Source organism: Chroicocephalus ridibundus, chromosome 3 (assembly GCF_963924245.1).
Source record: "Chroicocephalus ridibundus chromosome 3, bChrRid1.1, whole genome shotgun sequence".
Lineage (NCBI taxonomy): Eukaryota > Metazoa > Chordata > Aves > Charadriiformes > Laridae > Chroicocephalus > Chroicocephalus ridibundus.
Genome location: NC_086286.1, coordinates 9,737,732 through 9,870,240, shown reverse-complemented (window position 1 = coordinate 9,870,240; position 132,509 = coordinate 9,737,732). Strand labels below are relative to the sequence as shown.

General features: G+C 41.3%; 2 protein-coding genes across 2 annotated transcripts; both read left to right on the top strand.

Moving 5' to 3' along the window:
* The first annotated feature begins 15,442 nt into the window (after positions 1-15,442).
* Positions 15,443-71,191, top strand: ACYP2 (acylphosphatase 2). The gene is made up of 4 exons (XM_063327900.1): positions 15,443-15,850; positions 16,460-16,476; positions 18,602-18,711; positions 70,389-71,191. Exons 1-4 carry the CDS (start codon positions 15,781-15,783, stop codon positions 70,501-70,503), a joined length of 312 nt encoding a protein of 103 aa, XP_063183970.1. The 5' UTR covers positions 15,443-15,780; the 3' UTR covers positions 70,504-71,191.
* Positions 71,192-88,524: 17,333 nt separating this feature from the next.
* Positions 88,525-105,196, top strand: C3H2orf73 (chromosome 3 C2orf73 homolog). Its single transcript, XM_063328396.1, is given in 5 exon segments — positions 88,525-88,586; positions 93,905-94,083; positions 103,850-103,965; positions 105,018-105,057; positions 105,060-105,196. Coding segments are annotated over 5 exon segments (534 nt in total).
* Positions 105,197-132,509: the final 27,313 nt, after the last annotated feature.

Sequence of the window (132,509 nt, the reverse complement as noted above, 5' to 3'; positions counted from 1 at the left end):
GCACGACCCTTTTGTTTAGTGTTCAATACTTTTGAAATACCCTTCCGTTCCTAGATTTTGTATCACATAATCCTGTAGATTATGTATATCAACTTCTACATTATTATAAAATGGTTGGATGTGACTATAATTTTTACTGTGATTCGGAGGGTATTTGTTGACATCTTTCACAGTTGCCTTACAATTACTTTCTGTTGCCTCATATCTACATTGTGCAAAACAATCTACACATGAATTTCTGTCCTTTCTCTCCTGAATTAAAAATGAAACTTGACTATGCTCAAATTTCTATGGGAAAAAAGTACATCTTGTTTTAGTGTTTTCTTGGTGAAAACAGGAATATGCAAAAGGTGTTGCTAAACACTATGAAATGAATAGTTTTATCATAAACTCAGAGAAGGATAAATTGGATAACTGGCCCATAAGATGTAATAAAAAAATATTAATGATTAAGGAAGAGTGAAAATATACGTGCCTTGAAATTGAAAAGTCTAAAATTACTTGTTTTCTGCCATTTACAGGCAATTCTTCTTTCCTACTTAATTGCAACGGTTGTTTGTCCAAACAGCCATTTCCAATGTGGGAAAGTGTTTATTGAATTTGAAGCACGCAAAGTTTGTTTGGATTTGGAGGAAAAAAAAAAAAAATCAAAATTATAGTCCAGTTTTCTGAAATTGAAGTTGGCAGATACATGAGGAATTTCAAAGCTGCATTCTGTTGCTTCATAGCTACATTATCACGAAAAAATACTCCTGCAGTTTCTGCCCTTTCTAACCCAAGTTAAAACTGAAGCTTGATTTTTCGCACATTTCTAAGTGTTTCGCAATGTGAATAAACACCTCTGACCTCAGGGAGCCTATTTTATCTGAACCAGCAAGCCTCCTCATCTGTGATCCTTGTACCTCAGACACACAAGTGCCTTCTGCCAGAATGAAACACTTACCTTTCGGGGAAAAATGTGCAAAGTATGCCATCAGCACCTCACATAGTCATCATACTAATTTGACTTCCTTGTTCTCAGAAATGTGATTCCTGCTTTCAGAATCTGAAACAAGGAAAAAGGAGATTCTGAGTCCATTCAGAATTACAATCGTAAGCATACATACAATATTTGCATTTTCAAAGTATTTTCTGCATATCAATTAATTTACTAATTACATTTATTAATTATTAAAAAACCATCCCTTTCCCCCCAGTATGCTGGCATTCTGCTGTTTAAAAGGAAAAAAAAAAATGATACATTTTGCCAAGTGAGTCAAAAATAAATTTGTTCTTCACATTTGCAATATGTTTTGGCTGCAGCAGTGTCTAAAAGCACATTTGGTTCCCCAGTCATATGATGAAGGACTAGCTTTCATAACAAGGAACCCGCCTGTGCTACTTGCATCAACAGCTTTTTCCTCTCTTATTAAGTAGGAGGAATATGAATTGAGAGCAACCCAAATATGGTTGCCACCTGTTGTTTTTGGCATTAAATCTTGAGAATTGATGAATCTATACGTTGTAGTTGTGAAAAAAATACAATCCTGCCATTCATGAGAAATTTCGACTGTTAACAGTGGCTTAAGTCACGTTGCACATCGTTCACACATTCCCTTGTTGGATGGCTTGCTGCCTTAGGTCAACTAACACCAGCACTGTCATCAGTATTTAGGAAACTTGTCACTCAACCTTAACCGTGGTTTCTACTGTCTCAGCTCTCAGGCAACTACTTTTCCTACATAGACATTTTGCTCAGTGACCCATCTGTCCTTTCCAACCTACGTTAAAAGTTGAATATTTTTTTGAGTGACAGGCTTCTATACGTTTTACAATTTGGAAAAAAACCCACCCAATCCAACAGGAGCTTCATATTACCTGTATCATACCTGTCCTGATCTGTGAACCCCCCTATACCTCAAAAAGCCACACTACAAAAATAAAGAGGAATAGGTTGCTTTTTGATGTTGTCAGTGATGAGGATCCTCAGACTTTTTCTCATTGCTGTGTTTCTAAATTGGTCAGTCATCCAAAGCAGGCACTGAAAGATGCCAAAGACAGTCAAGAAGCTGCTGCCATCCTGCTCACCAACTTTCAGACAAGATGGCAGTAACTTACTTTCTCCAAGAAGCAGCATCTTTATCTGTGACTACTAGCTGCAAGTCTTTAGACTAACAAGGGCATTTTCATTGCAAGGAGCTGCTCCATCCCTTCATGAGCCTGTAATTACAGCCTGCTGTGAAAGTGTTTACTCCCCTGCCCCTGGGAAAATGAGTTGCTCTAAAGATTTTGGGCAATAGCAGTTCCTTGTCTGGTATAAACAGTGAAGAGCAGTACTTATAGCTGCTCATCTACACTCCTGCCCCTAGGAACTGCACTGCAGTTATTACTTTCTTGAGAAACAATTAGCAAGATGGCAGTAGGATTAGTCAGTCTAACCAATCTTCCTGAAGTGTGTGAATGAGATTTAAAGCACTAGTTTTAAGACAAAGAAACAGAAACACAGATTTTGAAAACAACATACGTATGCTGGTTTGTAGCTAGAAAATCTCATCTGGAGATGTCACCTCCTTTGCATTATTAAAAAAACCCAACAAACACTGATCTACCTAAACATAGAGAAAATTTTAATGAGCCAAAAGACTACAACTTAGAAACATACCTATTGCATAAACTTCTGTTTTAGAGAGAATTTATCTATTTGGAGGATGGGGGCAAGAGTGATTACAGCTTCTGAATAAGGTGCCAAGGAACTTAAGCTTCCTGTATAGTGTGTGACAAAAATAGGTTCTTCTAAAGTGTGACTCAGAGTAACTAATTTTAGGTCCCTAAAGTAAGGCTGTCTAAATACTCTATTACATGTTTCTAGTTGTATAGGGAGGCAGGTTCATTATCACCTAAAGTACACACTGAACACTGATATTGTTCTGTTGCTAAAATGCCTGTTTAGATACACGTTTTGGTATAAGTGGAACGTTTCTCAGTTCAGCCTATATTGAACAGAAATAAAAGGCACTTGTGAAGGGCTTGAAGTCTTAATATGGGCACCTGTGTAATTTGTACAACTTTACTACTTAGACAAGGCTGGCCAAATACGTGCAGCATTGCTATCCTTCACTCTACATTCCTGGTGGTGCTGTTTATGAAAGTTCAGGCAATTAAATCCATCCTCTCTTATATCAGTTCACAAGATATTATTTGGCTTCCTCTCTTTCCCAGCTAAAATTAGTGGGCTACTGTTATTACAAGGATGGACAGTCACTGTTTGTACAAAAACAGGACCAAAATCCTCCTTGGTGAAATAAATTAATTTATAGCAAAATTGGTTTTCCCTCTCCACTCCCTGGATTTGTTCTCTTTAGGTGTCTTATTGCCTGAGATTTGGAAAGCAAAATTGTCCCAAATCTACAAAAGAGAAACTGGCTTTGACAGTGTTTCCTCTACATGTCTGAAAATCCTGAAGATATCCCTGGAAACCATTGTGCCTGCAGGCAGAAAAAGTAATAGATGTGAGTCTCATTATAGGAGATTACTGCTGATTTCTTTCCAAATTACGCATAGCTGTTTGAAATAAATAATAATTCCTTGGATAGGAAATAAATGCAGCCAACTTCAGAGAAAGAGACATTACTACTTTTTTTTTTCCCCTTTTTGAGGCAGAGATGGATTTTTCTGTCTCTCTGTCTTACCAAACAGAAACCAGCTGCAGAGGAGCACGTGATGACAGTGAACTCGCAAAGGTCAGTCCTGGGGATTCTGCTGTTCTAGGAAATCAAGGAAACACAGTCCCTTGGCAGCCTGCAGTCACTTGCATAGAAACTGCTCGTTATGGACTCTGCAGTTTCATACGGCTACTCTGCCTTTGTCAAAGCAGAACTGTGGCAGACCTTATCCCAAGTGCTTGAGTACCTGATGGTATTTTTTTTCAGTGGTAAATGCATCTGTTGCATCTTCATCTGCAGTTCTCAGTTCTCTGGTTTGTCTATTCGTTTCTTTCATTTCAGTCTCCCTCCAATTCTTAGATTAGCAAAATGGAAACTATATAGAACTTTCCTGGGCAGGATTTGTCTTTCGAAATAGGAACAAATTGTGAAATACCAACTTGTTTGATAGTATCCTACTTCACAAATAGTCCCATTGACTTCACACACAGCAGTGTGCTTCTTCACATTAGAAGACTATAAATATTTTCCTTTATGAAAGCCTTCAAAGCCCATTTGGATGTCACTGATGGTTGGAACCTGTGAATGGGTACTCTTCATCCTAAAATATCTGCAGTCTCCTCTCTTGAATTAGGCATTAGCTGAAAATGTAAGGTCTTCCATGCTGTTCCAGTTAGAAGAAATTGGCAATGTCTATTTAAAAAAAAGAAAAAAGTATAAGGTCTGTTTTCCCAACCAAGGATAAATCAAACAGCAGCCCAAAATCTTTGTTCAGGTTTTAAACCTTGTTTCAAGCAGCATTCAACACAAATACTTGTGTTTATCACTGCCATAGCTGAAGTGGTTGTTCAGGCTTTAACTCTTCGGGTGGATGGTGTGTTCACTATTTTGACGTGTGGATCAGAAATATTTAAATATTTATGAATTCTGGAAGGGAGGCAAGCTCACTTAAATATTCCCTTAAGCAACCAATCCTTTTCTGCTAAAGAATTATTTATACTTTGCTTCTGGCTGCATTGTTTTATGCACTGAATCTGCATGGTAGACTTTTTGGCACATTCCTAAAGCAGCAGCTTCTCTCATGGGGTATTATGGGGACATCCAGCAGATTAACAAACCTTTGCGAGGATCATGTGAAACAAGCTCAGAACTAGCATTCATTTGGCCTAATGTGGAGAGTTGTTTGTACTTATATCCTAGTAACATGGGAATAATAATTGTGCCAGGGGCATGATTATGGCAATGCAGGTCCCACTGACTAAAACTGGGATTCAGGGAACTGTAAATTGGTGGGTTTTATTATTGTGTCAGGTGTCCTGTTAAGAAGAATTCAAGGTGAAACAATGACTGTAAATTAACACTTCTTAACAACCTTGGAAATGTAACTGTCAAAAAAGCCATTTAGGATAGAAGGAATGTTCTAATTAAGGAAAACAATAGGACTGTAAATTCAGAGAAACCCCAGGGAGAGGGAAAGGTCACTTTTGCCACATTTGTGTATTGTAACTTAAAGGCTAAGCCCAGTGGAAAACTGAGCCATATTTGGTATAAAGCCAGAAGCTACTCTCCTGCTGGGCAAAGTACCAAAAACTGGGTGAAAGAAGCTTAAAAAGTAAGGAAGCTTAAAAAACTCGAGAGAGAGAATCTGTCTTGAACAAAAAGAGCAGAAAAGATAGCTTGTAATCTCAAAAGAGAGCTCTGCAGGACAATGCAGTAGGCGTTAACTGTTATTTCCTCAAACAGATAGTGATAGCAGTATCTACAACCCCCATGTGTTTTCTTTTTCAGTAACATTGCAATGGATGAATACAGAATCTGATTCATGCTTTCTTGGCTTTGCCAAATGCATGCTCAAATCCTATAACCATGCTATGAATTAATCTTTCTGATGAGATATGGTTGGAATAATGCTTGTTCTTGGAGATTCCAGCCCTCTTTGCCTAGGAAAGATAGAGTAAGGGATTGGTCATCAGTATCTAGAATGGCATCAGGAGGAGATGTGACAAGCTCTGAAATTAGATCAAGCTAGGTCTGAATCACTCTGGTTATCCCCAGCAAATTAATACCTCTGAAAAGCAGGGCATTTTGAAATGGAAAGTTGGGAGGAAAGGGAATTTGGGGTGGTGTCAAGGGTACCAGAGATGTTGACAAGTAAGGATCACTGTCAGATCCCAACACAGTGTACAATGGCTTGATGTGCTTTAGCTGCGAGCACACCACCTCTGTATCACATCAGCTACAAGAATGGCCATACCAGCCAAGACCCTGTGTACCTAATCCTATCATAACTCCGCTCAAAACACGGGAGAGCACCCCCCAGCTCTCCAGGGGCTTTTCAGGGAGTGGTCGATGCCGTCAGGATTGCTTTGTTCAGTATCTCCTTCTGGTTCCCTCATTTTGATTTTTTTTTTTTTTAAACTTAAATATTCTCTTTTCTCATTAGATTCCCGGGCTCTGTGCCTTTTTTTCTCCAGCCCACACAAACACTTTTTTCCAGGAAAGCTTTCATTTTCTTTAAAACTGACCTCAGTCTTTGCTGCGGAAATGGGCAAGAACAATTTCCTGTGACAAGACTAAAACTGAGAACTAAAGACTAAGAACTGAGTGTGTGTACAATTTTACTTCCCTTCTGTATACTCTCCACTTTCTTCAGTTCACAGACAGACATCCTGAGTCACAGGCTATTTCACTGTGTTTAATAGTGCTAAATTGGTTTTTCATCCCCTCATTCATCTGCTTTTTAAGCTCATTATGTTTTGGCATTGATGTTCTGCAGCCACAATTTCTGATTCATGCACAGTGTGAAAAGTTGTTCCCTTTTGTTTGTCATAAACTTGATACCTGGTAATTTAGATTGGTGCCCACAAGTTCTTATATGTGAGAAATAATGAGGCCTATTCACCATTTATGATTATACAGACCTACGTGGTATTCTCTGCACAGGCTAATATTTGTCTGTCTTAAGAAAACACAGGAAAATATTAGTCTATTTAGACTTTTTCATATGAAGCTGTTCCAGACTTCAGATCATCTTTACTGATTTTGTCTGTTGCCTTTTCTGTTGTTTTTGAGGTGAGGAATGACTGTAACAGGATATTTGGTACAGACAGGGTTTGCACAGAGACCTGAGGGTATTTTCTGTTTTGCCCTGTTAACATTCTTCTCCTAAGGGCTTTTCTTGACAGCCAGTGAGCATTACACTGATCTTCTCATAAAACTGGCCACAGTAACTCCAGAATCTCTTTCTTGAATAATAAATAGCTCACCCAGAAACCACTCGTGTGTTTGCATAGTTTGGTGTGCTTTTGCTCTGCACATTACTTTGTTTAATAACATTAAATTTAGTCTGACTCTTTAATGCCCAGTCATTTGTGTAATGAGATACTTCTGTAGTTCTTCACAGCGGCATTTGCTTTTACTGCTCAGAGTAATCTAATACAGGATTTTGTCAAAAACTTTTTAAAAATCCAGAAACACACTATCAACCAAATTACCCTTCTCCATATAATCACTGATTTCTCAAAAGCATTCAAGTTGGTTCAAAACATGAATTCTTGCTACAAAAATCATGCTGATTCCTCCCATTTTATCAGAACTACTAATGTTTTTACTAGGTTGGATGGGGAAGCTGGCATCAAGGTAGCGTAAGAATGAATGGAATCTTGTGTCCGACAGCAGCAACCTTTTTATCTAAGCATAAACCCTGCCTAATCAGGACAAAAGAAAGGGCACACAAGACCGCCCTATAGGTGGGTCTTTGGCATGCACTAGGTCTTGCCTGCTGCATCTAGATAACGTGGTATGTGTTTCTAGAGCTTCATCCCACCTTTCAGAGGCAAGAGAGCATCTTCCTTCATCCAGATCCTGATTTTCACCAAATTTGTCACAAGTTAATGTCCTTGAAACATAGTCCCCTCGTTTGATTGGAGCTGGCCATCAGATTCAACTTGGAGAAATATATGGGAGGTTGTCAGACAGATGGACACAGTGAGTACATAAACATTGCTTCTCCAGGAAAGAATTGTTTACTCTTACCAGTACAAGGTCCTGTACCAGGGAACTATGAACAGGGAATAGAAGGACCATCTGAAACCATTTGAGAGTTTTCACATGTCACAATATAGACAGTATCTATGGACTTACTGTCTTTCATGCTTTCTCTCTTTTTAATCTTAGAAAGATGAGCCTATCAACGTGTTTTCATTGTTATTACTAATTTACCATTTATTTTTCTAGCAAAAATACTAACTCAGTGTACCAATTTAAGGAGGCAATATTATGGGAACGTAAAGTGAATTTTTGGAACAGAGTATTCACTTTGCCAGAGAATGTCTGTATTAAAACAACAATATGACAATATTTATTGCTAAATCTAAGAAGCTATTCTGACCCTCCACCAGTTACTTGGCCATCACTGGTTCTCAGATATCCCTGTAATAATAGCAGATAGATAGCTCATTTTATCTAATTCAACAGAAATTGCAATTTAAACTTTTGAAGTTATCCAGTTCCAAGAACCGAAGCAGTAATCAATTCATCGGGACTTGACTGAAATACCTGATGACACAGGCTGCAGTAATACATCTCAAGATTTCGAAATACTAATTAGGGTTTCTCTTTGCTGCTTTTAAGACTAAATAGTGGGCTAATGCAGTTAATAAGAATGAATGAAATAGTTTCACAGAAATGGAAAATATAATAGCTGTCAACCCACCTCCATTATAACCATTCCTTTCCCAACCCACACTCTTTTGTGCTTTCTTAGATCTTTTAGAGAGTCCTAAATCCTCCACAAAATCTGACATCATTGTTCTAGTGGCTGTGGGAAGGGTGATGTTTAAATTTCCCATATTTCAATGGGAATAAAGAACTAACTGCCTTAAATGAACACATCTCTTGCTCCTCATTGTGTTGCATAAGAGAAAATATAACCATGAGGAACATGTCAGTCAATGTTTCCCCCTAATTTTAATGTGTTTCCTGTGAATAGATATTTCATAAAGGAAACGTCAGATAAATCTTCTGCTTTCCTATCAAACCGTGTGACTAAGACTTCTAATGCTCTCCTTCTAAATGTAAGAGGATGGTCTGGACTGCCCTCTTTACCAAGCCCCAGTCCTTTCGCAATTTTTCTCTTTCTCTTTGGAGCTCACTGATGTCTCCAGTAAAACCTCTGGAAGCGTGGCATTTGAAATTGTTAAATAATAATCCAGGTAAAACAGAGATCACAAACACAACACCAAAAGAGCAGCTTGCCAAGTTGAAGAATTTTAACATTCTCTTTGCAAGCAGAATAAACTTTTTCCTGAATAACATTGCTTTTATATGTTTGTTAGTTTAGGATCTAATCTAATTTGCATAACTCCTTGGTCTTGGATTCACAAAACTAAAACATTATTACAGTTAAACTGTCCCTTTGTTCACAAACTGCTTATAAAGTCAAACTATACTTATCTTCTGTAATGAAGTTATACCCAGCAAATTTAAATCCTTGCAGGCATCATAGTAGGTGGGTTTGTGTTTGGATTTAATCATCAAGACAAGACTTACTTGACCCATCATGCCAGCACAGGACTGACAGAACCCAAACTGCACCCTCTGATTCTTATGCTTTAGAATTCAACAGAATAACTTTATCAGTCACATTTTTGTTTGAGATGGATTTTTTTTTGCTATGGGAAACATCAGCTTATATTCTCATGTTCTATTTACCAACACTTTATGATTTAAGAGAACTTTGCAATGATGATGCAAGTCTTCAGGGCTGATTTCTTCATATGAAGCATTTATTTTTATCTGGTGGTTTAGTTCCTTATTATGTTTTCAGATTAAAATTTTTACTACTACTAACTAGAACTGACTTACCTGAAGATTCTTTCTTTCTATATATCAGTGGAAATACTTTTTAAAGTTTAATATAGACTGAAAAATCTGAACTGTGGCTTTGTTGGTGGAGGCTTACTGGTTTATTAAGTAAACTAAGGACTTTGACATGGCAACAATAAAAAACCATTGAAAAGTGGACAGAAGTTTAGTTTCATCAAATATTCTTATCTATATATGACATCAAACAAAATTATCAAGCTGTGAATAGGATCACAAACAAAAGAACGGGGGATTACTGCTCTAACTTAAAAAATAAAAGCTCATTACAGGGAAAAATACAGTTGATAGGTCTCAATACTCTAGACAGAATCAGGATAGTGAATTAGGGCTTTAATAAAACAAGAAGTCTTCCATGCAATTTGCTGTACAAGAACATGGTTATTCTACATGTAGGCTCTCAGAATAACTGTTTGAAAAAGCACAAAGTAACCCAGAATCTACACAATATAGTCTAGCCACAGTAAAATAATGGCTTCACAATTTTGTATCTGCCACCATTTAACTTGTGTTACTTTATGTAAGCAGTCCATGATTTTAGAGCACAACAGGGACAAATTTAGGTCCCATCCACACAAACTTTGACTGCAGTCCTGTAAGCTGATCTGTGTAGGCATGACACTCCATTGGCTTAAGTGGGCCTCTGCACAGGTGTGTGGGTCCCCCCCCAGATCGGACTGCTGCATTTGGATCTCGCATTATAAATGGATCAGGAAACAAGCGTTGTAACCAGGTCACCTGCATGTGGTATGGGTATACTGTAGATTCATCTATAATATATTTAATCACTCAACCACCAAGCAAATATTTTAGCATTTGTTACATTTGTCCATGCATTATTACTTCAACAATCTTTCATTTTTATTTTTCCAGAAGGGTAATCATATCCTCTTTCAAAAGTGAATGCGCTACTACTTTCAACATTCTGTTAAAGTTTTCCTCTAGGCTACACAGCAATAATTACAATGTAAGTATCCAGGTAGATCATCCTCAAAGATTTTATAAAATTTATATGCTTGAATTTCAAGTTTTGCAGTTCTACAGTACAAAGTAATTTTTTGTTTATGATGCAGCTAAAGAAAACAGTTTCCTCCTATGTTGTTTTATTTCAAGGTGAGGCTTAATCTTTGCCAAACACTACTTTGTTTTTTGGCTTGTTAACCTATAACCAGATGCTCTCTTTTAACAGATACCCTTTTTCTACACTTCTCTATAGAGTGCTTAGACTCTCTGTGGTACATGAAGCCTAAATGTTTACTTCAGTTGACACTTTTACAACCATTCCTTTTGATTTTTAATTTTCTCTAAATAAGGTGACTTATGGCTACTGATAACAGTATTAGCAAAACCCTTACAGGCTAGGAACACTTCATTGTCTTATGCTAAAGTATATGGAATAAATGTTGTTTTGTGTTTATTTCTGCCTGATAATAACATTTCAATTCAGTAGTTCTGCAACAAGCTATTGTTTTATATCTCATACAGAAGAATGCAGACTAAGGCTTTTCAAGAATCCTACTGTGAGCCTGTCCTGTGCTTCGGGCTTCTAAATCTGATCTTAAGAGGACAGCTACTGATAGCCAGTGATCCACAGAAAAAGGAAAAAGTGGGATGAAATGAGGCCATCTCTTATTTCACAGCTGGTCAAAATTAAGCCTTCAAAAAGCTTATGGTATATTTAGATGTGATATAAGCAAGGACTGCAAAATAAAAACCCTGAAGAACCTTGGGCAACTTGAAATAAAACCTGTAAAGCTGAAATCCTATTAGTTTTTATTAAAAAAATGATATAATGAGAGTGAATGCAATTTAGGAGAAGAAAGCATGATACATGAAGAAGGAAAAGAGGAAGTTTATCATTTTGTTTGAAAAAGTAAGCACAAAGGAAGAGTAGGGCATTATTTTAAAGGATAGAAGAGACTGACATACATCACATTTAACAGAAACCAAGAAAAAAAAAAAAGACAACAGAAAGGACAAACTAAACCTCTGTAGTGTCTAACCTCCTTCCTAAGCGTTCAGTGCTCCTTAAGTAACAGCAATAACCAGGTAAGAGAAGCAGTAGCTTCTTTTATCTAGAGGCTTTGGTATCCTTTGGGAAGCTACTCATCAAAATCAGCTGGGGACCATTTGCAAGGGAGTCAAGTTTAGAGTTTGGTTCGATAAAGAGTGATGAAGTGGAGTTGCACAAATATTAAAAATTCTAAAGAAAATGTACAGCTAAAGATATCAGCTAGCAAGTTGATGGCTGAGAGAGAGGGGTGAACTCCAAAGAAAAGTCAGGAATGTTAATAGTTTGTAGATTGTGCAAGAAACTCTACAAAAAGGTAGCAGGAGAGCAGAATTGCAATCATGGACGCATCTGAGGATGAGCCATGTTACATTAAAATGGTGCAGAAAAATAGCAGCATAGTTACAAGTTGAAGGATGTATTAAGACAGCAAGGTGGGAAGTAATGTGCCTGATGGGACATTTGCGTGAACGCCAAGGACAGTAATTTTAGGAGCTGCAAACGTCAAGTAGATACGGTGGTGTGATGTGCCAGCCACATAGAGAGAAAGCAGGAGTAGTGGGTATTGAAAGAAATCGCTGTGCCAGAGATGAACAAACAGCATAAATGAAGCCTACAACTTTCAAAATAACTTTAACAACAACAAAAAAGCTTAATAAATAAGAAATTCTTTTATCAAAGACTTTTAATTGATAGTGGTCAGTGTCAAGGGCACCAATAGGTTTAATTGTCCTGACCAGCCTCACCTGGGACCCAGTCACAACCCCTTTGCTTCTTGGTCCATGAGCTCCATTTAAGTTCAGGGCTGAGCATGCTCCTTTCCCTCAAGTCATAAGCAGACTGGTCTCCAGTCCTTCTGGATGCACCTTACCTCTGTGCTATAGCTACGTGTCTAGTCTAGTCTTCTCTGCTCCTGGGTGGACCTTGCTGCTCCCCCTGGCTCTGCCTGCCTTGCTCAGATACTGTGGGACTGTCACTTTACGTGCTGGGATGCCCCTCAGCTCCTTGCATAGCCACACTTATGCTGTTCTCTGATGTTTGGCTGCAATGGCACAGTTACAGGTTTTTGTTGTTTTCTAATAATGATATTCTTTGATATATTCTTTCTTTATGCTATCATTAAAGGCAGGATAGTGGGAAAATTTTACTGCACTTAAAAGTACTAGGAGGAATTTTTAAAGGCTTAATGCTCAGAGCAGAGGCAAGAGACCTAGTGGAAAATCTAGACTTATCTACAATGGAGTTTTCCCCAATTGTGAAAAGCTTCCTAAGTGAAGCACCTTGCAGAATAAAGAAGTCCTTCTGTACAAGCTTAAGTTGCAATAATAGTTGTTCCTATATGATGCTGTGCTGGGAGTGAAAGTCAATCTGTATAGCAGAAGCGAGAACACAAAACAATGTCTTCTGAAAGAGACAGAAGAATAAAAGCTGGCTAGCATATATTTAAATTATCAAGTATCTGTAGTGAACAGAAAAGTGAAATTAATATGGTGAAACAGGAGATGAATCTTAAAAAAGCAAGTGTTGTGAGCACAGCAAAGGCTGGAGCAAACTAGCATTGTAATGGTCATCACTGGAATTTACTGCAGCCCCTGGAATTTCTCACTAAGATATTAATTATTATTGTTGCTGCTTTGTTTTAGTAATAAAAAGGTCACCCTTATTTACTGAGTAGCAAAGTGAATCCAACACGTGGTAACAGCTAAGCTGGCAGCAGTATGAAAGACTCTGTATTTTATCTTCAGATGAGCTACAGATGTTATGGCATTACACTTTCTGTTCATCCTCAAGCTCATCCTAAAGGTACAACAGTTTGTTCATTGCAGGAAATGCTCATAATCATTGGCATTCCTCTTCAGTATAACCAAGGAATATCTTTTATGCCTTAATAGATGTTTAGCATTTTTTACAATTGGCTGTAGCTTTAGGAAGTGCAACCAGCTGATTCTTCTCAGTCTAACATCACCACCCTACAGGAAACAGCTGAAAGAGGGGGGAGAAAATTTCAGAATTTTATGGACTTCATACAGACTGTCTACATTTCTTGATAGTATATGCTAAAGCTCACTTGCTAATTAGAGTATTTAAATACTGTTTGTTAACTCATATTGATTATTTGTACCACAGAATGTTAGGTGTTTCATGGTATCATCTTCTGGAGTTCTTCAGACTCTGCATGGTATCTCTGCTACTTGTCATGAAATAATGAGAAACCCAGACTCATCTAGGGAAAGAATGGCAAGATATTCTTATGCCAAATAAAAAAAAATAATCTTAAACTGACTTTTCTGAAAAAAGACAATAGCAGTAGGAAGACAGGAAATGAGTATCTCTGAGCCAGGAAGCTCTCAAGGACAGTGACAGGAACGGATTCCCATCCTGAGATCAAGCAGTGCAGATATGAGGAGATGTAACTGAGTGACATAAAGAAAACTCAGCTGAAAAGTCAAAGATTCTATTGATAAAACAAAGGTTGCTATTATCAGTACTGGAATGTGCAGGCAGCAAAGTGTAATCAGTACCAGGTTTCAAGGTTTGTATTACAATGCTTTCTACTGTAAATAGGCTGCTACTGTAAATTTATTTTTCACTTGTCTTGCTCTTCACTACTGATAGATGTCAGCAAATGACAAAAGATTTTCAGTCTATAGTGCGTTCTGTTCCTTTCTGTAGAATCCTCCTTTTTAAAAACAAAATGGTGCTGATTACATACCAGCAAAATGTATGACCCCTGTAAAAGGCAAGAGTTTGATTTAATGCTATATAGTTAAAGCAAATTATGAAACTTTTTCCATTGTGCTCCTATTCCCTGTGATACTGGAAGTTTTCTGAATTGATATGAATGTTTTTGTTCTGCACCGAATGGAATGGTTGTTTCTCTAGTTACTTGATGTGTCTTGGAAAAGCAATTTTATTTTTTTCTATGTCTTGATCTAATTTTAACTTCCCTCTAGTCTTGAGATCCAAACATGTAAACAACTCAGGTTATGCTGCATTACTGCTATGACATGAAGTGGTGTGAGGGAGGGAATTGCCTAATGGAGAAAGTAAATAAAGTTATTATGATTTTTATTGTGAAGTCACAGTTAACCTGCCTTTATTTCTTGGTGACTAAGAGGAGGTTGAGCTCATCTTCTGAGGTTGGTTAAATGCTGTCTCTAGTGTACAATTCTGCCTGAAGACACTTATATTTTTTCAGAAAAAAACAAATATGGGGTAGGAAATAAGTTAAACTGCAAGCAGACATAGAACACCCCAAAGAAAAATCTTTGTGGTGTTCGGTTGGAAGCTTGGCCTACTGAACAACCAGTTTCTGGCCTGTATTTTTGCATGTTAACATCTACATAAAAGAAATTACATGCAAACACTTCTGGAAATGTTTGCTAATGAAAACATGAGCACTAATAGTTATCACTGCTGGTCTGGCAAATAGTTTGCATGAGGTGAGCTTCCTAACTCTGAGGCCTGCTGCTCCAGGTGAGGAGCCCAGCCCTTTGCTAGCTTTGCTATTTGCCTCAGGCTGGTGGTTGAACAGGGAAGAGAAATGAGCTTTTGAAACTTTGTGTGAAAGCTTAAGTAATGTGGAGATGTGAGAAAAATCAGTCGTGCACCCTTGCCCAGGAAGGGATGCCCAAGATAAATTTGGTGGTTTTTTTGTATGTTTTAGCTCTCAACTACTTTCTACCTTGTCAGTCAAAATTACCTCAGTTCAGCCACGTATGGCAAATACTTTTTTGTTTCAGTGATTCGGGCAAAGCCTTGGAAAAGGCCAACGCTGGTTACCTGGGCTGCTCGAGGTGGGAAATCCAGCTGGGTGTATTGCACCTACTGCACCACCCCTGAAACAGGAAGCAGTTTCGTTCACATCTTTGTCCTCTAAACGTATTTCTGCCCTCCAACATACGAGGGAATAACGCCTTTCTGAGGGCACAGTAAGTACCTCACAAGGCGCCGTTGGCTGCAGCTGGTGCTCCGGCTGAGCTCCCCTCAGAGCTGCGGGGCCGCGTCTCTCACGGCGGGGAGCGGTGCTCCCGGGTGGCGGTTTCGACCCCTGACTGAGGGGGGCAGGTTCCAGGCGTCCTGGGAACTTTGCCCCTTCCCGCCATCCCTGGAGGGCCGCGGTGTGAGGCGGCCGCTTGGGCGGGAAGCTTGAGCCTCGCGCGCTGCCGTCCGGGGGAGCGCGGCGGCCGCGCTTGGCCGCGGCCCGGCGAACAGCGACAGCGGCTCTTCGCCGGCGCAGCCGCCATGTCTGCCCTGGCGAAGGCCTCCGGCGCCCTCAAGTCGGTGGATTACGAAGTGTTCGGGCGAGTGCAAGGTGAAAACGGGCTCCGGGGTGCGGAGGGGGTGAGGTGGTTGTGGCGGATGGCGCATGCGCGCGCGGGGCCGAGTGAGGCGGGCGGGGGTTGAGGCGAAAGGCGTCGTGTGGGGGAGCGGCCGCGGCGCCTCGTCCCCAGCGGGAACGGGGGTAAAAAGGTTATAAATACGCCCCCGCTGAAGGGCTCGCCTGGTTCCCTGGGGAGCGCAGGCTGGTCTGTCAAAAGCATTTTGCGTTACCCGCGTTTATGGTCTCGTCTTCTGTCAGGGAGGTTATGGGGGAACATCCGTCTGTCCCGTCCTGCGTTGGCAGCAAAACTTTAAAGTGAAAGTTAATTCAAGGGCAATTCCCGTGCTGCAGCGTCTTCGTTAAAGAAAGCTGCCTGCGCTGTGTTGATGAAAGTAACCGTTTGCCAAAGGGAAGGCTCAAGGCTTGTACCCAAACTCTGTATAGAGTTTGCCCAATGTTAAAATTCGTGACTGCTCTCTGAAATACCTGTTAAAAAAAGACTACACATGACTTGTATGCAGTTTACTGTAACTTTATAAAGTGAAATTCCTAGAAGTGGTATTTCAAATGATTTTAATGTCTTTTTCTTTCTTTTTCTAGGTGTTTGTTTCAGGATGGTAAGGCAATGTCCGATTTACCGGTTCTGCTTTACAGTGTAGTATTTCCAGTGCTAAAAATATGGCAGCAGGTTTGTAGAGTATAAATGTAACCAGTCTGTACTTGGAGTTCTAGGTTAAATGGTTAGTATTGCAAGTGGATTTAAAAAGAAAAAAAAAAGTTTTCTATTACTGGTATATTAAAATGGATTTTTAAAAGCTTACTAATGTGTTGCTTGTTTGCATAGTATTTAAAGGTGTTTGGATTACTTGTGATAAAACAACCACAAGAGCATTATAACATGTTGATCTTTAGAATGGTTAACTCTGAAGATCTTGACATTAGCTGCTGAACAATGTGTTCCAGTTTAATTTTTTAATGCAATTATAGTACCTGTATTCAAGGAAGCTTATTGTGTTTCCTTATAACAATGTGCTACAAACATGCAGTCTATGGCTCATATCCCAGCCAGACATCTCCACCAGCTCTGAAAGTGCAGCAGGTAGTTTTGCATTTCACAGAAACCCAAGAAACAAGAGGGCATGTTTCAGATAAGAGATTTTTGTCTGAAAATAGTTGGACCATCCTTAATATTAGACCTAAAAGTTTTTATATGTTTTTTCTATATGTATTGTGAAATAGTGCAAAATTGAAGTGGATAGAGGATTACAATATAGTATGTCTTGAATTTAGTTATTCTACCAAGTGTAAAGTGTATGTCCACGTATTATGTGGTGGGCGCAGGTACAAGCTTGCTCTGCCTTGTTTTGAACTGACCTGGAGCCATGTGAACACACACCACAGTGCCAGTCCTGAGCTAATAAGCAGCATTGAGAAACAGGTTGTCAGCTGTATTCTCATGATTTTGGACAAGTTAGTATGGAGAAGTTGCTTATAATCAACTTGGAAAATATTCTTCCTAGGTAGCAACACTTTTTCATTGTCTAGTTTACCCCAAAATTTGTTTAATCTTCAGGGATGTAATCATATTGGTCTAAAGTTTGGCTCTTGGCATTATAAGTGCCTAAAGAGGCTGATAATGCAGTGTGCACATTGAGTATCTGTGTACTGTTTTGGGCATTACTGCACATACTCTGAAATGTTTGGTGGTTATTTCCCATCAAAATGTATTGAAGACTCTCAGATCTTATTGTTAGAGCCATCAGCCTGTTGATGTTCTGCAATACAAGATAAAAACATGGGCCGTGTACTCTTACACCTCTTTACTAAATATGCAAGAAGTAAAAGGAGGTACCTTTAATATAAAGAAATATGCGGTATATGTACCTGAAAGACAGAAAATGAAAGTTTAAAAAAAACAACAGAAGCGATGACCTCAAAACACAGGGTACTTAGAAGTTCCTGATTTCATCACAAGAAGTGAATAACTGTGAAACCATAATTTGGTGTGGTATTGCAAAAATATTAGAAAGCCAGTATGACCTTTGCTGCTATTTGTTAGTTGTAATGCAGCAGCTGGGGGTAGAGTTTGAGGTGAAAGTCAGGTGGAAAGGATTTAAAATGAAAATGAAAAGGAACTCAGAAGCTGGTACATATAGCAAATTTAATGAGTTTAGACACTGTGATTGTTGAAGAGGCAAATGAGCAGTGATAGGAGCTATAGAAAGCAGTAGAGCTAGGTACAAGGGAGTGCTGTGGGATTAGTAGAGTCCTTTGTGATCAAAACTGTGTTAAGAGTTCCTGAAATAAGGGGAGCAAGTCTTTGGCCTCCCTGTGAATGAGGCGGAAAAAAAAAAAAGCCAGAAGGTTTCTCTGCATGTACATATGATAAAGCAAAGAGGAAGATTACTTTTATTATGAGCAGTGTAATAGCTCGGTGGGAGCCATCATATGTATAGTTTTTTTGAAGAAAAGTATTAAAAGCTGTGAAAATGAAAGTGCGAATTAACTCATGCATTTATTACGTATATGTAAAATCTCATTCTTCAAAAGTTGGCTGCTTCTGCTGCAACTTCAGAGCTGACAGGAATATCTTAATGGCTGAGTATGAGCATTATCTATGGAGTATTTTTTTTCTTAAGTGTAGATCTTTTAGCTATGAAAATGAAAGTGGGGTTTTAAGTGGTATAGGTGTGGTGTATGTGCTGACACTGATTGTCCTCTTTTCATTATTTTTCAAATCAGTACACAGAAGAGGAAGCTAGGAAATTAGGAGTGGTTGGCTGGGTTAAAAATACCAGTCAAGGAACTGTAACAGGCCAAGTTCAGGGCCCAGAAGATAAAGTAAATGCGATGTAAGTACTTTTGTGGTTTTTTTCTTCGTCTTACTAAAGTAATTTACAGAAGCTTTTTTTGATCCAAAGTGACAAACAGATTCATACGTCAGCAAGGTAACAGTACTTTCAATAATCAGTTTTAGTTTTGAGGAGTTGAGAAGATGCTTTTTTTAAGCTGTAAAAAAAAAAAAAGTGTTAAAGCATTAAAAATATTGTGTAGCATCAGGGTTAATTTCTAGTGTCACATAGTTTGCCAGTGTATTTTCTGAACTGACTGTTTTCTTGTGAGAAGAAGAAAAAGCCTTTATTCGTATATTTGAGCAAAGATCTGGTTTTCAATTCTTCAAAACTTGTCTGTTAAGAAACAGAGTGAAGAACTTGAAATGCTTGCTTAGCCTGTACTTGTATTTAAACCATTTCCTTTAAATTGATTTTCCTTTCCTTTAAATTTATTTTCCTACAAATTTCCTCTCCTTTAAGTTGATTTTAAATTTGATTTCCTGATTTGAAAAAATTAATACATAAATAACACATTTCATCACAGGCCTGGAGTTTCTACCTTCTGGAAATAAATTTTGAAATATTTTGGTGCCTTTAGAAGAATGGCTATGATTTTCTTTATGAAGTTGCCAATTTTCAAAAGCTTAAAGCTATCACTCTGAGGAAGTGATGCCTGGAAAAACACAAAGCCCACTTCGGTTGCTTCCCACTATAATTTTGTTGGGAGTTTTTAAAAATACCTCAACAAAGAATGAGCACTGTTAAAACTTTCCTTTGTAGGCTTTATTATGGATGGATAATTATTAGTGCAAATTCTGCCAGTGCTTCTGACACAGGACTTGCTTCAAAACTGAACTTGGATAAAGTGAAGTTGTGTTTTTGTAGAGAAAATAGTGTTATGCTTTCTGGTGAAAATATTTATATATGATTATCTAATGTGAGAGAAGTATTTGTAGCAATTACTTTCTTTGGTCTTGAGCTTAACATTAGGTTGCATATATTGATCTGCAAAACATTTACAAAGCCAGGGGAACATCAGTTCTTTGCTTCCTATGTCAAGTTAATACTTATTTTCTGGAAGACCTTTAATAGCCTGATGTAAATATTTTGCAGATTTAGTATCTTGGTGCCATCTTTCTACTTAATTTAGAACACCAAAAATGAACATGTGAGGAATCAGGGTTTGGTTTCTGTTTGTTGGAGTACTTTTTCATTTAAAAATTTCTAGTCAGCTGATTTAATTGAGCAGATTTAAGTGAAAGCACAGCTGAGTTCCTTATATTTCTTGTATTTGTGTGAATTAGAACAGAATGGTGTTTTCTTCCATACTTTTCCCTTCCCTGTTATCTATGTTGATGGCATTTAAAGGAAACCGTGCTTACCCCAACACCAGAAAGTTTGTGTGTAATATGGGATCTTGCAGTAAAGCTGCAAAATTAGATTAGTAAGACTAGGCTTGTTCTCAAAGATGTGTTGGCATACAAACTATTCCAAAAGGAAATAGAAGATTGTTATGCAATTTTAAGTAGGGTCAGCAAGCAGGATTATGACCAAAACCACCCCCACTTGTTGAAGCTTCTGATGTATGTTATGTTTGATATTCAGAGCAAATAAAGTTGTTTTCAAATGTCGCTGCTTCGTTTCATGCTAGAAATCAATGTTTTCCTCTGATGTGTGAATAATGTTGCAATGCTGAAGTTAAAGTATGATTTTTTTGAAGTATGCATTGAGATACAAATAACTAAATTGGAGATCCTGCAGTAGAATGCTGAAGGAGAAACATTTCACTTTTCCTCGCTCCCTGTGTGGGATCTGATAGATTGAAAAAGTAGTGAGTTTGTTTCGCATTAAGTTGGTGAACTTGAGCGTGAAAAGGGAGCTATTGTATACGAACAGCTACTTTCAAAGGCCCTTATTTCTCTTTGCTAGTACATGTTAATAGAAGGTTAAAATAGGTTTGAGGTTTTGAAGTTTTTTCTAGAGCCTATAGCATTTTTTTTGTAATGCTCAGTCATGCTTCCTAAGAAATCGTCTGTGTTCTAGATTCAAGGGCTATTTAAAACGTTATATTAAATAAAACCAAAATGAGGCTTACTTCTGCCATGGCAAATTATTATAAACCAGTAATCCTAAACATATATTTGTATTCAAACTGTGATAAACAATCAGCAGGAAATTCTGGCACTGGAATCCTATGCAAGCTGTGGTTTGTATTTGCTAAATATTCAGAACTTAAGAGGTTCTATGTGTATGACTTCTTAAAAGTTTGGAGATCTCTATGTTCAAAGAAATTGAATACTTTTCAGAGGAATACAGTACATGAATTGATATTGAAAGATATCTCAAGAAAGGTTCCTGGTAAGCGCTATTTGAAATATGGGAATAATGTGTTGCCTTGTAGAAGTTTTTCAGGAATAGTTTGTGCAGTGTCTTTTGGCACAAAATAGCCTGATTTTCAGAGGTGCAGTGCTTGGACTTCTAAAAATCACGTATTAATGGTAATAAAATGATTTTTCAGTTGTTTTACTGGTTCTGGCTTGTTAGTATTTTTTAGGGGAGCTGGAAGGGATGTTTTGGTCTATCATAAACAATGTTTATCTTTTCATGAGGCTAAATTGTCAAGAACATAGAGTAAAAAGAGTAGGGATACTGTAAGAAAGTACAATTCTAGAACAGGTAAATAGAAAAAGCAAGATGGGAGCAGAGAAAAGAGGCATAAGTATTTGAGACGAGGATAAAGATAGGGAAAGTGTAAAAAATGAAGGAAAAAATGCCATGAGACAATTCAACACTATCAGAAGCATGGAGTGAATAACAAAGCATGCCTTTGTTCTGGAGCAGTAATGCGGCAGACCTCTAAGCCAACGGTTTTCTAGCAGCAGTCTTCTGCTCCTGATTTTCTGACCTTTTAATTCTGTTTTGTATCACTACTTGCATTGTGAGGCATAGCTAGGAAGCATCTGGTATGGGGTCAAGAAACAATGCCTTTATGTGATTATTTTTTTAATGCAGGCTGCAAGGTAAAATATAATCTGGGAGGAATCATGAGGACAGTCCTGGTGATGTATTTTAAGCATTACTGTAACGCATGTGTAGAGTTTAGATGGAGAGTGATCAGAACCAGTATAAAGTGGAGAAAATAAGATGTAAAGCAGGAGAGTGGGAGGTAGGACTATCCACCCATACTTAAAGCTTTCTAGTGAAGTGAGAGCATGTTAGAGAAGATCTATTTTGAAAATCAGCTGTCCAGATAACTGATGGTCTTTGTAGAGTCTTGGGTAATCAAATACAACTTTATTGTGTTAGAACTGGGGGATTAGGTGCAGAAAGGGAGCCAGAGGCTGCTTACCTAGTGCTGCAGATGCAGCACAGGAGTGTTTGCTGATGCAGGCAGTGGGCTGCAGGTTTGGTTTCTTCCCATCTTGCCAAGGGAAATAACTGGCCTCTTTTACCTGAGCCTGATGTAGTTTCTTAAGCATGTGCTGAAGCCTGGATTTTGTCCTAAAATGTGGAAGTAATTGTTTCCTTGCAGGCATAACATATGATTATGATGAATTTGATAGATGACATGCAAAGTAGAGTTTGCTCTGGAGCATATAAGAGCTTAGCAGGGGTATTCTGACTGTTGCAGAAATAAGTGGAAAATGATAGGTAAGTATGAAGGATTGGGGCCTGAAAAGTGTTGCACATGCAAGAGGTTTCATTCCTTATTGGACCATTCACTTAGTGTTCAACATCAAATATAAATTTTTGTTGAAGTGGTGCTGGAAGGCTGACTTCGTTGATTTACATTCTGTGGTGGTGAAATCTTGATCACACTGAAAACTGGCAAAATTTACCAACTTCCTTGAGGCTAGTATTTCAGTGTGAATTTCGCTGAAATGCAAGAAGCTTAAGGTATGAACGATCAGGTTTTGATTTTAGATATTTTCATTGCAAGATTTGTCTTCAGTTTGTTTTTAATTAAAAACTTAGATTCTCAAAGATCAGGTGACGTTTACATAGTGTATTTTGAAGCTAATTTTTTATTTTAATTAGGAGATCCTGCAGATCATTTTGGAGGGTATTTTTAATAAGTCTTGAGAACATTTTACGTGTAAGCTTGCTTTAATATCCCTTGCTTTATAACCTCTAGATGGAGCTGTTTGTTCTGCAGATGCTTTCAACTAGACACGTTTCATTTGAAGTGAATCTATTTTTAGACTGTTATGGTAGAATCCATCTTCACTACCTTTTTCCCTACTGTATTTTATAGTCTTGTTCTGTTTGCTGCTATTGCTTCATGCAGATAACACCCATTGTCCTTAGACACTAAAATCTCATTTTCAGTCTTACATTTCTGTAAACCAAAGAACACTAAAGTCACAAGAGAGGCAGAGTTGTGGCATTTCTAAAACATAATGACATATAGTTTCATAGTAAAATGAAGGCTTTTTTGACGGTGCAGATATTGTTAAATGGGGTAGAGGAGGTAGTCCTTTGGTTTCTTTTTTCAGTGAGACTTATAGTACAGGGGTTTTCATTATAGTATCTTGTGATATTCTTTCCCATTTTATTCATCAGAATAAGGTTAGAGCCTTCATAGCCTTTGTGGTGGTTGCCATAGCAACTTGCAATGACAGGCTAGAAATCGCTTTCCTATGAGCATTTTGTGAACTTTGAATGATGACATATTACTTAGTTATCCATTAAAAAGGGAAGATAAGACTCTTGTAATGTAGATTGCCAAGTTCAGAATTTATTACAAAAATCAAAGGTTTTAAATCAGGCTGACACTTTAAAATGTAAAATTTTAGGACATTTTTTAGGCACAAGTAGTGTATAACAGCATTGGAAGTACTCTTCCTGTCTTTGTAGAAAGACACGATATTAAATATAGATTGCTTGTCTTGGAAATTGTTTTTAATTAGTAAATTAATGCTAATTTAATTTGAACAGTTTAATTTTTAATATCAAGGCCCGTTAAGAAGAATTAATATTAAATATATAAATGACACAAGACTTGAAAATTACTTCAGTGTGTATCTGCATGGAAAAATCTAGATTTTTACCACATAAAAGGGGAGAAGGGGACTCTGTATTAGTTAATATTGCAACTGTCATTCTTTCTCTGTTTCATTAGTCAGGTGTATCCAAGCTTCCATTCTACCAACTGGCATTGAATAAATGTTTTTTCTTCTTTAATGTAATTTTTAAATTGTTTGCAGAGAATAGCCCTGATGACATGAAGTGGAACTAAATGCTAGTAAAAAAAACCTGCTCCGTATTTAGACTATGACTGGGTTCCTTGAGCAAGATTCTAGATCTTAATGCACAATTTATGTTGCGATATAAAATGAACAGATTTTATTCTGTATTTTGAGGTTTTTTCTCCATTTAAAAAAAGATTTATTTTAAAATTTTCAGCTTAAATGTTGTTTAAGAGGAGAAAGCGCAACACTTCTTTGCATGTAATCCTAGGCATAATGGTAAAAATGAATCTGCAGAGGACATTTGGACAGACAAGGAAGTGGTTTAAGTTTTTAGATACATTTGAGACATCTGGGATGTACCCAGAAGCCTGCTATTGAAAAGAAGACAAAGGCAGTTGAGTGAAAAGTTCAGAGAGGTTGGAAATACTGCTGGATTAGGGAGAGAATATGGAAGTCAATTTGGGTTTGGCAGCATCTGATCTGTAAAATGTGATTGCAGACTGGGAATCGGTAGATTCAAGAAGTGGTAACACCAGACTAGCAGAAAAGGTGCAAAACTTAACAGAGATACTTTTTAAGTCTAGGGGCAGAGAGGCAGCATGATACAGTAACCAAAGATGTGCTGTAATAGGAAAAAAATGATTATGGGAAGTTGGTTCTAGAGATAGAAGGAAAACTCTGAAATCTTTTAATATGGGAGGAGGAGAATGTCGAAGGAATGAGCTAGTTGCAGTGGAAGTGAAATACCAAGGAGGGGTTGAAGCCAAGTGTATGGTCAAATAGGGTAGAGAGGATTTAGGAAGAAAGAACTCATTAGACCATCTTAATACAAGTACTTCTAAAACAAATTAAGTAGGTTGAGAAACTCTTACTGTTCTTCAAAGACAAATGCAGTTGTTCTTAAAATAGGCTCCAAATTCATAGAGCACTTATTGTTTACCTTGTGTCTTGTCAGTGAGGCAGCTGTGCACCATGATGGTATGGCTGAAATCTTCCCTGGATGTGCTGTTCTTGGGAAGCTGACAGTGATGTATTCTGAAGGAAAGGGGAGAGAGAAATTAAAACCACATTCTTTAAGCTTTCTTTCTTACTTTGCTAAAATGTGAAATAGTGAAAAATGGTTAGGATGTGTTCTCATTTATGGTTGTAATGAAGTACAGTTTTTACATTAATCACTGCTGAAGGTGATTTACAGTATTTCAGTGACTCAGTAGCAGTCAGATGACAAGAAATATGACAGATTTTTATAGTTCAGTGTGGATCCAAGTATAACAAGCTCAATTTTTTCGTTTGGGTTTATTTTTATTTGTTTAAAGGTGCAGGTAACCTGTACTAGAAAATTAATTATGTTAAACTATAATCTTTGTGGCTAGTATAATGGTAAATGTGACTATCTCTTCATACCAAATGTTTGAGGTATTCATTTCTTATCTCTGATTACTTGTTTATTGTTTAAAATTGACAGGCTAAATTGTGAACTATTTAAGTTATGCAAGCTCAGGTTGGTCCTGCAAATTAAATTTACTAAATGTTACTGATGATGACCTGTGAAAGAATGGTGTTAAACCTTGTTATTTGGAGTTTTAGCGGTTCAAAACTAGATAAATAAAGAACTAATTACAGTTTATTGTAGCAACTCTACTCTGCTTGCAAAGACAAGGAATGGGTCAGGTAAGTCAAAAGATGTAGTTTTTTTGTTACCAGTTACTGAGAATAAAACCAATAAGATATTAATGATATTTAGCTGAAGGGGAGAGCTGCATGTTTCCAATACAAAACTGGAGGCCTAGTGGCTTACCCTTGTTCTGCCCTTGCCATTTTGTATTCTACAGCAGTGCCATCTGCCATCATCACTGTAGTCACTTTTTAGTCACTTAGGGACATAGCAAAAGGCGGTTCTCTCCCTGTGCACCAGGAGTGGTTGAAGGAAGAGAGGTGTAGCTCTCCACTGAAGGTCACACAGCCCACCAGTGACAGAGCCAGAAATAGAAGTGGACTCCTGCCACAGGTCCTGTTTTATAGACTATGCTGAATTGTCACTGTTCTTTACTTTGAAATGTCATAAACCACTAAAGCTTTTAATGATGGTTATGACTTTCTGGATATGGAATAGTTCACCCACACACCTCCATTTCTTCTGCTGGGGTATAAAGATAGCTATATGGTATGAGCATGTAGATTTTTTTTAAAAATCTAGTAATTTTTACAGTTGCTGGGAATTTGCAGTAGGTCAGTGGAACTGACATTCCTTATAAAGTATCTGATCCCATTTCTGATCACTGAAGTGTTCATAGTAATATATGTTGATAAACATATATTTTAACAAATTTTACTAAATGCAGGATTGTAATGTAAATGTCAAATGGTTAAAAATAGATCTTTGGCAACAAATCGGTAATTATCAATAAAAGCAGGTACTTGAAAAGTGTAAGTTTCTTTGAAACCTATTATAGATGCTATATTTGACAAAGCTGCCTGGGTTTTTGCAGTATGAAATAAAACTAGTACTTGAGTGATGGAAGGTTCTAAATGTTGGTCCTACTGAACATGGCTTACTCTGTCAAGATTGCTGAGACAATGTCTGTGTTGCATTCTGAGGCACAGTCTTCCTTTGCCCCTGTTGAAACAGCCAAAAGCTGTGGGACTCTGTTTTCACAGCAGTGACGCTCAGATGCTATACTTCGCTTCTCAGCAGGGTTTTCTAGCTTGAAGTATCAAGCTAGATGCTTCATCAATGATACTCTCTAGCTTCCAGTCATCTTGGCACATAGCAGAGCTTCCTTGTGTTTGCCAATATCAAATTGCATAAATTTGAAGGGAGGAAATTGAGAAACTTGATATAATTTCCTATGTAGTAAAGGTTCAGATGCTGGTGAGACTGAATTTATTCATGTGCATGAATTACACACATGCGATTGTATATGAACTCTGGTGAATTTATATACAGGCATCTTGGCCACAGCTTGCGTGTGGTGTTTCAGACAAGTTCTGAAAAAACAACTAATGTGGTTCTTAAAGAACAACTTTAGAAATATAATTCTTTGTTTTGCATTTCTTATTCAAACGCATTTTCTTTGACCTCAAATTCTGAAGTGTGTTTTCTACTGAAATAAATAGGGGCATTTTAAAATGTTTTTTGAACTGCATTGCTTAAGGCTAATATGTGTCAGCAGATTAGACACAAAGATTGTGTAGGATGGTTTTGAATTTTTTCAGTGTTGTCCAGAAAGCCATGCCAAAAGTGATATAAATTCTGGTATGAAACTTTCTGGTTTGGTTTCATGTACATTCTGATGTTTCTCCTTAGGTAGATATTAATTGTCATCTGCATGAACTAAAAAATAGCCAGGGATACCTGTGTTGTAGCTGGATATCGTAGTAGATCTTTGCCTTCTGAAAAGTGCAAGGTGTAAGAATTAATAAATCTTCTGTATGCTGAAAGGGTAACTAACACTTATAATTTGATAAGGGTGTCCACTTGATGTTCTAACCTACAGAAGCTTACTGAGAAGGAGGAAAATTCAACCAGCTGGTCTAAAAATGGAGATTAAATGGCAGAGCAATGTTAAAAGATCATTACTGAATTTGTAAAGCCAAGCATTCAAAACTCTGGATGGATTAGAAATGAGTTGTACTACAGTACAGACATTATAATGTCTGTTTCATTCTCTGATCTTCCCACTTGATGACTGAAGGGGTTTGTTTTTCTTTTTGTGCTGTTTATGTTTGAAGGTTAATAGTCCAGTAAGTGGGGAACAAGCCTGTTATGACCACTTTTCTATCTTAAGAGGGATGAAGGGTGTTATTCTGGGTCCAGAGATTTGTGTTTGTAATCCACAGGAGAAAGCAACATTAAACTAATATTAAGGTTGCATAACGTAAGGATGAAAAGACCTCTCCAAGAATGCTGCTGCTGTCCCCAGAGCAAGCGTTACAAACTAGGCAAAAAAGAGTCAGGATTAAGCTAGTAGTAGCCCTTGCTTCTGGTGAGAAATCATGTGGGAATATTTTTCAGATGTATGTATTTCATCCTGTGTATAATACCAGACGCAAGAGCTCTTCCATAAGAATGCAAAAATTTTCTAGTCCAAATGGACAGCATACAAAGGAGAGGGTAGATAATTAACCATGTATCCTGTGTTGAGCGGGTGGATTTGATTTAGTTCTGAATTCAGGAGTTGAATTATGCATATATCCTGTGAATCTTGCTAGCAGGGATCTTACCAACATTCTGGTGGTAAAAATGCTGACTTGGAAAAAGCATCATCTTTCTAGGATTTAAGCACTTCAGTAGCTAGATGAATCTGGGACATTAAGTGGAATCTTTATTACTTATGCCATGCTGCACAGATAGCCAGAAAGGAAGAGGTGGCTGGTTAGAGCTTGTTGTAGCGGGAAAGACTCTGAAGCCTTTTTATGTTGCTGAGAAATACCTGTTTGTTTTATTCCACAAATTACTATAGTACTGATTTGATTCAGGAGCAAGCTGTGTTCAGTTTATTTACCATATTTTTATTGAAGATGAGTATGCTTCACACCTATGTACTTAAGATATGCCCTTTGTGAACAGGAGGGAAAAAAAATAATTGTTTCTGATGCTGCTCTTCTCTCTGCCCCTACTTAGTGCATTGCAGCAGTAGGAAAAAAATGTATTGCTGGGTAACTTCATTATATGGTATATAACTCAGTGTTGTCTTGTTCTTTTCTCCCAACTCTTCCCTCCACTCCCTTAGAATCATAGGGTTGGAAGGGACCTCTTTCAGCTGAGCTGGTCTCCAGCAGGTCAGCCCCCAATTTGTACTGGTGCATGGGGTTATTCCTCCCCAGGTGTAGCACCCTGCACTTGCCCTTGTTGAATTTCATAATGTTCCTCTTTGCCCAGATCTCCAGCCTGTCTAGGTCTCTCTGTATGGCGGCACAGCCTTCCAGTGTGTCAGCCACCTCCCCCCCAGCTTTGTGTCATCAGCAAACTTGCTGAGGGTGCACTCTATCCCCTCATCCAGGTCATTGATGAATATATTGAAGAGGACTGGACCCAGTACTGACCCCTGGGGAACACCACTTGTCACTGACCTCCAACTAGACTCTGTGCCCCTAATCACGACCCTCTGAGCTCTGTCTTTCAACAGGTAATCTATCCACCTTACTATCCATTCATCAAGCCCACTCTTCCTGAACTTCCCTATGAGGATGCTGTGGGAGACCATGTCGAATGCCTTGCTTAAGTCAAGGTAGACCACATCTACTGCTCTCCCCTCATCTGTCCATCCAGTCATGCCATCATAGAAGGCTATCAGATTAGTCAGGCATGATTTCCCCTGGGTGAATCCATGTTGAGTACTTCCGATAGCTTTCTTTTCCTCCACATGCCTTGAGATGACGCCCAGAATGAGCTGTTCCATCATCTTTCCAGGGATGGAGGTGAGGCTGACCGGCCTGTAGTTCCCCGACTCCTCCTTCTTGCCCTTTTTGAAGACTGGAGTGACATTGGCTTTCCTCCAGTCCTCAGGCACCTCGCCTGTTCTCCAGGACCTTTCAAAGATGATGGAGAGAGGCCCAGCAATGACTTCTGCCAGCTCCCTCAGCACTCTCGGTTGCATCCCATCAGGCCTCATGCGCTTGTGAATAGCTAATGAATCTAATTGATCCCTCACTCAATCCTCCTCAACCCAGGGGAAGTCTTCTTTCCCTGTTACTTCCCCCAATGCCTGGGACTCCTGAGGGCTGGGCTGAGCAGTAAAGGCCAACGCAAAGAAGGCATTCAGTAACTCCGCCTTCTCCGTATCCTCTGTCACCATGGCTCCTGTTTCATTCAGCAGTGGGCCCACAACTTCTCTGGTCTTCCTTTTGCTTCCAGTATACTTGTAGAAGCCCTTCCTGTTGAGCTTGACATCCCTAGCCAGGTTTAATTCCAAGGTGGCCTTGGCTTTCCTTGTTTCATCCCTGCACTCTCTGGAGGCATCCTTGTAATCCTCCCAAGGGGTCAGTCCCTTCTTCCACTTATTGTAGACTTCCTTCTTCCACTTGAGCTTTTTCAGAAGCTCCCTGCTCAACCATGCTGGTCTCTTGATGAGAGCTGGAGCTCAACTTGGCCCCTAACATAAAGGACAACAAAAAAAAATTTATAAATACATCAACAAAAAGAGAGCCAGGGAGAATCTCCATCCTTCACTGGATACTGGGGGGGAAAGTTGCAACCAATGACAAGGAGAACGCTGAGATACTTAATGCCTACTTTGCATTTGCCTACTTTGGTCTTCAATAGTCAGACCAGCTGTCCCCAGAGTGTTCAGCCTCCTGAGCTGGAAGATAAGGATGGAGAGCAGAACAACCCACCCATAATCCAGGAGGAAGTAGTCAATGATCTGCTTGTGCACCTACAGGCACGTAAGTCTATGGGGCCAGATGGGATTCACCCAAGAGTACTCAGGGAGCTGGTGGGAGAGCTCACCAAGCCTCTCTCCATCATTTATCAACAGTCTTGGTCAACAAGGGATGTACCCGATGACTGGAGGGTGGCTAATGTGTGTGACCCACAAGAAGGGTTGGAAGGAGGATCTGGGGAACTACAGGCCTGTCAGCCTGACCACGGTACCAGGAAAGATCACGGAGAGGATCATCTTGAGTGAGCTCTCACAGCAAGTGCAGGGCAGCCAAGGGATCAGGGCCAGCCAGCACGGGTTTAGGAAAGGCAGGTCCTGCTTAACCAACCTGATCTCTTTCTATGACCATGTGACGCATCTTCTGGACGCAGGGAAGGCTGTGGACGTTGTCTATCTGGACTTTGGTAAGGCCTTTGGCACCATCCCCCACAGCATTCTCCTGGAGAAGCTGGCGAATCATGGCATAGACAAGTGTACTCTTTGCTGCGTAAAAAAACTGTCTGGATGGCCGTGCCCAGAGAGTTGTGATTAATGGGGTAAAATCCTCTTGGCAGCCGGTCACCAGTGATGTCCCTCAGGGCTCAGTTTTGGGGCCAGTTTTGTTTGATATCTTTATCAGTGATCTGGACGAGGGGATTGAGTGCACCCTCAGTAAGTTTGCAGATGACACCAAACCAGGTGGGAGAGTTGATCTGCTTGAGGGTAGGAAGGCTCTACAGAGGGACCTGGCCAGGCTGGATCCATGGGCCAAGGCCAACTGTATGAGGTTTAATAAGGCCAAGTGCCAGGTCCTGCATTTCAGTCACAACAACCCCAAGCAATGCTGCAGGCTTGGGGAAGAGTGTCTGGAAAGCTGCCCAGCAGAAAAGGACCTGGGGGTGCTGGTGGACGGCCAGCTTAACATGAGCCAGCAGCGTGCCCAGGTGGCCAAGAAGGCCACCAGCATTCTGGCTTGTGTCAGGAATAGCGTGGCCAGCAGGAGCAGGGAAGTGATGGTGCCTCTGTACTCGGCACTGGTGAGGCCTCACCTCGAGTACTGTGTTCAGTTCTGGGCCCCTCTGTACAAGAGGGACATTGAAGTGCTAGAGCGTGTCCAGAGGAGAGCTGCCAGGCTGGTGATGGGTCTGGAGAGCAGGTCATATGAGGAGAGGCTGAGGGAGCTGGGCATGTTTAGCTTGGAGAAGAGGAGGCTGAGGGGAGACCTCATTGCCCTCTACAACTCCCTGAAAGGAGGGTGTAGAGAGGTGGGTGTTGGCCTCTTCTCCCAGGTGAATAATGACAGGACCAGAGGAAATGGTCTGAAGTTGTGGCAGGGGAGGTTTAGATTAGATATTAGGAAGAATTACTTTACTGAAAGAGTGGTCAGGCACTGGAACAGCCTGCCCAGGGAGGTGGTGGAGTCACCATTCCTAGAAGTATTTAAGAAACGTCTAGATGTGGCACTTCAGGGCATGCTCTAGTGACAGAGATTGTAGGTGTTTTCTTTGTGTGTGTATGGTTGGACTCGATGATCTCAAGGGTCCCTTCCAACCATGAAGATTCTATGATTCTATGAACTCCCAATGACCATTCTAATGCGAGAGGGTCCCAGACAAATAGTTCTCCTTCCCTTTTTTTGACACTATAATCCATAGAATTTTAATACATACTAGAAACCAAGCCATTTTGAGGAGCAAACCCAATCTATTCCAGCTTGCAACAATCCCAGCAATCATTTACTGAGATTTCAGTTGTCATATTTTTGGATTTGAACAGGTTTGGTCTACCATGTAGGAACTCACCTGAAATCCTGTTATGTTCTACAAAGGCTAATCCTGACCCTCTGTCCCTGCTCATTGTATAATATAAGCCATTCCTTGAAATCAGATTTCAAGGTCAGTAGTAGGAAACTTTTCAGACAGCACAGCTATACCACACTGTCAGTCTGTAGGCTTAAAATCGTCTTCAAATTTAGGTGGCTTAGTGTTTTGCAGAGGAGGTTTTTAAGAGTTTAGGAAAATTACATGGGTTTGTCTATGTATTCTAGGAGGAGTGGAAAAGAGCAGCTGCTGCCAGTCTGAGATCTCCCCCAACTGTGCTGCTTTTGCAGACTGTGGATCCAGGAGCTGGAGCCTGAAAACTGACATCTTTCTTGTCAGTCAGAGGGCTGTAAGGACTCTGACCCTAAGGGAGCTCTGCAGAGGCTGTTGCAGAGCCAGGAGTGTTGGAAGGATTGGTCTTGAGCAAGTCTGCATAGCACAACTATCTTGAGGCTTTGAACTTTGAAAACTCAGGCTCCCCAGCGGCCTCATAGACAAACTGGCACTGTATTCACGGAATCACGGAATCTTCAGAGTTGGAAGGGACCTCTAGAGATCATCTAGTCCAACTCCCCTGCTAGAGCAGGATTGCCTAAAGCACATCCCTCAGGGCTGCATCCAGGCGGGTCTTGAAAATCTCCAGAGAAGGGGACTCCACAACCTCCCTGGGCAGCCTGTTCCAGTGCTCTGTCACCCTCACTGTAAAGAAGTTTTTCCGTGTATTTGAACGGAACTTCCTATGTTCTAGCTTGTGCCCATTGCCCCTTGTCCTGTCGCTGGGAACCATTGAAAAGAGCCTGGCTCCGTCCTCCTTAAACCCACCTTTTAGATACTTGTAAACATTAATCAGGTCCCCCCTCAACCTTCTCTTCTCCAGGCTAAAGAGTCCCAGCTCTTTCAGCCTTTCCTCATAAGGGAGGTGCTCCAGTCCCATAATCATCTTGGTTGCCCTTCGCTGGACTCGCTCCAGTAGTTCCCTGTCCCTCTTGAACTGGGGAGCCCAAAACTGGACACAGTACTCCAGTTGTGGCCTCACCAGTGCAGAGTAGAGGGGGAGAATGACCTCCCTCGACCTACTGGACACAGTCTTCCCTATGCAGCCCAGGATGCCATTGGCCTTCTTGGCGACAAGGGCACACTGCTGGCTCATGGATAATTTGCTGTCTACCAGGACCCCCAGGTCCTTCTCCTCAGAGCTGCTTCCCAGCATGTCTGCCCCTAACATATACTGGTGTTTGGCATTCTTCCTTCCCAGGTGCAGGACCCTACACTTGCTTTTGTTGAACCTCATTTGGTTCTTCTCTGCCCAGCTCTCCAGCCTGTCCAGGTCATGCTGGATGGCAGCATGGCCCTCTGGAGTGTCGGCCACCCCTCCCAGCTTGGTATCATCAGCAAACTTGCTGAGGATACACTCTGTCCCCTCATCTAGGTCATTAATGAATATATTGAATAAAATTGGTCCAAGTATTGACCCCTGAGGGACACCACTCGTTACAGGCCTCCAACTGGACTCTGTGCCGCTGATCACAACCCTCTGAGTTCTGTCACTCAGCCAGCTCTCGATCCACCTCACTGTCACCTCGTCTAGCCCATACTTCCTCAGCTTCCTAATGAGGATGTTATGGGGGACAGTGTCAAAAGCCTTGCTAAGGTCAAGGTAGATGACATCTACGGCTCTCCCCTCATCCAGCCAACCCGTTATAACGTCATAGAAAGCTATCAGATTGGTCAGGCATGATTTGCCCTTGGTAAATCCATGCTGACCACTTCCAATAACTTCCTGTTCCTCTATGTGTTTGGAGACGACATCCAGAATGAGTCGCTCCATTACCTTCCCAGGGACAGAGGTGAGACTAACCGGCCTGTAGTTCCCTGGGTCCTCCTTCTTGCCTTTTTTGAAGATTGGAGTGATGTCTGCCTTCCTCCAGTCCTCAGGCACCTCTCCTGTTCCCCATGACCTTGCAAAGACAATGAAGAGTGGTCTAGCGATAACATCTGCCAGCTCTCTCAGCACTTGCGGGTGCATCCTGTCAGAGCCGATGGATTTATGAATGTCCAGCTTGGCCAAGTGGTCTCTGACCTGGTCCTCCTCAACTAAGGGAAAATCTTCCTCTCTCCAGACCTTCCCCCTTGCCTCCAGGGTATGGGATGCGTGAGGGACGGCTTTATCAGTGAAGACCGAAGAAAAGAAGGCATTCAGTAACTCTGCCTTCTCTGTGTCTTCCACCACTAGGGCACCCGTCTCATTCATCAGTGGACCTATATTTTCCCTAGTTTTCTCATGAAAACGACTTTGCTGGAGTGCAAATTGAGTTCCTTTTGGAGATGAATCTGTTCAAACTCTTAGGTCAGCCACCTGTTTTGCAGTGAATCACACCTGTAGCGTATCTGTGATTGGGAGTACATACACAGGTAGAATTTTTATTTGTGCTGCTGCATTTTATTGTTGCGTGTGCTGTGCCCTGTTTGGCTGGGTAACTGTGCTTGAGCAGTATTGCTCAGCATCAGTGATAGGAAAACACATTTGCTGTTCCCTCCTGTTCATCACAAATATCACTCGTGTGGTGTCTACTTCCGTTTGAAAAAAGCTAGGATGTGTTCAGCTTTGCAAAAGTTCAGGCAAACAGGGCTCCCGTGATGCCTTGCAAAATGACTGCTGTCCGTTTTGTCTGCTTTTCCAGATCTTGTTAGAGCATGAATTGCTATATCATATTATCCTGCTGCCCTCACAAACTTGGCAGTAATCCCCACAATGTGTTGTGTGAGACCTGCTAGGGAGAGCAAAGCTGATTGGATCCTGGCTGTCCTAGTGATGAACCCTGCTAACGCAGTTGTATTTATTTGTATTTTCAGCTTTCCTCTACCTGCTGTATTCTCTCAGTTAGGGGAAAAAGTGTTGATTATTAGCATGAGTGAAATGAGATGCATCCCTGCTTGGTTTGAAGATTGAAGTGCTTTGTTTTTTTAAGTGTGCCAGGGATGTCAGGATATTGTATTGGGATCCCCTGAAGATCAAGATCTAATGGATTTCCGTATTGTCCAATTCACACAACACATCAACAGTTTTGTATGAAGTTCAGCTGTCAACCGGCATACACCTGGCCTAGGGGGTGTTTGGTGCTATTATTGCAGTTAATTACATCATCATAGTTGCAACAGTAGTGATATAGTATAACTTCAAAAAAAGACAGAGTTTATATTTACCTTACGCTATTGTAATGGTGCTGAAATTGATAGTCATGAAGGTACTATGTATATTTGGAATGAGTGCTGAGGCAAATTTTAGTAATCACTCATGTTTTTAAATTCTTAGCAGAAATGTGAATTAAAATTGAAAACAATTCCGTTGAGTAGCTACATATGGACTATTCCCGTGCTTTACGTAAAGGAAACGGGGCATCAGTTTCTGTCTTGTACAGCAAATCTGTGGTGGAGTTGAGAGGGACACGTGGGACTACCGATATCCAGTCCTGCACTCATCATTATAACAAAGTTGTTGGGCTTCTGTGGGATGGTTAGCTAAAGTCAATAAAGCACTGAAGAATAACACCTTGCTCTAAATTTCAGCAGATAGCATGCTTTTATCTAGTTTCCAGTAACTGCGTTTGGACTGTTTCAGACTATATCGTTGCATAACTTGAGGTGCCAGGGCAGGCTTAGATTGGGTATTAGGAAAAAATCCTTCAACAAAAGGGTTGTCAAGCCTTGGAACAGGCTGCCCGGAGAAGTGGTTGAGTCGCCATCCCTGGAGGTATTTAAAAGACCTGTAGATGCAGTGCCTTGGGATATTGTTTAGTGGTGGACTTGACAGTGCTAGGTTAACAGTTGGACTCAATGATCTTAAAAGTCTTGCCAACCTAAATCATTCTACGATTCTATTAATATATTGGTTGATTTCTCTGTCCACCTGGAGCAGTCAGTTTCTGCTAGGTTCAGAAGAAATCATATATTTCTACTGTCAAAATCTCCCTGATGTTATACAGTATAAAGAAAAAAAAATTATAGGGTGTAGTCAGTGAGGATCCCATTCTGCTTTATTAAGATAAGAGATTCCTACTACCAAAGAACAGGTAGTAAAATTAAGCAATAAAGCCAGAGGATGAGAAAGCATTCATTTACAAATGGAAACCTGTAGCACAGAGATTAACTGGTTGGCTCAATCGCACAGAAGTTTTGCAGACTCTGAATTCAAGTTGATTCCTGACTCCCAGTCCAGTCCTTCACCACTCTGTTCTCTTGGCCCTTCTGATCCTGTAGTTTAAAATGAAACAAAAGTGTTCAACTTTTGTCTGTGTTTTATAGCTATTAGTAAGAAAACAAATGCCTTTTGTAGTTTTTGCACAATAGAAGTGAAGTGGTTGTTATGTATGCCAGCTGGCATTTTTTTGTTAAATGCTAGCATTTATAATAATTGGATAATTACATAGAAATTTTCTTTCTGGCTCATGTCCATATGGATGGTATAGGCAGAAAATTCTGAGCCATGGCAGTGTGGAGTGGAACATATGAGCAGTTAATCATTTCAGTGAGTACTTGTAAACAAGGTCAGCTCAGCAGGCATTCAGGAAATCTCTTATGAAATGTGATGCTGTCTTCATTATCCTTTTAAAGGGTTTTGGTGCAGGACCAGAACAGCAGGCAGGATTTATCTCTGCCATGCTGTTTGAGTACGTACAGCAGAATTCTCAGGACTTGCGGACCCATAGATAAACTTATAAAAAAAACCCAGACCTGTAGTCTTGCATTATTACTGTATGTTATTCCCATCTTCTGAAAGCTGTTCTTTTGCCTGAATTTAGTCACAATGATTCAGTGAATTTAGGCAAACAAAAATCTATTCAACTTAGTCTTTGGTTTACTGTTTTAACTAATATTAAGAGATGTTCCTCTTCCTCCTAAACAGAAACATGTAGAACACTGACATTGAGCCCCACACATTCTGAGAAATGCTAGATCTTTTGCTTGGTTGTGTTTGGAGCCGTCTAATAGACTTAAATCATCTCAGGTTTTCTAGTTGTCAGGCATGTAAGGTATGCCTGCTGGAGACCAATGGAAACTGGAAAGTACAGAGCAAATATGGGCCTGGGTACGAAGCGTGTTGATGGGATAGCTGCCAGTGTTTGCCTTGCCCAATGAGTTAAAATGTCACGTTGCTGTGTGGGATTGATGTGGGAGGGGATGCTGAAGCTTGTGGGACAGCAGTGACCTGTGCAGGGATTGTTGAAGAATCCTTCCCACTAGAGACCTGCCTGATGCCTTTACCCTGACAACAGTGCCCCTAAGGAAGCCACATGGTGCTATTGGCTCTCTTCTTCCTGACTGTGCTTTAACTATCTTCCCAAATGAAGTTAATGGCCTTAGTTGGAATCTTACATGGAAACTTGTCTACTCCCAAGGGGATCATGACACTGGGAACATGACTCCCCATAGAAAGGCATAAAGAAGTCCGTGTTACCAAGTGGTTTGAAAATAGAACCTACTAAAATGCTCTAAATGTTTTTCCAGCTAATGTGCCTATCAGAAGTTATGACATTAATCTTGAAATGGATAGCTTCTGTACAAATGTGGAGCCCAGGTGTTGTTAGTGGGACTCCAATGGTGCAAGGGTCTGTCTGTGCATATCTCCCTGACTGCATCATGGCACTTGTTATGAGAAACATTTGCCTTACTCTGCTTCATTGCCTGTTCAAAATCACAGCATATGCTTTGAGATATGGGGACCTTGACAGAAATAGCATATTTTCTTATTCTTTGCTAGGTGATATATGCTGTCTAAGCCAACCTTTTTTAGTGAAGAAAAGAAACAGAAATGCCAGACCACTGAAGGCAGTAAATATGTAGTCCCTTTGGTTAATGTGAGTCAGTGTTCCAGGGTAGCAAACTGTTTGCAGCGGTTGTTTCCCTGGTAGGCGGTTGTTTATTATTGCTGTTAGAAAAAAAACCCTCAAATGACAAAGTGGGAAAGGACAAGGAATTTATAGTAATTTCAATAATGCATTGATGTCAATAAAGTATATCTGGTATGTAGTGAGTGTTAATTTTAAACAGCCATCTTCAGGTAGAAATAAATTGTCTGATCTACACCTCCTAAAATACAATCCAGAATCGTCATGTTCAACTGGTCACAAGATTAGGCAAATCCACAAATGGAAGTTAGCAGTAGTGAAATGAACGCGAACAGAGGTGACACAGGCTTGCCGGAGGGTGGAACACGCAGTCCATTCCAAGTTAATGTTGATGCCACTTGTTTAGAGCATTGTGGTTGGTAACCTTTTTCTCCTCTCTAACTGCCTCCCTGCTCTTAAAGTGGATCAGCAGTGTAACATGCCAATGGCTTTTGGAATTAATCTCAAGGTCACATCTAAATACAGGAGTACAAAATGGAAGGGGTGTGCTGTAGACAACCATAATGTATATTCTATATCACTGTTATACAGCCATCTTGGTCTTTACAGTGAACTTAGCATTTTTTAAAAGTTGCTGTGTATTTAAAGAAAACAAAATTGTAGTCTTTAGCAATGTAACATAAGCCACTTACCTGTTGTTTAAAACGAGCATTTATGTTTAACTAATTAGTGTATAAGGAAAAACTTACACATTTACATTAACTTGTGTGTTATTACCATTGTAGACAGTATTTCAAACAGGACCTTGTGAGCCTGCTCCCTGCTAAGGGTGCAGGATTGTTGGTGCAGTAAGCAAAAAGATCTTTTTCTTAGCCTTGGGGTTGGTGGAGGCAATGAGGTGAAGTTCACTTAAAAGGAAGGCATATGATGAAGTACTCTAACTGCTGACATAAAAAAAATGTTAGTTCTGGTTCTATAACCAGCTCAAAGAGGAAAGAGTAAGATGGACAGGAGAAACAAGTACTTCTAAATGATTATTGTTTTTCCTTGATTCTGTCACTCTCCAATAGAAAGAAGAGCAGCTGTCTTGAGGCCAGCAGACTTTGAAATTGATAAGCACTTTTGCCCTGCCAGTTGTTCTGGCTCTACTACAGCTTGACAGCAAAGCAAACAAGTTCCTCGTGTGGCAACTTAAGTTGAAGTTTTGGCTATTGTTATACCACTATAGTGGGACAAAGTGACTGGATGACAAAGAAATTTTGCCTTGATGAAATTTAAGCAATCTAGTGATATATTAAAAATAGAGAAAGCCAACTTCATAAAGGGTTTTTTCAAAGCGTATAAGCTTATTTTTTTCAAGAAAGGTGAAAAATTCAATTCCTGTGGGAGAAAGGGCTATTTATAACTTAAGAAATTATGCAAAGAGGACTATTGGTCTAGCAAACAATTTCTGGTGTGTTTTACTTGGTGAATAAGATAAAATGTCTAAAAATGTCTAGAAAGGGAGGTTAATTTTTAGTTAATTAACTCTCTAGAGAACAGCAACAGTTTTGTGAAGTCCCTTTTCAGGCACATGGGTAGTATTTATTAATGACTCAGTGATCACATCTTGATTGACTTGCATTTGTTAACTGAAGATTTTTGTGACAATACTTGACGTTTTTTCTTAAAGCTCCAATGCTTGGTGCAAACCTCTTATGTAGGAATTGAAGTTCTGTTTTAAAGAAAGGTTTTGAGCCTTGTATGTTGCAGAGAAAAAGTTGGTACAGTTACGATAATGCCAAAACCCAAAGGTAAGCAAAACCTCTGAATTTTATTTTAAAGATCTCATAAGATTTCAGCTGGTCTCATGATTTTCTGGCACTTGATTAATAAATCTGAATGTGTGTGATTAGTAATAATCTCTAGTGAAAAGGAGATACTAAGAGTATTACGAATAGTTTCCAGGTATTTCTTGTTGTGTGCCATATCTGTTCAGGTTCATTGCACATTTTGTTCTTCTGATGTCCAGTTCTAATAAAGAAAAAAAGACTGGTAAAAATAAAGAAAATAATTATGTTCAAGTAATGCCAAGACACTTAGTCTTTTATTTTTTTTAATTAGACCCAGTATAATACTAATGACAAATAAAAAAAAAGCAGATCCTGGATCTCTGTTTGATAGTTGGTTTAACCGAATTCTGAATTGTTTTTCTAGGAAATGTTTGGACAGAGCTATATTGGAATCTAGAGAGGAGGCTCTAAATTTCTCAGCCTCACAACAAAGTTAAAGTATAGTGTGGTGTGTGTAGCTCATATATAAAATATGGTATGAAATAGCAACTGCTTCATAATTAGAGATCCTCCACAGCAGGAATCTCGTGTTTTGCTTCTGGATGTGTTCACTTCTTTCATCCATTCAGTATTCCTTTCTTTATCTTCTGCAGTCTTTCTTTGAACTGTGGAGTTTTTGTATCTTGGGATGTCGGGAGGTTTATTTAATTTATGTTGTTTCTCTGCTTCTAGTTGTATACAAAAACTCTCTTGATTTATCACATTTAAATTATGGTCTTCTTTAAACTGCCCATGTCCAGTGAAAACTCTGTACTTCGTATACAGAGTAGGGCTGCTAGAGGAGGACCTTGGGGGCGTTGGTGGACAGCTGGCTGAATATGAGCCAGCAGCGTGCCCAGGTGGCCAAGAAGGCCACCAGCATCCTGGCCCATATCAGGAACAGTGTGGTGAGTAGGACTAGGGAAGTGATCGTCCCACTATACTTGGCACTGGTGAGGCCCCACCTCGAGTACTGTGTCCAGTTTTGGGCCCCTCACCATAAAAAAGACATTGCGGTGCTGGAGCAGGTCCAGAGAAGGGCAATGAAGCTGGTGAGGGGTCTGGAGAACAAGTTTCATGAGGAGCAGTTGAGGGAGCTGGGGTTGTTTAGCCTAGAGAAAAGGCGGCTGAGGGGAGACCTTATCGGTCTCTACAATTACCTGAAAGGAGGTTGGAGAGAGGTGGGGGTCGGTCTCTTCTCCCAAGTGACAGTCAATAGGACCAGAGGAAATGGCCTCAAGTTGCGCCAGGGAAAGTTTAGGTTGGATATTAGGAAAAATTTTTACACTGAAGGGGTTATCGAGCATTGGTACAGGCTGCCCAGGGAAGTGGTTGCGCCACCGTCCCTGGAGGTATTTAAAAGATGGGTAGACGTAGTGCTTAGAGGTATGGTTTAGTGATGGTTTTTGTCAGAGTTGGGTTGATGGTTGGACTCGATGATCTGAAAGGTCCTTTCCAACCTAGGCGATTCTGTGATTCTATGACTTCAAGTGTCAGGATTAGTGTGTGAAGAGAAGATGAGACACAAACTGCTTTTGGTAGGAATAAACTTTAAAAGCAACATGATGAACTATAAATTACATTCCTAATGTGTAAGATATGGTGAATGGAGTGAAGTAAGTATAATGAAACTTACTCCCTAGATCTGTCAGATACTTAAGGAAAACAAAACTTAAGCCACTGTTCCAAAAAAGATGCAATTTTCATTTGTTTTCAGTGTGTTTCCAGAGTAGTTACCTTGGGTGCAGTCATGGATCCTTACTGGGCATTTTTCTAGTTAGTTTCATATTGTTGGGTTGCTAGCACAAAACAAAAATTGACGAGATAAGGATTTTTTTTCCTCAGGGAAACTTGTTTGCAGTTTCTGCAAATCCTTAGCTTGGGGAGCAAAACTCGGTGTATTTGAGATTAGCAAGGTCTTTGGTATTGAGAAAATTCTTTTTAGCTTTCTCTTTAAAACTCTGTAGGGTTTAAATAGTGCCAAGAAACTATTTTCCGGTTGACTTAGTGTGTACAGTATAGTTACTGTCAGGAAAGTTTTACTTCAGTGTGTAGGCTTACAGTTTTCTGCTCTGTGCCCTTGCAAAAATGGGACAGTGAGCTATTTCTTTCATTTTTCCACATGCATTTACCATTTCCAGGGCTTATCCTGAAGTCATCACTTGCTTCTGACTCATTGCACAGAAATTCCCTTGAGTCCTGAGTTTTCATGAGTAAAAACAAGCCTTTGGTTATACCTACCGTTAGAAATTGTCAATTGTTCAATGGTTAATGTATTGAGTTAATGTCAAGCTAAGGAATCATATTTACTTATAAAATAGAATTAACTTTGGCAATTACCAGGGTGATAGGTTATGAGAACACAATGTAATCACCAGGGTTTTTGGATTTGAGACAATCAACAATTGTAAAAAAATTTAAGAGTTGAGGAATAATAGTGGGAAATACAGAAACTAATGAGAGAGAAGAATTATCTTAGATGCCTGTCGATACCATATGTCTGCTGTTGACTGCTGTTTAATATTAGTTTGGTAATATTAGGTGATGCTAAATGCAAAATAATACTGTGTGGCCTGAAGGCTTCCTTGTGTGAATATGGACAATTAATCAAATATGTAAAACAAAATTTCTTATCAGTATCTTTAGGTTGCATTGTCTCTAAGCGTAATTATTTCCATGCTCCTGCTTCCCTCAAGGCCTTTTCAAAGGCTTTTTAATTCCGGAATTCTGTAATTGAGGGAGAAATAAGGTAGCAATGTTTAATCCATCTAATGTATCCATACACTGAGCATAAGGATGGGGGTGGACAGGCTGTGTGTTGTCTCTAAGAATACCTGGAGTGAGAACATATGTGTGGTTGACATCTCAAACAGCTCCAGCTGCTGCCATTTAATTCTGCTCTTATTTGGTAGGAGGCTTGTAAACTGGTTTTGGCTGGAAGTTTGTGTTCTGTTAAGAGCCGTTTTCAACAGTGACACAAAAAGGGGTCTGCACAGACAAGGGCCATCACGCAAATATTATCAATAGGCTGACACTATTATTTTCTGTAAGGCATCTAATATCTAAGTATATGGGTATGAAATGAATAGGCTTGGGGAGATTTTGGCAGAGGCTGGAAGAGACATCCTAATATTGTTATAGTAAATGAATCATAAGTGTGTTGGGAGTTGAAGTGTGAATGCACTTCTGTCAGCTTTTTAAGATACTATTTTTTAGATACTTCTTTTACAAAATTACTACAGACAAGAAGTTGTAAATAGGCCTGAAATGACTGAAGCTGCTATGAAAATGTGTCTATGTCCAAAATCCAATGCTACCATGAACCTAAATGTGATACTGGTAAGAATAAAAAGGTGACCAACACTTTTGAGATTACATTGCAGGAATGAAAGCATCTTTGATTAAAGATATTTAATAAGCTAAATTCTAGGGTAATTATGTTGATACTAGGGTTCAATCTTCAGTGGGATACCTATGAAAAGCCTTTTATTTATCTATTTTATACCATATGCACTTTGTTTTTTTATGGCTATACACATAGTGCTGAAGAACATAGTTGTCTAAGGAGTACTTACACCACTCCTCATCAGTCTTTGGGCTTACATCACAGAAATGAAGATATTCAAGATCTTTTTTAGTCATTAACTCTAAAACAAGTAAAAGTCATTCTGTCTTTGTTTCTAACTTTTCTACTTCACCTTATCCAAGGCTAGAAAAAAACTTCTGCTTGACCAGCTAGCCTGTGCTCCTCTCCTCAGCCTTCCTGTCTGAGTTTCTTTCCCAATTCTGTCATTGGCCTTTAAGATTTACTGCTAACATCTCGGTTCTTTTTTAGAAGCTGCACTTCCTCAGTCACTAGTACGATGTTTTTGGCTCTGTGTAGCTATTTGAAAAAAGACGATTTAATGGTGCTTTATTTGAGGGATTTGGTTCTCTTTCATTTAAACAAATATATATATATATTAGTTATTTTACATTCATCTTTGTTGATATGCGGTATAGGCTTTGTAGTTCAGTGTTTTCACACTAGATGTCAATCTACTTGCGTATGTAGAACTTGCTATCTATTTTTTGCTTTCTAGATACTTCTTTCACCAACTGTACAGGTGGAATCCTGTTTTCCATCTGCTTCGCAGGGGAATTAATGCAATGAGAAAAGGGATGAATTTAAATATAAATTTTCTTTTGGTGGGTAATATTGAAGAACATTCTTCCAATGAGATTGTCAAGCGTGATTAAAATCTTTGATTTCAGTAAAGCTGGTTGGCAGCTTTAATTGAAAATGAAATTTCAACAACATGGAAGCAGAAGTTGGAAAGATTTAGGTAGAAATATTTTTTTCTAATTGCTCAACAGTAATTTAAGATACATATTAATATTTGCTGTTGATAGCTGTTTCTTTCTATTTGAATATTGTGGGTACTGAGCTTAGTAAAATGACTGAATATGTGTGACTAGTCTCTTTTTGGCTGTGTAAAAGTTCTGTTTGCAAGAAGAAATTCCAAGTTCCCGGAAAACGGAGGCAGCAGAGATATGAATGCTAAGCTAGAGGGAATCATAGATGTGCGCTCATGTCACCCCAGCTCTGTTCTGCTTATTCCATTCCTGTAGCGGGCAGTGTGTTGAGGGATATAACATGAGGCAAATTAAACTTAGTAGGAATGCTGCCCTGGTGAGTATGAGAGGGAAACATGAGTATGAAACATTTGGAATTCTGAAAACATTGATTATAAATGTACGCACGATTAATCTAGTCTACTGTTTTGTGTAGAAAAATGTATAATTCATTAAAAAGCAGAGAAACTTCTTTCAGTGCTTATTTCTTAGTTTCTTTTCAAATATCATTCTTACAAGATCATATTGATACGAGAAGATCTTTGAATTAAAGAAAGGAGGAACAGTGTGATATATTGTGGCGTGCTTGCAAAACAAAACATAATACAATTTTAGGCTTACAGCAGCAGACATGACAAGAGGCATTTGAAGTCCATTTAGCATAGTATTCACCTACAAGCTAGGAGATGCAAGTCTTAGCCCACATCTGTACTTACTTAAGGGTGAATGTTCTGGATGGAGGTGGTGTCTGTGGCTGATGGGGGTACTTAACTCCAGCGGAATCCTGAAATTTTTCGGTGATTAAGTACTATTTTTGAAGAGTTAGGAGTATTAGGAAGAACAGAAACACTTCAAAAAAATCAGTTTTAGCAATTTTTCTGATACTATATCCTGCTTCTGCTGTATCTCCTCTTTTTTTCCTGTTGTGGTTCAAGAAATCATGGCGAAAAAACGAGCTGTCTGGAATGTTTAATACTGTGTGGAAGTGAGGTCCTCAGCACCAACCACCATTGTACTCTACAGACCTGCTCTTGCTGGTCTGTGCTGCTGGCTAATGTAGTTGTAACCACACTCTAGTTACCCTGTTTGAGTGCTTAAGTGCCGTTTACAAAAGCATTCCCACCTTGACATTGCAGAGACAAGATGAGGTTTGGAAAGCCTTTGTGACTGGCAGCAGTACGGGTAGAAGCCTCTGCCTTCTGCTGGTTTTTCTACATACCCTAAGTAGTATCTTACTCTGAGTAACTGTTTAGCAGTAAATGGAACTAATTACCGCTATGAATGCGACTGGCAGAATGCAGTGAGTTACATTGAAGTTTCTAGTCACAGAGCAAGTAATAGCAGTTGTAACAATGTAACTCCCACATTGCGTTTAACCTCTTTCATTGTGTTATAGCTCCAGTTTCGTGGCAGACCTTCTCTGCCTCTTCTGAAAAAAGCTTGGTACGTTCTGATACGTATCACTAAAATAACTAATTGGTCTAACCACTTGCGTAATTTTTTTGACAAAGGTAAATGTGATTCAATATGAAATAGTTGATAATATGCTTTGTCATCTCTGCCATCCTGATCCTGGCTGGCTTCCAAAACTAGAGTTACCACTTGTAAATGGCTGTGGAGGTTTTCCATGGGCAGGAGGGACCGTCCGGTGGGATGGAGCACCATCAGGCATCTCTAAGGTATTGCATACAGTAGCCCTCCTCCTGAACTGCCTCTACTGATGGCAGCATGTCCCAGCTTAAACCCCAGAGTTTGAAAGTGTCTTCTTTTTCTAGTGAGGCAGTGTTTTAAACATATTTTAATTAGTGGCTGTGTAGGATGAACTAGTTGGAAATATTCAAACAAACTATGTCCACCATGAAGATGTCTGGCACTAACTCTAATTCTGTCACATTAAGCATTAAAACAACAGTAATATTGTGCAAGAGTCTTGTTTTAATTTGAGTGTATTAGTAGTGGTATACCAATGTAGGCAAAATTCTTCTTAAAGAAACATTATATTGTTTTTTGCATGCCCCTACCTGTTTGGATCTGAGTTAGTATTTTTGTATGTCTGAATAAATAAAAGAAAGTCCACATGCTTTTAAGTTCAACATGTTTTATAATTGCATCTTAAGTAATTGCATTAATACTGAATTCTTCAAAGCTTTCCATGCTTCGTTTGGGGCAAAATAAAATACCCTATGATTTTTTTTTATTATTTTTTGGAGTAAATATCAGTACCTTATCATCAATATAATTATTTTTCAATATTTTCCTGTTTCTTTAAAAATTTGAGGTTAAAAATTCCAAATATCATTGAAGAACTAAGCTGGCCAATGTTCCTTGTGATTTGGAGGTCTGGTAGATGATGTTGTTTAGACATCATTTTAAAAAATGAAATAATACATTCAACATGGCAGTAAAACAGAAAAGCCAAGCAGAGCATCATGGCTAGTTAAACTGGATTTTCATTTAGTTTGCATCATTTCTGGTGTGAGCAACCAAAATGTGTAGTTGCACCTGGCTTTGTGTTTGTACTGGGTTTATTGTTGTAGTGAGCTATGTCTGAGTGATTGCTGCCTCCGTTTGCTGACATGGAGAAGCCTTAGAGGCAGCACTGGAAAAGAATGAGTGTGAAGGCAAGACAGGGCCCACTGCCAAGAGACAGGCCACACTGCTTTGCATACTTCTATAATAAATCTCAATAGCAACTTGTAATGTAATTTCTTCATGTTGCCATTTGCAAATTATTTAAGAATTATAAATATGTAAAGGCTTGAAGGATTTGTAGTTCTTCATAATGAAGTTAATTGGAGATGAAGACTGATGCAGATCTGAATTTCTTAAAGAACTCAATTAACTTTAACTCATTAATGTTTTTTTTCTTACAAGGTCAGAAAATCCTTTTAGCTCACAGTGGAACGAGCTCTAAGGCTAGGGAGTATGTATGACTTTGTGAATAAAAAGATTCATTGAATTTTAGGTTCAGAGTGGAATGTGTTCTGAATTGAGTGGCAGTATCTCTCATTATAATATCTTATAATGAAGAGCAATCAGAATTTCATTAAATACATCATATACCAGAAAGTCAGATTGGATCTGTATTGCAAAGAACGAACTGCATTGTATGACATGAATAGAACGGAGTAAGTGAAAAGATGGGGAAAGAGCGGCATTTGTGTAACCAGAGGTAAGACAGATCCCTGGCTGCATCCTTGAATTTCTTTATATAGTATCTCTGTGAGGTGATTTTTGGTAACCAATAATGCTGTCCAACTGATGCTGCCTTGACTGCTTTAAAATTTAGAATTATAAGGCTGAATGTTTAAAATACTCCTGAGGTGCCAGGCTGACAGTCTTACAGGTGCCCTGAACCAACCTTAGAAGGATATGATTGAAACCAGATGTGAATGTAGGCTAGCTGGGAAGAGAAGCGAGAAATTCATCCTGGCAATTTTAAGCTAAAGAAGGTATTCCTAGCAATACCTGGTGCTTCCAGGTACAACTGAAACTCTGACGGGCCCTATTATGCAGAAATACTTTCTTGAAAATGAAGTATTTTAGGATTTCAGTTCTAAAAAATGAGTCTTTTAGTGCCTAATTTTACTTGGTAGCTCAGACTACTTTTGAACTTCTATAAAATAGAAATTGCTTGGTTTGGGAGTTTTTGGTGTTTTACCTAAGTCTTATTTTTTTGACAAGAGATTTCTGGAAGATGTATGTTAGAATGTGGTCTTCATAGTTGTGCTTCATTTATTTTGTGTTATTTCATAGAGCTTAATATCAGTTGAAGAGACAACTTTACCCACTGAGTCACCATTCCCAGGCAATGAACAGAACAGGGCCCTGTTACTATTACTTTGTAGCTGACTGGTACTAACCCTATTAAAAACTTTGCTAAACCACGGCTGTGTGGAGAGCTCTTTCTAACCTATGGGGTGAGTGTAGGGTCACTTGGACCATATTCCCTGGATACTGCTGACAAAAATAGCCATTGAGTGTATATTATTTTAACATAAATTTGTCTCAAATACCTATTAAAAGTGGTAAATGTACATGAAGTAATAATTAATGAAAAATAATTTGCTTTAAAAAAAATTGTTTTGATCAGCTGGAATGATTTGTATCCTCTAGCCAGCATCTAGCATGCAACAGTTCCATTACCTGAAGGAATTTTGCCACAAGGGAAGTGTTTTGCATTCCTTAGCAAACAGTCTCTTGCAGAATTCACTGAGGTGCCCTGAAGAACAGTAAGTAATAAGTAATTGCTTGGGACTTGGGATTTTTTTCAAAACTGAATTTCCTTTAAAACATATCAGGAAAGAGTGCAATTTGAATGTTACATAGTAACATCATAGAACAGAGATTTAGGTGTTCTTTATCTCATTTACACAAAAATCCCCAGTTTTAAGAGCATGTTACTTTACAGAAATCACTTTGTAGATTGCTCTAGAAGCACACGAGTGATTTTGTATATCTGTGTTTTTGTTTGAAAGTGTACATAGTTCTTTGTTTCTCTTGCTTCCACGTTTGAGTGGATGGACAGCTACAAGTGAAGGCTGGTTCATCTTCACCTGAAGATGTTCTGTCTCGGGTTTTACCTGATGTGAGTCTTCACTGTGCATCCTTTATTCCTGCCATCTGCAAACTACCCAGCAACCAAGTGACTTACGCTCCGTAGACTTTTCTGCCAATGTTCATGCAGATTGTGGTCCTTTTGAGCATAATGATGAAGACCAGAGGATTTGATTATGGATGTGTTGTAGAGTGTTGCTGTAATATGTTCTTCTGTCTTTATTTAGGCGCACGACTACAGTTCATGCTTGCTTGCTCTATCTTTGCCACATCTAATTCTGCTTAAAACAACTTGTTTTTCCTCTGTCCGTTTTGCTGATGCGTAGTTCTGTCTTAAGTACCAAAAGTTCATAAGGAAACATGGTGCTAGCTACATCTTTGCAGTAGCAAGGACCTGCAGGTTTTGGCTGTCAGAACTTGCTTGTGGAGCTAATGGCAAACAACATAAGTTAAAGCTGTGTTCACAGCACTCAAACTGTGCAATGGAGTGTATTATGTGGCCAGGTAGCCTTGATTTGTGAGAGTAACAGTAATAAAGAGATGGAGGAAAAACTGGAGGGACAAAAAGATTTTTTTCCACGTATTCGTGAATTGGAAAGATACCCATTATTCTGAACTAAGTGCTCTTTGCATCCCCCTTAGTGTCTATGTTTGGGTCTGGTGTCCAGCCAGGTTTCTATCAGAATTGTGTGGCTGTTCTATTTAAATGTAGCACCTTTGAAATGTTTATGGTTTATGTTAAAACTACAGCCATATAACCATTTTCTTCCCATGTGCTCATAGTAAATGTAATTGTATTAAAACTATACATAGAGATGAAGGCCTGAATTGTTTATGCATAGTTTTCTGTTCTGGTAATTTGTTCTCCTTAGGGTTCTCCCTGTTATGGTTTGGTTTTTTTTTCCAGTGCATTTTTTCTTAATCTTGTAAGTAAGGGTTATGTACATGTTTAGGTAACAAGAAAAGTTTTTATTATCTTCCACTAAGTGCTCTGTTGCTGCAGGGTTTTGTCTGTTTCCGAGTTCATATTTACTGGTCATCCCAGTGGTGTATCAATTGTATATCTGAGGAGAAATGCATTACTTTTTTTCCTAATAAAAATCAATGTTCTGGATTTCGTGAAAGGTAAGAAACTGTCATGCCTTTATCCAGTTCTTGGATGCCATCCAACCTTTCTGATACATCAGTGCAGTGGGTTTTGGAGAGAATCTGCTCTAGCAATTTGGAGCGATCTTCCTCCGTCTCTGGACACAGTGAAGGAGTAGTAGATAGTCCCAGCACTGTAACTCAGGTTTGGATGTATGGAGAGGAGTCTTGGGTTGGTTTTTTTTTTTCCTCTATGATCAAGTACAATTTGATTAGTTGGGCAGGGGTTTTTGGCTTTCTTTTTATCATTTTGCTGTTGTAAGAGCAAGGCAAAGCAGTAGATATTAATATTTAATGAAATATTGTGACTGTCAGCTGTAATCACAGTGCTTTTTGTCTGGATAAAAAAGGACATTGCCTCTTCAAGTTCATACTGGATTTCTTTGTCTAAGAAGCTAAATCCAGATTTCATAAACTACTGTACTTAATCCTTGAGTTAGTTATATTGACAATATGCTTACCAGTTGTTTGGGTATATTTGTAATGGATCAGGCTTTTGAGTTAAAAATTTTTACAAATTAATATCCTGAATAGAAAACTATTTAAGTGGGTGGTTAGCTTTCATAGACCTTCGCTGAACTGATCCTTAACATACCTTGAAGAAGAAGCACTGTTAACACCTAAAATAAGAAATGGACCATTCCCTATTTTTACGAATTTTACGAATTTTGGGGCTTTGTCTTCAGTTTTAGAAAGTGAAGTCATGAAAAATGTCCAACAATTAAAACAAGAATGGGGCGCAAATAAATTATTTTAAAGCTGAAATGCAGAGTTTTACCTATTTTAGGGAATAAAAAATTAGGAAATATGGTAGTATTTTTCTATGTACTGTATCAGAATATATGGATAAATAAGCAAAATTGCATGGACGAGTAAAGGTTATTTCTATCATTAAAGCAAAGGAGAAAGAAAGAACACAATGATTTATACCACAGTAGTAAAAGATCTGTCAATACTTGAATTATGAACTCTCTTTCCATTGTTTAAGTAAGCCAAAAAATATATATAGGCAAGACTGTAACATCCTGTATTAAGTTTAAAGCCAAAATGGATGTACTGTTTTAGAATCATAGAATGGTTTGGGTTAGAAGGGACCTTAAAGATCATCCAGTTCCAACCTCCCTGCCATGGGCAGGGACACCTCCCGCTAGACCAGGCTGCTCAAAGCCCCATCCAGCCTGGCCGTGAACACTTCCAGGGATGGGGCATCCACAGCTTCTCTGGGCAACCTGTTCCAGTGCCTCACCACCCTCACAGTAGAAAATGTCTTCCTAATATCTAATCTAAATCTCCCCTCTTTCAGTTTAAAACTGTTACCCCTCATCCTATCACTCCACTCCCTGATAAAGAGTCCCTCCCCATTTTTCCTGTAGGCCCCCTTTAGGTACTGGAAGGCTGCTATAAGGTCTCCCTGGAGCCTTCTCTTCTCCAGGCTGAACATCACTCTGTCCTCATAGCAGAGGTGCTCCAGCCCTCTGATCATCTTCGTGGCCCTCTGCTGGACCCGTTCCATCAGGTCCATGTCCTTCTTGTGCTTTACTCCAGGTGGGGTCTCAAGAGAGCCAAGTAGAGGAGCAGAATCACCTCCATGGACCTGCTGGCCATACTTCTTTTGCTGCAGCCCAGGATGCGGTTGGCTTTCTGGGCTGCAAGCGCGCATTGCCAGCTCATGTTGAGCTTCTCATCCACCAGCACTCTTTCTCCTCAGGGCTGCTCTCAAGCTGTTCTCTGCCCAACCTGTATTTGTGCCTGGGATTGCCATGACCCAGGTGCAGGACCTTGCACTTGGCCTAGTTGAACTTCATGAGGTTCACCCGGACCCACCTCTCAAGCCTGTCCAGGTCCCTCTGGATGGCATCCCTTCTCTCCAGCGTGTCGACTGCACCACACAGCTTGGTGTCATCGGCAAACTTGCTGAGGGTGCACTCAATCCCACTGTCCACGTCTCTGACAAAGATGTTAAACAGCACTGGTCCCAGTACTGACCCCTGAGGAATGCCACTTGTCACTGGTCTCCACTTGGACATTGAGCCATTGACCCCAACCCTTTGAGTGCGACTGTCTAGCCAGTTCCTTATCCACCAAGTGGTCCATCCATCAAATCCATGCCTTTCCAATTTAGAGACTGGGGTGTTATGCGGGACAGTGTCTAAATGCTTTGCATGAGTCCAGGTAGATGATGTCGGTTGCTCTCCCCTTATCTACCAGTGCCATGGCAACATCATAGAAGGCCACCAAATTTGTCAAGCATGATTTGCCTTTGGTGAAGCCATGTTGGCTGTCACCAATCACCTCCTTGTTTTCCATGTGCCTTACCAGAGATTCCGGGAGGATTTGCTCCATGATCTTGTTAGGCACAGGGGTGAGACTGACCGGTCTGTAGTTCCCTGGGTCTTCCTTTTTTCCCTTTTTGAAAATGGGGGTTATGTTTCCCCTTTTCCAGTCAGCAGGAACTCCACCAGACTGCCATGACTTTTCAAGTCTAATGGAAAGTGGCTTAGCGACTTCGTCTGCCAGTTCCCTCAGGACCTGTAGATGGATTTCATCAGGTCCCATGGATTTACCTACCTTGAGGTTCCTCAGATGGTCTTGAACCTGATCTTCTCTTACAGCAGGCGTTTCTTCATTCTCATAGCCCCTGCCTTTGCCTTCTGCAACTTGGGTGGTGTGGTTGGAGCCCTTGCTGGTGAAGACCAAGGCAAAAAAGTCATTCAGTACCTCAGCCTTCTCCATATCCTGGGGGACCAGGTTTCCTTCTGGAGAGGCCCACATCTTCCCTAGTCTTGCCTTTATCCCTGACATACTTATAGAAGTTTTTCTTGTTATCCTTGATGTCCTTAGCCAGATTTAATTCTATCTGGGCTTTAGCTTGCCTAATCTGGTTCCTGGCCACTCGGACAGTTTCTCTGTATTCCACCAAGTTTACCCGTCCTTGCTTCCACCATCTGTAGGCCTCCTTTTTCCTTTTGAGCTTGTCCAGGAGCTCCTTGTTAATCCATGCAGCCCTCCTGGCATTTTTGCCTGACTTCTTCTTTCTTGGGATGCATCACTCCTGATCTTGGAGGAGGTGATCCTTGAATACTAACCAGCTTTCTTGGTCCGCTCTTCCCTCCAGTACTTTTTCCCATGTTACCCTGCCAAGCAGGTCCCTGAAGAGGCTGAAGACTGCTCTCCTGAAGTCCAGGGTAGTGAGCTTGCTGCATACCCTCCTCGCTGCCCAAAGGATCTTGAATTTTACTGTTTCATGATCACTGCAGCCAAGGCTACCCTTGAGCTTGGCGTTCCCCACCAGCCCCTCCTTGTTGGTAAGGACAAGGTCCAGCATAGTTCCTCTCCTCATTGGCTCCTCTACCATTTGAAGAAGGAAGTTGTCATCGACACATTCCAAGAACTTCCTGGATTTCTTGTGCCCCGCTGTGTTGTCCGTCCAACAGATGTTGGGGTGGTTGAAGTCCCCTGTGCGGACCAGGGTCTGTGAATGCGATGCTGCTCCTGTCTGTCTGTGGAGGGCCTCATCTGCTCTGTCATCCTGATCAGGTGGCCTGTAGCAGGCTCCTACTGTCATGTCACCTGCCCCTGTGTTCCCTTTAATCTTGACCCATAAGCTCTCCATTGGGTCTTTATCCATCCCCAGGTGGAGCACCATGGACTCCAGCTGTTCATTGACATAGAGGGCAACACGCCCTCCTCGTCTCCCCAGCCTGTCCTTCCTGAAGAGTCTGTATCCCTCCATTCCAACAATCCAATCATAAGAGCCATAAGAGTTTTAATTAAGTAAAAATCTTTTTTGCTGCTTTATAAGAGATGAAGTTGTTCTCAAAGTAGAGATACTTTTTTTTTTTTACTTGCAGGCACATTTATAATAACTTTTCCAGCTCTTATACTTGAAATGCTGTATTTGTGTCTTGTAACAAAGGAATAGGAGAGTGAAGTTAAGCGTAGGAGCTTTTAACTTGCAATACAGTGTTATTGCTTTATTGATGCTACACAGTATATACTGAGAATTTCATAGAAGTGCAGGAGAGTTAGACATATGTTTTACTTTAATCAAAGTTCTCTGGCTAAATTCCCTGCACTGCACTGATGACTGAGTCATCAACTGTGTACTGGATTGTTTGTGGCATTATATATGTTTAATTCTTAGAATCAGAGAGTATTCACTGTCCAATGACTTGCTAGCAGAAGTTCTTGGTGACTAGATTTCGACATCTGTTGACTTCTGAGTACCAGGATCTTCAGTCTCCTGGAGTTGTTTGGTATTCTTAATAATTTAGTGTGTGGTATGTGGCCATCTAGCATTCGGATTTAACATCCAAGAGGAAATGTGCTGTGGTGATTAAGATAACATTGGTATTCAAGAGTTAGAGGTACGTTTTGTCTGACCCTGATCTTTAAAAATGTAGGTCTTCTGAGTTGGAAACCTACATATATTTGAGAATATATTCTATCTAGAAGTGTCACAGTAAAGGTCTTGCCCCTTATATGTTCTTTTCTACACTATGTATAATGCAGGCTCTGCAAGGGACTTGCAAAGGACTTGTAGCTTCTGGTCATACCTTCTGTTTTCACCAGCCTTATCAGTGAATAAGACAGGAAAAAAAGAAGGGTGATCAACTAAGAGCACTAAACACTGCTCTGAAAGGTGGAGGTTTCTCTACTTATGCCATAGGCTTCTACCATGATGCCAGTCAATTAGTTTAGACAAGGTTTGTCATATGTGATCTCTCTTTTTCTCCTACTGGTACCCCATTTGAGACTCTGGAATGTGACTTGCAGAAGTGATGTGCACTGAGCTTGTTCCTGTTCCTGTTCCGTTAGATCTGTTTGGTGGTGACATTTGTCATATAATCATAAGTATTCTTTAAAATCAGGCCTTGCATGTCTCAGAATGGGCATTTGAATTCCTGAAGGCTTTTAATTTCTCTATCTGGAGCCCAATCTGTGGTCAAGCCACCCTTTTCATCTGATGTATACTATATCGTGAATTTCATTGCAGCTGTTGTAATGTAAAGTTCATATTTAACTGATTTGTATGGTATTTGGACTATTTTTTCTGGACAACAAGGAAACTGGAGCATACTCTTGTTTTTATAAAGTGCATGATGACGAGAACTGTTCTGATATTAATTTTGCAAAATTATTATTTTAGAACAGCTCCTCCTAATCATACACTGCTAATGTTTGTAAGCTTGCATAACACTTCCTCCTGAATTATTAGTTTTGTTGTTTTGCTTCTAAGGTGTTGCAAAAAAGGAAAACATCTTTTATTCTCTATGCAATTGTGGCCAAATGGCAAAACAGACCTTCATGAGCAAATTCAAAGAGCATGAATGTTTGCCTTTTGAGAGGTTTTATTCTAGGAAACGTGCCAGTCTTCAATGCCAGCATTTCAACTCTGCCTTTGGAAATCTTTGTCACTGGAAGCACCAAGTAACTCAAAGTTTATTTTGAAATGAGTTCTTTGAAACGAGCATTTTAAATGCTTTAGTTATTTCATCACTTTAAGAAAGTAGTAACTTTGGTCTGGAGTCCTGAATCCCTTCTTAATGTGCACGTTAGCACAGTTGAGCCAGGAATGTTACAGTTAACAAGGAACAGGCCAGAATCTGCACGCAGGTGATCCCCACGCCATGACCTCAGGAAACACTGAGTTAGGAAGGACACAGTGCAGCTGAGCATCTGTGACTATACTAGTGAATTATCCCAATTCTGTGAATTCTGTTGGAAAGCCCTTTCAGTGGGGTGCATGCAAGCTTTGTAACGGAAAACAAAATTTGTTTCAAAGTGACGAGTCATGACCAGCCTGGTAGCATTCATTACTCATCCTATTGTACATTAATGAGGCACTGGCAATTAGCTACAAAGTTTTGTCAAGCATAATATTAATGAAATATTTGTACATAACAAACTTCATTAAAATTAGCTGCTGTTGAAGTTACTGGGTTTCTAGGACTTTTTGTACTTCTCAATTCACATTACAAAACCTACTTGTTCCCTGCAGCAACCTACAGTGTGAAAGTGATCAGAAACTGTTTTGTCTGCTTGAACTGTCCAGGCAGAATAAAATTTCAAAAAAGGGGGAAGGGAAAGAAAGAAAATGGCCTGTATTACAGAAAACAAATGAGATGTTTGGTACTTCTTGAGAGCCCCTGGAGCTTGAGGGAAAGATGAAAAAATGTGAAGATTTAGGAGTTTAGGAACATATTTATTGTACTTTGCCAGTAATTCTCTTCTTACCAAGCATTTCACAAAATATCAAAACCTATTATGTGTTAAGAAATTACAAACTACCTGTGTGAGAGACAGTAGTTAGGTGTGAAGGTGGCATTGACAGAGCAATGCTCTTGAAAATCTAATAGCTGATATGCTTAATTATATACATAAAAATGCAGTATTTTTTATGATTTATTTAACTCACTGCTTATTTTAAAAAAATCTTAGTTTTTCTTTATTAAAGCATACATTCTTAGCTCATTGCTCATAGTCCTTCTGAGAAGGTGTTTTTAAACAATTGTATGGAAACCAAACAAGTTTGGACTAGGAAATATTAGAGAAACTCAGATTTAGCTAGTTGATACTCATGTCAAAAGGAATATGCAGTTATCTTAAAAAAAGGTTCAATATGTTTTCTAAAATGGAAGTTCTTTGCAATGGAGAATATTGCCCAGGTCACTGCAGATTTAATGAGTTGGAGAAGTGTTCCCTAGGTCTGTTAGTGTGTTAACCCAAAACATTTTTTTATTCTAGATTGCTTCCTGATGCTTATTTCTGCTCTGGCAGTTTACATCACATGAAGCATAAGTGACAAAAGTAAAATTTTGTGTAAGACAAGGTGCTCATTAATAGTCATTAACAATACCTATTTAGGAATACTTGAAAATAGTATGGACCATTTGTCTTCCAAAGATGGTTTCCTTGGTTTGGGCTTTTTAGATGTTTATTTCCTGTAAGCAGTCGTGGATTTCTGCTTAAATTTTGTAAAAACAGAGGTCAAGTCTATCTCACTGTCCTCATTAGAAGTTACTGTTGACTTTAGTAGAAATAAGATGCTGTCTTCCGTAGAATTCTACTTTTATTCTAGCTTTTGAAGTTTGAAGCTCTCAATACCAAAAAAAAAAATGTACTGCTAAAGGGCAGATTCTAGTGAGTCAGCAGGAAGATGTCCAAAACGAATGGGAAGTTTAGGAGGCAAGATCAAGCCCATTATCCTCATAATAAATTAAAAAAAAAAATAAATCACTAAATCTGCTGGTTTGCTTTCTGTAGGTGGTAACTTTAAGTAGCATGTACCATAGTTGTCTTGAGAGGCAACCATAGTTGCCTGAGAACATAGGTTAGGGTTTCCTGTCTGGGTTTATTTTGTATGAAAACATTTTTTTTCCTAGGAAAAGAAATCTCTATTTCTGCCTTTATTTTATCACTGCTGCAAACGAACAGGAAAATTTTTTTTAGAGAAAAGGTCTAAATAACAAATATAATAAAAATGCAGCATCGTACAGCACAGGAACCACTAAATAGCAAAGAACACATATCAGATCCTATTTCAATAAATATTAAAAGCCTTGTTTAAAATAACTTTCTTTTTACAGAAAGAAACGTTGAACCAAAATATGTGTTCATGCTCTGATAGCTTCCATAAATAGCTTGTAGCTTTGATGTTAAGTGTGTTTATTTCTACTAAGTGAGTATATTCATAATGGCAGTTTATAGACCACAGGAATGGACTTTGCCATAGGCGTCCTTGCAGCACTGGTGCAGCTCACATGAATAGGTCTCTTTTTTTCTATTGAGTTTTTTTGTAATATTAATAGAAAGTTTAAAGCCTAACAATTAGAGATGTTACAAAGCTGATTTGAATAATGTAGACATGTAGGAAATCAAGTGTATATATATATATAAAGTATATATATATTATTTTATATATATATATCAGCTGATATATCCAAGATTATCTCCTATCAGAGTAGTTTGTGATCATGACTTGAAAGGCTTCTTTAGATGATGTATTTAATACTTACCTGCAAAGATAGCTTGTGTCATCTTACAGACCTCAGACCAAAGTGCCCACAACTGAAATGATAAATTTATGGAACTTACAAAGCCAGTAGAGAAAACCAGTCCATATTAGATCTTTCAAGAATGGTATTTTTAATGTATATGAAGTCATAAGAAAAATATAAAGAAGTAATATGTTAAATAACGAAAATAATTTTCTTACTGTAAATGAAAAGCAACTCTCCAGGATGTGACAGCGTGTAAGATGTAGTCACTTCTGTAAGGTCTGTCTGCCCTTCCATAAGGTACAGCATGCCAGAGGCTTGGCACCTCTCACTTTTGTACCTCTGCCTTAGGCTGTTTGCTGTGTCTGGAGATAGACCTCAAGGCAGATGAGAAAAGCTAGGCTTTGGGAAGTATATGAATCTTATTAAATACAAGATCTTTTTCCTGTTATTTATGGAAACAATAAATAATACATATCAACAACTCCTTGTTCTTGGTAACTAATCAATTGCAATGGGGATTTTATTTCCAAAATATATACATCTTGTATACCATGGGTACAGCGTTACCTTCCTTGTAAACATACCATGCTGGGTTCACCTCAAGAGCATGTTCTGGTGTGCTGGAAACCACAAATAGCTCTTGTCAAATAAAGAATGTAGTAGCTGTTAACATATCCTTATGTTAATCTTTTGCTTCTTCTTTATTGTAGCTGTATTTCATAGAATCATAGAATAGAATCATAGAATTGTTGAGGTTGGAAGGGACCTTTAAGATCATCGAGTCCAACCTTTAGCCTACCCTGACAAGAGCCACTTGAAACCATGTCCCTAAGTGCCCCATCTACCCTTTTTTTAAACACCTCCAGGGATGGTGAATCCACCACCTCCCTGGGCAGCCTATTTCAATGTTTAATAACCCTTTCAGTGAAAAAATGTTTCCTAATATCCAATCTAAACCTCCCCTGACGTAACTTGAACCCGTTTCCCCTCGTCCTATCACTTGTCACCAGGGAGAAGAGGTCAGCCCCCATCTCTCTACAACCTCCTTTCAGGTAGTTGTAGAGGGTGATAAGGTCTCCCCTCAGCCTCCTCTTCTCCAGGCTAAACAACCCCAGCTCCCTCAGTTGTTCTTCATAAGGTTTGTCCTCCAGACCCCTCACCAGCTTTGTAGCCCTTCTCTGGACACGCTCCAACACCTCAATGTCCCTCTTGTAGCGAGGGGCCCAAAACTGAACGCAGTACTCGAGGTGGGGCCTCAGCAGTGCCGAGTACAGGGGGATGATCACTTCCCTGGACCGGCTCACCACACTGTTCCTGATACAGGCTAGGATGCTGTTGGCCTTCTTGGCCACCGGGGCACACTGCTGGCTCATATTCAGCCGGCTGTCAACCAACACTCCCAAGTCCTTTTCTGTCGAGCTGCTTTCAAGCCACTCTGCCCCAATCCTGTAGCGCTGCATGGGGTTGTTGTGTCCCAAGTGCAGGACCCGGCATTTGGCCTTGTTGAACCTCATACCATTGGTCTCAGCCCATCGGTCCAGCCTGTCCAGATCCCTCTGCAGAGCCAACCTACCCTCAAGCAGATCAACACGCCCGCCCAGTTTAGCGTCATCTGCGAACTTACTGAGGGTGCATTCGATCCCTTCATCCAGATCATTGATAAAGATATTAAAGAGAACCGCCCCAGCACCGAACCCTGGGGGACACCACTTGTGACTGGACACCAACTGGATTTAACTCCATTTACCACCACTCTCTGGGCACGGCCATCCAGCCAGTTTTTTACCCAGCGAAGAGTACACCTGTCCAGGCCATGAGCAGCCAGTTTCTCCAGGAGAATGCTGTGGGAAACAGTGTCAAAAGCTTTGCAAAAATCCAAGTAGATAACATCCACAGCTTTTCCCTCATCCACTAAGTGGGTCACCTTATCATAGAAGGATATTAGGTTTGATAGGCATGACCTGCCCTTCACAAACCCATGCTGACTGGGCCTGATCACCCTGTTCTCCTGCATGTGCCGTGTAATGGCACTGAGGAGGATCTGTTCCATGACCTTCCCAGGCACCGAGGTCAGACTGACTGGCCTGTAGTTCCCCGGATCCTCCTTCCGGCCCTTCTTGTGGATGGGTGTCACATTTGCTAACCTCCAGTCAGCTGGGACCTCCCCGGTTGTCCAGGACTGCTCATAAATGATACCAAGTGGCCTGGCGAGCACCTCTGCCAGCTCTTTCAATACCCTTGGGTGGATCTCATCCGGCCCCATAGATTTGTGCACCTCCAGGTGCTGAAGCAGGTCCCTCACCATTTCCCTTTGGATTAGAGGGGCTTCATTCTGCTCCCCATCCCTGTCTTCTAGTTCAGGGGTCTGGGTGCTCAGGGAACAACTGGTCCTACTGCTGAAGACTGAGGCAAAGACTTCATTAAGTACCTCAGCCTTTTCCTCATCCTTGGTCACTATGTTGCCGGCCCCATCTACTAGAGGACAGAGATAATCCTTAGTCCTCTTCCTATTGCTAATATATTTATAGAAGCTTTTTTTGTTGTCCTTGACAACAGAAGCCAGGTTTAGCTCCAGCTGGGCTTTGGCCCTCCTGATTTTTTCCCTACATAGCTTAACTACCTCTTTGTAGTTGTCTTGAGTGGCCTGCCCTTCCTTCCAGAGGCCATAGATCCTCTTTTTTTCCCTAAGTTGCAACACTAGCTCCCTGTTTAGCCAGGCCGGCCTTTTTCCCCGACGGCTTGTCTTCTGGCACATGGGGACAGCCTGCTCCTGCGCCTTTAAGACTTCCTTCTTGAAAATCATCCAGGCTTCCTGGGCTCCTTTGCCCTGGAGGACTGCCTCCCAGGGGACTTTGTCAACCAGGCTCCTGAAAAGCCCAAAGTCCGCCCTCCGGAAGTCCAAGGTAGCAGTTCTGCTGACCCCTCTCCTTGCTTCTCGCAGAATTGAAAACTCTATCATTTCATGGTCACTGTTCCCAAGACAGCCTCCAACCTTCACATCCCCCACAAGACCTTCCCTATTTACAAACAACAGATCCAGCAGGGCACCTTCCCTAGTTGTCTCTCTCACTAGCTGTGTCAGGAAGTTATCCCCAGCACATTCCAGGAACCTTCTAGACTGTTCCCTCCCTGCTGTATTGTATTCCCAGCAGATGTCCGGCAAATTGAAGTCCCCCATGAGGACAAGAGCTCGCGATCTTGAGACTTCTCCCAGCCGTTTATAGAATATTTCATCTGCCTCCTCATCCTGATTGGGCGGTCTATAACAGACTCCTACTACGATATCCGCCTTGTTAGCCCTGCCCCTGATTCTTACCCATAAACACTCAACCCCATTATCACCATCATTAAGTTCAAAGCATTCATAACACTCCCTGACATACAGGGCCACACCCCCGCCTCTCCTTGCTTGCCTATCCTTCCTGAAGAGCCTATAGGCATCCATGGCAGCACTATAGCTATGTGAGTCATCCCACCACGTTTCTGTGATGGCGACTACATCATAATTATCCTGCTGCACAATGGCTTCCAGCTCCTCCTGTTTGTTACCCATGCTACGTGCATTAGTGTATAAGCACTTCAGCTGGGCTACAGGTCCTTTTTCCTTTTTACTGGCGGGAGCCGAAATTCTGCCACCCCCAGACTTATTCCTAAGGAGCCTGGTTATGCCCCCTATCTTTTCCAAGTCTAGTGCCAGCATGCCACCTTCAGGCTTTTTGCTAGCAAGCATGGATCTATCCCCATCCCCCTTCAAATCTAGTTTAAAGCCCTGTCAATGAGCCCCGCTAACTCTTGCCCTAAAACCCTTTTCCCCCTTTGAGACAGGCTTTTGCCGTCTGTTGCCAGCAGGCCTGGCGTCCTGAAAAGCAGCCCATGATCAAAGAACCCCAAGTCCTGCCGATGACACCAGTCTCTGAGCCAGGCATTGAACAGCTGGCATTTCCTATTAATCTTCTCATCTATCCTTGCAACTGTTGGGATAGAAGCAAACACTATTTGTGCTCCTGATCCCCTAACCATCCGTCCCAGGGCCCTGAAGTCTTTCTTCATTGCCCTTAGGCTTCTTCCTGAAATTTCATCATTGCCTAACTGAAAAATCAATAAAGGGTAGTAGTCAGCAGGCTTAACTAGGGTAGGGAGTTTCTTCCGGACATCCTTAACTTTGGCCCCAGGGAGACAGCAGACCTCCCTACAGATTGGGTCTGGTCTACATATGGGACCTTCTACTCCCTTCAGAATTGAGTCCCCTACTACAAGGACCCGTCTTTCTTTCCTAACCGAAGATGTTGTTATACGAGGCTTAATCCGTCTCGGCCTCAGTGACAACTCCAAGTTCAGCAAGCTGTTGTCCTCCTCATCCTCCGGTTCCCTTTGCAGAACATCATATCCGTTCTGCAAGGGCACGGCGGATGGTGTGGGGGTCACCTGGGTGGCACGTCTGCCACGCCGGACAGGGACTTGTTGCCACTGGCCCCTGCCCTCTGAATCTCCACATTCAGCTGTGCTGCTAGAGGGTGGGGAGTGCTCTGTATGTGGAGCTCTGTCTGCCTGAGGTGCTTCTTTCAGGGAAGGCAGGATGCGACTCCAGTTATCTATCTCCTGTTCACAATCCCTTATACTTCTCATTTGTAATGCAAAAAAAATAGACCATTATGACAGTACATCTTAACAAAGCCCAAATTTTCTCATTGTCTAAAATTTAAGCAGACTATTAGCTAGTATAATGTACTTGGTGTTTTTCTGAACAGTTGTGCTAATACAACATTATTTTAAAAAAATTCTGATCTTTTAATTCATATACTAAAATGACTACTGTTTTGTATCACAGTTGCTTTAAAAAGTGCTCCTTGAGATTGCGTGTTAAAAAGATGGGTGTAACTGCTTCCTTTGACAGTGTGCAATTTAAATTACCAGATTAAATCACATAGTGTAAAGTCAGTGGAAAAGATGGCGCTGAGCTAGCTGGATACTTAGTAAGAAATTTCAAAACACTTTCACAAGCTACAGATAAAAAGATGCTTATACAAGGTACTTTATAGAAATGGTCACTCTTGCATGTTTCAAAGTGAGCCTGCCTGAAGTATTTAAACAGTGTTATTCTAGGGAAAGGTGAATTTGTGCACAGTTACTGCAGCTCTGGAAATATTAGTGTCACTCAGACTCGGTCAGTGCTCTATAACATAATGCTTTAAAAGTGGTGATGCTTCCCTTTTAAGATTGTTTTCGTTTTTTTAATTGGAAAGGGACAGTTTGCAACTTCTTGGTGAGTCTTCTCAATTTTCAGTCTTTTAGCTATGCTAAGTACTTGTAAAGTAAGGGAGACTTTTGAGGAAAATAGCAAGAATCCCAGTGGCGTTTGAAGGAATTCACTATGCTTTGGTCTGGCATTATTTTTAGTTCTTGCATAATAAATTAATTTGTATTTTAGTATGTAAATCTGTCTTCTGAGAATTACGTAGGGGATACAGGAAGCATGGTACTGTGGGTATTGGTCCTCATATGACTTTTATGTCTGTCTTCCTTGCTGAACCTCATTACCAGAGAACAGAAGAGTGTTGTCTTTCAAATTCTTTACTGCATTTGTCATCTGCAGTTTTCTATCTTATGCTTTCCTGGACTGTGGATGGGTGTTGGTTTGATAGGAATTCTCCAACTGGATGGCTGTAACTGGGCTCCTTTTACTGTAGAGTCTATTTTGTTTTTACCAGGCTGTATAAAGAAATGGATTTTAAGTAATACTGAATTGGTCAAAGTGTGATGATTCATTATGGTCTTCCAATAGGGTTGCTTTGAAATGGCCAAGGTAAGGGTTTAATTAATATTTTTAGATATAAAATTGATGATCAGAAGCAGCAGTACTCTACTCTTCAACTCTATAATACAACTGTTCAACTCTATAATACAGTCATTTGTTTTAAATACGGTTTATGTGGGTGATGGGTGGTAATGGGTTTCTAAGCATTAGAACTAGCTTTTCTTTTCCAGAAGCCTCAATTGGTACACTAACAGCCACAGTTCCTCCTCATTTAAGCTTCCTGTGGCCTTAGATTTAATAGATGTGGAATGAGAAATAACTTTCAGTCGCATTCTGTGCAATGGAGTGGTGTTGGTCAAAATTCCTAGTCTGCCTTGTGAGGCAAATCATACCCTGTAGAGGCAGACATGTTACAAGGGAAAAATATGACAGGCTTTTTGCTGCTTCTGGCTTTCTGGTATGTTTACTGCTTTGGGAAGGTAGGACACAAGCTTAACAGGAAATTCTCTTTTGTCTTGTACTTTCTGTAAGTCATTGTGGACGTAAAAGCTGTTTTGAGTTACTGAAATGGATGTATTTAGTTTTACTTTTCATTTACTTCTTTATTTTTCTTTGGAATAAATTTCTGCAACATTGCTTAATTTTTTCCAATAAGATCTATGAAAGAAGCCAAATGTCACTTGTTTAACGAGGTTTGAACAAAGAGGTATTCTGGTAACTGTTTAATAAAAATACACTTCTTATGATTCCATGTTTAAGTAAATTATTAAATTCCACTTGAAGTTTACCAAAACTATTAATAGGAAAATCCACAACAGATCTTTGAAAAAACCTCCAGACTTGGTTTCATTCATTCTGTGGTAATTTGTCCTCTATAAATTAAGACGTGAACACATTTAACATAGATAAAATTTGAATAACAAAGTAAATTTGAGGTACGTAGTCAGATTCTGTGCTAATGCAAGCTAGTAATGATCATTTTTATATTTAAAATAATCTTGCCAATAATATACACAATGTGATGAACATTAATATACAAGTCATTTTTCTTAGGTTTATAAATAGAAATTTGACACCAAAATAAGTATTTGAAGCTTATTGTGTCACACAGTATCTTCAATATGTCAGATTCTGCTAACGTGCCCTTGCTGCTGATGTTACTTTCACACAGTACACTGAAGAAAAGCTCATCGTGTGTTCTCTGGAGAAACGCTGTCCTTGAGTGCAGCAGGGTTTGGCAGAAAAGGAAGAAATGCAAACAAATTAACAACATTCATCTGACAGCTGTGTCTAAGAATGCAAAGTCACACACTAGTTTTGATTAAATATTTCTTTCTCCCCTTTCTAAAATAGTTCCAGGACTTCTGCTAAATATCTGACGGGCCAAGAAATTCCTGTTGTTGGCATGCCCAGAGCAGCTGGGGACCAGGCAGCAGCAGTGCAGTCTTCCCCACACCTACAGGCTCCAGCTCTGTTCTGGGGCACCGTGTCTGTGCCTGAGCTGGTTGCTTTCTTTCTAGCCTACTCACTTCTTGGCCTGTATCGTTAGACTACTGCTGACTTTTTTGTTTGTTTGTTTTAATCCCCTGAAGTAACCTGTCACTTGGTTTTGATTTGGTGGACTGTGGTAGGGTCATTCTAATAAATGTGCTAAAATTCTGCTCCCTTGTCCTTTGCCTCATTCTCCTTCTACTGCTTCCCCCTTCCTTTTGCAGGTATGCAAATGGCATGAACATGCAACTAAGTGCAGACATCTAATCCTGGCTTAGTGTGGACTGCTGCCAGCAGTGGTTTTGTTGGTGTATCGGGCAGTAGGCACAACAGTCTAAAAACCATCCGGTACCCTTTGCCTGAGGAGGTGCAGCAGGTTCCATGGCAGCACAGAGGCCCCCTTGAACAGAGATATAGAGGCAGCTGCATTTTGGGTCAGAAGACTTCAGGTTTCTACCCCAAGCTAGAGCCTAGTTTTGAGAGCTAAAAAAATTACTAGGAGCCGAGGATGCAGGCCAGTGGGAGAAATTTGACTGCACATATTGCTTGAGTCCTCTTGACCTTAATCTGCACCAAAATATCAGTAATTCTGCCCAGGATCCCTCATGTAATTTTTTGAGAACCTGTTTTCTTCTTACTGAGGCCTTGATTGCTTTTGCTAAAGTTAAAATGGTTAATGTGGTGGGGGTTTTGGGGCGGCCACACTGATTCAAGTCATGTCAGAATCCAATATTTTCAAACGTACTTTGTTACTAAGGTTTTTATCCTTCCTGCTACTCTTCCCACAACAACACCGAACACCATAAATTTTGTTTCCAGATTCCTATTTTACTGTTAGGCGCTGGCATCAGTAGCAGAGGTGTAGGGGCAATGGAATGGCTTTATAGTAAGCTGTGAGATGCTTTTACTATACAGGCTCCTAGAGGCCTTACCTAGATGTGAACTTCAGGTTTGTAAAAATAAAAGTTTTAAGTAAAATGTTCCTAGCCCTTAGGATTGTAGAGCAAAGCTTGAAAACTGTGGCTGAAGTTCTTCCCAAAAGCTGAGAAGCCAGATGACAATGATGAAGAATTCCACATTTCTTCTGCAAACATTTAAATACCAGGATTTATGAAAACTTGACAGTACTGTTTCAGAATACAACAACATCTTGGAGGTATCTTATAAATATTTGTAATCCTAGTCTATACACTGTCACAGATGTAAATACAATCTTCAAAAAGCAACATTCTCTCCAATATTTTATCCCAAACAAAGGGAAATAGTATAAATAAGCCAGTGCCTTTTATTTTCTCTCCCTCTAAATAAAAGCACACACTTCTCTTGGTCCACTGTTAGTGACACTGTGGTTAAGGTGGAGTGAAACAAATGTATTCCTAAACCGTGCCTACCTCACCAAGTATTAATGCTGTAGGTCGTTTTCAGGTCCATTTCTAGCACTATAGACTGTAAATTGCTCCAGTCTCAGGATAAAATTGTTGTGCTTTTTGCATACAATTAATGAAGTATTGTAGCAGCATCCTACGTATGTATATTGGTGGTTCGATACAGAGTCTAGCACAGGAAAAATGCATTGTTCATTTATGTGCTTGTTTGGCATCCCTGTAAAGGTGCAGAAAGGCCTGTTTCTTCCTGCATCAGGGTTACTTTTTCCTTATTGAAGTAGATTTTAGTCGGAATAGTGCCAAGCAAACCATTTTTTTTTAGATAAATCTGTTTTATAGCATAGATTTCCAGCTGAAAAAAAGAGATCTTCTTTGGGAAATAATAAAGTTACTGTACTGCCTGTAGTATTCAAAGTGTGGTGTATTTTAGGGCTGTGCTAGTACTACCTTGTATTACAGAGGCAAGGCTCCTCAAATAACGCTTCCAGACAACTCTCCATATTTGACATGGATAGGCTTCGTTCTGACAAGTTAACAGGTAGGCACGCATATCTTGGCTTGTAAGAGATGCCTGATTGGAATACTGTACATGGCCAGGCTATTTCTGTGAGGATCTAAATTGGGATGGTGCAAACCCGGCTCTTTAGATATCGTTTTCCAGTAATATGTTGAATGGAAAGAGCCTGGTTGCCTAGGTAACAAGCCAGAGTCACTTAGCAAGGTTCGTTTTAGTTAATGAAATGATAAAAGGAGAAGAATGATGTTTAGGTTTGTTTTGGGGTATTTTTGCAAACAGTGCTGTCTGAATGAACCAACCATTGGGTCTTCTCAACCCTGTGGCAGGAGGGGGTTGCCATGAACACTGCACACCCTGAGGAGAGACTCTAGGGTGCTGGCCTGCCTGGCTTTTCCCCCAAACAGGGAGGTTGTGTAGCTCATAAATCTGTGATTAAAGCATATCTTGAGTTCATCTAGTCCCCACTGCCATTTGGTTTTGAACAGTGGGATTGGAGCATGGCCAAAAGGGGTTGCGTGGACTTGTAATAGTTGCGTAATAAAACATGATGGGAAGTGGCTATTTAGAGATTAGCTCTTGTTCCAGACTCATTGAAGCAGTGTCTCTTCAGAAGTAGGCCCTTTAAAATAGTTATTGAAGAGTAAGCTATATACTGTCCTGTCACATACTAAAGGAATGTCCTCATTTGATTCAGACCTACGCCAAGTGACAAGCGAGGTGGAGACTGTCTGTCTTACTCCTGAAGAGAAGTTGGTAGCAGCAGTGAATTTTAAAATGGATGCTATAAATGGCAAGCTAAAACTCCAACTGCTAGTAATCGTAGCTAATCTGTTGCATGCATTGGGTGATCTGAAATTCATGGCATACGTGAAAGAGAATTAAGAAGGCTGAGGGAAGCAAGAGGATACAAAACCTGTTCCTAACTTGAGTCTATTGATCGGGATACTTGAGCAAAGTGAGGGATTATCGATCCTATTGTAAAGTATTAACATCTTGGTGAGGAACTGAGCCCTTATAGTCAGGCAAATCCCAGGTAGGGAGCAGTTCTGTAACACTTCCTTCCCTCCTTCCTAATAGGGAATGAAACACATGCATCCTATAAAGAGTTTCTATGGAGCTGGATTGTTTTAATTGGATTTTAATAATTTATACTCTATCTTCATTCAGGTGAGAGTATATGGAGCTGACGAAGAATAAAGTTTGCTCTGTGCAAAGTTTGGAGAGTTACTTTCTTCATGCAGTGGAATTTAGTAATTGGAAGCAGCCATGGATGAGTTTTGGTCTTATGTACAGTTGCGAAGGTTGGGCAAGGAATATATTTCTTGTGGTTTTGTCCAGGACAAGCTCATGTCAAAAATTAAAAGAAAAAAAGGAAAAAGTCTGTTCACTTGTGAACATCACATTAGTCTTCTAAAAATAGTGCAGATATTTTTTTTTTAACTAATTCATTATTACAAATACGTGTTCTTTTTTCTCTCAAGGACATCCAACTATACTAGAGACTTTTCTGCTAAATAAACAAGGGGCTTTTCAAATTTGTCATAATGTGGAGTAAAATGGAGTGGTCTGTTACTAAGCTTTTTTTCCTTCTGTTGAAATGCCTGGTCTGCCTTTAGGGCTCCAGTGTAGAGTGGAAGGTTGGGTTCTCCTGTTTGCTCATGCACTCCTATTCCTGTGTTATACTCCTTACTGGAAAGGCTTCGTCTAAAACAGATGAGAAGGGAAGTTTTTCATAACATAAAGCAAAGGTATGAAGATGTGTAAACATCTGACAGAAATACTTATTCATTTTATATGCTGTATACTAAATTAAGGCTTATCACACTTTGAACATAAGTTATCCATATCTTGTTTGTATTTTCTGGGAAGTCTTTCCATATAGAGTGTCTGTCGTAGTGGTCAAATAGGAAGGAGCTCGTGGAGCTCTTTGGCACTGAAAGTCTATAATCCACTGAGCGTGCTCCTAGGATTATATTTCAAAATACATGAGTAGTAGGACATACCTGCGTTCTTAATAAAGTATTAAGTATATATATTTCTTAATGATCAAGAGACTGTCTGCAGAGTTTGAAGAACAAGATTAGTTTTGTAGGTCCTGAATACGGGTTTGGAACGTTCTGTGCTAGTGATGAGACCAATCTTATGAAGGACTATCACAGTTTGGAGAATATGACCTGTCTTTTATAACGAGCTAAGACACTTGAGATGTTTTGTGGTGTTACATTGAGTCAGAAATTGTCTAAAAAATCTTGTCACGTAACAAGATACATTTCTGTTCCTCAGGTGTTTTTTATTTATTGGCTCAAGATGAGCAATGTCTATGCACAATTTTCATTATAAAGACAGAAAAATTAAGTCTCACTGTAAGAACATTGCATTTTATAATGCTTGGTGTGATTTTTGCAAAGGATTAATTAACAACTGTTAATATGACATAACTTTTCTGGTCTTCAAATTGGAATTTAAATGAATAATTATATTTTTTTTAATACTCATCACAGGTACATATCTATACCATTAGAGTTATAAGGAGTACTTTTGTGGAAATATTTCTCCTTAAATATGGTACACTAAAATATTTTTTCTTACGTTAGTATAACAGAAGATACTGAGAGAGTATTTTTTGTAAATAAACCTGTCTGTAAGCACTGTCATCTGCTGCACTTCAACTGTTTGTGCATCTCCTTTTATCACACAACAGTTTATCACTACTGTGAATTAGCAAATTGCTGCAGGATAGGCATATAGTGGGTATGCCTGTAGGAGCACTGTCAGGTTCCAGCCTCGATTACCTTGTGGTAATTTGCGTTCAATACTATTTTCTAGCATGCTGTGGAAGAAGGTAAGCACCAGCATAATTAAAGATTGGATCGTAATGCAAATACATCCAAAATTGCCACTTAACAATGCTTGTATAAAATTCAGTATTTATTACAACTTGGTATTGCTTTGACATAACTTTAATTTTTGTTTGTTTTATGTCTTTTTGCTGGTTTTGAACTTACTCATTTTCATTTCAGTTTCCATTTCTTTTAGTTGTCAGAAAAAGGTAAACTGGCTGTTTAGAATTCTTTTTTCATAATATTTTTCAATTATGAATGGGTTTTAAATCCTTGTTGAAAGTATAGTATTGAATCTGCAAAGGTAATATATATCTATTTTAATAGTATTATAAGCATTTAAAAGCGATCATTACAGTAGATCTCCTTTAGCCTTTTGTGAGATGTATTTTTATGTGATATTGTGTAATATTCTTTGAAATACTGATACCTTTTAAATAGTGGTTTTTTTCCTTTTAAAGCAGAAAGGGAGGGGAAACAGAAAAGAACTAAACATATTTGGGATAGTTTCCTCATTGAAAGGCTTCTTATGGCTCTTATAAAAAAAAAAAAAGGGGGGGGGGAAGGCATGACAGGAGAGTAAACCCCACATGTGCAGTTCTTTATATGCTAACCCTCTCTTACTTTTCTTGCAGGAAATCCTGGCTGAGTAGAGTTGGAAGCCCAAGCTCTCGCATAGATCGAACAAGTTTTTCCAATGAAAAGGAGATTTCCAAGCTTGACTTCTCAGGATTTAGCACTAGATACTAATAGAAGAAAACATCACTAAGCATAAAACTCTCTGCTGCATGATATTTTCTGTGCCTCCGTAAAATGTCATAAAAGCTTTCTATTCTAGAGTTAAATAGAAATGGTCCCTGTTCATGTGAAATAAGAATTCTTAGTTGTCATATTAGACATTTTACACCATTAATGTCAATAGCTAGTATTGAAAATGCCAATATCTAATGTATTGCATTTTGACAGCTAGATAAATGGTTAAAAGTGTCAGTGATTATTTGTGCACAATGAGATTTATTATATATAACCATATGAAACCTAATCTTTACACTGTGATTCTTCATCTATTTAGATGCAAAATAATAAACTTACGTTCTACTGTTTGTATTTTCACCAAAAATACTTAACTGCAGAACTGGAACGCAGAGATCTGTTCTAACAGCTCTGCATTATAAATCATGCTATTTGTGATAATTGGTTAAGATATAGTGGTGGTTTAAAATAAACATATGTTGCCTCAAACTAAAGTTACCTAACCAACTCTGGTTTAAAATTATCTATAAAAATGCAGATAAATCTTGATGATGAAATGTGTGGCGTCTCATCCCTTTTTCCTTGTCTACCTACAGCTTACATCCATACTGACTAAAAGGATGTTTTGATTTTTTTGCTTTTTTGATGTTCCTACTAAAATTTAAGATTTCAGTTGTTTTCCTTATGGATGTGCATTTGCTTCTTAATTGAGAATGTATGTTGGAACCTGAGTCAGCATGATGCACCCACATACGTCACATCAAGTACATGAGAGGTCCTGGGAAACTTGAGTTATGTACTTGCAGTAAATATTGGATAAGTCTTTGCAGTAAATATTGGATAAGTCTTTGCAGTATTGGATCTAATTCTCATAGTGCTCTTTTCACAGGCACCAAGGAGTCTGTCAGGGCTGGAACAGACCTATATCCTCAGTTCTAAAGTACTCCTGTGTCAGGATTAGTACTTACTGGAAGACTTTGGTTAGATCTCTGATATATCCAAGCAGGCATCTGGGTGATCTGGCAGTACTCTCTTACTTAATCAAGATTGTTGCCATCATACTGTGATGGAGGCTCACTTGTGCTGTAAGTCCCCATGAGAAGTGTGTAGTACATAAAGTGCGGTAATACTGCAGTAATGTGGTCACATGGCCTTGGGTTGGCTCCAAGCATGGGATACAGCCTGGCTGTGTCTTCTAAGATACCCTTCATGAGAATACTTAAGCTGGTATTGCCACTGGCTGGTCTGTACCTCATCTGTGGGTAGATAGCATCATCAATTTAGGCAATATCCTCAAATTTGTGGTATTTTGTTGTGTTTTTTTTTTTAATTTTAGGAAAGGATGTTTCATAATTTAAGCATTGTGTTTTTCATCTATGCAGAGCAAGGTGTACGTAGAATGGTATTTCTACTGACTGCTTGATTTATCTTCACTGGGCCTTTCTGTATTAAGCAGTAAAATCTCCTTTCTAGAATTTGCAGGAGTTATTTATAAATTGATGTAGTTCAAACCGCACTCGACTTCTGTGATTATACACAAGCATCCTTTGTTGAAGTCGTCGTCAATAATTCTTGCTCAACTCAAATGGTAAATGGCAAAGTTCAAGTGTAGTGGTAGCTTAATAGCTGTTACATCCTCTCGGAAAATTGTATCCTGCTGAACACAAGTGGTTTACATTGAAGCTACCTGGCAGAAGATACCCCCTTGGTCAAAGGCATATTCATCCAAGTTCCTTTGCTTGTATTTTGAGCAACAATAATAGAGGAAGGCGGAAAACAAATGGAACATGAGACACACAGGAAGATGAGCCAAAGATGAAAATGTTGTTTGGATGTATTGGCATGGGTGGAGTTGGATGCTCACAAGGACTCAGTAATTTTACCCAGACTCCACTAAAACTTAAGGAGGGGAAGCAGTCTGGGCCGCATCAAAAGAAGTATGGCCAGCAGGTCCATGGAGGTGATTCTGCTCCTCTACTTGGCTCTCTTGAGACCCCACCTGGTGTACTGTGTCCACCTTTCGAGTCCCCAACATAAGAAGGATATGGACCTGTTGGAACTGGTCCAGAGGAAGGCCATGAAGATGATCAGAGGGCTGGAGCACCTCTCCTGTGAAGACAGGCTGAGAGAGCTGGGGTTGTTCAGTCTGGAGAAGAGAAGGCTCCAGGGAGACCTTACAGCAGCCTTCCAGTACCTAAAGGGGGCCTACAGGAAAGATGGGGAGGGACTCTTTATCAGGGAGTGGAGTGATAGGATGCGGGGTAACGGTTTTAACGGAAAGAGGGGAGATTTAGATTAGATATTAGGAAGAAACTTTCTGCTGTGAGGGTGGTGAGACACTGGAACAGGTTGCCCAGAGAAGCTGTGGATGCCCCATCCCTGGAAGTGTTCAAGGCCAGGCTGGATGGGGCTTTGAGCAGCCTGGTCTAGTGGGAGGTGTCCCTGCCCATGGCAGGGGGGTTGGAACTGGATGATCTTTAAGGTCCCTTCCAACCCAAACCATTGTATGATTTAAAATGCTCACTTTTTAGGGGAGAAAGTGTGCAGGTAGAGAACTCTGAGAAAGTTGAAAGATGAAGAAATCCATATATAAACTGTTTTTCACATATTGAAAACCAAAAAAAATATTTGAAGTCTTGATATGAGCACTACAGCAAGCATTTTAGAATACTTTACCTAACCAAGCAGTATTTCTGATGTGGTATTAAGCAAATATGTTTCCTATAATCTGTGGCCTGTATGCTGTAGGCTAGATCTCTTGTTGAGTCTGTGTCACAAGGGTTTTTTCTATATCTGTCCGATAACACTCAGCCTTTGCTTTTGTGCTGGTTTTGAACCTATCTGAAAAGCTTGATTCTGGAATACATCTATAACCTTCCTCTTTGTTTAGGAGTCATCAATACTGATGTCTTCTATTTTCAACATCTGCTTCCTTCACATCAGTGATATAACAAGAGGCAAAAAAATACATGCAAGTTGTCTAGTGAGTTTAGTTGTGAGTGTTTTTGACATTCAAAACTGGAATACATATACTTTATGTTGTGCCATAATGTATTTAAGTTTTCTAACAGTGTTAAATAAATTGCATATAGTATGCTTTTCATTCATAGAGAAGTTAAGATTTTGCTGAGCAAGTGAGTGTTACAGGTCTCTTGGTGTTTCCCAGAAACCCTGGGTAGGGTTTTAAGAAGAAAAGGGAATAAATCATAGAATCATAGAATGTGTTGGGTTGGAAGGGACCTTTAAAGGTCATCTAGTCCAACCCCCCTGCAGTGAGCAGGGACATCTTTAACTAAACATCCTATTCCATGCCTTCAAAGTTTTGGGAGGTCTTATAGCCAGTTGTACTTCTGGCGTATACCCATGTAGAGATTTCTGAAGTGAATGGCATTCCAAGAGGCAAAGGAGTCTTTTCCCTTACACTTCCTCATTCTAGCTGAAGGTGGAGGCCCAAGATGGTGAGAAGCGTAATAATATATAACATAGAAAAAAAATGTATGTCGCTGTGAATTTAGGGGTTACTGAGGCCAAAGTCCATCAGGCTGAGAAATTAATGACTTATGGAGTGCTGTTGGCATCCTGATGCATGGCCATGGGGAAATGCCTTTACAGACATTTTAGGCTCTCTTTATGTTGCATTGAAATAAAATTTTAATGCATCATATCTGTTCTTAACTGTTGGTGCATAGTCATGTTTTATTCATGTGAATGCCTGCAGTACAGTTAGGATCCTGTGTTGGTCGAGGCATATAGCTGGTTTGAGAAGTAGCTTGTTTTATGCACAGGGAAATGTTTGATTTGCATGAAGTGGCACCTGCCTTACTTGTGGGTCAATGCAAGCTTGTAGGACTCTTGCCCAGGTGATCATCAGCAAAACGCAAATAATCCTGTGTCGTCTTGGGGATATGCTATACACAAAATGGAGGCTTGTACTGACTGCAAGAAAGAGAATAGACTGAAGTTTGTAAGCAGCTTACGTGAGATGGTGTTGTCAAAAACATGTTGAAATGAAGTAGTCGAGAAGACAGTGTGTCATTGTTCCTCTCCTGAAAAGGCTGTTATAAGTGAACGGATACCAGTTTGTTTTTTATAACTTGTGTGACTTTTTCCAAGACAGCTATTGGAAGACTGTTCAAAGTAACTTCTGTTCTCTGTCTGAAAGATCCTTCAGATAGAGGCAGGATGTAGTCCTGCAGTCCAAGCAGGTCAAGGCTTAATGGTGAGCCTGTGGCATGGCAGGAGGTAGTGGTAACTTCTGTCTGCTAGCTTCCTGGGGAGGCGAGTCAGGCTGGCCTATGTGCTGGTGAGTTCAGGGGTTCTGAAGCTGAATGAAGAGCTTTTCAGAGGGACTGGATTCGTCTGGGCAAGAGACCTTCACGTCTGGGGAGGTTTGAGCCCTGTGTAGAATGTGGTTGCTTGGAAATATTTTTCTATGCTGCAAGTCACATGTTGCTGTGCTGCTGCAACTAATGAAGTATTGTCTTGCACTGCATGCTTTAATCTTCTCATTTTATTTAATCCTCAGATTCTGTTAAAGTATCATGAATCCAAAATCATCCAATTTGTGGAAATACAGTGTGTACAGAACATCAAAGCAGTATCTCTAGGTTTAATGAGAACATCATGGATTTTTGAGGATCCAAAGAATTCTGATGGTAAGATAGAAAAAAAGAGGCAAGAGCAGTTGGCTAAATAGACATCAAAACTAAGTTGACACCTTTTTCCTTTTCTGCTACATACTAATATTACTCAGTTATAACTGTAGATATCCTTTATTTTTATTTTGAAGTATTTTTTTTAAATGCAGTGCAGCAAGAACAAATGATGTGTAGGCCAGCTCCATTCTGGCTATAGGGAGAAACCATTTTCACTTATCTAAAAAGGGTTGAGACTTCTGAAAGTCTGTTCCCACTATTTCCAAGTTATTTGTGAATTCTGGGCACTGCTGAGTTTCTTGAAGGCAAACTTTGTGCCTGACTTGTATTCTACCGTAATTGAAGAAAGTTCACATCATTAAACCTTAAGACCAGACACGTCGGTTAAAATTGGAGCTTAACTCCTAAATGGTCAGGCAATTTGAAAAATATATGGGCTTGTTTATATTTGATTAAAGAATAAAAAAATTAAATCTTCCCTAAACAGCGAACAGAATGAGAGCATTCTGCCTCATTGCCTCATCTAATCTTTTGTTATGCTATTGACTCTCAATACTTACACTGTTGTAATGCAGAATAGGAATGTTCTGCTGTACCTACTCATTCTTGAGCCTTCATACAGAGAAAAGCAGGATGGTATTTCCTGCCGTACTTTCTCTTACGTGACACCAATCTGTCACTTTTTATTTTCTTGATATCCTCTGGAGCTGCCTTTCTTGGCTTGCTTTCTTCTTAGAAAACGGTATGCGTGTTTGCTGCTGGAATCGTCTTACTAGACAGAATGAACTGGATTAGTCAAGAGAGCTTACTGATTAATGCATAGCTGCGTACTACTACCCACTGGAAATACTCTACTTTGAAGGGAACGCTCTAATGAAAGATGAGGGGGAAAATTGGTGTGTGCTTTACTTTTTTTTTATACGATGGCAATACTGTAAATTGGAATTTCTGCAGTATTGTTCATTCTTCAAGGCTCCTCACAGTATCTTGTGTAGTGGGTATTAGTATTAAAGAGTCAGAAGTTATTTCTGCATCAAAACTGAAACACATTGCACGGACGTAAAATAACTATGCTTGCCCCAGTTTATTTGATATTAATACTGACGTAATTGAATAAGAAATACTGAAATGGAAGATCAAAGAAGGAGCAACCTCACTTTTGGTTGAAAGAAACCTCATGTTTGGTTTTGGCTGCAGAAATGGATTGAAAGGTTTTACTAGTCAAAATTCAAGAATGGTATAAGTAATTATGAGGATACCAGTTTTCTTCCACAATTGGGTGATATTACTGTAATAGTTAATATACATAAGTGCAGATATAAATATATAAAAATCTTTCCCAGTGAATCAGTTCTTAACTCAGTTGTGAAATGTAATTGCCTTCATATCAGAAGGTAGCAGCATGAAGAATTACACTCTAAACCGCATTAGTGGAGGAGTATGAGAAGTTTGGCCCAGTATCATCAAGATCTGTTTGAAAAGGCATGTGGGTTCTTTTGTAGCTGTGCAAATGGCGTCTTGGTGTTAACTAAGGCCTGTGAATCCTCTGCTGTAGAAATAGGAAAGTCTTGTAGCACTTCTTCCTGCGTTCGAGTTGTTCCTGAATGTGACTGTGGGACAATACCACACTCTCTGAAGATCTTTTTCACAGTACAAACTTACAGATGTGCACAGCCAGCTAGAGACACAAATTTGTTTGCAATACTAAAGGCTTTAAGACATCTTTCTGATTCACAGACATTTGATCAGTGTCAAGAAGTAAATTTTATCCATCATAACCATGCACTGTTGTCTATTCCAAAAAAAAAATGAGACAGTGCCCTTTAGGCTCTTTGAGACCGGTTCTCTTCGGGACCTGACGTGCATAGTACAGTAAGACCAGGCCGAATTACAGGAATACCCAGAATCCCTAGGTTTCTCCGTTAGCTGAAAGGTAACCTGGCATTCGCTTGCATTTGGCAGGGAGATAACAGAATAAACAATGGAGAGACACAAGTTCTGTCCTCAGAGGCACTAACTTATGTTCCATTGGAATGCTGCCATGGACTTCAGTGAGAACAGTAATTGGTCATGCAACTGGAGGAACACTACCAAGCAAGGAAATGGATTATTAATGGGACAGTGTTTGAGAAGTGGTAGATAAGATAAAGACACTAAGTCACTTTCTTGGTACTGGCTTTGTTTTTTCCTATTTAAAGAAGTATCACTGCGGCTTCAGGAACATTATAAAAGCCTGAACTTTGTTGCATGAAGTTCACCACTTGAAAACACACCAGACGCTGTGCTATCCCAAGCAAACAAGCAACTACTAATTTGTAGTGATGAAGTTGTTCTGCAAAGAGTGGGAGCAGACATAAGTGGATACCTATAACCATGGGAGGCATTAATAGTAATAACAGTACAATTGCAGCTGAGGCATAGGGATGGTAAATAGAGCGGGAAGGGTGCAGAAGCTGGACTTCTAAAACAGCTCCACATGCAGAAGTTTACCTGAGGTTGTTTGGAGCTGCAGCCAGTGGCATCACTGGAAACTGGTTGGTGAGCAGCCTTAGCAGAAAAGAGCTACCTGGGGAAGAAGATCTCAGTAGAAGAGGTCCTTGAAGGAGTTTGTGGTCTTGAGAAGGCATTCAGGAGTAAAACTCGGGAGATGAGTTTGGAGCATGAAAAGAGATCAAAATAATGTATCAACTGTTAAAAGAATCACCTTGTTTAGATGGCAGCATCTTGGTGCTCTGGACAGATCACAGCTGGAGACATTTGAGACTTACTGTGACTCTTGTACAACTGTTGCTGATGTTTTGTATTTTTTCCCTGTTTAAAAACAACTAGCTTCATAAAATTTCTATGACATACAGTACTGAACTGTACAACTAGTGTACTGCTGAGCAGCTTAGTTCAATTAGGGGGAGAAATCTTAGTGCTAGGTAGGAAAATACACATGAATTGTGATGTGTATCTCCCGATGAGGGGCTATAAGAGTAACATCTCTTATCAGAAATGACTGTGTCTGCAGTTAGGAAATAGGCAGACAAAAAATTTGCAGACCAAGTTAGAACTAATTAATGACCCACTATATAACTCAGAGAGAAAAAAAACTGTTCAGTTATCTAAGTTTGCTGACACTTTCAAAACAAAATGATGACTAAATAGTAATTTGTACTCCAAAGAATGAGTGATATACCAAGATGAATAGGATTTAGGCACTATTTATCACAGTTAAGCCATAGCCTGAATACCATAATGCTGATTACTTAAATTCATCATGCAGACGGTATAATCTCGCAGTCAGTAATGTGCCTGTGAGAAGGAAGAAACTATTTCTATCATTTTAAACTGAATTGTAGGCACAGAGTGATTGGCGAGATTGTGCTTTCTCTTAAGATACGATACTAACATTTGTAACAACAATTTTGTCTGAAGCAAATTCATTAAACCCCCTGAATTCTTACATTCTACTGCTTAAAGTAATCAGAAGAACTGAAATTCAGCACTGCTGATGAAGGACCCATTTTCTACCTTCGGTCTTTCAGTAACGTTATGACATTTAACCTAGTCTGAATAGTCTGAAGCTGACATTTCTCAAACTGAAAATGCATTTTTTCATTCCTCTAGACTCTAGCTCTTCAAGTTTGATGGATCCAGATAAGCATGCAGTGTGTTGTGATAATCGCCTTCCCAAAGCTTTCCTGCCTAGAACCACCAGATGAATAAGAATACTTAGTGCCTTTCAACTTCCAGTCACGGAACTACTTTATCAAAGGCACAGAAAGGTTAAAAGTTTTTTTGGTTTAGATAGTCATTTCAGCTGTAGAAAGGGATCTTTACAGCTCTTAAACTTCGGGATTGTGAAGCTCACGCAGCACCAAGGCGCGAGTTAGGAATAGAGCACAGTACCTTCATATGCGGGAACTTGAGCAAACCATTGTATTTTTGTACTTAATGGATATAGAGGTTTGTCACTCTGGACGTATAAGACGTGGGTGATGCTTGCATCATCTCTGTTTAGGAGCTGGCAGCGCATAGGTGCACTTTCAGGTTCTATGTATGTGACCGGTCTTTGTCCTGTGGAATAAATAATAGTTCATTTTTCTGCTAAGATTCTTGTGAGCAAAGTGTTACAGCTCTGCACACAATTACTTGTAGAAATTATCATGTGTGAAATAGCAACTTTGTTCTGACCTAGCCATAAAATTTACTCTTTGGGCAGTATGAAATGTTACACTCCTGAGCTGCCCTTCTCTTCAGTTGGAAGTTCTGTAATATTTTGGGAAGAAAACGAAAAGACAAGAAAAAGAAGGGACAGAAATAGTCACAACTTCTGAAGCTTTTGGCTTAGTCAAGGTAGCTTTAAAATGCACGCATATTCTGAATGAACTGCGACTTAATTGTTCTGAAAATACTGATGTGGTGGTTCTGCTTCTGAGAAACGCTTACAGGTTTTCAGCCAGGTGAGAAGGGCAGATCCTAATGAAAAAGGCCTGCAGTGCTTACTTTGCTTCTTACACTATCTAATACTGAAGTAAATTGGCAAAATGTTTTATGTACACGTGCAGGGTGGGTTGCAGTGACTGCTTTTAACCTTCCGGGCAGTTTGTGATACAGCTAAATGCTCTGAACTATTTTAGTGCCTGATGCAAAGGCTTGTTAATCACTTTAGTGTCGCCTCTTCAAATACAGTGTTGGGTTAAAAAGAACGGGAAGAATTCTGCTGTTGTACACCTGATGAACCTCTCTTATGTCAGCAGTGCAAAAATTCACCTTCTGTTTCTAGGTGATGTACTTTCTCTCCGCCCCCAGCCCCAACGTCACGCACATACCATCCTCTTTACCCTGCTAGCAAGAAATCAGTGAGAATGGGAAAACATAAAGCTCAGTAGCAAATCAGCTTCCTCTCTGGCAGCTCTTCTGGCCGGCAGCTGTTCACCTCTGGGTAGCAATCTTCACTCGCTGGTTGCTTTTTTCACTTTTTAGATCGTGTTCATGAAGCGCAGGGAAAGAAATCACATGGGAAAGCTGACGTATTTTTTTAACATCCTCTTTCCTCTTTTTTTTTTCTAAAAGCCAGGGCTAGGACGTATTTGCATTTTGTAAAATCTGTCAGTGGGGGGAACGGAGACACTAAAAGCTGTCGTGGATATGACATGGCTGTGATAATGAACACAATTTGATGTGCTCAATACAAACTTGCCTTTAAGCAAATCACCATAGAAATCCAACTTGTGTTCAGTCCTAGGGGAAAGGCCCGGATACAGCGTTCTGCTTTGTAGCAAGCCTGTCGTGTAAGGTTTTCAAGCGGTCTAGAGGAGACAGTTTGCAGAATCAGGGCCATTTAGCTAAAAACGCGACAGAATTATCAATTCTGAAGAACCTTAACAATAACGTATTATTTTTTCTGCCGTCACTGCGAAGTGAAAGAGGAAAAAATGGATTTTTCTCTCTGCTGCTTTACCTTCTGGAAACTAGGAGGCAGACTTAACCCTAAATGCTCATATTCACTGAAATAAAAAGATAAGATGTCAGTTGTACATTATTTAGTATCAAAAAATGGATGCACCTAATAAGAGAAGCAATGGAAAATACTCTCTGAATTTTAAAAATATGCTTTAATTCAGACAGTAAACAAAATAACCACAAATCAAAGGTCTGCAGCTATGAGAAGTATACTTGAGAGAATGGCCTATTTAAAAGTAACCTGAAGTAACCACTAAACTAGTGCTATTGAAGCAAGTTTTCAGAAAGAAAGCGAAATCTCCCTGCTAACTATTAGTAAAATAGGTAAAATGATCTTTTAAAGCAATCCTCTTTACTGATGCTGCCACCCCACGTATCAGTGTATCTTTTGTCTTGATGAGTACATGCAACACTTGCTGCTCAATGGTCACGGACTATTTGACTACGCTCTGTATATCACAATTGTTATAGATAATGCTCGTCTCAATGAGAGGAATCTACCAATTCACTGTTTCACGCTTTCCCGCTGATTGATTTTTCCTCAAACATAATTTTTTTTTTTTATGTTTTGAACATCTGAGCTGTGATCCATCTGTCCGTGGCAGAGATGTTTATTTTTAGTCCAAGGTGGAATGTCAGACTTTTTTTCCTTAGTTACCATTTTCCTTCACCCGAGACCTATACATTTGGGTGTATGATATGGACAACCTTAGTTTCAAGTGGAGCAACTTAAAAGACTAGAAGTCCTCTGAAGTACGTTGCTGAACCGCCTCTCGACAGTAGCTGCAGCGTGAAGTGCAAGGATTTTCCACACCGAGCTGCTTCCATTCTTTTCCATCCCTGGTTGCCCCATGTTAGAGTTGTCACATCCTTTGTAGCTATTTCTAAGACACTCCCTTCTTGACAGAATTTTTTTTTTTTTTTTTTTAGTTCCCTCGAGAGTGAGGTCAGCTACAGTTTTTACTCTACTAACTCCCAGAAACCTTTGTAGCTCTCCTCTGTCTCTCTGGGATTTCCATTTTATTTCAGGCTTTCGCCATTGATACAGCTCCCTGTATAATGCTAATCCAGGAACGGCCTTATATTTCCCCCCTCCCCCCGCCCCATTCCTTTCCTCTAGCTGTTCCATTTTAGCTGACAGCGATCGCTAATGGCTTAGGCTCCTGCTTGTGCTGTAGTTACAGCGTCTCTCAGAAGTTCTGCCTCAACAGCCACACTCCGTTGGATACTTGGGGGTGATAGTTCCTGACAGCGTAACAGCACTGGGAATTGCATTACCCAGGCATGCAGAAAAGAGAAAGTGCCTGTCTAGCCTAATAAAATAAACACACAAGTTAAAAAATACAAGCCAGGGGTAGAGCTAGGGCTGCACTTGTCAATCCCAGTATACTCTTCTGCCTCAAAAATTCTTCCCTGCATAGGTATATTTAATATAGTCTCTGTCTTTGCATTATTCTTCTTGAAGAAAGAAAATGCTAGCGTAAAGGAGCTTTGCTTTGATCAGCATATCTGATCCCTCTTATTCAAGGCACAACGTGTGCTGCATTTCTTGCAGGGGAAGGCTTTGGAGAATACACTCCAAAGAGGGGCAAATGGTAATGGCAAATTGCAAATGGTTTAAATATCCAGTTCATAAGGAAAACGCTGACGTGGGTATCACCGTGGCCAAACACATGCCACGACTCTGTGGGAGGGAAAAGGTAGCTCTGGACTGGCCTACTCTTCGAGGAGTGACTTGAATAAGTGTATTTTGCGTTGCTACAAATGAAGAAAGCAGGATCTTCAGCCAGTCAACAGTAGTGAAACTGTCACTTACTGATTAGAACCAGCTTCCTTGAATCCGAAAGCTTTTCCATAAAGCTTGTGACTTTTTTTTTTTTTTCTTTCTGTAGGCATCTAGCGGGCTTTCGTCTGTTCAAATTGTTCTTCTCTTTCATATGAAGAAAACTGTAATGTTAAAAAATGTTAAAAGGGAAATTGAGTCTCAGAGCTGACCAATCAGTTTAAGGTCAGAGTTAAGTAAGTTCAATCCAAGGAAACAAAATTGCACGAACCAGTCTTATTTCTTCCTCAACCCACTTTTACAGTAAATAGTGTTACTACGGTCCTGAAACTTACTTATGCCTCCCTAACCACCTCTAGCTCCTTCCGTGAAGCCCCTACTAAATCCCTCTGTGAACACATCCTACGATCCTTTCAGAGGCAATTGGCTCACCAACAAACGAGTGGAAGCCCGGTGTGCCATCTCATTGGTATTCTGCCTTCTCTTCAGGAAACCGGAGTCGCTACGTCCTTCAACAAGATACCAAGCTGAGAAAGTTATTTTATTTTTCACTCTTGGTATAGATACAGCACACAGTTTTCTCCGTGCCTTCATACACGGTGCTGATTTCTGCAGTGTACCCGCTTATGTTTCTGTAAACGTTAGAGGAACAGCTCTGTCGTAGAGAGAACTTAAATCCACCTGTGGTCAGGTGAGTGACTCCAGCGATACGTTACGGGCCATTTTCTTCAGATACTGGCTGTAAATTTAAAAACCCAAACCTTCACATACCCCTTAGGTTACGCTTGTATATTCTTTAAAATGTGTTTGTGGGAAGAAAAGGACAGGAAAAGTTGAACTTGTGGCTGTTGTCTCTACTGAGGAAATTTACCAGGGGTTTCTTTTTTTCTGTAGGCAGGCGGGCTGTTAATGACATTGATTGTTCTCTTTTTCTCTTGAACTTAAACTTATTGCCCCCTACTTTTCCGATAAGTTATTTCTCTAAATGAGGGTTCTGAAGGAAGTACTGACTACGGTTGTCCGGTCACAGGAGGAGCAGCCTCCAAAAGGGTAATGTAAACTGGGGGTGGGTGTGTGTCGTGGTTCAGGCCACAGTGAATGTCTGATAAGGAATTGGAAGTTGGATCTGGCTGTAGAAACCTTGCACCGGAGGTAATTTTCTTCCTTTTAAACTCGTTTCTGCTTGGAGCTGAAACAGTAGCAAGGCGTCTTCTGATGTAAACAGGAACTATAGATTCCTGTATAGATTGCAAGCAATCTGTATAGGTTGCTTTTCCAAGGCTGTGAGCACCCATATACTGCTTGAGAAGCATCCAATTGACTAGGCGGTGATGCTGAGCAGAGTGCAGGAAGGTAACCTCGCTGACTTCCTTACCAACTAGTATTGCAGCTAACCAGAATGAGAAACTGAAAATGAAAACTCAGCATATGGTGGATCAAGAAACATGCATATTATCCTAGATTCCATCCCTAACTGCTGAAGGGGGAGAGACATCTATCAAGGCCACTTATCTCACTCAATATATGTTCCTTCGCTCTCCGTAATTGCATTCTGCCTGAGCAGTCCCCGTTCAGCAAATGTTTCCTCACAGCCAAATAGGAGCCTGTGCTTGGTGCTCCCTATTGAGCTGCTCTCTGGTTCTGTACTAATGGCTGATGTGTTTCAGGCAAGGGTAAGAAATGGAAATATGAACTAACTGCATATACGAGTGAGAGGAAAAGGAAGGAAAAGGTGCCCTAGGGAGCGGACTGGGCTGAAGCCTGTGCTGGCAGAGATCTCCTCTTCTCCCTGGGGCTTGCTCCTATTTGTGTCTCGCTGCCTCAGGCTTCCCGGACAGGATCTCCTAGCAACTGTGCACTGACAGCCAGGCTGGGGAGGATAGACAGAGCACTCGCTGTTTTCAGAGCACTCGTCCCCTGTCGCATTCTGCTTGCAAACCCTCTCTGGGTCTTTCCAGGCGCCATGCCCCACCCGGGAGATCTGCATGCCTCACAAGAGAACGGCACCTCCCCGGCTGCTTTAAGTGCCCTTGCCAGTGCACGGTCCTAGCCATAGGCCCTCAGGAGCAAAGTGGACTGCTGAGATTTCCCATCCACCAGACCTGGGTCTAAAGTGAAGCAGTATAATGCCGTTATGGGGTAGAGTTCTTCCAGAGCCTGAGCATTTCCCAGTTCAGGGCTCCCCACCATTACTGGTTCTTAGTTCTCGGAGAGGTGGCTTGCAATGCAGAGAGCGATTCAGCCCTAACTGAGGGCTGGCAGAGTCAGGAGCTTGGGATAGAAGACACGTGGGGATGTGCAGGATTAGGCTTTAGTCTTCAGGGTACACGGGGGTTGTGTGCGCGCAAAGCAGTCCTGCAAAGTGATGTCTCCCTAGCTGAATATTTAGCCTGCTTGAGAAACAGGGAAAACTGTCCAGGCTATTGGCACTGCGACGCTTCTGGAACTCGAGCTTGGCTGGCTGTGTGTGGGACACAGAGTCATAGCCTGCCTTCACCTGGATGTTCTGCTCCTTGGGCTGTGGGTATTACAGCAGGTCTCTGAGAAGCAGTGATGGTCTTGGAGAAGCGTCAGGGTATGGGAAAGTATCTGTCACTTACAATAGCTTTTCTTATGTGAACTGGAAGAATTTGTAGGCCCAGGCGTGGAACTGGGCAATGGTAGGCTAGGCAGTTTATAAACAAAAAACCTGAACAGAAACAGAAAAAGAAGCAGAAAAGAAAACATTTGTTCCATAAACCTTATTGTTCAACTAGGAGCTGAAGTTGAAATTCAAGAGTGTTGTTTTGGGGCCTGTAACTGAGATGTCTTTATTTTTTTTCTATAGATGTCTTTATCAAAGGGACTTCCTCTCTCAAACTAGCTATTTGTTACTGTTTTTCTTCTCTCTTTTTCTCTCTCTTTTTTTTTTTTTTTTTTTTTTATTTATCCACTAACACACTGGGTACATAGAGTTTCGAAGAGCTTTCAAAAATCTAAAAGATGGGGATATTATACAAATTAATCTTGTGAAGCAAGGCATTTCCTGGGAAAGCCTTCTAAAGGAATTTCTTTTTCATTAGCGAGTCCCTCATTAGAGGATTAAAAGCTAAGCTCCTTCCTCCCTCATTTCTTCCACAAATTAGGTTTTCATAAGAACTTTTATGTGTTTTTTCTAAGTACCAAGGTCTTACCTCTTCTGGCAGAAATATAAATGTTAATAACACTAATTACTTCACACTTATCAACTACATTTGAGAACTCTGGCTAGGAAAATCTTTCTTTAGAATGCACAGGAAATCCTCCTTTTTTATTTTTTTACTATGATATACTAAGTGTAGTTGAAAATATTCAGGGCCGTATAGTAGATGAATTTCAAGTCAGTCTAGATCTTGCTGAATCATAGAATCATACAATCACAGGGAGATGATTCTCATTGGAGACTCCACCACCACTCTGGGCAGCCTGTTCCAATGCTCTGCTGCCCTCAAAGTAAAGAAGTTCCTCCCCATGTTTAGGTGGAACTTCCTATGCTCAAGTTCGTGCCCATTACCTCTTGTCCTGTCCCCAGGCACCACTGAAAAGAGCCTGGCCCCATCCTCCTGACACCCACCCTTTAAGTATTTACAGGTGTTGATAAGGTTCCCCTCAGCCGTCTGTTTTCCAGACTGAAGAGACCCAAATCCCTCAGCCTTTCTTCATAAGAGAGGTGTTCCAGTCCCCTAATCATCTTGGTAGCCCTTTGCTGTACCCTCTCCAGCAGTTCCCTGTCCTTCTTGAACCGGGGAGCTGGACTGGACCCGGTACTGACCCCTGGGGAACACCACTCGTCACTGACCTCCAACTAGACTCTGTGCCCCTAATCACGACCCTCTGAGCTCTGTCTTTCAACAGGTAATCTATCCACCTTACTGTCCATTCATCAAGCCCACTCTTCCTGAGCTTCCCTATGAGGATGCTGTGGGAGACCATGTCGAACGCCTTGCTTAAGTCAAGGTAGACCACATCTACTGCTCTCCCCTCATCTGTCCGTCCAGTCATGTCATCATAGAAGGCTATCAGATTAGTCAGGCATGATTTCCCCTTGGTGAATCCATGTTGAGTACTTCTGATAGCTTTCTTTTCCTCCACATGCCTTGAGATGATGCCCAGAATGAGCTGTTCCATCATCTTTCCAGGGATGGAGGTGAGGCTGACCGGCCTGTAGTTCCCCGGCTCCTCCTTCTTGCCCTTTTTGAAGACTGGAGTGACGTTGGCTTTCCTCCAGTCCTCAGGCACCTCGCCTGTTCTCCAGGACATTTCAAAGATGATGGAGAGCGGCCCAGTAATGAATTCTGCCAGCTCCCTCAGCACTCTCGGTTGCATCCCATCAGGCCCCATGGGCTTGTGAATATTTAATTGATCTAGTTGATCCCTTACTCGATCCTCCTCAACCCTATTTTGGCCTTCTGAGGTCTTCCCTACCACTTCTAATACTGGTATTTTGAGAGGGGTTTTAACTTTGTAATGGAAACTTGGGCCTGTTAAATCCACAAATCTGGCAAGTAGGTGAACCCCAGATCCTCTGGAGATGCTCTTGTATCAGGACTTTCCAGTATGGGGCCAGTGGAGGATCCTGAAGAGGGAGGATGTTAATAGACTGCCCTGACTCTGACGGCTCAAAGTCGGCATAAAGGCATTCATCTCTTTTGCCCTCTTTTGTGTTCATGTACAACTATAGAATGAGATTGCTTCATAATAAAACTCTTCTTTAGCAGACAGGCAAGGAGATGAGCATCAGGGCGAAAACCAAAAACATCGTCTGGAAGATTAATGAGCAGATTATTGGTCAGGCTTCTTCCATTTCATTATCTCTGCTTTCCACAGAAGTCATCACTGCAATCCCAGTGATTTACTGTGGAGCAAAACGGAGTCAACAAAGTAGGACTGAATTCTCAAGCCCGTGAGCTGGACCTCAGGGTTCAACCATGCATCTGGTAATTGCATGCAGGGAAAAGCTTTTATTTGGTGAAAGTGCGTGGCCACCACTATGGTAATGTTTTCTCTTGCTGCAGACTTCTGTGGAGACTTCTGTGTGTGTCCAGAATTCTTGGGGGAAAGGCAGAACAATGGACAACAACTAACTATAAACCAAAAGAAAGATCAGCCTCTTCTAGGCCCCCTTTCCTTCCCTGTGAAGGTAATAGAAATAATGCCTATGTTACATTCAGATTCTTCTATAATAATTAACCCAATACCATTCCAAACTTCCTGCTTTGCCTCATCCAGTCTCCAGTTAAACTGTAAGTGAACAAAAAAATGGAAAAGCTAAAAATACTCCCAGGAGCAAGGTGACAAGAGTGTGAATACTATTTTTATCAAATCAGATAGATACGTGCATGATGTATAGAAGTTGGAATATGTAATATTTAGCAGCCTGAGAAATATGGATGGTGTAGAAATTGTTGATGAATGCTGAGTGTTTAGGTTCCAAGGGCTTACCCTCAGCAGTGACAAAACATGCACATGAAAAAAATCTTCCTGCCTCAAATGGAAGTGTAAAATTCCTGATATGAAAATGTCTGAATTCCACTAAAAAGCTCTTGTAGTCTGTAACTAAAAAAATACGGATCAGTGTCTAATGTTCTTACAGGTTTCACACTTCATCGGGTAATTTCACCCGGTGACAAGATTTCATTGTTAGGTTATTTAGGAGTCTAGAACAAATAGAAAATAGAAGAACAGTTAACCTGGACTTTCTAACAATTTTGTTAATACGTCTGGTTTTCTAAACAGGAAAAACATTGTAAACATTGGTTTAGACTGATGCAGTAATTCCTGGGTAACATGAGAACATACAAGTAAAACTGAAAAAGATGAGCCCTTGTTCAAAAATTGGAAAGCGGGTTGTATGGCGAGTGATGGGAAAGTTCATCAAATTCAGTCTTACTGGACTCATGCACATGCATATACATGTGTCTGTCGGTTCAGTATTAACACTGGGAAGAAGCGAAAATGTGCTTATTTAAGAGATATAATTTGGAGAGAGTGTCAGGATGATGAACAGAGAGAGGTGAATGACCTGAAAGACCACAGTAATAGAAATATCCACTCCTATGGAGTGCCGTACGAGGTCTTCCAGAGATAGAGAAGTGTTAATACTATTGTACAATGTGCAGTGTGACATTTGAGAGCGTACGAGATGTTCAAGAAATTGAGCTGGAGCGGGTTCAGTAGGGGTGAGTACAATAATCATAGCATGGAAGAACCAGATTTGGGAGACCAGAAAACCTGTCGTTTTTTTAAAACCCATTCAAAAAGAAACAAAAGCATTAGAGAATGTTGTTGGTTTTTCTGCTTGTGACTCAGGGTTACAGCACAAAGAATAACCAATTTTATCTAAAGGATAATCCTTGGATAAGAATGAGTGGGGGTTTATTGGCACGAGAAGTCTATCAGTCTGAAAATGAGGTGGCTTTTGACTTTCTGAGCAGTGAGGCTCTGGCATGACGAGAGTAGAAGTAATGGGCAAAACGTGAACTATCATTAAGATAGCGTTAGTGCATACATAAAAGGGATCATGTGGCAGAGTTGCCTGCAATAGTGGAGTGGTCTGTCAGGATGTCCTTTGATTTGTCAGGATCTCCTTGTGGCCAGCAGGTTGAGGGAGGTGATTCTCCCCCTCTACTCTGCTTTCGTGAGACCCCACCTGGAGTATTGCATCCATCTCTGTCCAGTGTAAGAAGGACAGAGACCTGTTGGAATGAGTCTGGAGGAAGGCCATAAAGGTGATCAGAGGGCTGGAACACCTCTCCTACGAAGACAGGCTGAGAGAGAGAAGACTCTGGGGAGACCTTATAGCAACCTTCCAGTACCTAAAGGGGGCCTACGGGAAAGATGGAGGACTCTTTATCACAGAGTGTAGTGATAAGATGAGGCATAATGGTGTTAAACTGAAAGGGGGTCGATTTAGATTAGATATCAGCAAGCTTTCCTGCTTGCTGCCCCGGTCAGCCCACCTTCTGGTGCTGACTCTGGCTGGGGTTGTTCAGCCTGGAGCAGAGAAGGCTCTGGGGAGACCTTATAGCAGCCTTCCAGCACCTGAAGGGTGCTTACAGGAGAGATGATAATGATAGGACAAGGGGTAATGGTTTCAAACTGAAAGAGGGGAGATTTAGATTAGATATTAGGAAGAAATTCTTTACTGTGAGGGTGGTGAGGCACTGGAACAGGTTGCCCAGGGAAGCTGTGGCTGCCCCATCCCTGGAAGTGTTCAAGGCCAGGCTGGATGGGGCTTTGAGCAGCCTGGTCTAGTGGGAGGTGTCCCTGCCCAGGGCAGGGGGGTTGGAACTAGATGATCTTTAAGGTCCCTTCCAACCCAAACCATTCGATGATCAACACCATGTTCCTGAGGCCCTGAAAGAATTTATGTATATAGCATATATAAATATAAATAGTTACCAACGCAGCTAACTTACAAACAAAACTGCCTGCTAAGCAATCCTGAATTGACACACACTGCTGTAGTTGCACGTCAGAAAGTCACTAAAGGAAAAGCTGTGATCTTTGCCGAGTCCAATAAAATCTGTTAATGAAAGATGTTTATTTGTTAAGTGGAATTGGTATATGGAGTAAAACTAGACTGGAAATTTTCAGAGAGCTGATCCCCCTCTTCCATCGGAGACAATGGAAGAAATGACTTTTTTGAGAGCTAGATGAGATTTTTAGGTGAAAGACTGGCTTTCCACTGCATGTTTGCATACTGGGTGACGTAGGGCCCAGTTTATATGACAATTCTCCAGCAATATGGCTAACAATTACTTTGGTGTTTCAGTACGAAAGTGTGCTGTTGGAAACTTAACAACATGAATTTCTGCTGGCTCTTTATCGGTTAAACATTCGGAGACAAGAAACTGTGTTTGGTCTTGGAGAGCCCTTTTTTTTTTTTTGAACATTAACTGTATATTTCAGTATCAGTTCTATTCTGTTTATCACTGTAATAAAAGTACAGTTCACTATTTCCTTGAAATGACTGAACTAGCTGAGTGAATGTTTTGAAATAGAGAACTATTTCCTTTTGTAAACTTAAGCACTTAATTGCTTCTAATTAGTTTCTATCGCAAAGGAAGGTCGGGTCAAAATTACAGACTGCGGAGGAAAGGATGGAAAAGACAACGGTGACCGCATGTTATTAATGCATCAATAGTATGATCAGAGATGTCATTACTGGATGGTGCAAAGAAAAAGGAGTAGGAGACTAAGAAGATAATATCTGGGAAGAGTCACAGAGTGGTGATTGAGGGATTCTGGGAAAGATTACTAAGATAAGTTCAAAGAAATCACTGGCAAGCAGAGTCAGAAAAACAGTATTTGATGAAGCATAGACACCTCAGCTAATCAGTGTCTAAAGCAGCTGATAAGAATAGGCAAAACCTTTGAAAATGTCTCTTAGCAAGTCATTATCACTTCAGAGAGCTGGCACAATGGCCAGATTGGAGAAAAAAAACCCCACGAACAAAACCAACCAAAACAAAAACAACCCACCCTGCCCCTGCCCCCCCACAAAACAACCAACAAACCAACCCAGAATTAAATCAGGAATAAAACACCAAACAATGTTTAAAAATGTCAAAAATAGGCAATCCAGTCCAGGAATTTGCATCGGTTTTGTGCCTCCAGGATCAAATAGTAGATGTGAATGAGTCATATTCTTAATTTAGAAGAACCAAGACATGAACACTTTCACTGCAACTATTTGCATGACCTGACCTTCATTTCTCTAGTAAGACTCGGGATTAACTGAAACAAAATTAATATGAATGAGAACAGAATCTAGTTTTTGGCATTTGCTGAGACTTAAACCCAGATTATACCAGAGAAACTGCACTGGAACCTTGTTCTGGTTTCAGAGCAGTGAATAATATCGTCTAGGGCCTACTGACTTCTTAACTGATACCGTTTTTTGTTTGCTTGGTGTAAACATTATCAATGAGTAGAGTGTGTGTATTGGTGTAAAAATTTCTTCATTGTCTGCTTTTTGTCTTTCAGACCAAATGCTTATGGAATATTTAATACTGATGTGCCAGAATTATGCACAAGAATTGTCAACAGAGACTTGATATCTCTCCGAAGTATACACTGATCACGTTCACCATTGGTGCAGTAGAATCATAGAATCATAGAATTGTTGAGGTTGGAAGGGACCTTTAAGATCATCGAGTCCAACCTTTAACCTACCCTGACAAAAGCCACTTCTAAACCATGTCCCTAAGTGCCCCATCTACCCTTTTTTTAAACACCTCCAGGGATGGTGAATCCACCACCTCCCTGGGCAGCCTATTCCAATGTTTAATAACCCTTTCAGTGAAAAAATGTTTCCTAATATCTAATCTAAACCTCCCCTGACGTAACTTGAACCCGTTTCCCCTCGTCCTATCACTTGTCACCAGGGAGAAGAGGTCAGCCCCCATCTCTCTACAACCTCCGAATCTTCATGGTTGGCAAGGACCTTTGAGATCATCGAGTCCAACCATACACACACACAAAAACCAAAAAAAACACAAAAAAAACCCCCAACAACCTACAATCTCTGCCCTTCAGAGCATGCCCTGAAGTGCCAAATCTAGACGTTTCTTAAATACTTTTAGGAATGGTGACTCCACCACCTCCCTGGGCAGGCTGTTCCAGTGCCTGGCCACTCTTTCAGTAAAGTAATTCTTCCTAATATCTAATCTAAACCTCCCCTGCCACAACTTCAGACCATTTCCTCTGGTCCTGTCATTATTCACCTGGGAGAAGAGGCCAACACCCACCTCTCTACACCCTCCATTCAGGGAGTTGTAGAGGGCAATGAGGTCTCCCCTCAGCCTCCTCTTCTCCAAGCTAAACATGCCCAGCTCCCTCAGCCTCTCCTCATATGACCTGCTCTCCAGACCCATCACCAGCCTGGTAGCTCTCCTCTGGACACGCTCCAGCACTTCAATGTCCCTCTTGTACAGAGGGGCCCAGAACTGAACACAGTACTCGAGGTGAGGCCTCACCAGTGCCGAGTACAGAGGCACCATCACTTCCCTGCTCTTGCTGGCCACACTATTCCTGACACAAGCCAGAATGCTGGTGGCCTTCTTGGCCACCTGGGCACGCTGCTGGCTCATGTTAAGCTGGCCGTCCACCAGCACCCCCAGGTCCTTTTCTGCCGGGCAGCTTTCAGGCCGCTCTTCCCCAAGCCTGCAGCATTGCTTGGGGTTGTTGTGACCGAAATGCAGGACCTGGCACTTGGCCTTATTAAACCTCATACAATTGGCCTTGGCCCATGGATCCAGCCTGGCCAGGTCCCTCTGTAGAGCCTTCCTACCCTCAAGCAGATCAACTCTCCCACCTGGTTTGGTGTCATCTGCAAACTTACTGAGGGTGCACTCAATCCCCTCGTCCAGATCACTGATAAAGATATCAAACAAAACTGCCCCCAAAACTGAGCCCTGAGGGACATCACTGGTGACCGGCCGCCAAGAGGATTTTACCCCATTGATCACAACTCTCTGGGCACGGCCATCCAGCCAGTTTTTTTACGCAGCAAAGAGTACACTTGTCTATGCCATGATTCGCCAGCTTCTCCAGGAGAATGCTGTGGGGGATGGTGCCAAAGGCCTTACCAAAGTCCAGATAGACAACGTCCACAGCCTTCCCTGCGTCCAGAAGATGCGTCACATGGTCATAGAAAGAGATCAGGTTGGTTAAGCAGGACCTGCCTTTCCTAAACCCGTGCTGGCTGGCCCTGATCCCTTGGCTGCCCTGCACTTGCTGTGAGAGCTCACTCAAGATGATCCTCTCCGTGATCTTTCCTGGTACCGTGGTCAGGCTGACAGGCCTGTAGTTCCCCAGATCCTCCTTCCGACCCTTCTTGTGGGTCACACACATTAGCCACCCTCCAGTCATTGGGTACCTCCCTTGTTGACCAAGACTGTTGATAAATGATGGAGAGAGGCTTGGTGAGCTCTCCCACCAGCTCCCTGAGTACTCTTGGGTGAATCCCATCTGGCCCCATAGACTTACGTGCCTGTAGGTGCACAAGCAGATCATTGACTACTTCCTCCTGGATTATGGGTGGGTTGTTCTGCTCTCCATCCTTATCTTCCAGCTCAGGAGGCTGAACACCCTGGGGACAGCTGGTCTGACTATTGAAGACGGAGGCAGAGTAGGCATTAAGTATCTCAGCGTTCTCCTTGTCATTGGTTGCAACTTTCCCCCCTGGCATCCAGTGAAGGATGGAGATTCTCCCTGGCTCTCTTTTTGTGCTTCCTCTTTCAGTATTGTAGTAGACATGTACATGGCATGAAATACCCGTACTAAAAAAGTTCTAAACATATGAATGAAACTCTCGTCCTTAGAGGAACCCATAATTAAGGTTTAAAATGAGTTTGAGACTCCATGTAGCCACAGAATTTATTTCCTTAGAAGGCTAGCATTAGGTGTCAGAATGGGCTCAGCAGTGTTCTGAGGATGCTGAGGGGACGCTTTAGAAACACTGTAATAATAACAGCTTTGTGTTTAGCTATGTATATGGAATTTCATCTTCCGATTTTAAGCATCGTTGGTGGCCGGCTGAGGAGTTCCGCCTGTATCGTTATACTCTACTGAATTCCAGAGCACCCAAAGAAACTGATCTTCAGAAACCAGTCAAGTTGGTTTTCCCAGCTGAGTTTAATCAGCAACGGCCTTCACGTGGAATAGGTGAGAATCCTCAAAGTTTTTCGCTAATATTAGATAACGTTACCTGACTGGATCGCAGTGTGTACACTGTCAAAGAGTTGCTGTCCGCCAACAGGTTTATAAGTTCTGTTGTTTGGTTTTGTCTATATTCAGAGATGACAAATAACATACATCTTTCCAAATGGCACTTTGTGGGGAGCACCTGTCTGCATACATGATTTTCCTCTCCTTATAACAGTATGTGTTAAGAGTTACCCTACGGACATAATTCGGTGTTTCCTTCTGACTATCCGCCATCCTGAATAAATAGCTATAACAACGGAATGCCTCTGCTAGCAGAGGTCACCTGTTAAGTAAGTCTGTGTTAGTAACAACTGTTCCTCTGGCATGTGAAAAACAAACCTTTTTGAGTTACCGCATGAGGAGATACTTGTATTTAAAAAAATGAATGTATAGAGACTGGAAACTATTTTTCATAGGACTTGACTGAATTCTGCTGTCGGAGGACGATCGTTTGCAGTGTCTACTTTAGCTGACTGAACGCCCTCCTACCCGAGTGCTTGCTTCCAGCTGCCGCCCTACGCTTTGCAGCACAGGCTAAGAGTGCTCGCAAAGGGCTGTCTTGCTAGGGCTCAAGGCAGGCAGGACACATTCTCTTGTCTTTTTTTCCCAGCTACCCCTAAAGCAAATTAATGAGAGCAAGTCTAGACCAATTTTTCAAAAAACTGCTCAGACAGGCTCTCTCCCTCTTGCCGGTGTTCGTCAGCGTAACGACTGACGTTTTATTCTCTGCAAGTAGGGCTTTTGGGGATCTAAGTCTTCCATAAAATCAGACTTACATCACGGGGAAAGACTCATCCAAAAGCACGTCCGTAACAGGTGAGCTGACCGTCTGGTTAAATGTGTCCCTTCATGTGCCCGGTAGTACTGTATTATCAGAAAGTCGGCTCAAACTGCTGCTGCTGTGTTTTTCATCACTTATTTTTGTAAGAAGAATTTGCTGGAGAGGAGCTGCAATCCTGCGTTTCTTGATTCCACGCATGTTTATTCTGAGCAACTTGTTGATGAGCCAGCACCCTCATTTTTTTGTCACAAAAATTGTAACATGAAAATTGTCAAAATTGTCACATGAATTACCGTTTCAATGCCAGAAAACAGTTTGAAACATGATGGGTTATACCCCGATGAAGAACCCTACGTATTTGCTCGACTATCAGAGCCTGATACAGTTTAAATCAGTATAATACTACTCTGATACTCTCAGATGCTCGGCTTCGGTGGGCTAAAAGGAAGCTCAAATTCTCAATTCTGGAGAGAGGGGCTCCCTAGTTAGCAATTTCCGAGCAATCTGAGATGTGAAGGGAATAGGGCAGAGCTGTTATGCAGTGCTAAAATCCTTCCAAAAAACCTTTACAATTATAGGAATTGAAAGAGAGAGAAAGATGGGGAAATGTTTCCTTGAACAGAAGGACCGTTTCTCGTTTGCCCCAGTTTAAGCAGAAAGGGCTGCCTGCTCAGGGCTCTTTCTCTTTAGTAATTGGTGAAGCGGATTTATTCTGCAGAACGCCACAAAGCTAGAAGCAAAGGTGATGCTGACTGGGCAGATTTTTGAGCTCCCAAGGTCTCTGGCAGCAAAGGGAGGACAATGGCATTCGAAGAAATTTGTTTTTTTTTTACGTTACAGCAAGAACTAGCATGTCCTGGCTTTCTTTCCTCCAAGGTGGGAGGGGAAAAAGACTGGCAGTTGTTGGCTCTTTTTCTCTGCTAGGGGAGGAGAAGAATACAGAAAAAGAACACCATAATACAGACAGGCACAAATCTTCCAGCAAATTGGTACTCTTGACTCTTCAGGGGGTCTCCGTCCAAATGTTAGCAGATAGGAGTGAAAGCCAGAGACAATAGTTAGTAAAGTCATACGTATAGTTTTTGGTATATACGGTATCAATTGGTGTTAAGAGATCGAATGGCCGTTGTTATAACCTAACTGCTGCAAGTTTTTAATTGTGTAGGCTATTTTGCATTGAATCCATAGCCAAATGTGAGCGAGTTATGAAACTATGTTTTAAGCTTCTATGGTGGAAAATAAAAAGCCGCCTTTAGAACCACGACAGCTTTTGCTAAACACTGCGGAGAAAGGTGAAAGAGACAATTAGGGAATTACTTTCAGTTTCCTCGTTCTTTCCGCAGCAAAAGTTAGAGCTGGTGCAGAGGTGACTGGTGAAATCTAGTATGACTTTTGAGCGTGGTGGTTGTGCCTGCCTTTATCTGAAGGATCCTGAAGCCTGGGGCACTATCCTGTGTGTCACGTTGCCCGACTTGGTGACCTAAACATGTGCTGAACACAAATAACACGTATCCTTGTGGCAGAAATCTTTCAGGCTCTTCTAGGAAGGATCTTGGCTCTCTTGCCTGTTTGATGTTGGCCATGTGTCAAAGCAGATGGAAGTAACCTATAACAGAAAGCTGCAATCCATCTATGTCCAAGGAAGGAGAATGCTCTGAAATGCAAGCCCTTCCCCTCGGCGATACCAGTTCACTGGTCCTAATATGACCCTGGTCATCGCCCCATGGCTTTGATCAGTGATTTTTTTGCCTTGTGGGAGATGTTGTTTGTATCCCTGGAGACTGTAGCACTACCAGTTTAGTACAGTCTGGAGCCCCAACTGGGAGACTTGTGGAAAGCTTCCATGAAGTACAGGTAGAGGATACTGGGGGAAACCTGTTTCATTGGTGTCAGCCAAACTGCAGAACAAGGATCATTCTATTAAGTTCCAAGTGGCTTATCCAAGCACTGGTCCCCATTGAGAAAGTTAAGATAATCGGCTTTATTATGAAAGAATCAAAATAATCAACCAAAAGCAACAGCATTTACACAATTAACGGTTGGATCCTGGCCTGTGCTCTGTCTGTTGGTGTGAAGCAGCTCGGACAATCCTGCTCTCCATGGCACGGTCTCTGGGCAGTGCAGGTTCGCTGTGGTGCAGCTCCCATGTAACTCCATTCCCCAACAGTCATTGTAGGAGCACGGCAGGGGCAAGGGGTTGTGACTGATCCTGGTGGTTTTCAGCTACTGTGACAGCAGGCTGAGGCCACAGAAGACTGGTACGATCTACTCTCAATTGCACCACGAGACCCAACTGCTGAGCAGTCCCGGGACCGGGAGCGAGTAAAGGGCACCCTTGTGGCCTTTACCCCCTCAGCTGCGGTTGAGCAGTGCTTAACACAGCTGAACGTCTGGCCCTCCCAGACAGATACAATAACTAGTCTATGGGAACGTTCATACCAATTAAATCTTATCATCAAATCATTCTGTTCCATCACTCCACTTAATTAGCCATGGTCTTTGGTATTTCAGCAATGCTACACCATGCCAAAAAATTTAAGTCTTCTTTGTGTGGTACACACCCAACAACTGCCTGTCTGCCAGCCAGAGTCAGATCAACAAATATTTCTCCTGCACCAGAGCAGTATCTGCTGGAAAACATAATTGCCGACTTCTGGTTTTTCAAACTGAAATGATTTAGAGGCCGTGGTCTTTTCATCTGGGCAGTCAGCTTTTGTTACAGGAAAAGCAAGCTGGTTTCTCATCGGCTGTCTTGTGGGTTCTAAGGTGTGACTCATCACGGTTTATGTTCACACCTAAAACAGGGTTCCTCAAGTGTTTTGTTCGTATGGCCTTTCTATTTACAAAATATAAATGTAGAAAGACTGTAGAGGAAAACAAATTAACTACTGGTGAGCAGGCAGCAGCAGTGGATCAGAGCTACTACCTAGATCCTCGTCTGCAAGCAGGGGCCATTGACTTTAGGAACGTATATTAGGTGAGGGTCGGACCTAATTTTATTTTATGTGATTGAAAGCATCCAAACACAGGCAAATCATCACACCCTGCTTTTAGCAAGAAAGGGCCTGATTTGGCAAACTCTGCTCTAAATAACTGGAATTTTATTTTTTTTCCCCTGCTTTCATTTGAGCAGCTCTTGTGAGTAAGTGTAGATGAGGAGCTCTATGGCCTGCAGAATCCAGCCTGGAAGAGCTCGTCAACACATGGCAGCGAAGGGGATGCGTTAGGAATGAATTCTCGAAACAGTGTAAGGGTTAGCTCCCTGGTACCCACTGACGTTGAGACCCGTTTTCACTGCTGGTGAGAAAGGCGCTACCAATCTACCTGTGACAAGAAATCAGTTCATTCAGTGGAAATAGAATCTATTTTAATAGCACCACCACAAATCCGTGCTATGCCATCTGAGGAATTTGTCAGATGTGACAAGGCACTCTGCCTATTTTTGTCATGCAGCAAATCCTTTTTCCTATTCTACTTGGGGATGGATAAGTCCCATCCTTAGATATGAGCTCACTCCTCTCTTTCGCTTACATGGAAATGTTGGGTGTACGGCTGAAGGTAGGATTTGGCTGTGATCTGAATAGAAGACATCTGTAATCTTGTTGCAGATAGGGGACCCAAAGGACACAAAGAGGTGCTGATAAGCATCTAGCCCGCATAGGTGCATTTGTAAATCCGATGTGGTGCTTGTCTGCACCTTCAGATGCCTAAATACATTTGAGAAGTCTGCCTTTGGGAGACTTGTGTTTGTTCTTGCAGGAAGGCCACACAGAGGTGGGAATCGAGTCTATTTCTCTTGATTGTCTATATAGGACCTTAATCATTATAATCATTTGGCTCTTGCCAAAAAGACCCATTGATGGTTTCTGTCCTCTCTGTGTTACGTCTGGATGTGCTTCTGACTGCTTCTCCTCCATGTGAAAGCCTCTGTCTTTCTCTAATCCATAGAAGAACTAATTTCAGAATTTACATTAACATGAAATAGTCAGTCCTGTCACCAGCAGACTTCAAACGTTCATATGAACCCCTGGCTTTATTGAGAGCAATGGAAAAATATACATTCACCTCCATTGTGCTACAATTTCAGTTTCAGTTTCTGGGCCTCTTCCAGGGATGCGTAAGGCCTCTGCCCAGAGTAACTCCAAAAATACATCCAGAAGTACCACCGACACTAGTATTTACTGATTTAAAAAACAGACCTCTTGCGTCTTTTCACTTATACTGACAGTTCTTTAGGAAGTTATTTGCCTTTGTTTCCCTTCACTATTCTTTGCTGTGTGAGCCCAGAGAACTGTTTGAACAAGATTTTCCTTGCATTCTCAGCAGGAATTTGCCTTCCCCATCTCTCTATCTTCTGATCAGCCATCAGCAAAAATCCTCTTGATTTTTTACTTCTGCTGCAGGCCTTCTGACATTACAACGTCATTGAGGCAGGTGGGCTGTTATTGGTGTCAAAGCATGTAATCTATTGTCAAATATTCACTATTAAACCTTTTCCCTCGCTTCTCTTGCCGAGACTGCCAATCTGTGGAGATTTTTCTGGAGTCCCAGGGATGATTAGCAGCTGGCATAGCCTTACCATGCAGGTATAATTTTAAGATTTAGCTGCTTTTGCATTAAACTGAGCAGCGTCGATGGTGGCGCGTGAAACGCAGCCTTGTACAGAGAAGGAATTGAGCTCAGTCAGGATGCAGTGTGGCTCAGACAAGCTATCACCATTGCAGAGGCTCTTTTGCTTTCTGGGGTGTGTAAATATCTTTCCTACCCTTCCCATAAGGCTCTAGGGATCTTCTATTGGATAAAAAGTTGAGGTCCAAATAATGAACTGGTTTTGTGTGATGGATGGAGGATGTTGTGCACGCACCCGGAATGTCATTTCCAATCAAAAGGAAAGCAATTGTTTCCATATGTTGGCACACTTGTGATCTTGGTGTTGAGCCAGTTGTCTGGCTGCAATCAGGCAGCAGCATCTAACAGTGATGGAAGATTATACCTTGGAAGTGGGGCGCTAACTTTAAGCTGTATCCCTTAAAAGGATATAAACTCTGAACACTTATCCAGGATGTAATTTATGGTCCCAGTATGTTTTGACTTTACATAGATGAAAAAATAGCCCTTTTGTGTATGCATATATGCATAAAAATTCCTTCCTGCTCAGCACCTCCCCCCCCAAAGGAATCCAATAAAACAATAGCTGGTGCTGATTTATGTGCTAACTTAGCTGCATGGGCTGTTGCCTGCTGAGGCTTCTACGGATTCCTCCTCTTTTTAACCAAACTTCTTAGAGGTATTTTAACAGCTAGATCTAATTTTGTTAAGTTGCTCAGCTGGAATGCAGAGTCTTTGAAGAGATTTTTAGAGGTGTCCTGTACCTACCAAGAACATCGGGGTTTGGGTTGGGTTTGGGGGATTTTTTTTTGTTTTGTTTTTTTTGTTTTGTTTTGTTTTGTTTTGTTTTGTTTTGTTTTTTGAAGCTTAAACTAGCTGCATATTGCTGCACAAATACATTAATATAATTTTGACACTTCAGTGATGATATTCCTCCATGCTAAGGCTCTACTGACTTCTGCTGCATCAAGCACAGGTACATACTCCAGGGAGGTGAAGGCTGCTGGAAGAGGTTATTTTTAACATCTGAAGAAGCCACCACTTTAAAATATTTTGCAGGTTCCCCGTCTGTATACAGTTCCCTGAACCATCAACAGTGAAGAAAAGCTGCCTGATTATGATCCATCCAATGAAGGATCACCGTGTCCCTCCTGAAGTGTCCGCACCAGCAATACAAAACCTGCAGTGGATGTCACGGATCTATTGTGTGGGCCCATCTGAAAAACACACAGACAGGTTGTCAGAGAGACACAGGCTTCTTTCTGTGTCACAGACAGGCTAGTCCTTTTGTATAAACCTCAGTATGGAGTTCTAAAAAATGCATTCTTCCACTCCCTAATTTGTGAGCAACTGTCAGGCTTTTAATTCTGCAGCCAAAAAACCTTTGTAACTGCGAGACACAGTGGACAGGCTCAGTGAAATCATGGCAGCAATGCTAATTCCTCTAGCTGAGAATAATAAACATATCAAATCACTCTCCAACACACACATTAAATTTAGGGATATGGCTAGATTAGCGTTTTAACTCTAGAAACGTTTGCGGTGATATCGTTGGAATGTCTTGGTGACGTGTACTGACCGTCCTTACGATCCTCGTAATGCAAGACTCGTACATGTATGGAGTGAAATGTCAGAAAGCTGAAAGACAAGGGTGCATGTTTCTTCCTAAAATGACTTGCAGTGTTGTGAAAGGAAAGCAGAGTGCCAAATTTGTTTTCCTTCTTTTCAGTCATGTGCATGGGTTTTTTAGTTATTTATTGGAAATATTAGCTTATTAAGACTGTCTACTTGAGTATTGACATATCTTTTGAATAGATTTCTGATGCCTAGATTCCACTCAGAGAAATGAACTAAAGTCTTTTTATAGAAGAGGAATTTGCAAAACTAATGTGCGGAAATGTGTTAGGATAGATAACGTATTAAAAAGCTAACAAAAATTACTTTGAGTAATTTATTAAGAAAATAGTTTTGATCTTCTGTGCAGGTGTTCAGATACCGAGGAAAAAATCCTCACTACTTTTTTGTGAACCACACGCGCCCTCAAAGTTTCAACAATGGCATTATTCACATGTGCTCTTGAGCAATTCAGATTCTACCGTGCGGTGAAAGCAAAGTCTAATAGCAGTGTCGTGCGTGCAGCTACTACCGCGGTCGATACAAACATACTTCTTACCTCCATATCCCAATATGAAAACTGGGATCTGGAATTTCTGTCTGATTTTATTTTTTCACTGATAGGTCTTCCTCAGTTGCATATCTAGAATCGGTTGTTCAACGCTGTCCTCAGGAATCAGAGAGGCAATTTCTAGTTCTACCAAAATAAACGCTTCCTTCTCTCTACAAATAAATGCCTGCTAATTCCAAACATGTATCGGTCCTGCACAGAAAGTTGCAGCTAGCTCCAGGCACGCCTCAAGCTTGTAGGGCTCCGCGAACAGCTACGCACCTACACGTACGTGCACTTTTGTAGGAAATCCAACAGTTATGTTTGCACTTCCAAACTGTAAGTATTACTATTGCCCCTCTGTAGCTAGTGGAACCAAGGTGTTAGCTTTTACGTATCATTGCCCAGGATTGCTCTAGAATTGCTGAATAGAAGATGATGGGCCCAAAACTGCTAGCACTATACTTGAGTGTAGATATGCTTTATCTTCAGAATCATGTTAATACTAATTAACCACTTCCAGCATATTAACTGTCTTCGGTTTATTTCTCAATGCGAGCTGTGTGCTAATCTAGCAAGCTGTTTCATGTTAATTACAACCTCACTGAGGCGACCGGTCTGTGAAAAGACTGGGAGATTCATTTCCTCTTAGCCCACTGTGCCTGGCAGCCAGGCACTTGAGTGTAGGCTGTCGGTTATGTTGACCTCGAGGAACTTGTATCGTTGACCTCTTTTTCCCTGTCTTCTCAGTAGTGTATCTTGTTTCCTCTGCTATTACTGTAACAAAGGACTTTAGGTTATCAGACTTAAAGATTTATGTACCTGATCTGGCCTTTGCTGCTATGTGGGGCCTGTGGACCACTATTTCTGTATGATGAGGCAAGTTCCCAAAATAACTGTCCATAAATGAGCCAGTTCAGTTACTAGAAGCAGTCTGGCTGTAGCAGAAGAGAGCTTGATGTGGAACAATTATGATTCCTTTATGTGTTTCTTGAGAAAATTGCTGTTTTGAAGTTAATAATTATCCAGTTACCTAGTAAACAATAGATACTTCTCAACACGTTAATGGAATATCATTATTGTCATATATGTTTTTCAACAAGAATGGGATCTTTGGCGGATACAGGCCTTGGTCCAGCAACGACATATCAATAAGTCAGCATCTGTTCATGTGCTACTGGTTGTATCATGGGGATGCCAACGGTAAATTTGCTCTGTTCCAGCTCTGCTGCCATATTCAGGGTTTATTTGAGGGTTCTGTGTCCCAGTGACTCCAACAACTTAGCCGTGCTACCACTGTGCAAACGGAAGCGCAGTGGCCTACATTTCAACAGTGGTTTGTGAGACAGCCTGACACGTTTGAACCGCTTTAAGCAACACCGCTTTCCAGACAGCTTTGGGCACTTCTCCACCAGCGGATCTGGTCTTATGCCGCGTCTCAAGCTGAAAATTCAAAATTGCCGGTCATTTTGGAGAATTTGATAACAAGTCTTTAAATTGTGCTCAGCGTATGTTTTCTTCCTCTTGTGCCTGAATGTGCCGTGGTTCAGCGTACCGGGTCAGGCTGCGTTTCGTTAAATATTAACAGTGAAAATTATTCCTGTTCATTTAGAGGGCAATGCTGTTGTGTTAATGGGTGTGAAATTGCCTTGAAGACTGATGATAAAGGCTAGTGGCAACTGGTACTAAATCGTTGACGGTGCAGTTTCTAAACTGTCCTGCAGCGGGGGCAGGTAACGTGAAGAGGTAAGAGGTCCGTGGCAAAACAAGGAGAAACATACTGTAAGAAATATTCATGCACCTGGCCAAGTGATCTAGCAGGCCTTTTCTCGTCTACATTTTAAAAGTGATCACAGTGAAAAGCTTATCCAAAAATCTTCCAGTCTGGCCTTCATCCTGACCCCGGTAAAACCACTGCTCTGAAGCCACCTGAGCAATGCTGTCCCTCAACGAAACCTGGCATTGCTATGACACGTGCAAGCAAAGTATCCGACTCCTTGTGCCCATTTCCTCTTGTGGTAAACGTTGTGGTTTCACTTGTCCGGCAAGGTAACTTCACCGCTTCAAGAAAAGCAGCTATTGCTTATCTTCGGTGCAGCATGTAGCGTGTTTGCGTGGGCTGCCTCGGATCGCGTAGTACAAATGCTCCTTAACAATATTATATTTTTCAGTTCCATTTGCAAGTCCTGGAGCATCCAAAGGTCTTCCAGAGGTTTTAGAGGAACAGACCTCCTTTAGCCATCGGTACAATGCCAGAGACTCTGCTAATGAACCCATCTGAGGAGAGGTAAGATAAAGTGCATCCTGTATGATTAATAGCATCCAGGAAGGTGGAGGAGTATGTTTATCCCAGAACTTCCGACTGACTGTTTAATATGAAGATTAGTTGTCAGATGCTTTAGAATTGCTAGCAGCTAATGTTAATTACATGCTCTTTTGTATTACTTGTACATTCTCCGTTTTGTATTTGTGTGTATTGTAGGACCCAGGCTTCCTGTAGTTTTGATAAACAATAACCTAATCGTAAATCACATGGGTTGGCTTTCTAAAGAGTCTGTTTATGCTGTGACTTCACTGAACCCGGCTGTCTTTGCATGTGAAAAAGCTGGAGTGAGTAAGATTAGAACAAGGGCTAATCCATAAGGGTCTGGTTTGACACAGACCCTTGCTGTCTGCCAGGCCTTGGCTCTTAGGGGTGTGCATGTATGGTTATGGATTTCTTATAAAACAATAACTTGGTATAAATAGGGGACTGATACACAGACTATGACAGACTCCAAGAAGATCCAAAATACAGGATTCGGTTGTGAAAAATATTTTGAGAAATGCAGGCAATGTTTGTTTCCACTTCTGTTTATTTAAAAAAAAAAAAAATAAGAAAAAATCTTGTGTGACTCCGATGAGCAAAATCATTCGGGATGCAGTCATAAATCTCCTGGCCTACAAAAGCAGCAGTTCAGAATTGTATCCATAGCAACCCATGTAGGGAGAAATGAAATCTGATATGAATAGTCTCGTACAGAAGAGCCGTATGCAAGTCACACACTCTCTGAGGCAGAGTGGTTGTGAACCAGAGAAAATAAGCCGCATTTTCTTTTACTTGTTGCTTCTTTCCAAGTATTCCTGCCGTGCCCCATTTCATGAATAAAATGGGCTGACAAACCAGCTATTATTCCATTGCCTTCAGCTATTCGGACCTAGGCCAATGGCCAGTAGAGGGGCCAAGAAACAAGCGTAAGCTTTGCCAGCACTTGAGCTAATAAATGAACTCAGCTCACAGCTGCATCTACGAGCTGCTTATGTTCCCCTGGTTAATGTCAACCTTGTTTCCCCTTCCAGCGACATGGAGCTTTTGTGTGTGCAGAGATAAAACCAGCAAGTGGTCAATAGTTCCTAAGGGAACAGAAATATTCCTGAGTGCTAGAGGGTCATGTTCACTAGAATGGCCAAAAACAGAGAAAGGAAACTCAGTGAAAAGACGAATGACCTCACCAAGTCTCTTCCTGCAGAATTCCTAGGAGACAGTAGGCTCTGAAAATCACTTATCAAAACCAGACGTCAGAGAAATAGCCAAGGCATACCCCAGAATTCTTGTGAGAGGACACAAAAGTTCAGGCATTTCTCAGACAACCGAAGTGGGTGTTGTCTGCCCTGCTGGGAAGGAGCCCTTTACATCCTACAATGAAATCGCCTTCAACGGATGAGTGGGGGGGTTACCTACGGTACGTAAAAACATGCAGGTGCTGATACTATCATCAGCAATTGAAACAAAAAGAGCCTAGAGTCACTGTTAGGCTGGTGCATTTGCTTATTCTAGTATCAATAACACCAAACACAAGCTGACACCAGTGAATTGCTGGAGGGAACACAATACTTCTTTGACGTACTAACAGCTGCACCATGCTTTGATGTCTCTGGAAAACTATATGTTTATCAGAATTTTTTTTTTTTTAATGAGGAAATTTCTTTGCCTTCTCTGAAGCGTTAACATTGATTTTTTTCTATATATTCTGTAAGATGACTTTTAAGTTAGTTAACGCTTTCAGGGCTGCTGGTTAGAAGCCACTGTGATTCATGAAAAGGTTCTTCATTTTTCAAACCAGTTATACTTTTCCCTTTATTTTTTGCTGGTTTCTAGGTGTTTTACATAAGTGGGTTTTATTTACACCATCTCTTTGGATGCTGCAGCGTGAAATGTAATTTTGCATGCCATGTGGTGTCAGCTTGTGATAAATGGAAGCCATTGTTGCTTCTGTAGGAAACAATGACAGCCAAGAGGGACAATTTGCTCCAGTCCACAGGAATGCAAAAATAGTATGTCACTGCTCTCTACAACTAATGAAGACAAACCCTTGGGGCAAGCCCTTTGGAGGGAGAAGAAAATGCTTTTCCATAAGATTTAAGTCCACAATTTTTTTTCATATTGGACCACAGTAAAAAAGAAAACAGCTAATTTAGCCTAGCTTTTCCCTCCATACTAAAAGAAAACAATTCTTCAAGAGACTGAAGGACAAGCTTTGGTAAAAATGTTTCTCCAGTATTTTCCCTGTACTTTTCCCTGGTATTCCCAACAGATTTACCCCTGTATTCTTGTGTCAGAGAAACTCAGCATTTTAACTCAAAAATTTAACTTGCAGCCTTTCATAAAACAGAGAAGAGTAAGTTATTACCTGCAGTACTCAGACTGGCCCCTCTTACGTGCTGGAGGAGTTCACATCTGCACTTCACTGCAGTGAGAGTAACGAAAAATCAACTGTCAACTTCCTACTTCAAGAAAGACATAATTGTCCTAACTATATATAATCCTGCTAGGCTTACATGTTTTATAAGTTTTTCTCTCACAAGACTGGTAGCAAAATGGGAAAATATTCCGTCAACATTTGGGGGAAAATTATTTGAGATAGTGTTTACTTAGTGCTTTAGATCCCGTGTTCTAACCAAAATGAAAACATACCCCTATACAACGTGCTGTGATAATTCTTCCATTTTCGTCAGTTAATGGAAGAACGTATGAAACTGCTCTAATTTAGTCTTTTGTCATGCAAACTTGGCTCCCATTGGTATCAATGAAAACTGCACGAGTTTACTGGCTGCACCTCTTCAGTTTCTACCATCGTTGCCATATTAATAATAAATGGGCACTTGTAGATATAGGTCTTAACAAAATGGCCAGATCTGTATCTATTGTCATGTAGTGGGGGTTTTCCTGATCCTGTGCGTTACAACTTTTAATTTCTCATAATGAGTTGTAGTTTTTTAAAGTAAAGTAAAGAAAAAAATGCGTGGGAGTGGGAATAGAAGAGAGGGTAAAATCAATAAGAACAAAGGAATCTGTGCAAACACCAGATATTAGGCATAAGGAGCCAATACTGGAATGAGTTAGAGCTTTTGGGGACATCTGGTACATTCTAAATAAAGCCTACAATATCAGACCTCAGAGGTCAGCACAGCAAAATATGAATACCTCGGTAAAGCTATCAGATAATCTCTGTAAATTCAGTTCTTCCTGCAGTTACAGAGAATGCAGTGAGGATATTCCAGCCACCTAGTCAAACAACTTAATAGCTAAAGAAGGGCAAAACAGAGCTACATCCCCGGAACTTTTGTATACTTTCTCTGGATGGATTTTTTCACATGAAGTAGCAGAGGCCCAGCAGTATATTTAATTGGATATTTATATAGCATGCACGCAGATCCCAAAACTGTGTTAATCCACTGTTAAGTCTTGCAAAGTACAATTTTAGACAGGATGCTTTAAAAGAACAAAATGCCAAAATTAAACTCAGTAGAGGAACAAGTGAACACGATAGAGAGAATGTTTCCATTGCATCTAAAGGCTTTTCAGTCTCGTGAATGCCCAGAGCGTCTTCACTTATCACTTCAGAAGCACTTCAGAACCTCAATCCTAAACTGTCTTATTTGCAGTCCTGTGCAAGTAGTATGTAATGCATATCAACTGTGCTTTCCAAATACTATATGAATATTTTTCTCTCCCATGTGGAGTTTCTTGGAGCCTCGGTCCGTGCCAGCTCACCTTCCTGAATAAATTAATTCTGTATTCTTGAAGTAGAGCAAATACCATTAGAAGCATAGGCATTATTGTTTTAGATAATGAAGGAACGTCTATTACAGGATAAGAGGGCATGTACATGACAAATTAAACCATAAAATTTATTGCCACAGGACAACCATTACAAGTGTATATCGTTCACTTGGACTAAGGCACTATAATGATGCTCATGAAAGTCAAAGGAAAGTCAGTGCCACTTGAAAAAGAAGTTGGTCTATTAACCCATGTCATCAAAGGAGGAGTCCGAGGGAACTTGCCTTCTTGAATTTAAAAATGATCTAAAGAATAAGCAGGTGCCATGGACCAGCTCAGATTTAAGTTTCTTACCTTACAATGAGAATAATTTTAAAATAGATGATCGCTGTTATTGCTGCCTATATTCTAATAGAAATGGTCAGACTGCCTAAATCCTTACTAGTGTGACTGGTTTCTATTCATGGCTTACATGAGTTAAATGTTTCCAGGCTCTGGTTCCTATTCTCTAATAGCATTACATGTTGTGTAGTTTATTTCATACACAATGATTTAAGTCATACGTTAATCAGACTATAAATACACAGTCCTGTGTGTCACAGTCCAGCTTATACTACCCTGCACTACGCCAGTATACCTGTACTTTAATCTTTTTGATGACTTCTCCTCTCTATCAGATCTACTTTTTAAAGATACTTAATTTGTTCTGAGGTTCTGTGGTGAAACCGTAGTAACTGTACTGTCTGCTTGATTGTGTCCCTCCGCTGTGTGCTCTAGAAGATCTATTACCCGAGTGTGTTTATCTTCTCTGCTTTCTAAGCTTGTTACTTTAACAGATTTGTTGTTTCATTGGTGACACTTTTCATTTTCATGGAGCATTAGTGAAAGCATTTCATTAGTCATTGTGTGTATGGAGAAATCACAGATCCACTTGATTTGAACTTGTTACAAAATAGATTTCTATATTCTGAAGATAGATTTCTCTTCTATCTGTGACATCATCCAACAACACACAACCTCCCTCTCATTGAAAGAAAAAGAGTCGGAGATAAATCTACCTCATCCTTTCTTGTTCCATCTGTCTCTTCAGATATACACAACCTAGGCTGAGCCCCTGTATTCTGTGGTCTATTCTCTAGTCATCCTATGGGGCTCCATTGAGCCAAGCGCTGTATGGTAGAACAGAGGAATTTACTGCTGTAAGGCGTTCACGCGGCTGGGTTTGACAGAAGGCTATATAGAAGTTGGCCGTAAACCAAGGTATTTGCTCCTTGCTTATCCCCAGTGAGCTGTTCTGTTCCTCAGGCCTCAAAAGCAGTCTTCATGGGTTGTCCTGGGTTGAGCAACGCAGGACTAATTTCTCTTCTAATGCTGGGGAAAACCGCACTTTTAGAAGACTCTAGTGTCTGAATTCGGGAAAATATTTACTTTATAGCCAGCTAGGCTATGTGGGATTCAAGGTCTCAGTGTTTTTGAGCCTTGCCGGGTGCAGCGATGAGGAGGAGCGAGACCCGGGCACTTGACCCAGGCTGGCCAACAGGATCGTTTCATACCAGGAGTGTAACATTCTATATAAATTAGAAAGTTTGCTGCATAGTTGCTCTCTCCCTTGATGGCAGTGGTCCAGAGAACTTCTTGCCCCGGTGCCAGACCCCTGAGCCCTTCCCTGCCTCCCGAAGCCGTTGTGGTCGCAGTGTCCGACATTTGCTGTCCACTGCTGGGAGTGCACGGATTCCTGCTGAGAGATGGCCTGAGTATAATCCTCGTATATCTTACATTACTATTGGGATCAATTCTGGTTCTTTAGATTATTGTTAATTATTTAGTCTTATCATATTAAATCTATTTATATTTCAACCCTCGTGTTTCCTTGTTTTCCTCGATTCCCCTTTCCGGGTGGGGAGGGGTAATTGGGTGATAGAATGATTGTCTAAACGACAATAAATTGTTATGGGTTTTCTCAAACCATAACAGCTGTAACTAGGTGGCAAATTTCAGTCCAGAGGGAAGCTGCAAGGGAGGGATTTTGTAAGAGAGCTCTAGCAGAAGGCTTCTAAGCCTTCTGTCACAGAATTTGGCATGAGTGTGGGCTATTATTAGGAAATAAATGCAATGTGGAAGAGATGAGTCTTGTTTTATCTCTCTCTCTCTCTCTCTTTTTTTTTTTTTTTAAAATCAGAGATTTTTGAGAACCGGAGACTGAAAAATATGGTAAAATCTTTGAAACATGCTGTCATTTTAGGACTTTTTGTAGTGGATACTAAAACCAGAAGTTCCTAGTATTGCTGTCCAGAATGTGCACATGAGTCTTCGGAGTGTTTACTGACTTTTTGTGACATTTGGATGTATTGTTAGGAGCTTGGTCATGAGGAATTTCTTTAGGAGCTCTGCTACCCAGTGTGTCTGGGTCATTGATCTGTGAGCTAAAAAATCCTTCAAGGCAACAATGAGAAGATAAAAGCAGTTATGTTCTCACAGGTCACCAACTCAACCTACAATCACCCATGCTGGCATGATGAGGAGATGCAGATTATTGCCCTGTACCAAAAAAGAAGGCTTTGGCTATGGGGTAAGAGAATTCATTCATAGGAGAGGTCAGACAGTGTCCCCACTGCTCTTCTCCCTGGGGTGGTAGTGGAGTCTGGGCTTGTCTTGTACTGCTTTCATGAGACAAAACAAAGGAAGAAGTGAGCAAGTGTTGGCCTGGCATTTGGTTTTTACTCTGCTGCACTGCCTAGTCTTTCATTTAATGTTAAATGAATAGGTCTTTAATGTTAAATTAAATAGGTCTTTAATGTTACCTACGTGTCTGAATGTTTGTGTGTCTGCTTAGGTCTGGAGGACTGGAGCTCTCTAAATCAGGCGTAAGTGTTAAGCAGTGTTAAAAAAATGATGGGATAAAGGAGAATTGGTGGCTACACTTGATGCTTCCACCCTCCTCTCTTCCTGACCATCTTCTGCAGTGAAACTCAGTGTGGAGAGAAGCCTAAAATCCAGTTGGCCCAGCTACGATCTGAAATGCTCAACCTTTACAAACTAGACAAACAGTGCTGTCTTTTGGTGGTGACGTGGATCCTCTTAGCAGAGTAACTGTACAGAATGTGTAGTGCCTCCTCTCTCAGCCCCTGAGAGAATTTTTCACTCTAAGGGATGCACTAGCAGCCTCCGTAATCCTGCTGTATTCTTGCACTCGACTAGGAAGACCTCTGTCCTGGTTCAGGTGATGGAAAGCAGCAGAATCTTGCGGTGAACTCAGCCTATGATTGGTACAGTCCAGCATAAAACAACAAAGGTTATGGCTGAGGCTCCTTGCAGTTCCTGCCCTGGTGTTTGCTCTGAACACGCTCTTCCTTTCCAGGCAGTGAGAAGTTCTTCTTAACAAGGTGCCAATGTTTTTCTCCACAGTGCTTTTGAATATATGAATATAAGAGGAGCTTCAGGAGGATGGATTTTTTTCTGTCCCTAGAGATACAGTTCAGGATGGTGGGTAGGAATGAGGTAGGTAGGTAGGTACGCGTGCATGTTGTCGGGAGCTCAGTCACAAGAAATTCCTTTAGAAGCTATGCTACTCTGTGTTTGGGTCATCGCTCTGTTACTTTGTGATGTGAGTTGCCAGTCTGTTTGCACGCCTGGATGTACGGAGTCAGAAAATCTTGAAAGGAAACATGGGAGAAGATATCACAGGTGTACAGGAAACGCCATTCGAGAGAAGTTGAAGGTGGCATTATTCAAGACTTTTGCATTTGCATTGTGGAATGAAGGCAGTGAATGATATCGTTGTCTCTATAGCACTGATTTAACAGAAATTGCGAGATTTAATCTACATGATTGGGCTAGTGGATTTCTGAAACATCTTACAATTAATCAACAATTATAATTGCAATAGATTAGTCTGTCACTGCTCACCCTCAAAGGTGTTGCACTCAGCTGACTGGTGCTTCATGAGGCTGTATCTGCTTCTAGTCCAAAAGTCCAATCAATTCTATCCTTCCGTAATGTGAATGCCAAAATAGCTGAAATACATGACGTTACGGCTTATTACCAGACTCTACAGCCAGTCGTGTTTTGGGAACGGTATCCTGCCCTAGGCTTTGATTCACAAAGCTGCAGCACTGAAGCTACGTTTACAAGGCGGGCTGGCTGCTACTTGCATCTAATGGTAGAGCTTCACCTCTCTTCTATGTGTGGCTACTTCTGAAGAGCGGTGGAGCAGCCCCAGATGGCAGTATTCAAGCATTACATCATGCTGTCACTTTACACACCAGCTTAACCTGTAATACCCTCGTATTTCTGTGACATGCGGCATTATCTCTGTGCATTGTGGCAGTGGATGGTCAGCATGTTTAATAAAGCAGCAGCTACCAGTAGGAACAGAATACACTTTAGAACCAAAACAACTTGTAAGGTACTATTAAGTCTTTTTCAGTTGATCTTTAGTTATAGGGTGGGGTTGAAGTCAATGGAAATGCTGCCATAGGCTTTAATGGTAACTGGATCCAGCCCTATAATGGCACTTTACGTTCTGTTTGTCTCAGAGGACTGTGGCTTTCATCTAGTCACAAGTTAATGGAATTGCAAAGTCAGTGGTTCCAGGCTAACAAAAGGAATGGAGCCTCAGTTTAATACGCATTTCCCATTTGTAGTAAGTGATGGGAGCAGGACAAAACTGCAATCTTTGAAAAAGGACACAGCCCTGTCGTTCCATTTCTTTGGCACAAATCAACGGGGATTAAGCTGTGACCCATGGAAGTTCCTGCTAGAACTCTTCTATGAATACAACTGCTGTCACTGCACATGGGAGGGGAAGTGGTTTGTGCAACCGCAGAGCGTCTGTGAAACACTGCGGTTCTAACCAGGGGTGAAAGTGGGGAATATCTGATATGAAGTGAGTAAACACCAAACGTAATGGCTAATGAACATAACAGGGCCAAAATGTGTGAAGTTTACTCCAGGAAATCATCCTGTTAGCAAGTGCCGGTGCACTGATTTTATTTAAATTCAACAGTACCTAAAGAGAGAGGTTTACTGGGAGCTCTAGGGGTAGTCTGGAACCCCTTCCTAGCATAGCTCAGTGCAATTGTGCCTGCGGTCTTCGCTCTGCCTCTGGTCCCCCTCCACTTGTCCTGCAAGAAGGATGTTTTTCAATGCGAAGCCTATTTGTCAGTATTTGAGAGATGTGAGAGCAACAGGATCATTAAAAAATACCAACCTTTATTTGTTTAATTTTTAATGACTCAGAAGAACATGCAGTTTACAGATGCCAAGAGGCCGTTAAGAAGTTGCCTGGTGCTCAGGGAAGGTGGGTGTTGCACACGGGCTTGGCACTGATCTTCTCATTCATGTTCTCGTTAATCTTTCACTGTTCCTTCTTCCCTTGATTAGACTGCCTGGAAACAGCTGTAGACAGTGGAATGTCTCTGAAGGTAGTGTGTGCAATATAGACACTGGTGCTCTGTGCTTATTCTTGTGCAGAGAATAATGGAGAGAAAACAGTAAAATATTTATTCACTGTAAATGTCAGTTAAGACATTAATAAAACAGCAAGGCAGAACGTGGGCAGTTCAAGCAGCGTTCATCCCACTGCTGAGTATCCAAATAGCTGCTTGATAAGAAAAGTCTCTCCTTACCTTCCGTTCGTTTTCGAATCTGCCAAAATTCCAGCCAACTCCCTTCAGCCCTCTGCAAAGTGATCACAGTGCACACGAACACCCAGAAAATGTCTCTCAGAATCAAAGCTGCTCTCCAGGATAGACAGCGATTATTAATTTGAACGGAAGACATTTGTCTTGAGAGGTATGGCTTAGCCCAGCCTGGGCATTGGGCTGAGGTAACAGAACTGCTGCTGGTGGAGTGGCTTTGCTTGACATTGTTTTTCATCACGTTCAGGAGTCTTTATCACACGGACAGCTAAATTACCTTCAGATGTTCATTTGTTCATTGCCTGGGTTTCTTGCATTACCGCTATGATTTCTACCACATGGAATGAAATCTAATCGACAAAAATTAAGGCCCCCTTCCTGTGACATTGCTACATGCTGGTACAACGCATGCTGACAAGCGTGGTTTACAGTAATGTAGTATGGGGGTATAAGCTTTGTTCAATTAAAACAAACAAACAAACAAAAAAACCCACCCAGAATATGCCTGGACTGTTTTATTGTGAACTTATAGACTCGTTCAATTTTTAGCCTAAGCATCAGAATAGTTCCAGCCATACAAATTTACGGAAAAAGAATTTTGTTTAAATAATTAATAGTGAATGATTTTATAATTCTTTTTGCAAATTTGGGATGCTTTACAGAGCTATAAACCATTTTCATCTAGCAATTGCTATTCCTGTCATTGAAATGGGTCAATACACCGTGTCTTTACATTATTTATATTAACCTTACATATTAACATTGCAAAGGCAAGATGGTTATCTTCGCGATATCATCGTGATCTGTATCTCTAGGCTGAGTGATTTCTCAGACCATTGGAAACAAATGCTTTTGGAAGCTTTGGTTCTCCCTAACAGAAATAGCAGAAGGAATTTGCTAGAACAGATTGATGGGCAACCGGCTTTACGCATTCAGCTAGGACTCAGGAGTTCTGTGTTTGAGTCCTGGCTCTGAGCTCCTTCGTCCACATAATGACTATGAGCCACTCAATTTTTATGAGCATCAGGACTTACTCTGGAAGGATGATGCTTACCTGCTTTGCAGGCATCTTGAAAGCTTATAATGAATTTAAAGTACCAAGGCACTATGACAACGGTGGCGATGTTACTACATCGACTGTGCCAGCCGTGCCTAACTTTAATTAGCCGTATTGTGAATCTGCTGATGTGGTAAGATGTTAAGCAGAGACAAAATCCACATCTCAGGAAACGTCTCTGAGTATTCTAACGCTCATCTGAAATACTGCCTCCTGATCTCCTAGGTTACAGGAGCTTATGTCACTAATTAGTCAATGAGTCTGCAGGACCAAGGATGACGCGGGTGAGGCTAGAGTACAGCAATTACAGTTTAAGAGATTTTGTAAAGAATTCAGTGAGAACGGACAGCTGGGCATGTACACAGAGGATTTAATAAAGATCTAATAACGATTCCTATGTTTGTTCACACAGATCCGTTGTCTAGCAAGTTACTCTGAGGAGGAGACTCAGGCTGCAGGATTACTATAAGAGCCGTATTTGGTAAATCATGTCTTTTCTGTGACCAAATCGTTGGCGCAAAACAAATCTTTTGGAGAAGGCAAATTTGCTTGTTTTTTGCACACCTCACGTGCACATGCCTGCACCTTTACTTGCTGCAGAATTCATCCTTTGAGTAGAGTAGGTATTTGCCATATATCCCACGAATTGCTTTGATGCTTTCTTTGTAGCAAGTTAAAATAGTGAGTCAGCTAATTGAGCTTGAAAAACAGTTTAATCCTATTACAGCACATAAGGCATCGTCTTTTTTGTTTTTCTTTCAGTAGTGCTGGTTCATGCACTATTCACAGATGTTAAGAAACACGTTTGTAAGCAGTTTGATCTAAAAAAAGTGTGGACCCACAAGAGATAAATGAGTATTATGTTTTGCAGTCTCTATCATTGGAACTTCCAATTCACTTCATCTGTGCCGTGTTTTATTACCACTTTTACAAACCTTAGCACAGAAGGGGATAGTTTGCTGAAATGTTTGGGTATGAGTTTTGCCTTATGCACATAACCTGTAGCAAAGATCGGGACTAGAAGATGCGTGTACCAACAAAACAACGCATTTCTTTTCTGGACAATGCATCCAGAGAGAAAACAGCAGCCCCCCTTGTTCCATCAGGAAGGAAACATGTAAAGGTCAGATTTGGCTCATTAATAAAGCTGACCTTCCAATAAATGTTTGAGTATGGGGAGAATTCTTGGTGTGACAAGCCCTCTGCCTTTAGGGTTGTGTCCTTGCAGTACGGCTCGTTGCCTGTGGAGAAGCAAGTTTGTGAGTTCGTCATTCCAGGGAGTCCACGGTAAAACTCTCTTTAGTACCCATGACTGTTTCATGCTTGCTGTGGGAGCTCCGGCGTTGGCTGCTTTCCAGTACTCCTGCACTTGTGTCCGGTATGACCTTCAAAGGAGAAACAGTCAGAGTTAGATTGTTCCATTGTACAAAGCCTGTTCCTGTGGCGTGAGAGCCCGTGTGCCTCAGGATGGTCAGCCACTTCACTGGCCTCCCTTCCTCCGCCTTCCTAATAGCTTTATAAGCATAACCCAACAATGAGGACAGTCTGTGACAGGACAGTGAAATCTTGCTGGTTTAATCACCGTCACATTCCATAGTACTCTGCTGAAACAGGGGCGTGCAGATAATGGATATTTTATTTCAGTACTTTGTGCATATTGAGCAATATATTTCCCTACTTATGTGTCAGAGCTTGAAAGGACTATCCATTTTTAATGAGCTATACCACGCATAGGTAATGTAGAAACTTAATTTTAGATACAGATTTTGCTTTTATGCGTTAGAGATCCATGTAAATCGCTGCTGTGAGTTAGGATGACACAAGAGGCGTGCTGTTCAGTGGTGGCTCAAAGACTCAGGTGCAGGTAAAGGTGGTCTTCCTGATGCCTGAATCCCAGACGATAGATATAGTCACGTATGAGGTGCTCCATACATAATGTAACAGTCTGTTCCAGTTGGCCCGTTCCAGAGCCTCTTAAAGGCTCAGTTCCCTGCAGGCAGGGATTAAAAATAAATAATCTGAAAGTGGTACTAGTTCAGCTGATAAGCAAAAGAGCGGGGTAGTGAAGTTGAGCTGGAGAGCCATGCTGTTGCATTTATAACAGTATCCAGTATCTAGATAGGTCGTTCTAGCCCGGCTGTGGGTGCCTGGCCCGACCTGCTGAGGGTTGGGTTCTAAGGAGCCTACACAAAGGTGAACTCCACAGTACGGCTGCTGTATTGAAACGGGGTGCTTCTGTAGCTAGGAATCCAGTCTATTCGGCCAAGTCCTCAAGTCAGCTGCTCTTAATGTTCTGGCCTAAGGGTCCCAAGGAGTAATTCCATTTCACTGAAGACCAGTGATCCGAGCACTTAGCAGCCTGCATGATAATTTAAGTCTGCTGTGGTCACATTAGTGTCAGTGCATCCCAGAATGTTCTAGGGTACAAATATAAGAGGTCAAACTCTCAGTCGTCAGCCAGACAGAAATGCAATAAGAGGATTTTTTCCCAGATTCATTTTCTGTTGTTTCACACTTTACTTGTTTTGCTTGCTGCAAAACTACGATTCTCCTTCCATGCTCTGAATTGCTAGTTTGGGGTGCAGCACAGACTTTTCTTTGTTTCTCATAATTCTGCCTTGTTTTTATTTCTTGTATTATTTTTCAGCAGTCAAGGAGAATTGTAAAGTACAACATTTATGCTGATTGCAAGTGGCAGAGAAATACCACCAAGGCCTTTGTGCCCCAGGAAATCACTGGGGCCCTTTATGGTTGGCAAACCTATTCATCTAGAAGCACCTGTTTGTGGTGTTCTCCTTCCCCTGGCAGTTGTTTATTCATGCGTCAACAATGAGGAGCAATTGAAGGTGAGCTTACTCTTGCACTTGTAGCATATTAAAATTAAAGAGCTGTGCTTCCAAGAATTGCACTGTCCTTTCTCAAACCAAAACGAAAAGAAAAACCTGAGCAAAGTGCAGCAGGAGATATGATATGAAGCCCATTCAACTTACGTAATTAAATATAGAGATTCACAAGATCAAAGGGCACCTGGGTAAATTAAAAGAAAAGCCTACATGGAATGGATCCATGTCTTGAGCAGCTTCATATGGATTAGAATGATGTGAAGCCTTATCAATAAAGACAAAGAGGAATAGGTCTGGGAATGAACCATTGGTCAGAGTGCACTTCTGGTTTGAATTCAACAAAGGGTAAAAAATGTGATACAGACTTACATCAGTGAAATGGGGGGTAGCTTTCTTAGACCTTAAAGAAAATGACTGTCAAGACTCATTGAGAGTCTTTCCATCAGCACTAAGTGATGCTGAATTGGGGTGAGGTTGTGTCCACAAGATGTATGTCACCGTCTTAGCCAGACAGGAGGACCACAAAATGTTTCTGGTACAGTGCAGTGGGGAGGCAGGACATGGAAGTGAAAGTTGTGGGAACGCGAGTGACTACAGGCAGCGGTGAATCAGAAACTTTCATCAGAATTGAAACTAATCAAGGCAAGCAGAGAGAGTAAAACATGCAGAAAAGGACAGCACGTGCCTGGAAGCATTGTAGCAAAGACACTGAGACAAACTCAAACCTGAAATCAGTGGGAGTGACTCACGTGTTCTTCAGTGGGAGCTGAAGCTGTTCAGACTTGTGCAGAGGTTGGTCCAGTTTAGCATGAATTATTTTCCAGGGCATGGGTGAGAGCATCTCTACTTGCTCAAGGAGTATTTTTCATTACGAGAAGCCTCTTGTTCCAATTCTTGAGATTTCCCACAGTGCCAGCTGAGTTCAAGGCAATTCAGCATCTGTAAGGCACTGGTCTTGAGTGTCAAGGAGATAAGGCTCCGAGGCCAATAGGCAGAGTTTAGAGGAATAACGCGTACTTGACTTTGTAATCATAAATCATCCTATATCCTTCCTACAACACAAGTTGCCAGGCCATCCAGATACATCTGCAGGGTAAACACATGTCCGTAATAATTGAGTGCTTGTGCCCTGCTTTGTTAAGACCTCTACTAGTTCAAAAGTCAGCAGGGGTAAGTAATAGATCCTGGAGCCAAGGGAAATGATTGTATACTCAGTGACATTTCAGTGTCCGCATTGCTCTTCCAGTTCACAGCTCCTTTATGTTGATGATACCTGGGCACTAGGAACAAAGTGACAGACCTAAAGTATGTGTGCTAAGCTCTTTCTGCGGCGATTAATCACGGCGCTGAATTACGTGGGATCCTTGAAAACCTTATCTTCAGAACGGGGAAGCTTCAGAGACCCTGAGCACTGACAACCTTGCTGCTTTGCCCCGTTCTGCAGTCTCCACGTATTTTATCCCTTTCGCCGTCTCGAAGCGAGTATAGTAAAATACATGTGTGCAGTGGTGTCAGTGGTACAGCCTCTGGTGCCGCACAAAAGGAACGTCTGTCTTGACTGTAGTATGAGTAGTCTCGGTGTTTAAATGGCAGGTCCGTGCTGAATATCAGTCTTTGTTAGTAATGACTAGAGATTCCCATGCAAGGAGTGGGAATGTTAAAATTGGCAAAACTTTATGAACTTGAGATGATGGGTTGATTACTAGGGCTTAAAGCTAGCTTCAGGTTAATTAATTTTCAACGTTTTTCTAGCCCTTTACCAGTCTCAGAGGAAGCTGCGTTTCATACCAACATCTGTAAACTTCAAAGCCTATAGATTGGTGTTACTAGTTCTAATGAGCAAGGGGTCACTTCATCACTGAGAAATGCTTCAGGGCCTGCAAGCAGCTGTGCACTGCTGTGGTACTCCCTCCAGAAGTTCGTGCAGAAGCGCTGCAGAAGCACAACCTGCAAATGCACGATTTCCATGTGATGACAGGACATCTTATTGCAATTACTTTGGAGGGACCAAGAGGGATTTGGGAGGCTCCAAGCAGCCTGGAAAGGGATGGAGAGAATAGGGTGGGGAGATCTGTTAACCCTTGCCTCAGTGTTTGGTGCATGACCATGACAGCATGATTTATTGTGCCTAAATCTAAGTGGAGGGTATAGGATCTCAGAGCCTTAGATTCCAGGACAGCAACATGTGGGGCTAGAGAGAGCCACAGGTAGATCCAGATCGACAGAAGACATTCACCTTGCTTGAGCTCACACATTGTTCCACCTTCAAATTTTGAAAAAAAAGGCCTGCTTTAAATTGCTAGGCCATTTTTCCACCAACTTTGCTGTTTCTTAGAGTAGCCATAGTTTTTTTGCTCAGCTGGCTGCCCATGGCTTAAATATCATTTATGCTCATTTCTTTCTCCTATGACTGTAAGAATAACTCAATCTTCTCCATTAGACAATTCTTGGGTATTAATTGCAGGTTTATTATCTCTCTCAGTGTTCATTGTTTGCACAGCTGAGCTGAGTATCTCAGGAGAAGATAAATAAATGTTCTCGTCCTAGGAAATGTCAGTGACAGACTTTCAGGCTTAGCAACCAATTTACATCGGTTCTTTTCAGAGGAAGGAAGGCAGGACATTTGGTTTTGGTCAAGGAAAATCCTTTCTAGCATCACTGGAGGTGGGCAAAAGAGCGGTTTGATGTGAGAGCTGCAGGGCCTGTCTTTGAAAAATATCAAAATGAGCTTGACATGGCTGAGCGTTTCCTAAACAGAGCTGCGAGAGAGGATAGCGTCTGATGGAATCAGTTGCCTGTAATTTTTTTGAGGTGATGGCTGAGTGTGAATGGCTGTAGCAGAGCAGAGATCAGAAAGGTGGGAACAGGTTTTGTTTTTTTCAACAAAAAACGTAACTGGTAAAGCCACAAGAAAGAAAAGAGGGGTTGTAGTCACTGGGGCGTTGTAATCTGAGGGCCAGGCAAATGAGGATGGGGAGGATTGTCCATCTAGTGAGTCACACAGGGCTAATCACTCACCCCCACAACTCACAACCTCCTCAACCAAGAAAAAAAGGAAGGTAATTGTAGTAGGTGACTCCCTTCTGAGGGGAACAGAGGGCCCTATCTGTCGACTGGACCCATCCCACAGAGTAGTCTGCTGCCTCCCTGGGGCCAGGATCAAGGACATATGGAGGAAACTCCCTACCCTGGTTCGGCCCTCAGATTATTATCCGCTACTGATATTTCAAGTAGGTAATGAAGAGATAGCTACCAGAAGTCTAAGGGCAATGAAGAGAGAATTCAGAGCCCTGGGACAGCTGGTTAAGGGATCGGGAGCACAAGTAGCATTCTCCTCTATCCCACCAGTTGCAGGGATTGATGAGGGGATAAACAGGAAGAGTCAGGAGATTAACTCCTGGCTCAGAGACTGGTGCAACCGGCAGAACTTCGATTACTTTGACCATGGATTGATATACAGGACACCAGGCATGCTGGCAACAGGTGGGGAAAGCCTAACCAAAAGGGGAAGAAGGATTCTGGGACAGGAGTTAGCAGGACTCATTGAAAGGGCTTTAAACTAGATTTGAAGGGGGACGGGGATGTAACCAGAGTGACTAAAGAGGTGCCTGGGAGCAGCATGCCAGTGCTGGTGGGTAAAAGCGCTAGCAAGGTCTTGCAGCCTGTTGTTGCAGTGGAGGTGGGAGAAGATGACCCATGTGCTAGCAAAGACATGAGGAGTAGTGGTGGGTTGGCAACTACAGAAACGTCTGAGCGTGGACAGGTGGGAATAACGGCTTGTCCCCCCAGTAAAGTGACAAGGCAATTAGCCCAGCTGAAGCACATCTACACGAATGCACGCAGCATGGACAATGAACAGGAAGAGTTGGAGGCCATTGTACAGCAGGGAAACGATGACATAGTTGCCATCACAGAAACGTGGTGGGAAGACACACACAACTGGAGTGAGGTGATTGATGGCTACCAACTCTTCAGAAGGGATAAGCAAGGAAGGAGAGGTGGTGGGGTGGCCCCACTATGTCAGGGGCAGTTTTGAATGCCAAGAATTTAACAATGTGCATGACAACATTGTTGAGTGTTTATGGATAAGAATCAAGGGGAAGGCCAATAAGCTGGACATTGTGGTGGGAGTTTGTTATAGACTCCCCCAACCAGGATGTAGAGGCTGATGAAATATTCTATAAGCAGCTGGCAGAGGTCTCATGATCACTTGGCCTTGTTCATGTGGGGGACTTCAACTTCCCAAATGTCTGCTGGAAATATAACACAGCAGAGAGGGAACAGTCCCAGAGGTTTCTGGAGTGTGTGGAAGACAACTTCCTAACACAGCTGGTGAAGGAGCCAACGAGGCAAAGTGCCCTACTGGACCTACTGTTTGTTAACAGAGAAGGTCTTGTAGGGGATGTAAAGATTGGAGGTTGTCTTGGGCAGAGTGACCATGAAATGATAGAATTTTCGATTCTTGGTGAAGCAGGGTGGGGAGCCAGCAGAACTGCCACCTTAGATTTCCGAAGGTTGAACTTTGGTCTGCTTAGGAGCACGGTTGAGAGTGTCCCCTGGAGGCCAGTCCTGAAGGGCAAAGGTGCCCAGGAAGGCTGGTCTTACTTCAAGGAGGAACTCTTAAAAGCTCAGGAGAAGGCCATCCCCAAGTCCCAAAAAACGAGCAGACAGGGAAGAAGACCAGCCTGGCTAAATAGAGAGCTTTGGCTGGACCTCAGGAAGAATGTCAGGCACCAGTAGAGGTTAGGGGTGGACCTGCTGGAAAGCAGCTCTGAAGAAAAGGATCTGGGGGTCTCGGTAGACAGTAAATTATCCGTGAGCCAGCAATGTGCCCTTGTTGCCAAGAAGGCCAACGGAATTCTGGGCTGCATAGGGAAGAGTGTGGCCAGCAGGTCGAGGGAGGTCATCCTCCCCGTCTACTCTGCACTGGTGAGGCCACAACTGGAATACTGTGTCCAGTTCTGGGCTCCACAGTTCAAGAGAGACAGGGGACTACTGGAGAGAGTCCAGCGTAGGGCAACAAAGATGATTGAGGGATTGGAGCATCTGCCTCATGAGGAAAGGCTGAGAGAGCTGGGACTCTTTAGTCTGGAGAAGAGAAGGCTGAGGGGGGACCTTATTAACGTTTACAAGTATCTAAAGGAGGATGGAGCCAGACTCTTTTCAGTGGTTCCCAGTAACAGGACGAGGGTAATGGGCACAAGCTGGAACATAGGAAGTTCCAATCAAATATCAGAAAAAACTTCTTTACGGTGAGGGTGACAGAGCACTGGAACAGGCTGCCCAGGGAGGTTGTGGAGTCCCCTTCTCTGGAGACTTTCAAGACCTGCCTGGATGCAGTCCCGAGTAATGTGCTCTGGGCAATCCTGCTTTAGCAGGGGAGTTGGACTAGATGATCTCTAGAGGTCCCTTCCAACTCTGAAAAATTCCGTGATTCTGTGAAAGCATCTCAAAAAACCTCAAAAAATAAAAAGCCACATGCGGAGGCTATCTTAAGACATTGATGCCTCCAAAAAGCCTTCAGCTGCTAAGAAAAAATATTATACAAAGTTCAGGTGGCTGTGCCAATAATGACACAGATACATTGTCTGAGACTTCCAATTCCCCTTTTTTAGTAGCTTGTAAATGTCAAATTTGAACTCTTTGTACAAAAGTATCTTGCCCTCTGTGTCAGGCTCAAGTTGAACTTGGTTTTGCTGTGGTTTTTTTTAGCTTTCAACTAGAGCTCTTCAGGTCTTTCTCCCAACAAAGTGTGTCCTGTGTTACATGATTTTTTTATAGATTGGTTAAGCTTTATTGACTTGCTGTTTAGGAAGGTGGTTACTACAGATGTGTGGCTTGCCAGTTCCGTGAAAATAGCCTGAATTTAGTCATAAAACCTCAGAAAACCTGTAACACCATCTACCAAGGAGAGACGTGTTAGAGTTTGTCAGCTAAAGTCAGGAAAGCGTACGTCAGCACTGAGCATGTTCTGGCACGGGCCCGGGCCCACCTCTGAGCAGACCATCGCGGCAATCCTTCCTCCTACTGATGGGCAAAAGCAGTGAGTTATAAAGCGCAAGGGAACACCGTTTCCTGTCCTCTCGCTGATTCCCTGTCTGCTACACTGGCTGCAGGAAGTTAAAAGAGAAAGCAGACTGATCTTAATTGGGAGGTGGAAATGAGGAGGGAAGGAGATACTTAATCAGAGAAGTAGGTAAGGATGTGGCACCCAAAGATGGGTGCAGAACTGGGATTTAGGACCAGTACTGGTTTTCCAGGAAGGGTAAAATCTGGGATTGGGACAGAGAAAGGCGGGAGAGGAATTAGGTGGAGGAGAACCAAGGGAAGGAGCATCTAAACAACCATTAAAATGCTCTCCCCGCAGAACTGTGTGTTCCTCAGTCTTGGTGCTGCTGTGCCGTCAGGGAGGACTTGTGAAGCCCACACAGGTGGGTAACTCCCCCTCCTGCTGAAGGCTCTGCCACAAGGCAATGCATAGCAGTCTTCCAGTGCTGCAGTTGCTGCTACTGAAAGCTTTTCCTGGGAAACCAATGAGCATTGCGCCCGTGAGTACTCACAACTGCCTCGATTCACTGACGCTGGGGAGGTACTTGGATATGTGTTGTCCTGGATACAGTTCAAGGTTTAGACCGTGTGTGATGAAACAGGGCTTGGATGACTCACTGAGTGAAAACTGCAAGACTGCTTGAGCGCTGAGCGGGGAATGGCCTGATCCGGCGATGACAGGCAGCTTTTGAGCCAAGCTGAGGCTGCACGGACATTTCCTAACTGGCTGCTGCCGCACAGGCTGCTCTCGGGTATCTGATGTTCATGAAAGGCAGCAAGCAGCTAGGCAAGGTGGTCAGGAAGGCAAGGCAGTCTGACTCTAATAGAGGAGGGAGGAGACAGACCTAGAAGATCAGCATGAATGAAACTGAGAAGTTTCATGGAGCCTGAGTCTGACTAGATAAACAGGTAGAGAGTGGAAGCTAAAAATTGGAGATTGACTGTGAGGGCCAGCAAGCAGCAGGGTATCTTAGTTATGAGCACCAGGAAAAAAAAAAAAACCAACCAAAAAACAAAACAGCAAAGAAATGAGAAATGCAGCATCAAGAGCAGAAAAGCAGGCAGTAAGTAACACGTAGGAAAATGAGGAGAAAACAGAGTATCTCCTCGTTGCTATTGGGGACCGCTTTTCCTGGAGACAGAAAGAAGGCTGGGGCCCAACGGAAAAAATAGTGTGTAATAGTTCATAATACAAAGAAGGCTGAACTGAAATTGTGCAAGCAGCTCTTCATCTGCGGAGGTGGGAGAGGATGCTGAAAAGTGAAATTAAAGTCAGAGGAGTGGCTTGGTATTTTTTGTTCGTTCTGAGGGTTCTTTTTGTTTTCAACAAGAAATGTTAGGTGATTACTGCAACAATGTAATAGGCTACATAATGAATGACTAATGAATTATCTTCCCCTTTGAACCTCCAAGTCTGCTAGGAAGACAAACCTAACCAAGACGTAATCCAGTTTACGCAGAATTGGTTGCTGGTGCGGGAAATGATTATGAGGGACATTGTGGCCTATGTAAGAGGGGCATCCATGCAATTATTCCTGGAGGTGAAGTCCCTGATCCTTAAGTTTTGGCATTTCTACGTGCGGTGTGCTTGACCACAACTTTAATGCTGTTCCTTTTCCAGTCAGGTTTGCATGTGCATGTGGAGCTGCAGAAAGGAGCAGAAAAGGTTTTACTTGAGTTGGTGGCAGCTGAATTAGTTGTATTGGCTCATATCTGTTGCACAGGCGTGGCCTTGGCCGCATGAGCGTTGCAGGAAAAGCCAGAGGAAGGGTCATTTGGGTAGGGCTCAAATCTCTCCTGGAGTTCCAAGATCAACAGGGACCAGATTATGCTAGAAGATGCTTTTGGCTCTGTGCCAGCTTGGTCCCGTTTCCAGCCTTCCCTGTGGCTGCTAAGAGGAAGCTGAACCTGACCTTCGGGCGTATGCTCGTCCCTCGTGACAAGGAAGTTCTCCTGCAGCTCAGACATAGGCAGAAATGATGTGACAAAGGAACAGGGAGCAGAGTTGGAAGGGCTGGTGGAATAGAAGGAAATCTCATTTTTTTTCTTCCAAACAATGAGGATTGTGTTGGAGCCTTGAGACGTGCCTGAATCAATTAAATAATTTAAAAATAATTTGGGAAACCACTGGAAAATCTCCTGCAGAGGAAGTGGCTGGACCCTGGGCTCCGAGCGGTGGCGTCACACCAGGCATTTACAAGTCTTTCGCCACACTGTGCAGTGCCTCTACACAGATCTTTTTGTGCCGGCAAACGCAGGGCTCGTGCGCAGGTTGGGGGGCAGCTGCAGAGCTTGCCGGCGGAGTGTGCCAATTGCCACCTGAGCCCCTACCATTTACATCGCTAGCTGCTGAGAGATGAGCGCTCCTCGAGGTAGTTGCAAGCCCTTCTGTGTCTGGGTGGCAGCGTCCTGCTGTTGGCGGCTGTCATGGCGTAGTTAAAGATACGGAAAATAAGAACAGAATCTGGCCTATGATGCCCTGTCAATGCTGAACTAAACTACCTTGAAGATCGAGCTTCTTATCGCTGTGATCTCGCGCCAAGTGGATCATCCCTGCCCTGGTGTGGATTTCTAACCTGCTCTGCCTGAGTCAATGGTGGGAGGAAGATTTCTGTTATTTATAAAAACCGCAAATGCATTTGGCAGCAGGATGTCCTCTCTTCCTTTCTCCTCTCTTTCCTCCTACTCCATCCAATCCTCTTTCCCCCTCCCTCCCACCCATCCTGCTTGGGAGCAAGCTGCTCCCAGGAGGGGACAACCCCTCCCCATCCCCAGCAGATGTGCCCGGGGGGATCACGTAGTTCCTGCCCTGGGGCTGCCAGGAGCCAGAGGGCCAGGATGCGGGCAGGTGACCTGGTGCCTGAAGGCCAGCTCCCTGCTGGCCTCTGCCTTCTTCCCTCCTGCTGTGGCTGGAGGAGCAGGGAAGAGGGAGCGCGGATGAGAGAAGGTGCGTGCCTTGCAGGCTACAGTCTCGTCTGGGGCTTCAGTACAAAAATCAGAGCCCGCTAGCATTTTGGATAGGAGTGGGAAGCCCACGGGCTGTGTCTTGGGTGGAGACCCTGAGGGGTGGGAAACAGGCCAACGGGTTGAGGCCAGATTTTGTGGCCTCTGCTCTCTTCTGACATGGAGGGCTCCGCTCCTCCCAGCTCTTGCAGCCACCGTATGCCGCTCCCTTGCCGCAGCCACGGTAAACAGGAGTGGTTTTGTGCCAAATCCAGTAAAATCGAGTTTGTATTTTAAGAGATCTCCACTGAACTTCCGCGAAAAGACGTCCTGATTTCTGCAAAAGCTGGGTGGATATTCCGCACAGGCCTGCTTGCCTGCGGCTTGTTCACTGACTTCATCAGGGATTGGCAGGGCCCTTAGCTGGCACAAAACTGCTCCGTTGTCTGTCATGAAGTCACACCAATAAAAATCTGAGGGATGTCAATATAGTATGAAAATCACACCGTCCTGCTTTAGGACGTGCCATCATTTGGGCTGGATTTTAGGGCAAACTTGTAGGATTAGAATAGGTGAAGAGGTGCACGGAGAAGGAAGGGAGCAGTGTGGAGCTGTGACTGAAGGCCTGTCAAAATAGGAATCTCAAACACAGGTCTGGGTGTGCCCTAGGGCTGGGAGATAGGCGAAGCAGTCCTCTGGGATCCCTTCCACTCCTATTTTTCCCTGAGTTCAAGGCACTGGAAAATCAGATTCTCTTTTGTTTCTTTTCAATGGCAGTTTTCTGAAGAGATATACAGCGATAAGCAGCTGAGAAATGGCAGGCTGTCACTTGAGAGAATCTCCCTCCCTTTCAGCTATTTTGAATTCCAGATAATTCTATCTATGTGCACACATGAAAAAGTTTCTGTCCTAATAAACTGGATGAGGTTACCAAGTCCAGCCAGCACTCTGAATTCATATTTGCAGATCTTGGAGGGTTCTCTTCATGACACATGCATTCAAAGCCAACCAAACACACAAACCTTTTGCAGAACACATAAAAACTCTCTTGTAATAATCATTTCTTTGCGCACTGTCTCCAGCACCACAAAAATCTTATCCCTTCTAAGTATGTGCAAGGTGTTAATATCCTTGGCTGTCTGGAAACTCAACAAATACCTTTGACATCTAGCTTGGCTGTGTTTCTTGTTGCATCTGCCAAGCATTCTTTAGATGTCAAGGTCTGGGATTTATACGCTGGGAAGCGCATGATATTTTGAGGGCGTGGAGTTAACCAGTTTTGCACAAAATGTGCTAATTACGTAAAAGTCATATTTTAAAATTAAATCCACGCCTTATGGAAAATCCTAAGTACAGAACCAGGAACCAAAGCTCTCCGTTTATGCATAGTGCAGATGCAGTCCTAGGACTGGCTCTGCAGGCTTCTCCACCCTCATATGTTACTGTGCTTCAACTGTGACCTGAAGGGTTCATCTGAGAGGCAAAGAGCTAATTGGATTTCCATGTCCACTCTCCTAACAGGAATTTCATCTGTGGCAGAGTCTGTTTTGTTTTCCACTTTGGATGTCTGTGTGAAGACCTCATTTCCAAAAGCCTAAGTAGCCAGGTAACACTAGGCGTTTTGCAATGTAGACTAGTGGATTTCTCCCTGGCTCCCTGAAGTTCCACTGATTTGTGTTTCTAATCAGAGGAGAAGAGAGCTTTACTTGAGGTGGACATCCACCTCTTCACTTGGACCACCCATTCATTTCACTGCTACTGTTGCTAGCCTTGAAGTTCCAAATCCCCCAAACTAGATCCTCCTGAAAAGGAGGTAGACTTGAATTTCATGAGACTGAAGAAAAAAGGCGGGTGAACTTTTTATATTTGCCTTTCATATTTTCAGCTTTCAGAGGTCTTGGATGCATTCTAAAGCGTTTTTCAACAGCTAAAAAAAGAAAACAAACTTACTTTTTCTGCGATGGGTAGAAGAGCATGACCTGTAAAGAGGTCTGATGTTCTTACGCAATCACTTGACTCCAGTAGCAGGGTCTTCATAAAAAATGTCAAATGTCTTACAGTTCTGGATAAAAACGTAAGCGCTAGTGACACAGCTACTCTATCAGCTCTGTCAGGAAAAGATGGCTGTGTGATACGATGCCTGTAATCTTTATTGGCTGGAACACGAGCCAGAGTTCACTTCTGCACAGCAGCTTCTTCCTGGATTGGTGTCCCCACCAGGAGAGAGCCGCTGCTGTTCTTTTTAATTAACATAACTTCGCCCCTAGTCCCTCAGCTCTTGCCCCAAAGCATGGTGTTATAACTCTTTAAAATTAGGCAACTGGAAAGCTGAATTATGATAATATATTCAAGAAATGGTATTTTGTTGGAAAGCATAACAGGCCTTGCAGAGACTGGTTGCCTCCTGTTCGTCTCCTGTAAACACCTGGTGGCGTATCTTGGGAACAGGCTGCCCGTGGGTGAGTAAAGCAGGTGCAGCTGCCGATTCTGCAGCTAGAGTCCGTGGGTGGCGTGACGCAAGCGTCTCTTAGAAATGCTGTTATTTCCAAAAACGCTTCGTTTGGAGCAATGCTGGCTTTCAGAGCCTCGGCAACCTCTTTCGTTGCAGAGAGGAAGGGAATCATCCCCGAAGCCAGCGTATTTTCTTGTGTTTGCTGCGTGGATCGCAGGACTTGTGAAAGTGTGTGTTTAGACAGTGGCAGATTTCCTCAACCCCCAAATCAGTCTCTGCCTTGTTAGAAGAGGAGCTGTTAAAATCTACTGGGCTAATAAGTTTCTAAATATTGCTTTGAATTGGCTTGCTCTGACTCTGCAGGCTCCCAGCTCTGCTGGGGAGTCCTGTGTGCGAGGAGCAAATCAAACCCACACAGCAACTGGTCTGTACTGGGAAATTCCAGTGAGGCCAGCAGGGACATGGCCTGCAGTGAGACAGTTATAGCATAGTATATTTAGTGGAAATTTATGTTTTCAAGCAATTACTGTCTGCCTACCTTTTAAAGCAAACTATCTCCATTCCTTCCAGTCTTGACAGATAGATAAAGGTGCTACATTGAAGAAAGAAACTGACCCTTTTAAATTTTTTTTTTTTATTTTAAAATTAAATTTTAATTTTCAAATTAAAAAAAGAATTGTCTCTGAGATCTGATGGCAAGTAGCAAACAAACAGCCTTTTTGTAACTGTTATAGATACTGAAAAATGTAAATACCTTAAAGATGTGGCTCATGGTGGACCACAGAGGCTTTTAAATAGGGTGGTCTTATCTGTTGTCATTATGTGCACAACTGAAGTATATTTGTCATATTTTTATTTTAGTTAATAGAGAGTAAGAAATTTCCAAACAATAGCCCCGGAATGGAAACGGAAGTTATCATTCTTGCCACTGGCTTTTCTGAACTGTAGCAAGGATCTGATTGGAGGCTTTGTTGAAATTTAGAGTGTAAAAATACATTGGATGAATATGCCTTTACAGTGAAAAGCAGATATGGGTTATTAGTAGGTACATTCCATAATGGAAAGTCTGAATTTTTAGGTGAACATAGATCCACCCTGAACATGTCTTTATTCATTTGTAAGGTTGTTTCCTGTCTTTTCTTATCACAAGCTTTCAGCTGTGAATTAAAATAAAGCTGCGGGCTATGACGTTACAGTCTCTAGACTAAGGGATGTGAAGAGGCCTTTTCATCAATGTTTTGAAGGAGGTGGACAACTATCCAGGGGTATATGGAGTCAGAGCAGACTTCTACAGCTTCCTTCCATAACTCAATTTTTAGTTCAGCTCCATCGAAGCAGAGAGAATAAGAGCAACAACAAATCTGGTCTATTTTACAGTGATTTTTAGTCTGGTTTCACATGGAATTACACATTTGTGTCTTCCTCTTCCCCAATATCTTTTGGAGCTGCTAGCCAAAGTCAACAACATTTGACTGAAAGGGAGAATTTTCACTAATAATTAAGTTGTAACCAGTTTCCTAAAAATAGGAGGTCAGGGAGAGTGGAGTTGGATTTGAACATTTGCACTTTTGCCTTTAATAAACCTTTTGATCCTTTCACCCATTCCTCCTGTATAGGTTCTCTGAAGGTTTTTTTGTTAACGATTTAGGAAGAATAAATGACATAGAATTCATCTGTTCTACTTGGAGATGAAAGTAACTCTTTATTTGGTTTAACTTATCAACAGGTGACTCCTTAGTTTGTGGGTGTCAAAAGTGAAGTGAATTAAGTGTATGTACTTTTTTTTCTTTAAGGCTGGAAGGAACCACCGTAATTATCTAGTATGGTTTCCATGGCATAGGTCATCAAAGCTCAATGAGTAATTTCTTCATCTGGCTAGAAGTTACTGTTGAAGCCACAGGATCACTTTCAGAAATGTGTTTTATTCTGGTATTTGATAGAGAGTCCATGACATTTTAGTACATTCAAAGTGAATGGTTATGATAATTAATTACTCACATGGGTGGGAAAATTTTCACTTTATTTGTTGGGAATTTATCTACCATTATCTTCAGGCGATGGATCTTGTATTTCCCTGGTGGATTCAAGTCTGAAATGTGTTCTGTATTCAGTGGGTACAAAACTGATGAGATAATATCTGGACCTCTGCTTGATAAATTAGAATGAATACCTTGTTTTGATAAATGCCATGCTTTTTCATTCTAAAATAATTTTATATTTCTTTCTGATCATTTCCACGTATTCAACTTTTTATTTTTCTCAAGAGTTGCCCTCAAAAGCAGGTGTAGCATTCCAGCAGCATCCCCAGTAATGACAGAAGTAATGTCAACCTTTCTCCTGGAAAACAAAGGACAGTAGAGAGGGAGTTGATCAAGATTCTTCCCTTGTCATAATGTCAAAGTCAGTTATGAAGACTTTTGAACAAGTAAAATTTTACATTACTTTTATTTCTTCTACCTAAAGTTATAAGGAAAACAGTGATGGAATAGATCAGTGCGTCTGGATTGATTTCGGTGACCTTTATGTTAGTAGTGAGTTGGGCCTCCAGTGATAAAGTCTTTAGGTCTGTCTCAGGATAGAGAAGAGCATGAGTATGATTCATAGAAAATCTTTCTGAATACAAAGATGGAGCAAATTCCACACAATTTGCAGTGTGCTCCTTCTTGGCATATGAAAAGGTTAGGCATCCACCTCTACTCCTCCGACCCCAGAACAATCTATCAAAAAATTCGCAAATTTAAAAAAAAAAAAGTTGTGAAATAAAAAAAAAAAAAAAAAAAAAAAAGAGGAGTTTGTGCCAACCAGATTCTTCAAGGGGATGAAGACCAAAGGCAAAGTGATTTTTCAGGTGGGATCCATGCACATAAATGAGATGCCTCTGAAAGAATCCAAACTTTTTGTCAAAATCAGCACATTGTTACAAGCCATTGACGCTGGTTTAAAGCCTCCATCGAGAGCTGATCACTGAGAGCGTGAGCCTTTGCATGCAGAATCATGGCGTGATTCATACAGCCAGGGAGGGGGGATGTTACTGGAGACCCTTAAACAAGATGGAATTGTAATTTACGTGTTGGGTACAATTAATTGCAAGTGTAATTGCAGTTGAAATCTTTTACCATGCCTGGGCAGGTCACAAATACACAGGTTTTAGTTATGCTGCTGTGATGTGTCTGTCTCTATGGCCGCTGCAATTAAATGATAGCTTTTTAAGAATGACAAATTCACCTGCCTTCAGGCAGCAATGCGGCCCCAGGCGTTCACCCCGTTCCAGGCAATATGTAATGTCCTCAGCATGTTCCTTTTGTCTGCTGCTTTCTTGTAGCCAGCACAGAAAGAGACACCCCATTTTTAAGTGAGTCTCTTGAAAACGTGCTGAAACGCTTCTCCCAAAGACCTTGCAACACGCGCGGCGCTGATTCTGACGGAAGGGGCCAGCAGTGCTTTCGGCGACCTGTAGAGCAATCACGGGGTCTGCAGCTTCGTTAAGCCTCCAGCTCTTGCCGTTGGCTGATGAAATGACCCTTCCCTTGCACAGCTGCAGCACTGTCCTTGGCACCCTCTAAGCAGCCCTGGGTGTTCGTTGCTACGAAGGAATTCTGTGCAGAGTGCAATGTACCCCTATGGATTCATCTGGACAAAGAAATTGAAAAAAAATTTTTATCCTTTTAAGAATGCATCTGAAATCTGGAACTTGTTTCCACCTTAGCCGCTTAAGGAACAACTGTTCCGAGAAGGGCACTGTCCTGTCCAGGCTGCTTTCCTGTGTCGGGCAGTTAAAGGTTTTAAGTCAATAAACACCAGCTACT

What these genes read in the sequence shown, in the direction of transcription:
- ACYP2 (XM_063327900.1), top strand. Translation starts at nt 15,781, where the DNA reads ATGTCTGCCCTGGCGAAGGCCTCCGGCGCCCTCAAGTCGGTGGATTAC. An exon ending in GAAGATAAAGTAAATGCGAT is followed by an intron (nt 18,712 to 70,388) that starts GTAAGTACTTTT and finishes CTTTTCTTGCAG; the next exon opens with GAAATCCTGGCTGAGTAGAG.